At 37.2% G+C, this 102,888-nt stretch overlaps 3 protein-coding genes across 5 annotated transcripts in view; 1 reads left to right on the forward strand and 2 right to left on the reverse strand.

The window, feature by feature from the left end:
* Positions 1-416: 416 nt before the first annotated feature.
* LOC100374637 (microspherule protein 1-like) lies at positions 417-36,904 on the reverse strand. Of its 3 annotated transcripts, none has more exons than XM_085496180.1 (15): positions 36,776-36,904; positions 27,425-27,565; positions 25,024-25,211; positions 23,951-24,004; positions 23,690-23,767; positions 23,455-23,564; positions 20,583-20,691; positions 18,391-18,529; positions 18,045-18,120; positions 15,731-15,759; positions 10,727-10,819; positions 9,577-9,659; positions 3,859-4,074; positions 3,302-3,400; positions 417-697 (listed from the first exon to the last, which is right to left on the reverse strand). In XM_085496180.1, the coding sequence occupies exons 2-14, from the start codon at positions 27,513-27,515 to the stop codon at positions 3,317-3,319; spliced, it is 1,350 nt and encodes a 449-aa protein (XP_085352306.1). In that variant the 5' UTR covers positions 27,516-27,565; positions 36,776-36,904; the 3' UTR covers positions 417-697; positions 3,302-3,316. The 3 variants fall into 3 exon arrangements, with proteins under 3 accessions (XP_085352306.1, XP_085352305.1, XP_085352307.1); XM_085496179.1 differs by having other exon boundaries at positions 417-967; XM_085496181.1 differs by lacking the exon at positions 27,425-27,565 and having other exon boundaries at positions 417-967.
* A 3,487-nt stretch (positions 36,905-40,391) lies between these two features.
* Positions 40,392-48,976, forward strand: LOC102808803 (uncharacterized). Its single transcript, XM_006820501.3, has 5 exons — positions 40,392-40,666; positions 46,720-46,815; positions 47,487-47,591; positions 48,439-48,534; positions 48,757-48,976. Exons 1-5 carry the CDS (start codon positions 40,444-40,446, stop codon positions 48,867-48,869), a joined length of 633 nt encoding a protein of 210 aa, XP_006820564.1. The 5' UTR covers positions 40,392-40,443; the 3' UTR covers positions 48,870-48,976.
* A 24,300-nt stretch (positions 48,977-73,276) lies between these two features.
* Positions 73,277-102,888, reverse strand: part of LOC144345246 (cytochrome P450 1A5-like) — a gene marked incomplete at its 5' end in the record, with an annotated part of 130,441 nt that continues 100,829 nt past the window's right edge. Inside the window, 2 exons of the mRNA XM_085495878.1 lie at positions 73,277-73,591; positions 94,452-94,550. Of these exons, the coding sequence (XP_085352004.1) occupies positions 73,329-73,591; positions 94,452-94,550 (362 nt within the window). The remainder of the gene's footprint in view (positions 73,592-94,451; positions 94,551-102,888) is intronic.

Here is a 102,888-nt window from a genome sequence, read left to right on the forward strand (position 1 = left end):
GACAACACAGTCTACATCCAGAGAAAACAGACTGCATCTGGAGACAATACAATCTACAGCCAGAGATAACACAGTCTACATCCAGACAATACAGTCTACATCCAGAGCCAACACAGTCTACATCCAAAGACAACACAGTCTACATCCAAAGACAACACAGTCTACATCCAGAGCCAACACAGTCTACATCCAGAGACAACACAATCTACATCCAGAGACAACACAGTCTACATCCAGAGACAATACAGTCTACATCCAGAGAAAACAGACTGCATCTGGAGACAATACAGTCTACATCCAGACAATACAGTCTACATCCAGAAACAACACAGTCTACATTCAGAGACAATACAATCTACATCCAACGACAATACTGTCTACATCCAGAGACAACATAAACTGCATAAAGACACAGATTTATGCACTTTGTGGTCATAAGGCAGTTATATTATCAATAATGAAAATATAGGACAAAATAGGAATTTCATCTTAACTTAAAAAGCTTTTAAATACATTACATTGAATACAACCTCATACTTGCAGTGTTGAAGAGAGTCTGTGTGTTCATTCATTTCATATATGGTGATGATACACATATTTTATATTGTTTGTTGAAGGTATTATATCCACATAAGTGATGCTTTTCTTGTTTCAGTCTTTACCCATAATGGTATTCTCTACTGCCAGAACACATATTCTGTATACGAAAATTTACATCATCATTTCAATCAAGGCAAGATATTTTACAAATGTGACTTATCAAATTATAACCGTGACAAATTTGTTTCCGATTTGAACAATACATGTTGGCAGCCAATTTATAATTGTGATGAACCGAATCCGGCACTCAAGATTTTCTGTGATGCTTTCAGTGCTATTGCATCAAGGCACGCCCCAATTAAAAAATGTAATGTTAATAGCAAATCGTTTTGTAAGTCCTGGCTCTCGAAAGGTCTTCTTATTTCAACTAAAACAAAACACAAATTATTTTGTAAAATGAAAAGGTCTCCCAACAATATTCAAGTTGGTAACAAGTACAAGATATACCGAAACCTTCTGACAAAACTGCTCAAAAAAGCTAAAAAAACCTATTATTCAGCCAAATTCCAGTCTTCGACTGCATGGAAATACTAATAAAACCTGGAAAATTATAAATAGCATTTTAAACAATAATATTTCTATGTCTCCAAGACAGGTTATTAAATCCAATACGGGGGAAGTTTTGTCAAAGGATATCGATCTTGCACAGAATTTCAATGATTTTTTCACTGCTGTTAGACCAGCCCTAGCTGCTCAAATCAATTCTCCTGAACATTTTACAAACTACCTTTCTGATAATCATTACACAGCTTCTTTCTTCCTGCGTCCAGTTTGTCAAAATGACGTCATTAATGAGATCGGGCGTTTAGATCCCAGCAAAGCTATGGGCCCAGATCATATTCATCCAAAAACAATAATCCATGCTGCCCAACACATTGCTAGTCCCCTAACCCATATCATCAACCTATCCATTACTACAGGTATTTTCCCAGATCTACTAAAAATCGCTAAAATTACCCCCATATATAAAAAAGGTTCACCTTTAGAAATAAGCAACTACAGACCCATTTCCTTATTGCCAATTCTAAGCAAAATTATTGAATCTGTTGTTAAATCCCAACTTTTAGCGTACCTTGATAAATTTAATATTCTTTTGCCGACTCAATATGGTTTTCGCAAACATTACAATACCAAACTTGCACTTGTAGATCTAATTACTGACATCACAGACAAAATGGACGCAGGTTACATCACATTTGGTATATTTATAGATTTAAAGAAAGCATTCGATACAATTGACCACCACATTTTATTACAAAAATTAGAGCATTATGGGATTCGGGGCCTGCCACTTAAATGGTTTCACAGTTATCTAGAAAATCGTCTCCAGACAGTGGATGTCAATGGTACCGTATCACCCGCAAACTAAGTTAAATGTGGAATTCCCCAGGGTTAAATACTCGGCCCTCTATTATTTCTTCTCTATATTAATGATATTAACTCCAGTACCAATGCCTTTGATTTTTGTTTATTTGCAGATGACACTAACCTATTCAACTCACATAAATTTAACCAAATTAATCTTAATACTATTAATACAGAATTTAAAAAAGTCGTTGACTGGTGTAAAGCTAACAAACTAACAATTAATGCCAACAAAACAAATTATATGGTAATTAAAACTCCACAAAAACAAGTTCATATTAATGGATCCCTAGAAATTGATAATGTACCGTTAGAGGGCGTAACAGCAGTATCTTACTTGGGTGTCAATATAAATTTGTCTTTGAACTGGAAATATCATATTAACAAAGTCACTAACATACTTACTGTAGCTTAAAATTGGTATAATCTCACAAATTCGACATTATGTCCCAAAGTATATTCTTATTCTATTATATAATACCCTGATTCTTCCACATTTAACGTACTGTGTTGAAATATGGGGAAACGCTTATCCTACCCTTCTTGAACCGATTCTACAACTCCAGAAAAGACTTGTGCGGCTTATCACTTTTTCAAAATGGAACTCGCATTCTGCAACACTGTTCCGATCTCTTCGAATTCTGAACATTCATAAACTATGTAAATTCCACTCTTGTCTATATATTTTTGATTTAAATAAAAACCAAAAACAAAACTTTCTATAACCCAGCATAACATAAAGTTTGCATCAATTAAGCATTGGAATTCACTAGAACCAGAACTACAAAATGCCAATATTAGTAGATATTTTTTTAAAAATTGTCTGAAAGCTGAACTTATATCTGAATATTCAGATTAATTATACGACAATTGGCTGACAACTCACTACAACAGACTGACTGATTAACTGATTGACAAGCTGACTAATTGACTGGTAGTATAAAATATATGTATATGATAAATTTATGATAATCCGCACGTCAGTACAATATTATTTCTTATTCCGGGTCTAGGACTCGACTAGCTCAAATGAGCTATTTCCATGACCCACACCAGAATCCTTTGCAGTGGTAAAAAGGAAAAATTAATTGTGTTATGTATATTTTCTTTTTCTGGTGTAAATACATAAATACAAATACAAATATGCACACCCAACCACTCAATATGACATGAACCTCTCTGGAGTATAGTATAACACAATTGAATACACTTTTATTGCAGTCGAAATGCTAGCACAAATGAATTGCTAGAACGGAAAGCACCTCGGCAGATTTAGCATAACTACCAGACATCAATCATGGTAACATCTATATTTACAGCCATCTTTGGTACTTACAATGAGAGACATCATCTACACAGCCATCTTTGCTGCTTCAGCTCTGATGATACTGATCAAGTCTTGATTAATAAGAAAAATGAACCTCAAACCAGTTATCTGATAAATAATAATAAAGTTGATTATTGATTGATATGTATGACAAATGGTACAGTTCATGGCCACGCAGAGTCTGACCATCAATAGTCAACCAAAGTCAATAACAAAAACACAGTTCATGGCCACGCAGAGTCTGACCATCAATAGTCAACCAAAGTCAATAACAAAAACACACAGTTCATGGCCACGCAGAGTCTGACCATCAATAGTCAACCAAAGTCAATAACAAAAACACACAGTTCATGGCCACGCAGAGTCTGACCATCAATAGTCAACCAAAGTCAATAACAAAAACACACAGTTCATGGCCACGCAGAGTCTGACCATCAATAGTCAACCAAAGTCAATAACAAAAACACACAGTTAATGGCCACATATACAAGAATTAAAAACACACCTCAGTCAGTTTAATTATAAACACTTAGAACTCATTGTATTAAATACATATGATTTCTTACCTCAACTACTGAATTATTATTTAATTTTGCTTTCTCTGCTTTTAACACAGGTTTACCATCAATGTATATTGGTCGTTTGCCTTCATTTGCAATATAGAAATCACCATTATTGCGTAGTTTGATCACACCTTGTCTCCGTGATATTTTCCATGCTGGTCCTTCTAATGATAAGTCTACATCTATATTGTTTACTTTGGTAGCTCTTCCTAGGGTAATCTGAAATATACATGTATAATGTGTGATGTAAAGAACAATAGCTTAGAGCACACAAGAATCAAATACACATGTGTGATATAAAGAACAATAGCTTAGAGCACACAAGAATTAGATAATATACATGTGGGCACAGATCTAGAAGCAGTACCTACACACGAATTGGTGACGTCATAAAATACATGACCTTCAATCGGGGTCGTTTCCTCGGTATATACGAATTGGTATATACAAATTACAATAAAGATACTTAAGACGTTACACATAAGGTAAAACAAATCACGTGACAATATAATGATAATAACGGTAATAAATCCTAGCTTAACAGTTGAACAGAACGCTCATATAGTCAGTCGGGTGACGCCGAGGGTCACGAACTGTGTTGCAAAATGGCCGTGTGGTTGAAACTGGGTCATGGCGTGACTGGTAAGGAAGACATCATTAAACACTCAAATTTACAATAAAACGGGGAAGTAGTTGCATATTACGGCGTAGCCAACATGGGAAATAAAAAATCGCCCAATACAAACGACATGGGTTCGAATCACACTAGATACACACTCACCAGAACCGAAGCAATCAGAAACGAGCAATCGTTTTGGCTTTTCCGTTCAACTCATCGGAACACTGGAGTAGTTAGAAAACTGAACACCACTTAACGACCAACGTCGTGGCGTGGTACACAAGCGTGCCATCAAAATAAAACAAAATTAGCTTGAAAAGACAGTGGGTTCGAGTCCCGCTCAGAGCTACCGTAAAAACGTAAATCAAATAAACTGAAATCTCTCAAACGGTGAACAAGTAAACAAAGAACGTCGCAAAAAAATAATAAACCTCACAAAACTCTGAGTCCACCATACAAAACTGAATGAATAAATAATAAAATAACTAACGTCTTAAACTGGACGACGCGCAATTTGTTCAACAGTTTCCAGATTGTGACAAGAGATGAGCAAGACCCAAGTCAAGGTAAGTTTTGTTAAAGTGTCGATGGCGTTCCCTATATTAGGAAAACAATTCAGGCAACAGACGAATATCTTCTGTGGTGTTGTGGAATTTATACTGTGTCTGCGGAATTGTTGATTGAGGGTTCGAAGCCAGCAGTTAACATTTTGTTAGAAAGTTTCACAATTAAATCAAATATCCAATGATACCAGTATATTTATTTCATTATTTTAACAACTTGCAATGGTGGAAGTTGGTCAAATACGAGTTCTTACACCTAAATAAGTATCAAATATTTGTCGACACATTTATTCTCTCAACCTTGTAGAGGTGGAAATTAATTAAACAACAGGTATTTACTCACAAATATAATGGTCAATATTTGTCCATACATTCATTCTGTCAATTTAAAAACTTGTAATTGTTGGAATTAATCAAATGAGAGTTGTCTACACCAAAATAAGTTTCAAATACTTGTCCATACATTTATTCTCTCAATTTAACAACTTGTAATTGTGTAAAATAATTAAACGAGAGCTGTCTACACCAAAATAAGTCTAAAATATTTGTCCGCACATTTATTCTCTCAATTTAACAACTTGTAATTGTGGGAATTAATCAAACGAGAGCTGTCTACACCAAAATAAGTCTAAAATATTTGTCCGCACACTTATTCTCTCAATTTAACAACTTGTAATGGTGTAAAATAATTAAACGAGAGCTGTCTACACCAAAATACATGTAAGTCTAAAATATTTGTCCGCACATTTATTCTTTCAATTTAACAACCTGTAATTGTGGGAATTAATCAAACGTGAGTTGTTTACATCAAATTAAGTATTAAATATTTGTTGAGACATTTATTCTCTCAATTTAACAACTTGTAATGGTGTAAAATAATTAAACGCGACTTAATCAGTTTAATCAGTTGACATCAATGCAACTTACCCGCAGACAGTGCACAACAGAGTATCATTATTAAGCAATTATAAACAGGAACGTGTCTTGGCATTAGGGTTAGGGTCGGGTCAGGTATGGGCAACGCAAATGGCAAACACCCAATTGGCAAGATGTACACTAACGGGTTATGGCATGCATATAGTTTACACAAGTAAAAACACAAAATTGGCAATTTTTTTGACAATTGTAACTCAATAATAGAAATATGTTGTATTTCTATATATATACACACTATATAGTCTTATCAAATGCAAACACATCCAGTCAATCCATTGTGTCTTGTGGGTCAGTTCTCTACATAGTGATCAGGAGGACCTGGGTTCAATTCCCTTGCCTGCCCATTTTTTTCTCGCAAACACCATTTGGCAATAAAGCTAAATATGACAACAAATTATTTAATTTGCATGACTACCCACATAGCTCAGTTGATTTGTACTATGTCGGTAATGTGAGCGATCGCTGGTTTGAATCCAGTATGTTTAGTTAGATTTTTGAATGCTAGTGAAGACAGTGCTCCTATGAATAGGACTTAAATCCTAACTCCTGTGTGAAGACACTCGTGGTACAGTGGACAAGACAGTGCGCTGGGAACTAAAAGATCGCAAGTTCGAATCACGGATTGGACACTCCTACAATAGACATGAAAGACGTTAAAACATAAACAGCGGTGTGTGATGTAAAGAACAATAGCTTAGAGCAAACAAGAATCAGATAATACACATGTGTGATGTAAAGAACAATAGCTTAGAGTAAACAAGAATTAGATCATACACATGTGTGATGTAAAGAACAATAGCTTAGAGCAAACAAGAATTAGATAATACACATGTGTGATGTAAAGAATAATAGCTTAGAGCAAACAAGAATTAGATAATACACATGTGTGATGTAAAGAACAATAGCTTAGAGTAAACAAGAATTAGATAATACACATGTGTGATGTAAAGAACAATAGCTTAGAGCAAACAAGAATTAGACAATACACATGTGTGATGTAAAGAACAATAGCTTAGAGCAAACAAGAATTAGATAATACACAGTTGTGATGTAAAGAATAATAGCTTAGAGCAAACAAGAATCAGATAATACACATGTGTGATGTAAAGAACAATAGCTTAGAGTAAACAAGAATTAGATAATACACATGTGTGATGTAAAGAACAATAGCTTAGAGCAAACAAGAATTAGATAATACACATGTGTGATGTAAAGAACAATAGCTTAGAGCAAACAAGAATTAGATAATACACATGTGTGATGTAAAGAATAATAGCTTAGAGTAAACAAGAATTAGATAATACACACGTGTGATGTAAAAAACAATAGCTTAGAGCAAACAAGAATTAGATAATACAGGGATAATTATCTTGACAGTGCACCCTCTAAGATGATCACTGCACATAGGAAATAATTACTGTACGCATCCTGCTGAGCGCTCAGCCCTTCCAAAACATCCCAAATTTGCCTGTCAAACTATTCACTGTTTTGACTAATTATTATTGTCACTACCATGAATAGGGTGTCAGACGGGTAAACTATGATTCCATATGACCTGAATACTAATTGCAAATTCAATTTACCCATCAACAAATATTTAAAAAAAATCTTTTTGTTGAAATCAGTGGCAAAAGATCCTATTTAAACACTGCGGAAATTCACTTCTGTTTTGCTCTAAAAAATGTCATCGTCAATATTTAGAAATTCCTGGAGAATCACGTAAGTAGAACACAGAACTCTGGTAGGTTAACAGACTTGACCTGACAGAGAAGATATAGTTGCAGGTCAAATTGTGCAAAAAATAACATGGCAGAAATTTTTTTGTATCGACAGTCTGCATACTATTGATAATGATGAAGATCTTGTCTTAAATAATTTTACACTGTAAATTCTGATTGTTTGTAAATGCATGTAATACAATTTGTGTATTTTTGATTGAACATTTGGTTTCTTCATTGTAAAAGTGTTGCAGAAATCAATGACAACTCAACCAAATTTACTATCAGATTTTTCCTCCAAAGACACATAATATTCCCCCTAATCTGGCACATACATGTAGTGAATGAAAATTGACATTTGAATAATGTTTCAAGAGAAGGGTACTAAGCATGTTTTTTTGGAGCTGAATACCCTGGGCACAAGTTGACTTAGGCTTAGTGTAGTAAGCAAACTGTATTTTAAAACAATGTGGTATCAAAGACATGAAATGTACACCCATAAAATACAAGACATGAATGTCACAGTCCCTGTCATTTAATTATAAAATACTCGTATTAAAATAATACATGGAATATCTGCGAACAGGTGAACTAATAATATGTATTCTATGTGGGTACAACTCATCATAAAGTGATTTCCTTTAACCTAGTATTGTACTGATAACTTAAAACTTCCATTGACCCATGTCCAAAACACAAGTGCAACCAAACTATGTCTCATACATGTATGCATGCTTAAGAAACTGCATTCATAATTCTGAGTAAACCTTGATGTATCTTTAATAGCAACTTCTTTGTTAATTCAGGTCTTTGTAGATTACCAGGAACTGTGTTTGTTTCAGTATCATCACTATAATTCTCATCAAAATGTAGCCCTGACCCCCCCTCTACAGTTTCCACTGATTTATATTTGAACCACAAGTGTCAATGTGCTGGCCAATATTTATAAACAGAAACTGCAATGTATTTTCACTGATCTTCAGCTTTGTGACCTGGTATTTCAGTGATGGCTCTTTATAATGGAATGCAATTTTTACAGTTTAAAAATATAGTATACAGCTACATTTCTGGCCACTTTTTTTTCAAGATTTCAACATTAATTTATCATAAAATCAAACAAAAACCAGACTGTAGTCCATTTCTGTCACTGAAAACCCTAGCATTACATCTAACCTAATTATTTATTCTGAGCATGCTCAGTTGTTCTCTCAGTGTTGTTGAGAGAGGTAATTTTGGATGAAAATCATGAAAACGACACACTTATGATTTTCAGATCTGGAAAAAAAATTATGTGCATATTCAACAGACTTGTTTATCAACCTGCCAAGTTTCATTGATATTTGCGACAAAATTTCTGAGAAAATGTTGAAGAGGTAAAGGAAACAGGACGGACGGAAAGCAGAAATTAGTCTCCTTTTCAGGCTGTGCCTGAACAGGGACTAAAAATGCAGTTAATCCACGAAAAGTAGTTTTATTAGTTCTGGCCGTTGAGAACATGCCAACCTATCTTTATCAACAAAATTGTCACAGAAATTATGTACACCTTAAATATCAAAGCAATGGAGCTGGTAGATTACAAAGAGAAGTCAAAGATAACATTGTTTAATGATAATTAGTGGTGATTAATGATATCACATGATATTTCATTTCTTACACAGATGTCTCTTACCAGCAGTCAACATGCTTGATATACAAGATTTCACTTTGACATTTCAAATGGCTGGTGGGCAGGCACATTCAACCATTTATGTAGCATTTCATAAAGCAGTGAATTTAAAACAGGGTAAAAGTCTCTGCCACATCAAAACCATTAAAATAAATGAATGAATATTCCTGCCTCTACAGTACACAGTTTACATGTAATGCTAATATAAGTACAACATACCTCTCTGGATCTCATAAGATAGCGCACCAACCGTCCTCGTAACACTGCTAACGTTTGATTGTCAAAGTCAGGTGGACTTACACCTACAACAAATCACATTCCAGGTTTCAGGTAATTACTCTTACTTTCCTCAAAAGATAAATGTACTTTTAAAGTTAAAATGAAATCATTGCTTCCAAATTGAAGGTATCGGGAACAATAAATCAGAAAAGCACACTGGAGGCTGTGAATAATTAAAACATGTACATGACAAATGTAATTGCTTTGTTTAGGTGGGGGGGGGTTCTCCATACAAAACAAAAATCTCACTGTATTATTTCTATGTGTATCGATGAGAATGAATACATAAACAGCGTTCAAACTAATTTTCAGAAAATTCATTGATGTTCAAAACATGTCATTATTTTAAAGTTAGTGTACAAGTAGGCTATTTGCAACATGTTAATATAATTGATACAGGTTATTTTTTAAAAACAAATTTTTAGGGGTTATAATTTTGGTTAAGAAAAGGAAATTGTCTGCTTGCCTTAGTCATCAGAACTAAAAGTTATTCATTTCATTACCAGTATTCAATTTCACGATTTTAATAAAATACACAAAAAATGCAAAAAAACACACAATAAACTTCTTGTTTTACTATGAAATTCATAATGTAAAATCTAGTGACAGTAGTCATTTCAGTATCCTCAACCAACTATGAAACAAGATCAGTTAAATATAAATGGAAACCAAAAAAAACACAATGAAAGTCAGTCAACTATTTTATACATGATCAGCCAAAGCAGAGTTTTTGGATTGAAGAGAGTAAAGTGCAAAGCCACATTGTCAATTAAGACTTACCTAGCAATGTTGCAGTATCTACCAGTTACATTATTAACTAAGACTTACCATGCAATGTTGCAGTACTTACCAGTTACATTGTCAACTAAGACTTACCATGCAATGTTGCAGTACTTACCAGTTACATTGTTAACTAAAACTTACCATGCAATGTTGCAGTACTTACCAGTTACATTGTCAACTAAGACTTACCATGCAATGTTGCAGTACTTACCAGTTACATTGTCAACTAAGACTTACCATGCAATGTTGCAGTACTTACCAGTTACATTATTAACTAAGACTTACCATGCAATGTTGCAGTACTTACCAGTTACATTGTCAACTAAGACTTGCCATTTTGGAATCTCATTTTCAAGATGTCTAATTTCACGTTTCTGTCTTCGGTCAGCTATTGATAATTCTAGAAGATAAACATAGCATAACCATTGCAACTTAGCTCATTGAGAATCTATACTAGGCGATAGTAGAGTCAAGTAAGATACTAGGTAATGGTAGAGTCAAGTATGATACTAGGTAATGGATAAGTCAAGTATGATACTAGGTAATGGATAAGTCAAGTATGATACTAGGTAATGGATAAGTCAAGTATGATACTAGGTAATGGATAAGTCAAGTATGATACTAGGTAATGGACGAGTCAAGTATGATACTAGGTAATGGTAGAGTCAAGTAAGATACTAGGTAATGGTAGAGTCAAGTATGATATTAGGTAATGGATAAGTCAAGTATGATACTAGGTAATGGACGAGTCAAGTATGATACTAGGTAATTGATGAGTCAAGTAAGATACTAGGTAATGGATGAGTCAAGTATGATACTAGGTTATGGACGAGTCAAGTATGATACTAGGTAATGGATGAGTCAAGTACGATACTAGGTAATGGACGAGTCAAGTAAGATACTAGATAATGGATTAGTCAAGTATGATACTAGGTAATGGACGAGTCAAGTATGATACCAGGTAATGGTAGAGTCAAGTAAGATACCAGGTAATGGTAGAGTCAAGTAAGATACTAGGTAATGGTAGAGTCAAGTATGATACTAGGTAATGGATAAGTCAAGTATGATACTAGGTAATGGACGAGTCAAGTATGATACTAGGTAATTGATGAGTCAAGTAAGATACTAGGTAATGGATGAGTCAAGTATGATACTAGGTAATGGTAGAGTCAAGTATGATACTAGGTAATGGACGTGTCAAGTACGATACTAGGTAATGGATGAGTCAAGTACGATACTAGGTAATGGATGAGTCAAGTACGATACTAGGTTATGGACGAGTCAAGTATGATACTAAGTAATGGATGAGTCAAGTACGATACTAGGTAATGGACGAGTCAAGTATGATACTAGGTAATGGATGAGTCAAGTAAGATACTAGATAATGGATGAGTCAAGTATGATACAAGGTAATGGTAGAGTCAAGTATGATACTAGGTAATGGATGAGTCAAGTATGATACTAGGTAATGGATGAGTCAAGTAAGATACTAGATAATGGATGAGTCAAGTATGATACAAGGTAATGGTAGAGTCAAGTATGATACTAGGTAATGGATGAGTCAAGTATGATACTAGGTAATGAATGAGTCAAGTATGATACTAGGTAATGGTAGAGTCAAGTAAGATACTAGGTAATGGATGAGTCAACTATGATACTAGGTAATGGTAGAGTCAAGTAAGATACTTGGTAATTGATGAGTCAAGTATGATACTAGGTAATGGTAGAGTCAAGTATAATACAAGGTAATGGATGAGTCAAGTAAGATACTAGGTAATGGATTAGTCAAGTACAATACTAGGTAATGGATGAGTCAAGTACAATACTAAGTAATGATAGAGTCAAGTATGATACTAGGTAATGGTAGAGTCAAGTATGATACAAGGTAATGGATGAGTCAAGTATGATACTAGGTAATAGTAGAGTCAAGTATGATGCAAGGTAATGGATGAGTCAAGTATGATACAAGGTAATGGATGAGTCAAGTATGATACTAGGTAATGGTAGAGTCGAGTATGATACTAGGTAATGGATGACTCAAGTACGATACTAGGTAATGGATGAGTCAAGTACAATACTAGGTAATGAATAAGTCAAGTACAATACTAGGTAGTGGATGAGTCAAGTACAATACTAAGTAATGGTAGAGTCAAGTATGATACTAGGTAATGGTAGAGTCAAGTATGATACAAGGTAATGGATGAGTCAAGTATGATACTAGGTAATGGTAGAGTCGAGTATGATACTAGGTAATGGATGACTCAAGTAGAATACTAGGTAATAGATAAGTCAAGTATGATACTAAGGAATGGATGAGTTAAGTATGATACTAGGTAATGGACGAGTCAAGTACGATACTAGGTAATGGATGAGTCAAGTATGATACTAGGTAATGGATGAGTCAAGTATGATACTAGGTAATGGATGAGTCAAGTAGGATACTAGGTAATGGACGAGTCAAGCATGAAACTAGGTAATGGATGAGTCAAGTATGATACTAGGTAATGGTAGAGTCGAGTATGATACTAGGTAATGGATGAGTCAATTACGATACTAGGTAATGGATGAGTCAATTACGATACTAGGTAATGGATGAGTCAAGTACAATACTAGGTATTGGATAAGTAAAGTATGATACTAGGTAATGGATGAGTCAAGTATGATACTAGGTAATGGATGAGTCAAGTATGATACTAGGTAATGGATGAGTCAAGTATGATACTAGGTAATGGATGAGTCAAGTACGATACTAGGTAATGGACGAGTCAAGTATGATACTAGGTAATGGATGAGTCAAGTATGATACTAGGTAATGGAGGAGTCAAGTATGATACTAGGTAATGGAGGAGTCAAGTATGATACTAGGTAATGGATGAGTCAAGTATGATACTAGGTAATGGAGGAGTCAAGTATGATACTAGGTAATGGAGGAGTCAAGTATGATACTAGGTAATGGATGAGTCAAGTATGATACTAGTAATGGATGAGTCAAGTATGATACTAGGTAATGGTAGAGTCAAGTATGATACTAGGTAATGGTAGAGTCAAGTAATAATAATAATCTTTATTGAAACCGTATCCCAGAGTGGGATCTTAGTTGAAAATACAATAAAGTAACACACAAAAAAAAGATAATCACAGACATTTGAATGTAAAGAAAAAAGAAAAAAATTTAAATCATGTGGTGGTTTGTTGAGGCATCTGGCATTTTAGGATTGTTTCTTGTCGTAATTTGAACAAGTGTGGATGAATTTTCCTAGCTCAATGATTTTTTTATTATTTGTACTTTTTAGTATATCTGTAAGGTGTTTATCATGCGTCCTCAAGTTGCTTTTATTGTATTTAATATTCTTGATCATGATTTCTTGTTCCTCCTTGAATAGATTACAATTGAGAAGAAAATGTTTTTCATTCTCAATTTCCTGTTTGTCACAAACTGGGCAAATTCGGTCCTCAGCTAAAACGTTATTATATCTGCCCTTTTCGATTTGAAGGGTATGAGCACTTATGCCGAGTTTTGTCATAGCAGCTCTATGATTTGGATTTTTTATTGTGGTGAGATATTTTTCATATGCAAATTTTGTTTTAATTTTCCTATAGGTTCGTAACTTGTTTTTGTGGTTTTTACCTTTATTGTCATCGTGTAATGTTTCTGTGCTATGTATTTTAAAGGCTTGTTCTAGTTCGAGTGATTCTAGAGATTTATGGTTTTCCCAAATATTTCCCAGATTTAAATTTTCTAAAATTTGTTTTATGTCTGTTACCCAGTCGTCTTTTCCTTTTTCATCAAGATGTATTCATGCTTCATGCACTAGCGAATTTGGGTTATTTATTTTTATTTTCATCCAAAATTTGATCATATATTTTAAGCTCGTTGTTGGCAGTGGATATCTTCCCAACTATAGTAGGCTTGCCAAATTACTTGCTTTGCTATTTACTTTTAGAAGGTATTTGCAGAAATGTATTTGTACTTTGATACAAAATAGTTACTGGTACTACCTTACCGGTAATGGATTATTCACGATTGAAACTGGATGGCATAGTTTTGGTGCACCCACTGAGAAGAGATTGACACTAACCAAGAACACATGCACCCAGTGTGATACCAAGGTTCAGACTGATGACAACCCTTGACCATGAACCCAGGTGATCTGGTCAGTGACCTTGATTCAAAAGGAAATTACAATTCTGACCAAATAGTGAATTACAAATCTTATAAAGTTGGGAATTACAATGAAATATTAAGCCCAAGGTTTACCAAATAGATTATGACAAAGTACTGTTTCTCCAATACCAATCACCCTCTATGGCAACCTTGTAAGTGAATGCACACCATCTAACTGCATACAAATTACAAGTTACACTAAGGTATGGTAGAGTAATGTAATGATAGAGTCAAGTATGATACTATGTAATGGTAGAGTCAAGTAAAATACTATATAACGGTAAAGTCAAGTAAGATACTATAAAATAGTAGAGTCAAGTAAGATACTAAGTAATGGTAGAGACAAGTAAAATACTAAGTAATGGTAGAGTCAAGTAATATACTAAGTAATCAATGGTGGAGACAAGTAAGATACTATATAATGGTAGAGACAAGTAAGATTCTATAAAATAGTAGTCAAGTAAGATACTAAGTAATGGTAGAGACAAGTAAAATACTAAGTAATCAATGGTGGAGTCAAGTAAGATACTATATAATGGTAGAGACAAGTAAGATACTATATAATGGTAAAGTCAAATAAAATACTAAGTAATGGCAGAGTCAAGTAAAATACTAAGTAAAGGTAAAGTCAAGTAAAATACTAAGTAATGGCAGAGTCAAGTAAGATACTAAGTAATGGTAGTCAAGTAAGATACTAAGTAATGGTAAAGTCAAGTAAAATACTAAGTAATGGCAAAGTCAAGTAAAATACTAAGTAATGGTAAAGTCAAGTAAAATACTAAGTAATGGCAGAGTCAAGTAAAATACTAAGTAATGGTAGAGTCAAGTAAGATACTAAGCAATGGTGAAGTCAAGTAAGATACTAAACAATGGTGAAGTCAAGTAAGATACTAGGTAATGGACGAGTCAAGTATGATACTAGGTAATGGACGTGCCAAGTACGATACTAGGTAATGGATGAGTCAAGTAAAATACTAAACAATGTTGAAGTCAAGTAAGATACTAAGTAATGGTGAAGTCAAGTAAGATACTAAGTAATGGTAGTCAAGTAAGATACTAAGTAATGGTAGTCAAGTAAGATACTAAGTAATGGTCAAGAAATGCACATGTATCTGGTATTGACTGAATAATTGTTAGAATACTTACCATGATCTAAGATCTCATCTTTAGGGTCCCTGCGAAAAAGAATATAACACGTAACTACAAATATGTAATCTAGATGTGCCTGTGGTGATACAATTCCATTTATTGAACAAAACTGATACAGTGATTTTGTCAACAGCTTTCAGTAATAATTTGAATTATGTACAAATATCCAGGGCTTTATATTACCAAACACACTCAAACTTCCACCTCACAGACACAAAGATTCAAACTTCCACCTTTCAGACCCAAACATTCAATTATTCACCTTACAAACCAAAACATTACAACTTCCACCTTACAAACCAAAACATTCAAACATCCACCTCATAGACCAAACATTACAATTCCACCTTTCAGACCCAAACATTCAATTATTCACCTTACAAACCCAAACATTACAACTTTCATCTTACAAACCAAAACATTCAAACTTCAACCTCATAGACCAAACATTACAACTTCAACCTTTCAAACCCAAACATTCAATCTTTCACTTCACAGACCCAAACATTCAAACTACCACCTCACAGACCAAACATTACAACTTCCACCTTACAAACTCAAACATTCAAACTTCCACCTTACAAACCCAAACATTCAAATTTCCACCTCATAGACCAAACATTACAAAATTCCACCTTTCAGACCCAAACATTCAATTATTCACCTTACAAACCCAAACATTTTAACTTTCACCTTACAAACCAAAACATTCAAACTTCAACCTCATAGACCAAACATTACAAATTCAACCTTTCAAACCCAAACATTCAAACTTCAACCTCATAGACCAAACATTACAACTTCCACCTTACAAACTCAAACATTCAAACTTTCACCACACATCCCCAAACATTCAAACTTCAACCTCATAGACCAAACATTACAACTTCCACCTTACAAACCCAAACATTCAAACATCCACCTCATAGACCAAACATTACAAAATTCCACCTTTCAGACCCAAACATTCAATTATTCACCTTACAAACCCAAACATTACAACTTTCACCTTACAAACTAAAACATTCAAACTTTCACCACACAGACCCAAATATTCAAACTTCTACCTTACAAACCCAAACTTCCGCCTTACAGACCCAAACATTCAAACTTCCACCTTACAAACCCAAACATTCAAACTTCCACCTCACTTTCCCAAACATTCAAACTTCCACCTTACAGACCCAAACATTCAAACTCCACCTTACAATCCCAAACTTCCACCTCACAGACCCAAATATTCAAACTTCCACCTTACAAACCCAAACTTCCACGTTACAGACCCAAACATTCAAACTTCCACCTTCCAAACCCAAACATTCAAACTTCCACCTCACTTTCCCAAACATTCAAACTTCCACCTCACTTTCCCAAACATTCAAACTTCCACCTTACAGACCCAAACATTACAACTTCCACCTTACAAACTCAAACATTCAAACTTCCACCTTACAGACCCAAACATTCAAACTCCACCTTACAAATCCAAACATTACAACTTTCACCTTACAAACCAAAACATTCAAACTTCAACCTCATAGACCAAACATTACAACTTCCACCTTACAAACTCAAACATTCAAACTTTCACCACACAGACCCAAATATTCAAACTTCACCTTACAAACCCAAACTTCCGCCTTACAGACCCAAACATTCAAACTTCCACCTTACAAACCCAAACATTCAAACTTCCACCTCACTTTCCCAAACATTCAAACTTCCACCTCACAGACCCAAACATTCAAACTTCCACCTTACAAACCCAAAATTGAAACTTCGACCTCACAGACCCAAACATTCAAACTTCAACCTCACAGACCCAAATATTCAAACTTCCACCTTACAAACCCAAACTTCCACCTCACATACCCAAAACAGTCACATTTCCACTTTTCAGACCCACCAATTAAAACTTCCACCTCACAGACCCAAACATTAAAACTTCCACCTTACAAACCCAAGCAGTCAAATTTACACATTACAAACCCCAAAATTCAAACTTCCCCCTCTCAGGCGCAAACATTCAAATTTCCACTTTTCAGACCAAAACATTAAAACTTCCACCTCAAAGGTCCAAACATTCAAACTACCATATATAAGATATGCAATTTATATTTGCCTTAGGAAATATTTCTATCATGTATTACTCAATATACAAGCAAAAACTATACGACACAGTCAAGGGAAAAAGAAAAATGTGTGTGAAAGTACAAAACAGCATTTGACCTTTTGGTCTCAGAACATCATTAGATTTTTTTTACTGGCATTATATAACACACAATTTTGTAAATATAGTTTTAATACTTACTGTAATGAAGTATCATCTATCATTTCTTCAGCATCAGAGAAATTCAAAACATGGTCTCCTCTTGGCATTGGTTGCACTAAATGAAATTAACGTTTTAGAAGCAAATTCACTAGGTGCACATTAACAACATATAGCATATTGCATGCTGGTTAATTACAACATGACTTTTACAAGTCTGATGCAACAACTACTATGCTACCAGTGACAGTTGGACAATTCATTTTTGATTGACCAAATTCATATACAGCAATTTACTATCATAATACATGTATATTCTATGTGATGTGACATGTTTGTTTTACACCACCAAGTTATTGCATGTAAATCAATATGAAATAAGTAGTACCTGATTGGTCAGGAAGCAAATGATACTGTTTCATAAGTAACCAATGATTGAAGAGACATTTATCAGTTCGACAAGGATTGAACACAGTTGGGTTTGTCGTCAATAATTTTTGGAATGTCTGTTGGTTTGGCTGACTTGTCTGGAAAACAAAATGCTAGTATAACAAACTGGTCAAGAATACAATGAGTTTTATTGTTATTTTACATGTTCACATAGATTTAATTTAGTAAATTTTTTTTTAGCGAAAATTGAAACCCAGTGAATAATTAATTCATTTACATTTAGAGTGCATTGCCGTATGATAACTGTCATAAAAGTGATTGACAGGTTATACTTGTTTTCAACTCTGGGAGGACAGTTGGAATCGACCAGGTGTGCTTGTGATTTACATAACAAAGGGTGTTTACAACTTTGGAAGAACAATTGGAATTTACCAGGTGCACTGTTATTTGAATAACAAAAGATGTTTAGGATCTACAGAGTTGTCTACGTGACACAGCTGCTAGCAAGATCACATTCTGATTGGCTCATGTGGAAACCAGGTGGTATCACTGAATCTGGGCCATTCATGCCTATAAATTGGACAGACTGAGGACAGTTGGGGACCATCATTTCTACTGTGTATAGCTACTGCCATATTGTGAATCAGGTGATATAGGCTTCAACCATCATTCTGTGAGACTTGTATGAAATGCTCTGCGATCTCCTGCTTCAGGTGGTGCCCTCCAAAATAACAGCGTTCCTCTGCAAGCAAGACGCTGCGATCGTACGTCGTTTCATGACTACAGACTAGTTTCGTTCATAACAAATATGCCGGATAACGTAATACGCATGTGCAGTGTTGAATTGTGGGAAAAACTGCGCCACCAAGAGCTGACAAGCTGTACAGTCTGTTTTATATTACGGAAAGTTTAGTCGCCGGCCAGATTATTCTTAGTTCGCAAATTGGCGACCTATATATTTTTTGAATCGCCATTCATTTAATTTAATCACCATGGCAACCAAAATGGTCGCAATCTGGAGGGCTGGTGTCTAACTGGTATATACAAAATACAACCAAGAAAACTTAAAAATAGTAAAACAAGCAGCCTGTCGGCTGAGATAGCTCTGCTGTTAGCAATGCACATTTCAATTAAAGAACAGAAGATATCATTAGAAAATGATCGAAATAATCATCAAAATTAGATATCATTACAAAATGAACAAATGTGAGAGAGAACCACATGTAGTAACTATATATGTAATATCAAAGCAATTGGACTTGCAGTTTTTAACAAGAAGTCGAAAATATAACTTTTCACCCGAAATGACAAAAATATTCACCAAAATCAGAAAACGAACAAACCTAAGTGAGGTCTACCCAAGGTACATATACAACAAGTATCAAAGCATTCAGGCTTGTAGTTTTCAAGAAGAAGTCTAAAAATGAAAAAAAAACCATTGACACGGACGACGACGAACAATCACTCATATGATAAGCTCTGCTCGACGAAGTCGACAGCAGACTGTTTCCATCTATTCACACTATCCTTAAAATATCCAAATGACCTGCATCCTTGAAAATCTAGTCTTATCGCTCTTGCGTTTCTGAGGGAAAAAATATTGATTTCAAAAACGAATGATTTGCACCCATGCCATCCTATGATTTGTTGACAATATCATTAATTCAGTACAGCCATTCTTTTTGAACAATTGAGAGGCAAAAATTCATCATTTCTCATATGTGTAGGTGCTCTAATAAAAGCCGCATCCCCTCTGTTGCATTGTACCATTTTAATAGAAGCCGCGGCTTCTAATACAGATTTTACAGTAAATAGGTTATTTATTACAGATGCCTGGGGATCCAAATTTGCAATGTAAATAACTCTGGCAACAAGGGAATATATAACAACCAAATCATAGGAAATTGATTGCCCATTGAGATTAAAATAATTTTTTTTTAGAAATCACAAAATTCATATGTAATATTTATATGAATGTGCAATAATCATTTGAGTTTAAAACTTTTCTACTTACCTCCAAATACATGTAGATATACTAGTACACAAGGTATTGAGATTAAAAATCAATTAGTTAACACTTAATAGGCAACTACATTTTCATGTGAATAACTAGTTTTTCAGATTGGTTGTACCACTGGACAACTAGGTATTTTTTTTAATTTCGACCACTGATATTTACTAAATACTTACAGATGCTATTGTTCCTATTAACGTCTCTTCATCTTTACTATACAATGCTTTGTTTAAAACAGACTGCTTAACATCCAGGTGAAGGTTTTTCATTGATTGCTGAGCTATTCTGTAAAAATAAGTATATAATTAATTTTTTAACATGTAAACATGGTGCATCATTCACAGGAGTGATGTCTGGTGTCAAATATCATTAACTGATACTGTGATCAGCATCAGTTTGCGTGTGAAAACCAATTGTATAATGGTATTGTTTATATCGTTATGATATGCGAATTTCAGAATGGATAAAAATTATTATTATAAGTTTATTTTGAAAAAATATTGCTAAGGCAAAGTTTTTGCTGTTTTTGAAACAGACATGCATCATGTATAATTCTATTTGCATAATGACCAGTTCTCTACAACAAATATTGATACAGGTCAATATAACTGTGTTATTGTAAATGAAAATTACGAGTCCATCTATTAAACTTCAATTAATCAAAGATGAGATATATTTTACTTCATTGTATTTTTATTGTGCATACCAATGCCAATATCTATGTTTAAGGTGAAATAAACAAGCCACACATGGAACAGTCCCAGTTAGTTATCAAATTTAAGATATGTGTAAGTTTTGTATTATAGTTTGAACATAACTACATGTATGTCAGAGATATGGATCCAAAAGATGATGCTTGACATTCAGTCATCTTGTATCTGATCGTCAAACTTTAGAACTGCATTCATTAAAACAAAATGGCCGCCAGTCAGCCATTTTGAATCCGTTCTGAAAAACAAAATGACGTGCACTGGAGCCCATAATGTCTAATGTATGTACCAAGTTTGAATGAAATTCACCATCGAACGGCCGAGCTCAGATTCCAGAATGCCAGAAATGCTTGATTTTTGTTTTTTTAGCACAAAAATGGCCACTATTCGGCCATTTTGAATCGCATCATCAAACCAATAAATATGTATATCTATGACATAATGTATAATGAATATTTAAAAGTTGAACATAATCAGTCAAAGCATGTCAGAGATATGGCACTAGAATTAAAACAAAATAGCCACTAGTCGGCCATTTTGAAGACACAGATATACCAGTGAAGACACACTGACATACAAGCGAAGACACAATGACATGCCAGTACAGACACACTGAGACACCAGTGAAGACACACTGACATGCCAGTGAAGACACACTGAGATACCAGTGAAGACACACTGACATGCCAGTACAGACACACTGACATGCCAGCACAGACACACTGAGATACCAGTGAAGACAAACTGAGATACCAGTGAAGACACACTGACATGCCAGTGAAGACACACTGAGATACCAGTATAGACACACTGACATACCAGTGAAGACATACTGAGATACCAGTGAAGACACACTGACATGCCAGTGAAGACACACTGAAATACCAGTATAGACACACTGACATGCCAGTACAGACACACTGAAATACCAGTGAAGACACACTGACATGCCAGTACAGACACACTGAGATACCAGTGAAGACACACTGACATGCCAGTGAAAATACACTGAGATACCAGTGAAGACACACTGACATGCCAGTGAAGACACACTGACATGCCAGTACAGACACACTGAGATACCAGTACAGACACACTGACATACCAGTACAGACACACTGAAATACCAGTACAGACACACTGAAATACCAGTATAGACACACTGACATGCCAGTACAGACACACTGACATGCCAGTACAGACACACTGACATACCAGTACAGACACACTGAAATACCAGTACAGACACACTGAAATACCAGTATAGACACACTGACATGCCAGTACAGACACACTGACATGCCAGTACAGACACACTGACATACCAGTACAGACACACTGAAATACCAGTACAGACACACTGAAATACCAGTATAGACACACTGACATGCCAGTACAGACACACTGACATGCCAGTGCAGACACACTGAAATACCAGCGAAGACACAATGACATGCCAGTGAAAATACACTGAGATACCAGTGAAGACACACTGACATGCCAGTGAAAATCCACTGAGATACCAGTGAAGACGCACTGACATGCCAGTGAAGACACACTGAGATACCAGTGAAGACACACTGACATGCCAGTACAGACACACTGAGATACCAGTACAGACACACTGAAATACCAGTATAGACACACTGACATGCCAGTGAAAATCCACTGAGATACCAGTGAAGACGCACTGACATGCCAGTGAAGACACACTGAGATACCAGTACAGACACACTGAGATACCAGTACAGACACACTGAGATACCAGTGAAGACACACTGACATGCCAGTACAGACACACTGAGATACCAGTACAGACACACTGAGATACCAGTGAAGACACACTGAGATACCAGTGAAGACACACTGACATGCCAGTACAGACACACTGAAATACCAGTATAGACACACTGACATGCCAGTACAGACACACTGAGATACCAGTGAAGACACACTGACATGCCAGTGAAGACACACTGAGATACCAGTATAGACACACTGACATGCCAGTGAAGATACAATGACATGCCAGTGAATATACACTGAGATGCCAGTGAAGACACAATGACATGCCAGTACAGACACACTGAAATACCAGTATAGACACACTGACATGCCAGTACAGACACACTGACATGCCAGTGAAGACACAATGACATGCCAGTGAAAATACACTGAGATACCAGTATAGATACACTGACATGCCAGTGAGGACACAATGACATGCCAGTGAACAGTCCAATGTCAAATTTTGAATGTTGGAATGATGCAAATACGTCTTTACACAGAATATTCAAATCTATTATTTTCAGTGCCCATGTATGATACTGTAACTTACTTTGAGATGGCTGGATCATACAACAAAGCATACCATCTTTCCTCTATATCTTTAAGTGTAAATCTGCAGCTGAACTTAACACCAATATGAACTGATTTCAAATCATTTGTCTGTAAAATAGAATTATGACCAATGGTAAGTCTTGTCAGTAATTGTTTATACCAGATAAAAGTAAATGAAGAAATATTTTTTTTAAAGATTCATACCCATGTTTTTCCAAGCAATAAATAATTACCTGTTGAACCGCACTGATTAACGATAAGTCATCTTGTGGTTTCCATCTACCAAGGTCTTTAATAGCTGGTGGCAGTTGCTGGAAACAATACAATCATTAACATACATACATACAATGTACACATTTCAACCTAATAGAATAATGGACCCCAATAAAGCTGTAAGAATGATCTCAAAGTGCAAGAGTGCAAGAGAGGCTGTGTTGTATACAAGAAATCAACCAACCATTAATTTTGCTTACAAAGTATATGAAAAACCTTACCTTTTGTTTTTTTGCTCTTTTTGCTGAAGATGATGATGATGACTTGGATGATGGCTGGAAAATAATCATAGCAATACAATTGAAGCCATGTATTTTGACATCAGACCTGATATCAGAGAATGAGATAACACTGTCATTTCAATGGGGTGAGCCATGGTAGTATTATCCAGGTTTAAAACACCACCTACCAGTATTGCAACAGCAGTGTTCAAATGATCATGCTTTTTATTTTGGCTAAGTTGTGCACCGACGAGAGACCACTGGCGTCGACCATTGTTACACTGTATCAACAAGTCTCAACGTAACTATAAATGCTGCGTTGAATCAAATAATCTAGCAAATGCAATCGCAAAACAGTCGGAAATAAAAATAAGATTGAAAGCATTTTGCAAACTTCATATAATATGAGGACCTGGTTTTAGATATAAACCGACTTTTGCTTTACGTTCATGTCCTACCATGGCAACAGCCGAAAACATGTTGTTCGTTTTTCGAGTGGAGTGGATAACCAATACTGTATTTGTTCTACTAGTAGCACATTCATTTACATAAATGACAGTTTCTGTGTTCAAAATAAGTCATACAATGTAGTTGGATGATTACATGCACTTCTATTCAAACAAGTCTTGGAAACTGATTCCACCATAAAATGAACACATTTCATAAATAGGACTCAATTGCGAAGCTTCATGGTAACAGTTTATTTCTTAAAATAAATGTCCTCTTGTTTAGTTTTGTACTATGTTTTCATAATGTAACGAATAAACAGACTAATGAAACAAAGATTTCATTTTTATACATGTATTAGTTTGATAGACATGTCTTCGTTAAATTTGGTATTACGGTAGAGAAAGTTGACCACAGCCTTGACTTTTCAGTAAGTACCAAATTTAATATGAACTCTTTGAGCACCATCATTTTCTTTCACAAAATATTGATTCAACATTTTGACATTTTATGTATTTTTTGGTAATTTACATTTCCATTAATTTCTTATTCACTACAGACTTATTTTGCGAAAAGCAACAAAAGTTGTCTTTTGGATTCAAAGGGTTAACTATTGTAGGTCTTACCTTTTTCTTTTCCAGTGGCTGTGTTTCTGTTGGTCCTATTAGTTCTTGTGAAGGCACTGGTAACCTGCCTCGGTTAGATTTTATCAAACTACTCTCCACCAACTCATCATCAAATTTCTTTCTTTTTATAGACCGTGATGAGCTTCTTCTTGGTGTAACTGCCGATTGATGTCTAGTATCCATGGATACTGTACAAAACATTTAAGTGGGTCAAAGAAGCATAATGTAATTAGCAATATGGGGTTAACTATTTAATGGCATACTCTATCAGTATCAAACTAAAAGCAAGTATTAGTACATTCAGAACACAAGTCATTGAAAATGACACAGTCCCCGTTAAGTTCTCTTTGTGCTCGTCATATTAAAGCGGAGGGGTTGTCGCGAGCGTGTCCTTGAAACTTGAGTTCCAAGTGGCGTATACAACAGATTGTTTATTTACATCAAAACACGCGTTTCGTGTCATAGTAATATGGCCAAAATAAAAACAGGCGTTATTCAGCCATCTTTGATCTGATTATGAAACACACTGATATGTATGATGTATGTGCCAAATACGAATGAAAATGGTACATAAATTGTGGAAATATAGTAGTAAGGCCAAAAAGTCAGATGGCTGTCAATCGGCCATCCTTGACCAGATTTTGAAACAAATTGTCATGGATATGCATCCTAACATGTATAAAGTACATGTATGTGCCAAATTTGAATGAAAACTGACAGAGCACGTCCAAGATACCGCATAAAAAAACAAAAACAAATTGCCTGCCAGTCGACCATCTTTGATCCATCATGGACATGTATCCTAACATGTATAATCTATGTACCAAGTTTGAATGACAACTGACAAAGCATGTCCAAAATACAACATTTTCAAAAAACAAGATGGCTGCCAGTCGGCCATTTTGATCGAATCGCTAAACCACTGCATGTGCATATGTCCCACATAAGGTACTAGGCACATGCAAAGAATGAACGGAATCGGTCCACAGGATTCTGAAATATGACGTTGGATAGACTGACGCAGGGACAGACGGACACACGGACGGACGGTCGGACGGACAGACCCAGGAACTCATGGATGGTCGGGAACATGTATCCTAACATGTATGATCTATGTAGTAAATTTGAATGAAAACTGACAAAGCATGTCCAAAATACGACATTTTCAAAAAACAAGATGGCTGCCAGTCAGCCATCTTTGATCCAATTGTGAAATAAATCATCATGGACATGTATCCTAACATGTATAATCTATGTACCAAGTTTGAATGAAAACTGACAAAGCATGTCCAAAATACAACATTTTCAAAAAACAAGATGGCTGCCAGTCGGCCATTTTGAATCGAATCGGTAAACCACTGCATGTGCATATGTCCCACATAAGGTACTAGGCACATGCAAAGAATGAACGGAATCGGTCCACAGGATTCTGAAATATGACGTTGGATAGACTGACGCACGGACAGACGGACACACGGACGGACAGACTCAGGAACTCACGGACGGTCGGGGACATGTATCCTAACATGTATGATCTATGTACTAAATTTGAATGAAAACTGACAAAGCATGTCCAAAATACGACATTTTCAAAAACCAAGATGGCTGCCAGTCGGCCATCTTTGATCCAATTGTGAAATAAATCATCATGGACATGTATCCTAACATGTATAATCTATGTACCAAGTTTGAATGAAAACTGACAAAGCATGTCCAAAATACAACATTTTCAAAAAACAAGATGGCTGCCAGTCGGCCATTTTGAATCGAATCGCTAAACCACTGCATGTGCATATGTCCCACATAAAGTACTAGGCACATGCAAAGAATGAACGGAATCGGTCCAAGGGACTCTGAGATATGACTCCGGACGGACGCACGGACACACGGAGACCGAATTATAAGTCCCCGTTTTCGGACTTCGTTCGAACGGGGACTAATAAAAACCAAAAGAACATGGAACTCATTAGACGGCAAGCAGGATATCAAATAGCTTCCATTACTGGTATACATGTATCTTGTTTAGCAGCCCTTATTATACAGATAATTATTTATTTGTTGTCAATGAAATAACACTTTTTAAATGACAAGTACCCGGTATGTACAATGACTCTTTCGTATGTGCTGAAGGTATTGGAGGCATATGAATTTGAAATAAAAAAAATACAGATACATGTAGTTATATATTAAATTAAAATTGCACCCAGTATGATTAGCCTGGGGACTAATATAATTTTGCTATTTGAGAAAGCCATACTGACATGCCAGCAAAAGCACACAATGCAATCCATAAGTATTGAAATTTAGGTCATTAATAAGCAACTTTCAACTTTCAATGTCCGTCTCCCAGCAGTTGATTTTTAAAGAATAAATAAATGGAGGATGATGTAGTGCTATATACCTGGTCTAGTAGAATGTAAAACGGGTCTAGTAGACATACTTGAGGGTAGACTTTTCATTTCCATTTTAATAGTTCCATGTTCTGTTGACATTTTTTACTCAACTTCCTGTTCAAAGTACATGTGAGATATTCTGGGTAACACTGGACAAGAAAAAGACAATGATATGAGGTTATTACGAAGATACTGCAAAGTATGCACGAATACAGTACAGTGAAAGTATTGTTCGACACTCAGCAGTATCCTCGTAATAACCTTACTATTATACATCTTTTCTTCCAAGGAATACATCATGGGAATGCTGAAATCTAAAACGTTTAAGGTAGCAAGAAGGTAAATTTTCACTTTTTTCTTGATTTTTCAAAAATTGATAAAACGGTTACTTTAGACCATGATACATCATCCCAGTTTTACAAACGATCAAAGATGTGAACTAACGTTGCTTAAATTAGTGTTTTAAAACCTTAGCAGAAAAGACTGCAACTGCCATTTCGTGGATATTTGCATAATGTTTATCTTTGGAAGGATTTAAATGATAACATCTTATCTGTATACTCTGTTGTTGGCAATTCTGATATAACGGGTGATAGGCTTCCAGTTGCAAACAATGCGTGTTTATCTAACGTCCATTGTCAGCATTATTGTCAGTCGAGACTTCGTCGGAGAAACATGGTCATATAGTCCGGGCATACAGTACTCACTTTGCCCAACCTTCCGCTTTTACTCGATCGCTTATCGCTTAATTTCTGACCATGTGGTCTTGTCCGACCGGAAACCGACCGCATTTTAATCGCTTTTTTTTCACTCGCTCATTGAAACACCAATCGCTCGCCCAAACACTGATCACGGGCACATGAGTGGTCGAAATGGTGGTTTTGATAGTAAAGTGTGAACATACAACTAGTATTAACTGTTATTAAATTCTGAGCGACACTTCAAATCTAATAGTTGTATGACACTTGTATCGTGAAAGCAACTGAACTGGAACCTCTTGTTACGTGTTTTGAGTGCTTGTTCTAGATGTAATATATTTTATTATTTTAATGAGACAGTTACGTGAAAAATGCATAGGTAACTCATTTTGACAAAGCAGAGAACTGAGGAAATGTTAATGATTAATTCCAAAAATAACGATACCAAATCCACGTCGGCCGGTCTGGTAAAATTTGACATACAATTTTCAAAAATAAGTCACGATCATTGAACGAGTTCAGACTATGTGACCGTATACGTACCCTAAAAGTGTTCTCACAACAAATATTTTCGACTAAAAACGGCCACGTTGCCTGAAAAAGTCGAACAGAGCTTGACATGTATGAATAATTTATTGGGCTTAAAAAAACAAATTTAGTTATTGCCATAAATATTTGGTGACCAGTCGATGAACAATTCGAAACTCCGGATTCACACGGGAGTCCTTCAGGGCTGAAAATCATCGACCCTACTCTGATTTACTTTATTTCCCGACTTGCAGAGAAAACTGATTCGGCATGGACTCTAATGCATCTCAGCCTAGTATTTTTTTTTTAACTGAGGTCAAATTTCATCCGTTTGTCAAAATATCCTGATGTTTTTCAGCGAATAATTTTGAAGCCTGTCACAGCAGAAGAACACTATGTGAATCGACGCCGGAAAATGGTACGACGACCCTTCAAATAACGTCAAATATGCTTTGTTACAATGGCATTGATTGGCTGAAAGTCACATGATCGGAGCACAGAACCATATTTGTCCGTATTATCAACAGGACCTCGCAAAAGAACCACACCCACATTTTCAATCTTTTTTAGCACGAGCGAACGGGCGTTCAGTGATATTTCGGAAATTGTCCGGTCGAAAATAAAGCGGAAATTGTCCGGTCGAATTCAACAAGCGGACGCAAAAGCTAATACCATTTTTTCTAACGCAAAGAAAGCGTTGACAGACAGGGGAATCTGCCACTCAGTGTCGCACTCTGAAACAGCAATTTTTTTTTTCAAACATCGGCCATTTTGTTTCACCATAAAAACCGTTTTATTAGATCTCTTATCAGAGACACTTGAAGGATTAGCTTGTTTGTAAACTGTCAGCGTGTACAGTGGGGCAGTAATGTTTGTCAGAGAATTATCCCTCGTTGTTCGTTTGCATAACAATGGAAACCCGAACGTTCCTGGAGTACGGACTCAAATGCCAGCAGTTTTCTTCATTTTTCACGCTCGAGCTTGAAATTATTCATTATCTGACACACTTTATTAGTTCTATGATATCAGTGCTTAATATATTTGGCCATTTTTAGTGTATATTTATAATAGTGCAGCAAATCTACAGTGTTTTATTATCCAAAACTGTTTTTCGCGTTTTTCTCGAGTTGAAGTTTTGACTGAGTACGACTCATTGGGGCCACCGCCAAATCAAGTGCGTTCGGACAAGGACATTCAAACTCGCAGTTATCGTTAAAAGATAATGATGATGTGAAATATATGTCTGGGTTTTTAAAGAAAATGCTTTGTCACAGAATAATAGTCTGTTAAAGGTGCCAAGTATGCAATAATTTAGGGACAAAAAACAAACCTGCATAGAAATCGGAATAATAGGTCTTTTGATTACCGGGCACACATTTCAATGGACTTGATTACGGACAATGCATGACGTAAATTTCACCAGGAAATTCCGCAGTGTGCTCTCGCAATCGCGGACTTAGTCATTTTTACAAGGTTCGCCATTTTTGAAGTCACGTGATAATTATGTTAACAAAGTCTGTCCAGTTTGTGCGAACTTGTACCTCTATACTTTTGAAATATATAAGCTAAATTACTGTTCGGAACGAGAAAACAGACAGAGAATGTTTTATTTGAAAATGTCACAAAACCCTTCTCGCTACCTTAAAACAGATTGAGCGAACTTCTTTGTGTGGGATCCGGTCAACCCCTGGGGTAGCCATGTTTGATTTTTTATTATTAGAGGACGCTTAGATGCATAATCGTTCCATATTTGGAATTCAAGTTTCCTAATATGGTAGGATGAAAATACCCAGTGCAATACCGCAAACTTACGCCATGCTGTAACATATGGAGTTACAATGACAGATGTATAATTATAACTTATTGTGTAAACAGCTTTTATTTGTTTTTCAAAACAAAAATAGTTTTAACAAAACTATCTGCATGTTACATAAAAATATCTGATTTAGAAACAAAATAAACACTAGTACTTTTTTCTGTGGACTTACTTTTCTATTGAGTAAGTGACCTTCTTCTCTGAAGAGTTTATATTTGAAAAGGTGGGTAATTTACAGAAAGATCAAGAGAAGCAAGCAAGTCCCATTTAAAGACTCATACTATAGTTATTTGCTATTCATTGCAACAAAGATACAGAGGTTTTTATAAGCATAGAAGAGATAAATAACACACATCCTTACATCCCAATGAATGTCACTTCCCAAGATGGCAGACTAAAGCAGTCTTTCAGCTATATGTACATGTATGCGGGACTCATTTCTCTGATTGCAATCAGTAACTATGCTCAGATATTATTATTTTATTTTTTATTAGACGCATACAATCCTTAGGAAAGGATAAAAAGGGTCTTACAGAAAGAAATTAAAAAAAACTACAATGTAAAAAAGTAAACAAAAAATAAAAACTTTTCTAAGAAAAATAAAACAAATCAAAAACAATAAAGACAATTTGCAGCCAATGGTGAATACAGAATATAGAATGAACACAAAATGTAGCCTAATACAATGATAGTTGTTGCTGTTTTGTTCCATAGCTGTTTTTTAAGAAGACAGCTAAGGCTGGTGCTAGAGTATGGTTTGCCATAATCAAAATGAATTTATTCTGACTATTTTCTTTATCAAAATTTGGAACTTTATTTTGTGCAGTCAGGAATAATTTGTGCCTATGATGACTGTAAACTGGGCATTTCATTACAAAATGTTGCTCATCCTCAATTATATTTTGGCTGCACATATCACATGTTCTTTTATCCAGCGGCACATTATTATGTCTGCCTTTCTCAATTTTAAGGTCATGGTTGCTTGTCCTGAATTTTGCAATTAGCCTTCTAAGACCATAATTCTAATAAATAATGTTTGAAAAGTCTGTATGTTCTTAGTTTGTTTTTAGCCAAGGTTTGTTTTCTATTATCATTATGCATGTCTAAGATCCATTGTTTCTCAAATGATTTGTTTATTTTTTTATGAATAAAGTATAAATTTTTCTTAATTATTTTTTCACTTGAGTTTACAATGGTGACAACATCTATATCTTGCATGAGGGTTTCTACACTTGTAAACCATTTACTTTTTACATTCTTATTTACTAAGTAGGCTTCTCTTAGTAATGTGTTATCAGAGTTTGTTACCCGGTTGAAATATTTAAGTCGTTGTTTCTTGATAAAACAGTCAATGGGGTACCTTCCTAGCTCACCATAAACAGCCATTTTTGGTGTGAATTTTGAGAGACCAAGAATGAACCGACAAAATGAAAGATGGACATCCTCAATTGCAGACTTAGTTGTGCTTTCATCACCCCAAACATCACTACCATATACAATAATGGGTCTTATCAGTTTGTCAAATAAAGATAGTTGGAGGGGTATGTTTAGTGAGATGTCATAACCGAGTTTGCATTTCAAAGCAAAGAGAGCTTTCACCCCTTTATTTTTTAAATTATTGATACTCTCTTATTGATAGGTAGCTGAACATTCTGGCCCTGGTTTGGGACCTTATGCCCTAAACAAGGTGATCATTAAGACACTGGTATAAATGATATTCAAAGTAGTGTTCATATCTAGTGTTCATATTTTTTCATGTTTTAGTACTATGACACAAAGCTACAGATGTTTGTTCATTCACTCACCACCGCCTTTGTAATAAACACTAATTTCCCTGGAGGTTGATTGAAACAAGAGCGTGTAATGAATTGAGAACGTTCAGGGTTCTGCCCAGCCTGATTTGAGTGCCGGTCGCTAATTAATATTAATGAGATAATTAATATTCATTTTGCCATCCTACTGGCTATGATTTAAATACTTTAATTAATTTAACTTTTATTTTAAATATTTCGATGCAAAATTAATCTGTTTTGATAAAAGTGAAAAAATATATACACTTTATTTTCGCAATCAGGTCCAAAATACATATTTTGAGACATTGACCTCTGACCTGGCAGCCATTTTTTTTCAAAGCATGTTGTCCTGCAATCTGATTAAAATCTGATCTAGTGTACGGGCTTTAATTATTTTGGCTATAAAGTTATTTTAATTTTATTTTTTATTATTTTTGTTATTAATGCCTTTTTATTTTATTATTTTACTTTGATTTTGTGATTTTTTAAAATTCCGCCCTACATACATCTGATCCGATGCCTATGTAACGAGATTTCAACGAGACCCACTATCAACGATTTCAGTCAACGAATCACAGACCTCCTTCTATAGCGCACATGATGATGATGTCACCGGGCAAAGTCAGGTGGCAAACACACTCAAATAAAATGGCGGATTATACCGACGTTAGTGACCGAGAAAAACACGGCTTTTCGGTAAGTTTATCATTGTCAAATGCAACGGAAGTCATTTTTTTATGTTTATATTGTGGCTCGAATGGTTCGAGTTTAGATCGTTATTTTGCGTATTTATTTTGAGAGTGACGATTTTGTTTCCACCAGTTTAACCGAACACCGGTGCCTTTTTCCAGTCGCTTGCCCTGGAGACGGGTGATATTTTGTTGACGATCGGGCCAAAATCTTCTACTGTATTGAAGCCGTAGCTGTGAGTATTCATCAAAATGTATCAAAATTTTTTACATTATACAATAACTCTTTATTAAAGTAATTGAGCTGATTTGGACTGGAATAAACTATTTTTTATTTGGAACACCACGCAGTTGATCAGGAATTATTTTTTTGTTCCAATTTTCTGCGTCGATGCCGTGGGCCGGTGACCGTTATACAATTTAAAATCAGTTTATGGTTTATTCAAATGGGCAAAATATAATGTACAGAAAGATTGCCCGTAGAGTATCACTACACTGAAAATTAAGCAACCGACAGCCTGTATAAAAGGGGGGGCTGTGATTGGCTGTTACTTACGCAAGATTTGAACGGGACTTACATAGGCGTCGGATCAGATGTATGTAGGGCGTAATTAAAAAAAAATTACAAAATCAAAGTAAAATAATAAAATAAAAAGGCATTAATAACAAAAGTAATGAAAAATAAAATTAAAATAAGTTTATGGCCAAAATAATTAAAGCCCGTACACTACATCAGATATTAATCAGATTGGTTGTCCTGACTCCATTTGTTACGGCCAAAGTGGAAACAAGAACTTAATCTGTTTTCTTTTATAATGGAATGCTGGTAAATTAATAGTGGAAAATAAGCATTCCTTGTATCGCTGACTAAATATTTTGCTTATGAATTTAATTTTATGAATGAGTTATGAAGCCAAAAACATCAATGAAGTTTACTACACTCAAGTGCAAGATAAGACAACAGCTTGAGGCAACCCTGCCGGTGACGTGAGCAAGTTAGTGTTCAAATCAACAAGTCCTACACAGAACTAAACTGCAATGGTGAAACTTCCTTCTGTTTATAATGAACTGTTTATTTATTTATTTATCACTGTGTTAAAATTCCCTTCCATTATCTTGATGTATGACCTATTCCGATCTGGTTCGTTAAAACTAACAGAATGTCAATCGGAAATGGTTAAAACAAAAACACATTAGGCCGATGTCACACGTGTAGATTTATTTTGAACAGCGGTGTCTTGTTTTATTAAAGTTTTGTTGTGGGTTAATTTTTGCAATGTGTTATTGTTTGTATGCTAAAACCAACAAGGACAATAGAATGATGGTCCAGTTGTCAACATCCTGTGCAGATCATAAACAAATAGAATAGTGCCAGTCGCCAACTTTTTATCCTGGTCGAAAATTTTGAGTGTCGTCAGAATTCTGACTGTGAATAATAAAGCTAAACATCCATTGTACACGATACAATGTATGTATATATTAACACTAGATATGAGAACACTACTGTGATATCATTTATACCATGGCCATAACGACCACCCTGTTTAGGGCCATAACATCCAAAACCAGGGCCATAACATCCAAAACCAGGGCCATAAAGTCTATATTTATCAGGGCTGAAACTGAAAGCGACCAGGACTAAAATGTCTAGAAATCGATCATATGACAGGGTTCTCCACGGTTTGAAAATTAAACAGGGCGCACCAATGTGAAGTGGGCGTGGCACATTTGTAACGTGCATCATTGGCAAGGATGTTGAAAAATGGAAACCAAAAAAATCTGTTAATCTACATATTATTACATATGCATAATATATATTTATTATTACAAAATGAATAGGAATTTTGAAGAGCTATTATTAAGTAAACGTCAGCACGTACAATAAGCTGATTTTAGCTGCACGATTCCTCAAGCGGCGACATCAGTTGTTTACAAGTAATGATCGCGTCCAGAAAAAGACGTAACAAGTTTGTTATTTTATTTTCCCAAATAGATACATACATGCTTTATTTAATTTTTAGCAAAAATTTATATTTATGATTTATATTTATTTGGACGAAGCAAAATAAAATGTATGTCGCACAAACGTTCGTAATTGGTTCAATAAAAAACTTGCATGAATGGCACCAAAAACCAAGGTGATCAAACGAAATAAAATGTACACAATAGAAGATTTTCGATCTGCAGTTAACAGTTACTATCAAAAATAATAGAATTAGGTATAAAAAAACAAAATACATACTTAAAAGAATAATTTTCATTCGAATCGAAAGTTTGATGATGTCTGCTTCGTTGAAAACAGCTATGACCCGGAAACAGTTCATTTTACTTTGTGCACCCTGATACTATGTAACGATGCTTTTGACTGGCCAAAGCCACGCATTGATGCGAAAAACAACCAATCAGAATATTTGTTCCAAAAGAACACAAGTAAATTTATTTCCTTCACTTATGATGCGAGTTGAAAGCATGGCCGTTTTACCAGGGTTTTTAAATCGTGATTTAAAGAAAATTCAACTTTAAATAGTGACATTTAAATATAAACATTTACATGTTCAAGCAAGCATTCGTGTGGACTTCTTGGTGATCAGCAATGTGATGGTACGTCGGCTGCGCTGGTCGTTTACCGATCATGCAAGTGCATAGCTGCCCGGTTGCTGTCTTTGTTCCACTCGGCGGTGACGATGTTGCCGCTACCTAGTCACGGCGTGAACTTGGTTTTAACCATAGACCTTATGTTTAACGAATGGTTTTACCGATAACGATTTTATATATTTGACGTCACCCTGGCAGTAAAAATATGGGTACGGTAATACACTTTTCTAGGCCACATGTTCATTTTTAATCGTGTTGAAAAAACTTGTAACTTTTTGTTTGGTGGTGTTATCACCTCACGGTGACATGCTACGATAACAAACCGGAATTTTCACAGTTGCACCTTAAAACAATGAACCAGTTACCCTGAACACGATGAATCATCTTCGGAAGACAATGAGTGTTGGCCTGTTTTGTAAACAATACTTTGTCTGGGACCATGCAGGGCGCACAGGAAATATAACAGGGCGCTGACAATTTAAACAGGGCGCCAATTTCAGATAACAGGGCGCGGCGCCCTGTAAAAACCCCTCGTGGAGAACCCTGTATGAGGATATCTAACAGATTACCACATATGCTTTTTTTGTTTGAAATTATTATATATTTTGTGCCAGGCAACAGTTCCTTACATTGAATGTCACTGTTGTCTTATCTAACATTGTTTTTAATGTACTAGTGTTGACGTTTAGTGCAATTTCCATTGAAACCATATATAGGCTTATGGAGTATCTTTGATGATAATGGCAGTAAGATGCACTATCCCATTGTCAATTGGGACCAAACAAAGGCAAAAACCTTAACCAAGGTTCTTTTGACGTCGCATCCATTAGAGTCTGTCATCATGGAGCTCCATGGTGTCATATAATTATGAATAGCACATATGTTTACTCCTACAGATAACGGGACAATGCAAATAATAAAACGTCAAGAGAATTATTTCAAGTTTACATCAAAAGACCTCCAGTGCAAGATGTGCATGTCCTCCACAATGGCTGCTGCTGTATCTGAGTATAGCTAGACGGTTCGGCCGCGGTACATAATAGGCGTCACGGCCTGGTTTTGGAAGAGCCGTCCCCTTCCCTTGAGTATTGACTGTACAGTTGCTCATCTTTTACACAATGGGTCACTCACTGAAGACAACAATCAAGCTAATCAGTTGAAAATCACACTTTACGGACATTTAACACGTCGGATTTCATCTATAGTGATCCCACATCTTAACAAATATATATATACTTACCTTAGTGTTATAATATTTCCAAAATAACAACTCTTAAACTCCTTCTGAAGTAAACACGAAATATCGTGCAGCACTTCCGTACATTACAAACAAGCTGGCATGCTTGTTCGGTATTACTTTTCTCAATTCGCCTTTGTCGTAGAGGGCGTCCCACAATTCCTAATGACGCTGTTGTTAGAAGATTCTTCAAAACACGTGAACAATTTTAAAAGTACAAAAAAACAAAACAATTTAAAGTACATCAGCTTAGCGAAATTAAGAGCCTTCAAGGAAACAATTCCTCATTATGGAAAAAAAAATAGTGAACTCAACAATGACGCGCTTACATAAAAGTCAGAAACTGATTGCATAGCATAAATGGTTGACACACTTCAAAGATCTATTAAATTCTGATAAAATTACAGAAGAACAAGACGATATTATATCAGATCTTAGAAATGGGGAAATTAAGGAACTTGATACTAAAAATTAATTTGGATGGACCAATACAGGAAAAAGAAATTAAATAAGCATTTAGGTTATTGAAAAACAATACATCAACTGCAGATGGCCAAATCTGTAATGAGATGCTAAAATGCGGTGAGCATTACCACATCCAACCTATTGAAAACATATTTAACTCTATTTACAATGCAACTATCTTTCCACATGCATGGAGTACAAATTTAATAATACCCATACTTAAAGCAGTATTCAAATTAAATCCCTCAAACTACAGAGGAATAGCAAGCTCCAGTTTGTCCTAAATATAAAGCTAACCACTTTCATTAAAAAAAAATAAAATTTTGTCACACCAACAGTTTTGTTTCAAAAAAGGTTGTTGTTGAACTGACAACATATTTATATTGAAAACAATTATTGAAAAACACGGTGACTTCAACCACATAGAAATAAAAAATGAAACCAAGGCAAACAAACAAAGTTTATGTCTGTTTTGTAGACCTGAAAAGGGCTTTTGGTAGCGTTTGGCGATGGTCTATTATGGAAACTATTAAACAAAAGTATGTACAGTAATAATAATAATAATAATAATAATAATAATAATAATAATAATAATAATAATAATAATAATAATAATAATAATAAACTTCAAAGCTGCTATGAAACATCTGAAATACAAAAGATTGAAAGCATTATTCTCCTTGAAAGCCAAATTAGGTCATAATGAAAGTCGTCCCTCACTATTGTTATCTTTGTTTGATGAACTAATGACCAATTTTCATATATGATGTGAAGTCTGGACTGAAAAAGTCCATTCAACTCTGCTATAGAAGATGTACAATCTCAGCTTCTGTCGCTTCATTCTAGGCATTTAAAAAAAACACTCTGGAATTGGGAATTTATAGTGAGTTGGGTAGATATCCTATCGATTCATTTATTAAAAAGCAGTTAATAAATTTATATACCATCTAAACAAAACACAAAACCCTTAAGGCTTTCTTATTAACACGATTGTAAAAATTTAGTGGTACGATGAATTTGACTCAGTACTGAAATCTACAAACACAAAGCTATCAGATATTAACAATAATGAACTAAAATCATCACAAATGTCACAGATATATAATCAAATAAAAAATGTATTTATAAAGCATTGGATTAATTCACTTAATGATGATAACAGACAAAACACTACTACAAAAAGCAAACTAAGGACATACAGAAAATTTAAAACAAATCTTATTTTGGAAAACTACTTAACTGAGCTAAAAAAATAAAGAACTGAAAAGTACTAAATTCAAACTGGGCAATCACAGTTTAGAAATTGAAGAGGAAGACACAACAGAATCAAAAGTAGCGACAGAATCTGCAAATTGTGTAATAAAAATGATATTGATGATGAACACCACTTCCCTATAATATGCCCAGTATACAATAAAGAGAGGACCATTTTACACAAAGAAGCTGGAAAGATAATCGCTGACTTTACAAATCTGACACTTAAGGTAGTGACGCAGTTTACCTGACAGGTATATTAAATAGTTAATTAGGAAACCAAGATGACCTTCCTTATCAACAAAACTATATATTTTCGGAAGGCTTATTGTATGAATTTTGAAATTTTGTTAGTATTTTTTTCTTTATGGACACTGTAGTTTAAAATGTGCACAAAAATGTGCTTTTTTGGTCAAAAATGATTTTTAAAAAATAGCTCCTAAACCATGCTTTAGTTTCCTGTCAAAATTGGTTTATGGGTACATCTGTTCACTATGAAAAAAGTGCCGTCTTGAAAACTGTCTACCAGTTGTCAATTTTGCAGGGCAGCAGTCCAAATTTCACTACTTCACGTTTATGCATAAATATACACCCAGGCTAGTTGTCTGTACGATTGTTGTAACACTGTTCAACCAAAAACAATGCCCCGACGGCGTTTTGAAGACAAACACATTGTCAATCATTTGTGAACATTTCAAAACAAAAGGTCAAAGCGTCTAGGAGTTATTTTTTTTAAGTTCTGGGATGTGCACTAAAAAGAAGCTGAGATAATTGCTAATTTGCATAACAATTCACTCAGTGAAAAGTTTGCTAATGCTCATAATTAAAATAGCTGTAACAGTTCCAAATTTAAATTTATTATCGTTTTGTTAAAAGTTAAATATAGTTCATAATATGGAGATCCCGTTATTTCTTTTTTCACCATATTTCTTTTTTATTATTTATGTACAGCCTTGCTAAATCTTGCTAAGCATTCAAAAGAGAGAATGTTTGCATCTGTTATCTATATTTTAAAATTCGTTTTTTGAGTATGTTCCACTATTCACAATTTTACAAAATTTTAACAGCCTATAGCCAAGACTGTTTAGATAATAAAAAGCAAAAACAAAATTCACTCCAAAGAGCCCATAAACCTGCATCTCTACCTTAAATTCATAAAAATAATGTCAAATAATAACTTTGGCACAATATCTAAAAAACAGCTTTGTTATTAGACAGCAGCATCTACTTAGTCATTGTCCAATGTGGGATTGAAAAACAGTTGCATTTATATAATTAACCAGCGTCAAATCACTCCGACTGGTTCCTCGAAGATATTTGTAGATTTGAAAACAATGATAAACACGTACTTAAAATAGCGTTTTAAATACAATTGAAAAAATACATGTACATACTTAGCATACTTCGGTACTTTGGAGTGGTATCTTAGTTATTCTGGTTTCCATCAAAATGTTTTAATATGGCTGAACTTTGCCCAAATGCCTCATTAAATTGACTAAAACTATTCTTAATTACACAATTGGTCTTATTCAGAGTGTTTAAAAATAATTGCCATCAGCACGTTTGTTGTTTGAAAATGCTTTTTTTTAGTTTTTCTTTTGTCGTTTTGTTTTTGTTTTTATTTTAATAATACTTAATTATTGATGGGTAAGATATATGTGATATCAAATGGGCAATAATTATTTGTGATTTGGATGAGTACTATTATTTATTCAAGGTCATATTCACTCTAGTTGCAAACGTTTTCTATGTATACCCTAACATAACTGCACACACAGTAAATTGTGAAACGTTTCACTTTGCTTGGTTTGTTGCCAAGATATTTCGGTGAAAATAGCCGTCACCCCTACACGCAATACGACATTCCGACATTAAAACCTTACGCTAGCATAACATCCAAGCTACTCCGACGCACAACTGTGTAGAAAAACTGCACACATTAATGGTCAGTCATGCGTCCAAAAAGGTATGCGTTTGTATGTTATTTTCGCGTAATCAGTTTATTATACGTATGGACTGTGTGTGTGTTGGCCGATGTGCAACGAGTGCCGTCGCCATTGGTCATTGACCCTTACGCCACCTGCCAACCAAGATGTGACTACCACGGTGGAGTATGCATCGGGGAAAATGTATGTTTCTGCTTCCCAGGAAACTATGGTAACAATTGTGAGCACGGTAAGAACACTATATTGATACAGACTACTAAGGCCAGACTTTTTATATTCCTTGTTTCTGGAGTTTGTATAAGGCAATTTTTTTGAGGAGGGCGGAAAAATAATAATATTTAATTCTTTTTTTCCATTAGATTTGTGTGATTCTCAAAGAATTGTAAGTGAGATCATTGATCGGAGAGAAGAAATGAAATAAAATTTTATTCCATGTATAACTTTGTTCCTCATCTGTGCATGACTTCGGTACTTTGATCATGATACTCCCACGAAAATGCAACTTGGATTTGTTATGCGGCGGGCGGTAAAAGAATGAAGATAAAAATAATATTTTTTTATCATTTTTTAGCGCTTACAAGTCGGCGGGCGCAAGAAATTACGCTGAAATTTACGCTCCTGTTCATTCGGCGGATTCCGCAAAACAAGGAATAATAAAAGTGTGACCTAAAGGAATAGTATTCATCATTTAGTACTCAAAAGTATGTACAGTGGCCCCTCGCTAAGTCGCGGGTGTTGGGATCCAAGCAAAAACCGCGACTTATCGAGGGCACAATAGAAATTTTGGGAGCCATCCAAGTACCCGCGACTTAGCCGAATCGCGACTTACCGAGGCGCGACTTAGCGAGGGGACACTGTATTATTATCAGTGCTACTAATTAAAATGCATCGGTTGCCTCGTAAAATGTGTTTGAATTGTGTGTAAAAAATTGTATTTTGTATACATTTCCTACATTGCACGGAACCCGTATTAACGCGGAGCGGCGCGACGACTGTGATGCGCACAAGCTGCAGTAACACTTCCATGCACAACGTTACAATCACGTGTCAATTAATTTATGCTCAATGTATTCTCGAAATTACATGCTTGATTGTATTTGCGGCGATGAAAAATAAAACAACCTCAACCCAAATATTCCAGCTACTCACAAGATGTACTGGCTATGTATATGTTAAGGAAGCTGATGTATATGTTAAGCTGATACCACGGTACGAGTCTTTGTACTGAAACACATATATTGTTGGTTCACTGGTCGAGGGATACGCGGGTCCGTTCCAATTTTCACTCACTTTTTATACTTCTCGAACTTCGTGTGCCCCCCAAATGGCACTTTTAAAAATAAGTCTCATAAGTCAAGACACATGCACAGAGATTCAACGCAAAACGAACAGACAGCGTACCATCCTAGTGTTTCAAAAAGTCCACTTGTTATAAAAAGGATAATGTTTACTAAACATTCAGTGGAAACACTTATATGTCCTACCTATACCAGGCAAGCGCCGAGGTAGGACATATCCGAGGTGCGCAGCATTTTCCTGACCAAGGCTCAAAATGTGGCCGCTAATTCGAGGATACAATAACAAAGTTTTACCGCGAATTTTCGAGGATTTTTTGAACCCAGTTGCAGTTTGTGTGTAGTCACAGCATACGCGTATTAAATATTCGTGTATAAATCGAACATAGGCAAATGAACCAAACATTGGCTGTGATATCCCTGATATTGAAAGAGCGGGCAGACAGACTATCACGGGAAAAATAAGCAGCACTTGAATTGAAACAAACATTCCAAACTTTTTTGACAAATAAAACTATATATAGTCCACCAATTTAAATGACATCATAAACGGACACACGTCAAACATCGATAAGTGGTCATAAAATCTTCGGTGACCAATGTTTTGACGTCAAGTAAATTGTAGATGATTGGTATGCATTTGAAGATTATTTCATACTTCAGTGTGTGATTAATAATTATTTAAAATACATGGGATTGTACAAATCTAGTCATCACAACAATACGGGTTATTAAGCGTGTTGCATATATGACAGAGCTCTGAAATTTGCATGGAATAATTAAATATACTTATAGATTCTATAAAATACTAAACGTGTATTTTGAGTAGCATATTCCAAATAAATCTACTACAACGTTAAAAGTCAGTATTGTATGGAAATTGCAGGACGTCCAAAATGCCCGTTAAATAGTGAGAAGAATTCTGAGACTTAGTAAATGTGAGCTATTTCCAACAACGAAACAGTCACCTCCCAATGAACGGGCTTTGTTTAAAACAAATAATGAGTATTCTCTTAATAAATGCAAAATGCAATCAAAAGTAAAAGTTGTCGTTCAGTATCTTTTGTGGGTAAAGTACTCTTTCATTGTCATAATTTACTCTGAAAGTACTCTTTCATGGTCATCATTTACTCTGAAAATACTCTTTCATTGTCATCATTTACTCTGAAAGTACTCTTTCATTGTCATCATTTACTCTGAAAGTACTCTTTCATTGTATTTATTTACTCGGAAAGTACTCTTTCATTGTCATCATTTACTCTGAAAGTACTCTTTCATTGTCATCATTTACTCTGAAAGTACTCTTTCATTGTCATCATTTACTCTGAAAGTACTCTTTCATTGTCTTTATTTACTCTGAAAGCACTCTTTCATTGTCATCATTTACTCTGAAAGTACTCTTTCATTGTCATCATTTACTCTGAAAGTACTCTTTCATTGTCATCATTCACTCTGAAAGTACTCTTTCATTGTCATCATTTACTCTGAAAGTACTCTTTCATTGTCTTTATTTACTCTGAAAGTACTCTTTCATTGTCATCATTTACTCTGAAAGTACTCTTTCATTGTCATTATTTACTCTGAAAGTACTCTTTCATTTTCATCATTTACTCTGAAAGTACTCTTTCATTGTCATTATTTACTCTGAAAGTACTCTTTCATTGTCATCATTTACTCTGAAAGTACTCTTTCATTGTCTTTATTTACTCTGAAAGTACTCTTTCATTGTCATCATTTACTCTTCCATTGTCATCATTCACTCTGAAAGTACTCTTTCATTTTCATCATTTACTCTGAAAGTACTCTTTCATTGTCATTATTTACTCTGAAAGTACTCTTTCATTGTCTTTATTTACTCTGAAAGTACTCTTTCATTGTCATCATTTACTCTGAAAGTACTCTTTCATTGTCATCATTTACTCTGAAAGTACTCTTTCATTGTCTTTATTTACTCTGAAAGTACTCTTTCATTGTCATCATTTACTCTGAAAGTACTCTTTCATTGTCATCATTTACTCTGAAAGTACTCTTTCATTGTTTTTATTTACTCTGAAAGTATTCTTTCATTGTCATCATTTACTCTGAAAGTACTCTTTCATTGTCATTATTTACTCTGAAAGTATTCTTTCATTGTCACCATTTACTCTGAAAGTACTCTTTCATTGTCATCATTTACTCTGAAAGTACTCTTTCATTGTCATCATTTACTCTGAATGTACTCTTTCATTGTCATCATTTACTCTGAAAGTACTCTTTCATTGTTTTTATTTACTCTGAAAGTACTCTTTCATTGTCATCATTTACTCTGAAAGTACTCTTTCATTGTCATCATTCACTCTGAAAGTACTCTTTCATTGTTTTTATTTACTCTGAAAGTACTCTTTCATTGTCATCATTTACTCTGAAAGTACTCTTTCATTGTCATCATTTACTCTGAAAGTACTCTTTCATTGTCATCATTTACTCTGAAAGTACTCTTTCATTGTCATCATTTACTCTGAAAGTACTCTTTCATTGTTTTTATTTACTCTGAAAGTACTCTTTCATTGTCATCATTTACTCTGAAAGTACTCTTTCATTGTCATCATTCACTCTGAAAGTACTCTTTCATTGTCTTTATTCACTCTGAAAGTACTCTTTCATTGTCATCATTTACTCTGAAAGTACTCTTTCATTGTCTTTATTTACTCTGAAAGTACTCTTTCATTGTCATCATTTACTCTGAAAGTACTCTTTCATTACCATTATTTACTCTGAAAGTACTCTTTCATTGTCATCATTTACTCTGAAAGTACTCTTTCATTGTCATCATTTACTCTGAAAGTACTCTTTCATTGTCATTATTTACTCTGAAAGTATTCTTTCATTGTCACCATTTACTCTGAAAGTACTCTTTCATTGTCATCATTTACTCTGAAAGTACTCTTTCATTGTCATCATTTACTCTGAAAGTACTCTTTCATTGTCATCATTTACTCTGAAAGTACTCTTTCATTGTCATAATTTACTTTGAAAGTACTCTTTCATTGTCATAATTTACTCTGAAAGTACTCTTTCATTGTCATCATTTACTCTGAAAGTACTATTTCATTGTCATCATTTACTCTGAAAGTACTCTTTCATTGTCATAATTTACTCTGAAAGTACTCTTTCATTGTCATTATTTACTCTGAAAGTACTCTTTCATTGTCATTATTTACTCTGAAAGTACTCTTTCATTGTCATCATTTACTCTGAAAGTACTCTTTCATTGTCATTATTTACTCTGAAAGTACTCTTTCATTGTCATCATTTACCCTGAAAGTACTCTTTCATTGTTATCATTTACTTTGAAAGTACTCTTTCATTGTCATCATTTACTCTGAAAGTACTCTTTCATTGTCATCATTCACTCTGAAAGTACTCTTTCATTGTCATCATTCACTCTGAAAGTACTCTTTCATTGTCATCATTCACTCTGAAAGTACTCTTTCATTGTCATTATTTACTCTGAAAGTACTCTTTCATTGTCATCATTCACTCTGAAAGTACTCTTTCATTGTCATCATTTACTCTTCCATTGTCATCATTCACTCTGAAAGTACTCTTTCATTTTCATCATTTACTCTGAAAGTACTCTTTCATTGTCATCATTTACTCTGAAAATATTCTTCCATTGTCATCATTTACTCTGAAAGTACTCTTTCACTGTCATCATTTACTCTGAAAGTACTCTTTCATGGCCGAGTTAAATCGTTAACGGTGCATCTTCGAAGGAAAAAAAATCTTGGAAGAAAAGTTTCATCAATAAGCAAGAAACATCGAATCATATGCCATTGAAGACTGAGTGACGTCACATGGCATTGAAGACAGGGTGACGTTTGATAGACTAGTAAAGTGATCAAAATTTGATCATGAATATTCATAATGAGAGGTGACTCTAGGTAGCGCCCAATTCGTGTCAAAGTCAGTTCCATGCATGGGCATTTTTACAGGATGTTCTATTAATAAATATACGTGAAAATATCAATTATACCGGTAGTTGTCGGACGGAGTTATGTTAAAGTACATTGTATGCAGGTTCAGAAACAATTAACATTACGATAAAGACTTTCTGTTTTTGACATTCTGAAATTCTTTCGTTTTTTGCGAGAAAAAACCCTGAATAACTTATTTTGACAAGATAATTCAGTAATGTTTAATAAGAATTATTCATAACGAAATGTCTTCCCTATGTACCCATAACAATCATAATTATCGGTTACACAAGAATATTACAGAAAAAAGGTAATTTGCTATATTCTCTACATTTTTGCCTTTTTTTGTTTTGAATTATGACTGAAAGAAGCTAAATGAAATTAGAAACTATGTCGAGTGTTTTAACAACTCATGTATGAACAATAACTTTAATAAACATGATTTTACTTGATAAAAGTACAATGTACTGTATTTTTGCATAAAAACGAAAGAATTTTACAATGTCGAAAACGGAAAGTAATCATCAGTGTTATTTTTTTTAGTTCTCGCGTATCGAAATAGAACACCAGTTTATAGTATGCTTTTATGGCACAATGTCAACACACCGTTTATGTTGAAGTCGCATATATTTGGCCAATTTCTTTGATTGATTGAATGTATGATGCGATATTCAAATTTTTACTAAAGGTTTACACTAAGGTCACCCTCGAAAAGCGGCTTGAACACTTTGGGGCATATTGTTACTCTTTTTGTATTCAAAATTGCGTCTATGGTGGAAGAGGAAGCCTCGAAACTTTATCGCCATGGAAACAACTAGAATATCAGTTTATTTGTATGTTATCCAGTAATTATCTAAGCTATTGCTTATTTAAAAAAATAGGTAATTTGTGATGTAGTGTTGGATCCGTCTTCACCAGGTCACGCGATTCTCTGGATTGGTCGTCATCTGGTCACGTGCTTATATAGATCGGCTCTCACCAGAGTACGTGATTTTATGGCCATTTTATTTACTCTATTCTTTTCATTTCAGCGTCGTGTTCCCCTCCATGTCTGAATGGCGGTATTTGTAAACGACCAAATCTATGTGTCTGTCCGAAGTCTCACAGTGGAAGATTTTGTCAACAAGGTGTGTGCCACAGTCTTTGTATACTATACCGACCATACCCATGGTAATAACAAGTTGATACTGTTATAACAACCCAAACATTTACATCATTCATCATTGTTTCACATTTCCTAATATTAAAAAAAAAAAAAAAACATTTACATGTAAATGTTCCACCACCAAGCGGATCAATTCGTCATCATACGCCAGTTTGGGGACATCGGTCAAAAAGTATATCATTTTGTAGCATTATCCTTGGTGTATCCAGTCGTTATACCTTTCTACTGAAACTCATTCATAGGTCGTACTCGTACGGGGGGGGGGGGGTCATTACGGTTACATAAAGATATGAATATCGGCAATATGAGATATTGAACTGATTGTACACCAACAATTGTATTGACGGGCGTTGGATATGTGATCTGCAAAATTATGCTTACTAAATTAGACAAGAATAAAACTACTGAATAACTGGGACCTACATCATTGCTGCTACATTGGTTGGTTATAGTCCTCAGGTAAATTACAAACGAAAAAACGAAATAAATAATTATTCGTATGCAGCAAAGTATCACTCTAAGCATAGGTAGGCTCTATAGAGTCTGTAGTTTAGCCCATAGTGCGTGTGCCTTTAATGACCATAAACTACAGTATGCAGTACATGTTATACACTTATTTCTGATTTTTTTCAGCCGTCTGTTCGTTAACTTGCATGAATGGAGGAAAGTGTGTCAGTGTGAACGGCCAGTCAAAGTGCATCTGTGTTCATGGTTACCATGGCGACCACTGCCAAACAGGTTGGTATGACATTTTCACAACTTAATTCCATTTTGTACATTCTTCATTCATATACACTATGCGACATATCAGTACTACGGACATGTACCATGGCGTGTCCACACATACTCTTCATTCATATACACTATGCGACATATCAGTACTACGGACATGTACCATGGCGTGTCCACACATACTCTTCATCCATATACACTATGCGACATATCAGTACTACGGACATGTACCATGGTGTGTCCACACATACTCTTCATTCATATACACTATGCGACATATCAGTACTACGGACATGTACAATGTACCATGGCGTGTCCACACATACTCTTCATTCATATACACTATGCGACATATCAGTACTACGGACATGTACCATGGTGTGTCCACACATACTCTTCATTCATATACACTATGCGACATATCAGTACTACGGACATGTACCATGGTGTGTCCACACATACTCTTCATTCATATACACTATGCGACATATCAGTACTACGGACATGTACCATGGCGTGTCCACACATACTCTTCATTCATATACACTATGCGACATATCAGTACTACGGACATGTACCATGGTGTGTCCACACATACTCTTCATTCATATACACTATGCGACATATCAGTACTACGGACATGTACCATGGCGTGTCCACACATACTCATCATTCATATACACTATGCGACATATCAGTACTACGGACATGTACCATGGTGTGTCCACACATACTCTTCATTCATATACACTATGCGACATATCAGTACCACGGACATGTACCATGGCGTGTCCACACATATTCTTCATTCATATACACTATGTACCAACGTTTGATACTATTCAATCTGCAGCCAAGTGTATTCAAGGTTGCTATAACGACGGAGTGTGCGTGGCGCCAGGAATATGTGTGTGTAAAGTAGGCTGGAGTGGTGGCGCTTGTCATAGAGGTACTGTATTTTTTCTGAAGTCATTATGCACACAGTGCGTGTGCAATCACAGGGAGCCCAGGAACTAATCAACTGTAATACTAATCAATAATCATAATAATAATTATGTAGAATAATGAGGTTACATACACAAATACGATGTGTTATTTTACAATCTCTTCAGTTGGCGGAGTAATATATATTTGATATAATGCACTGATATTTTTGTTTTTGTTCAAATAGCTATTTGCAGACAGCATTGCTTGAATGGTGGCAAATGTAATGAACCGGATAAGTGCAGGTGCTCATCCCGTTTCTATGGCAACAGATGTGAACGAAAGCGAAAATATAATTGAAAAAAAGTGTGATTTTCCTATGTAGCGTGTAACACTCAATAAGTAATCAATCTCTGTTTAAGTCTATATATCAGGTTTTATTAATAAAAATACTATACCAGAACGTATACGATTTAGGTAACACTGTCGTTTATAAATGTACATAGAGACCCATTTCATTTGCATAAGTTGAGAGGCTGCAATATTATTATACATGTATCAAGACAAACAGAAGACGACATAAAAAGAGGATATTCTCGAAATCGATATCATATTTTGGGTCTATCTGTAAATAAAGGATCACGGCAGCGCAAAAAAAAAATGAAAATTACAACATGATTTTAATAAATCTAATATCGCAGGTTGACTAATTTTATAATCTATTATCATCTATATTATTTTCGCAGATAATAAAATGCAAACAACTGACATATACAGCTTAATGTGTGAACTCATAGGAATGACATGGTAGAACGCCGTGTGCTATTTGCATACTTCCCCGTTCTTAAATATAATTTGCCATTTACTATTTACCATTGAAGGCAATATCCAGCATGATAATACCACGAAAAAACAAACAGATCATTCATTATCGAACCTTCGACCCAAACAATTTTCATTTAGTGACTTTCCCCCGAAGAAGACAACATTTTATAGTATGCACCGGAGGGGCAAAGTTATACGTCGACTCAAAAACAGAGCAAATGTGAAATACTTTGTCCCTCTGTCTACCCCTGGGCACTGAGCTAAGGTGAATCACAAACAAAATGTCCATAACTGCATAATCGTAAAATTTAAAGTGACTGGACCATCAATCTTTTTGAAGTTTGTGATCAGTGAAATAGAAATTACCCACTCAGACAGTACGCGGTCGCATCGACCTCCGCTGCACGTCGGTCGATACTCTAGCTATTCTGTCTTCGTGCATACTTTGAGGTATCCTCGTAATAACCTCATATTATTATACATCTGTCACCGTAACGCCATAAGTTACAGCGTGCCGTAATTTTGCGGTATTTTACGGGGTATTTTCATCCTACCATATTAGGAAATGCGAATTCCAAATATGGAATAATTACGCGCGTAAGCGTCCTCTATTAATAAAAAAAACAAGCATGGCTGCCACCAGAGTTTGACCGGACTCCACACAAAAGTTCGCCGATGCTGTTCTAAACATTTTGAATTTATGGTGTGAGGCGTTTACGGCACAAATGGCATGAGTCATTGCTCACAACACAATATAGTATGAGTCATTGCTCACAACACAATATAGTATGAGTCATTGCTCACAACACAATATAGTATGAGTCATTGCTCACAACACAATAGAGTATGAATCATTTCGTACAACACAATATAGTATGAGTCATTGTTAACAACACAATATAGTATGAGTCATTGTTCACAACACAATATAGTATGAGTCATTGTTCACAACACAATATAGTATGAGTCCTTGCTCACAACACAACATAGTATGAGTCCTTGCTCACAACACAATATGGTGTGAGTCATTGCTCACAACACATTATAGTATGAATCATTGCGTATAACACAATATGGTATGAGTCCTTGCTCACAACACAATATGGTGTGAGTCATTGTTCACGGCACAATATGGTATGAATCATTGCGTATAACACAATATGGTGCGAGTCATTGCTCACAACACATTATGGTATGAATCATTGCGTACAACACAATATGGTGCGAGTCATTGTTCACAACACAATATGGTATGAATCATTGCGTACAACACTGGGAAGGAAATACTGTATCTTTATAAACTTACCGGTCATTGTTCACAACACATGGTACGAGTAATTGTTCACAACACATTATGGTACGATCCATTGTTCACAACACAATATGTTATGAGTCCTTGCTCACTACACAATATGGTGCGAGTAATTGTTCACAACACATTATGGTATGCATCATTGCGTACAAACAATATGGTACGAGTCCATGCTCACAACACAATATGGTATGAGTCCTTGGTCACAACACAATATGGAGCGAGTCGTTGTTCACGGCACAATATGGTATGAGTCCTCGCTCACAACACAATATTGTGCGAGTCATTGTTCACGGCACAAGTCATTGTTCACAACACAATGTGGTATGTCTCCTTGCTCACCGCACAATATGATGCGAGTGATTTCTCACAACACATTATGGTATGGAGCATTGCGGACAACACAATATGGTATGAGTAATTGCTCACAACATTGGGAAGGAAATACTGCATCTTTATAAACTTGCCGGTCATTGTTCACAACACATTATGGTGCGAGTCATTGTTCACAACACAATATAGTATGAGTCATTGTTCACAACACAATATAGTATGAATCATTTCGTACAACACAATATAGTATGAGTCCTTGCGTACAACGCAATATGGTTCGAGTCATTGCTCACAACACATTATGGTATGCATCATTGCGTGAGAACAATATGGTATGGGTCCTCGCTCACAACACAATATTGTGCGAGTCATTGTTCACAACACATTATGGTACGAGTCATTGTTCACGGCACAATATGGTATGAGTCATTGCTCACGGCACAATATGGTACGAGTCCTTGCTCACAAACAATATAGTGCGAAGCATTGTTCACAACACATTATGGTATGAATCATTGTTCACAACACATTACGGTACGAGTCATTGTTCACGGTACAATATGGTATGAGTCCTTGTCACAACACAAGTCATTGTTCACAACACAATGTGGTATGACTCCTTGCTCACCGCACAATATGATGCGAGTGATTTCTCACAACACATTATGGTATGGAGCATTGCGTACAACACAATATGGTATGAGTCATTGCTCACAACATTGGGAAGGAAATACTGTATCTTTATAAACTTGCCGGTCATTGTTCACAACACATTATGGTACGAGTCATTGTTCACAACACAATATGGTATGAGTCCTTGCTCACTACACAATATAGTGCGAGTCATTGTTCACAACACAATATAGTATGAGTCATTGTTCACAACACAATATAGTATGAATCATTTCGTACAACACAATATAGTATGAGTCCTTGCGTACAACGCAATATGGTTCGAGTCATTGCTCACAACACATTATGGTATGCATCATTGCGTGAAAACAATATGGTATGAGTCCTCGCTCACAACACAATATTGTGCGAGTCATTGTTCACAACACATTATGGTACGAGTCATTGTTCATGGCACAATATGGTATGAGTCATTGCTCACGGCACAATATGGTACGAGTCCTTGCTCACAAACAATATAGTGCGAAGCATTGTTCACAACACATTATAGTATGAGTCATTATTCACAACACATTATGGTATGAATCATTGCGTACAACACAATATGGTACGAGTCATTGCTCACAACATTGGGAAGGAAATGCTGTATCTTTATAAACTTGCCGGTCATTGTTCACAACACATTATGGTACGAGTCATTGTTCACAACACAACACAATATGGTATGAGTCCTTGCTCACTACACAGTATGGTGCGAGTCATTGTTCACAACACATTATGGTACGAGTCATTGTTCACGGTACAATATGGTATGAGTCCTTGCTCACAACATAATATGGTGTGAGTCATTGCTCACAACACATTATGGTATGAATCATTGCGTATAACACAATATGGTAGGAGTCATTGTTCACAACACAATATGGTATGAGTCCTTGCTCACTACACAGTATGGTGCGAGTCATTGTTCACAGCACAACACAATATAGTATGAGTCATTGTTCACAACTCAATATAGTATGAATCATTTTGTACAACACAATATAGTGTGAGTCCTTGCGTACAACGCAATATGGTTCGAGTCATTGCTCACAACACATTATGGTATGCATCATTGCGTGAGAACAATATGGTATGGGTCCTCGCTCACAACACAATATTGTGCGAGTCATTGTTCACAACACATTATGGTACGAGTCATTGTTCACGGCACAATATGGTATGAGTCATTGCTCACAGCACAATATGGTACGAGTCCTTGCTCACAAACAATATAGTGCGAAGCATTGTTCACAACACATTATGGTATGAATCATTGTTCACAACACATTATGGTACGAGTCATTGTTCACGGTACAATATGGTATGAGTCCTTGTCACAACACAAGTCATTGTTCACAACACAATGTGGTATGACTCCTTGCTCACCGCACAATATGATGTGAGTGATTTCTCACAACACATTATGGTATGGAGCATTGCGTACAACACAATATGGTATGAGTCATTGCTCACAACATTGGGAAGGAAATACTGTATCTTTATAAACTTGCCGGTCATTGTTCACAACACATTATGGTACGAGTCATTGTTCACAACACAATATGGTATGAGTCTTTGCTCACTACACAATATGGTGCGAGTCATTGTTCATAACACAATATAGTATGAGTCATTGTTCACAACACAATATAGTATGAATCATTTCGTACAACACAATATAGTATGAGTCCTTGCGTACAACGCAATATGGTTCGAGTCATTGCTCACAACACATTATGGTATGCATCATTGCGTGAAAACAATATGGTATGAGTCCTCGCTCACAAACAATATAGTGCGAAGCATTGTTCACAACACATTATAGTATGAGTCATTATTCACAACACATTATGGTATGAGTCATTGCTCACGGCACAATATGGTACGAGTCCTTGCTCACAACATTGGGAAGGAAATGCTGTATCTTTATAAACTTGCCGGTCATTGTTCACAACACATTATGGTACGAGTCATTGTTCATGGCACAATATGGTATGAGTCATTGCTCACGGCACAATATGGTACGAGTCCTTGCTCACAAACAATATAGTGCGAAGCATTGTTCACAACACATTATAGTATGAGTCATTATTCACAACACATTATGGTATGAATCATTGCGTACAACACAATATGGTACGAGTCATTGCTCACAACATTGGGAAGGAAATGCTGTATCTTTATAAACTTGCCGGTCATTGTTCACAACACATTATGGTACGAGTCATTGTTCACAACACAACACAACACAATATGGTATGAGTCCTTGCTCACTACACAGTATGGTGCGAGTCATTGTTCACAACACATTATGGTACGAGTCATTGTTCACGGTACAATATGGTATGAGTCCTTGCTCACAACATAATATGGTGTGAGTCATTGCTCACAACACATTATGGTATGAATCATTGCGTATAACACAATATGGTAGGAGTCATTGTTCACAACACAATATGGTATGAGTCCTTGCTCACTACACAGTATGGTGCGAGTCATTGTTCACAGCACAACACAATATAGTATGAGTCATTGTTCACAACTCAATATAGTATGAATCATTTTGTACAACACAATATAGTGTGAGTCCTTGCGTACAACGCAATATGGTTCGAGTCATTGCTCACAACACATTATGGTATGCATCATTGCGTGAGAACAATATGGTATGGGTCCTCGCTCACAACACAATATTGTGCGAGTCATTGTTCACAACACATTATGGTACGAGTCATTGTTCACGGCACAATATGGTATGAGTCATTGCTCACGGCACAATATGGTACGAGTCCTTGCTCACAAACAATATAGTGCGAAGCATTGTTCACAACACATTATGGTATGAATCATTGTTCACAACACATTATGGTACGAGTCATTGTTCACGGTACAATATGGTATGAGTCCTTGTCACAACACAAGTCATTGTTCACAACACAATGTGGTATGACTCCTTGCTCACCGCACAATATGATGCGAGTGATTTCTCACAACACATTATGGTATGGAGCATTGCGTACAACACAATATGGTATGAGTCATTGCTCACAACATTGGGAAGGAAATACTGTATCTTTATAAACTTGCCGGTCATTGTTCACAACACATTATGGTACGAGTCATTGTTCACAACACAATATGGTATGAGTCTTTGCTCACTACACAATATGGTGCGAGTCATTGTTCATAACACAATATAGTATGAGTCATTGTTCACAACACAATATAGTATGAATCATTTCGTACAACACAATATAGTATGAGTCCTTGCGTACAACGCAATATGGTTCGAGTCATTGCTCACAACACATTATGGTATGCATCATTGCGTGAAAACAATATGGTATGAGTCCTCGCTCACAAACAATATAGTGCGAAGCATTGTTCACAACACATTATAGTATGAGTCATTATTCACAACACATTATGGTATGAGTCATTGCTCACGGCACAATATGGTACGAGTCCTTGCTCACAACATTGGGAAGGAAATGCTGTATCTTTATAAACTTGCCGGTCATTGTTCACAACACATTATGGTACGAGTCATTGTTCACAACACAACACAACACAACACAATATGGTATGAGTCCTTGCTCACTACACAGTATGGTGCGAGTCATTGTTCACAACACATTATGGTACGAGTCATTGTTCACGGTACAATATGGTATGAGTCCTTGCTCACAACATAATATGGTGTGAGTCATTGCTCACAACACATTATGGTATGAATCATTGCGTATAACACAATATGGTAGGAGTCATTGTTCACAACACAATATGGTATGAGTCCTTGCTCACTACACAGTATGGTGCGAGTCATTGTTCACAGCACAACATAATATAGTATGAGTCATTGTTCACAACACAATATAGTATGAATCATTTCGTACAACACAATATAGTATGAGTCCTTGCGTACAACGCAATATGGTTCGAGTCATTGCTCACAACACATTATGATATGCATCATTGCGTGAAAACAATATGGTATGAGTCCTCGCTCACAACACAATATTGTGCGAGTCATTGTTCACAACACATTATGGTACGAGTCATTGTTCACGGCACAATATGGTATGAGTCATTGCTCACGGCACAATATGGTACGAGTCCTTGCTCACAAACAATATAGTGCGAAGCATTGTTTACAACACATTATAGTATGAGTCATTGTTCACAACACATTATGGTATGAATCATTGCGTACAACACAATATGGTACGAGTCATTGCTCACAACATTGGGAAGGAAATACTGTATCTTTATAAACTTGCCGGTCATTGTTCACAACACATTATGGTACGAGTCATTGTTCACAACACAACACAACACAACACAATATGGTATGAGTCCTTGCTCACTACACAGTATGGTGCGAGTCATTGTTCACAACACATTATGGTATGAATCATTGCGTACAGCACAATATGGTTCGAGTCATTGCGTACAACACAATATGGTATGAATCATTGCATACAAACAATATGGTATGAGTCCTCGCTCACAACACAATATGGTATGAGTCTTTGCTACCCCAGACCATTCGTCCCGGTGTTATCGCTATCGCCACACGAGACTCCAGCTTGTCTCCTATACAATTTTCCTTCCGCCCACTTAATTTTAATATTCATATGACCTTTGCACTGACATCGAAAGCCAATCGCATTCGACCGCGGACGTCACTCTAAATAAACAACTGAATAAATTAATATACCATATTTGGAGGATAGCGGGTAAATTCAACGTTGTTGGTGTGTTCCTTCGGGTTCCGAAGTCGCACGAAACGAGTTCATGTTCCGTTATCTTTCGCAAGTAAAACAGGTCGATATGTATTAAACATGGCATTTGTTTTCTTGTTTTAACCCCCTTATTACGCAAGCTTCCGTCGAAGTGGTGTTTTTTTCGACGATTTGTGGCATGTTGCAAAACGAACGAAACATTGCGGCATTCTTAGCGGTGGATAAGGGATCGACTATGTCGTCACATTTATGTCTCGTTTGAAAGAGAATAAACAACCGCTCAGAAAAATATGTTGCTAATATTTAAGTGCGGTGCCTTGAAATCGCCTGCCCGACGTCCAAATTTCAAAAGGATGTTCGATTTGCAATGACGACCGTTCATATGTACTAGGCGACGTTACTAATTACTACTAGGGTCGGTGTTTGCATTAAGAATTATAGAACAAAAGATCAGCAAAGCGGTGCTTTTGTCGGCGATTTTGTCAAAGGGAATATTGATAAAATGTTGCAAAACAGAATCGCGAGTTGGGTGAAAAATTGCGCCGGCGGCATTCTCAGCGATGGCGACACCCGAGAAACACCGTGTCACGGTGCATTCGTGCATCAGTACACCGAAGAAATACATACATATTGTTGCGGACGACTATTGTAGACTGTGTTCATGTAGTATTCGAGTTTGTGGACAGTTAAAGTCGTGTGTAAATTTATTCAAGCCAGGAAAAGCAGGAGGGATAACTTATGGAAATCGTCTTTCCAATTTGATCCAGTGCGACGTTGTGAAAGGAGCGACTCTGTCGTCTCATCTATGTCTAGTTTGTAAGAGAAAGATTGATAGCGCAGAAAAATCCGCCAATAATGTAAAACAGTGGCGTGAAATTGTCAGTCATTCTAATATCTCCCAACCAGTGAACGAAAGAGTTAAGCGTGCTGCCTTGAAATCGCCTGCCAAAACTAAAATGGCGCGTGTCACGTGACTTTGTTTACTAAAGATAGCGTAGGCGTTTGATTGACACTCAACTCATTAGTATTCCACCAATCACAGCTACATCTACTTTCTGGATGTGCGCAGTCAAATTGTATAGGAGACAAGCTGGAGTCTCGTGTGGCGATAGCGATAACACCGGGACGAATGGTCTGGGGTAAGTCTTTGCTCGCTACACAATATGGTGCGAGTCATTGCTCACAACACATTATGGTATGCATCATTGCGTGAAAACAATATGGTATGAGTCCTCGCTCACAACACAATATTGTGCGAGTCATTGTTCACAACACATTATGGTATGAATCATTGCGTACAACACAATATGGTATGAGTCATTGCGTACAACACAATATGGTATGAGTTATTGCGTACAACACAATATTACGGTGGCCCATATATACAATCGGCGAAGAATGACCAAATTTCGGCGATCAATGATGCATTGCGACGATCAATAACCAATTACGACGATCAATGACGCATTGCGGCGAACAATAACCAAATTGCGGCGATCAATGACGCATTGCGACGATCAATAACGCATTGCGACGATCAATAACGCATTGCGACGATCAATAACGCTTGCGGCGATCAATAACGCATTGCGACGATCAATAAAGCATTGCGACGATCAGTAACGCATTGCGACGATCAATAACCAATTCCAGCGATCAATAACGCATTGCGACGATCAATAACGCATTGCGACGACCAATAACGCATTGCAACGACCAATGACCAACTTCAGCGATTTAGTTTAAAGGATGGACCCACAATGCTTTGCACACTTCAATGGCGTCCGCCATAGAGTTAACTTCGTTCGTCCACGAACTACAGGTTGTGTAAGTATTCGTTATATGAATAAATCCAAAATACTAGAATCCATTGCTATGGCAAGTCAAGTGTTGCAATATTATTAAAAACAATTTTTTTTTTAAATCCATATTTTATTCCACAAAACGCAATTTATGTTTGTAAATTCTATTTTACATTTCATAAAATATTATTTCGTTTTCTAAAATTCGTATTTGATTGCATCAAACGTATTTTTGTTCAAAGAATTCCTATTTAATTATTCAGACGCCATTTTGTTGTGTACAATTTATATTCCATTCAGTACACAAATTTATGTTTAAATAAAGGTTATTTTGTGTCATTCATTTTACTTCTGTGTTTAGGGTAAATTTATGTTTCAGTTCTGAATCAAAATTATTTCACTCGTGAAATATATTTTACATGCAGAATTCTGTTGGTTTTTTTTCGTTCGACAATTTTCTATTTTGATTCATAAACCGTAACAAACTTAGGGGGCCTACAATTGTATGCCGTGGCGGTGGTGGCGCTGTTGTCATTTTTGGTAAAAAGTAATATTTTCAACTTCTTGTTAAAAACCGCAAGTCTGATTGCTTTGATACTATACATATATGTACCTCAGGTAGACCTTTTTCAGATTTGTTTATTTCGTGATATCTTAATTCTCTAATTTTAATGAATATTTTTGTCATTTTTGGTAAAAAGTGACATTTTTGAATTATTGTTGAAAACAGCAAGCCCGATTGCTTTGATACTATACACATTGTTCATTTTCTAATGATATCTTCAATTCTTGAAATGTGCATTGCTAACAGCGTAGATATCTCATATTATATATTGTTTAGTGGTAATTATGGAAAATGTACAATAAATATTCAAATATTACAAATTTCATTATGTGTGTTGAACTGCTCTATTTGAAAGATTACAGTTGTAGATGTTATTGGCCGAGAATTTTCTGAAAAATGCATTAAATTGGTTTGATACAGTGTATATTGATGGGGGACTACTACATTGCTGTTGCTTATATTACCGGTAGTATGAAAAATGCATGCCACATTTAATAGTCATGATCAGTTGTCATTTCATTCACTTGTGCAACCAATAGGACAAATATGGTATATTTCAGTGATTCAAACTGCACTATTTACTTGTGGGTACAAATTCTATGATACCACATAACACCCAAGTTCTGTATTGAACACATTATTTTTTTAATTATTCTGAAAAATCAACTACATTTCTGTATGTTGCAATAGTGTGATACATTCACTATGGATTCAGTTTAACAATATGCAAGCTGTTTTCATGAGTCTTGCCCATGTTAAAAAAAGAAAACACTACAGTATTTTATAGCAATTCACTATTTGCACAGATCAAAATAATATTAGCGTTGATTTGATGTCACAGACACCTATTTACCACCACAGACAAATTTAAACATAAGACTGGTTAGAAAAATAGGTAATATACTTCATTGATGAAAGCCCTTTCAATGAGTAACTCTAAAGTTACATCATTCTCAAATTATACTGATCAGAACCTGGTACAATGCACCTTTCATTGACTACAATAAACCACATCATGCATTGCTTTCAAATTCTGTGCTTACTTGACATAACTAACCTAGGAAATATGTATTAATGAAAGTTTGCTCGGGTCACTGTGCAATTAACACAATATAAATAGTCTGGCAGTATTGGGCAGCCAATTTGCAAACTTGATTGTGAATTGGCTTACTACTTTGGATTTGACAAACATAACTTATTTCTAATATTGCTTGTGTCGACTTGTGGCCATGCCTACTTTGGATGAATCTATGTTGCGATAGGGACATACATTGTGTAGCTTGACTGTCCTGTAACGTGGTATCACAGACAGTGGACATGCTACACAAAAGCAATTAATGTACCTACTGCAATATAGATTGGCTTGGAATGCGCATGGCCACCCTAAAATGCTGATAAAGAAGTCACAAATTGTGATAATATGACATAGCGAGTTTAATTTTGCCAACAATGTAACTTTAAACTATCTGTACTATTACTACAATTACTGCAGACAATCTTTCTGTACTGGTTAAAAAAAATGACACTCTACATACATAGATCTTAGCTGAGATGTATATGTTAGTAATACGTGTACATATAAGACTAGCCGCCTGTCAGCTGCCATAGCTTTGCTGTATGTACTGCATATTATAAAAATAATCTGATCCATATTTGGAAGCAGACTGAAGATGTTACAAAATGAACAAATCTAATAATGGTCATCCCAATGAATGTACATACACACATTAACACAATCAGCAAAACAGTTTTTGAGAAATTGTTAAAAGTATGTTTTTACTAAAAAGTACCAAAATATTCATCAAAATTAAAGAATTTAGAATGTCACAAAATGGAAAAAAATTATAGAGAGAACCTACAAATATAGCTATCACTGTGTTATACAGTATGCTGTTCATATGTATTTACTATCATATGGTAGTTACAGTGCCGAGCATAGAAGGTTGATTCAACATAATGTACGGTGTGGTAACGCTGACTATAATGTTAATTACTGTCAAGAGAATAATGCATCTTAGAAATCAAGTTTTATTCTGTACTTATACAGCAGTTCTAAGAATTATTCAGACTGTCGGGTAGCAAGATAGATGTCATTGTTGCACAATATTTTTCTAGACTGTGCTATTCATGTACTCGAACGTGTATCATATTACCTTCATCTGAACGAGGGTATGGAACAATCTAAACTCAACGAAAAAACGGTGTTTTGCAAAGTTTTAAGCAACCTTGCTAACTGTCAGAATAGTTCCTAGAACCGTTGTAAGAAACTATTTGGGTGTATGTAAAACTATTTCTTATGCATTCCTATCTTATCAACCATTCTTATCTTAATAAGGAAACTAGCTGCAATTCACAGTTTTATTTCCTGTGAACTACCTAAATAACGCACACCATGATGCGTACAAATTTAAATTGTAGCCTAGTACTTGCTCATAAAAATAAAAGAGAATAAACTACATATCAAAATTGGATATAAATATCAAATGAAAAAAATAGAAATGTTTAAAATTAATTAAAAATGTGAGTGAGTTAAACAATACGCCAGTAAGTTGATGAACTGAGATACACTGTGTTAATATTGTAGGTCATTTAAGAGCACAAGAGCAAAATTAATTTAGTTTGTTGAGTATTAAAGTTGGGGTATAAATTGATGATGTAACCTGATGTACCGCCGAACACCTAGACCTGTCCAAAACCAGGACTGTTAAGGATTCCAAAGTCCATGGATGATTTAAATAGTTCATAACTATTAACAACTGGAATATAAAGGAGATTTGCACACATGTTTCCCAATGGCAACTTTTGCTTCCCTATATCCCCATCATGAATGAAATCTACACTAGGTTTGGGGAAGAATCCCAAAGGAGGAACTTTATCAGCTCCAGTTGCAAATATTAATATATCTGTAAGTGATGCTTCTGATGATGTTTCTTCAGATGATTCTGAAAAAAAGAAAGAAGAATCTTAAACATAGTTGAAGGAAAAATAAGTAGCATACAAGCACATGAACTAATTTAAATTGAACATGCTGTACAGAAATGAAGCAACAAATTGATTCCATTGAAATTGAGCCAAACAATATTCATGACTGTATTGTTCAAGACGTGAAGCACCAAGGACAATACCATAGCATACAAAATGTAAAATATGGTATTTTGTGAATAACCTTATTATCATATACCTTTCATGTGGCCAAAACAAAAATAAAACACAACAGAGAGATCTTAAGTTGCGTTTGCTCATTTGAATATCAAACGCTGCTTTTGCACTGCCCGCCACAGTCAGCTGTTTCGATGAAATGAGACATGGTGGCAGGGCGTAATGGTCAGGATTACTGACACTAAGAACGTTACTGTACTGATATTAGAACTTTGCAAACACCTCACTGTTGTATATATTTGGACAGTGGTGAACAATTAGCCCGTAAGAGTGGCAATACAGACCCTTTGCAGCATCCCAACCTTTGATTTTCAAAGTTGATCGCATCTCTCCAAAGTGGATGGCTACTACAAGCAGTACTATTTTCTGAAGATTTTGTTACAGTACAACTGCATGTGGCTAGAGTGCAAACGAATGCTCAAAATTTGCCAGTGGAGTCAGTGCGTGTAGTGCGTTCAATTATGCCAATTCAGAATATACTACTGCAATTGTCTGCTGTCATGAAAGTGGACCACCCAAAACAAAAAAAAAAACTATTGCAGAAGCTAATTTAAAATTGTATACATTTTTTTCTTGCTGGATTAAAAAATAGACCGCCTAAAATTTCATTACAATGTCAATCAGAACATTTTTCTCAAAAAAAATCAAATTAACAAACTTTGTGCGCCAAATACGATTATTTATTAGTAATGAAAGTATATTTTAAAAGGAGTTTCAAATAAAAACGAACACATCTGCATTCCTTAGTAGCAAATGATCGCGGTAGTGCAATCCGGTTATGCTGCGTTTCACAATTGTTGATTATTACCTAGTAATGATTATAATAACGTGCAAAAAATTCGTTGAATTGTTATGAAATGCAAATAAATTTCAACTTATTTCATCGTAAGGCCAGACTTTTTTATTCCTTGTTTCTCGAGTTTTTATAAATCAATTTTTTTGAGGAGGGCGGAAAAAAAATAAAATTAACTCTTTTTTTTTCATTAGATTTGTGTGATTCTCAAAGAATTGTAAGTGAGATCATTGATCGGAGAGAAGAAATGAAATAAAATTTTATTCCATGTATAACGTGGTTGGCAATGTCGCCAATGGTGGCACAATTTTCAGCATTTAATGAGAGATTTCTTGGTTTTTTGGCGACAGAGTTTCAAGGCGTGTCACCACGCCACGCCATGCCATGTTCACCTAGTAGTCTCAAGCAGGCAGTACGCAGAGAGGTCACTGTCAACCAACGCGCATAAAGTATAGATCTGCGCGAGACTTCGGTACTTTGATCATGATACTCCCATGAAAATGCAACTTGGATTTGTTAGGCGGCGGGCCTAAAAAATTAAGATAAAAATAATTTTTTTTAGCAATTTTTTGCACTCACATGTCGGCGAGCGCGAGAAATTATGCAGAAATAAAATTTAATTTTTATTTCATTTTAGGCTCCTGTTCATTCGGTGGGTTCGCGAAACAAGGGATAATAAAAGTCTGGCCTAAGCAAAAGATTACGGTCGAAATTTGATGCATTTTCGGCCTTAAAATGGCCATCATTCCGCTATTGTTAAGCAGATCATGAAACAAATGCACATACATATTTGTGACATGATGTACCTTGTGTGTGTGAAGTTTGAACTCGATCAATCCAAGCATGTCTCAAATACGGATCCAGAACTGAATTTTTTAAAACAAAATGGCCGCCAGTCGGCCATTTCGAACCCGATCCAAAAAAAAAAAATGACGTGCATCAAGGTCCTATTATGTTTAATGTATGTACCAAATTTGAACAAAATCCGTCCATGCATAACTGAGATCCGGGTCCGGAATGGTGAAAATGTGCGATTTTGATGCATTTTCGGCATTAAAATGGCCGCTATTCGGCTATCGTTAATCGGATCATGAAAAAAATGCATGTGCATATGTCCCATATAATGTGTGATGTATGAGTGAAGTTTGAACTTAATCGGTCCATGCATGTTCGAGATACAGGTGATCACAGACGCACGGACGGACGGACGGACGCACACAGGGCAAAACATAAGTCCCCGTTTTCGGACTGCGTCCGAACGGGGACTAATAAAGATTTTAGCCAGATCAACTCAAAAAACTATACAGGTTATCTATGTACAACAACTACGATGGACATTTTGCCACAACTATAACTTTGCCCTCCACTTCATTACGGTCAAGCCAAATGATCAAAAAGAGGAAATTTTCTGAAAGAATCAATTATTATGGGCGTCCAGGTCATTCTTTTTTGTTTAAATAATATATTATTAGTTACACATGTAGTTTGTCATCCCCACTACCAATGCAATGGAACAACAATTTGTACAAATTATTGGTCTAAATATAAGTAGAATACACAAGTAATCAACCTCACAGAAGAATACACACCTTGATAGTCATCAATGTAACACAAATAAAAATATAGGCGGCTAAATGATGCATGTAAACTTTCACTATACAAATCAAGTCGAAAAGGTTCAGTTGTGCCAGGTATGAATTCCACAGGTGTAGTGTCCCTGAACAGTAGTAGGCATTCTGCATCTTTGTCTAACAAGTTGTTGTTTGTCAAATGTTTATCCAGAATAGTTTTTTTAAGTTCTTCAGCAGTAGCTAAAAGTAAACATACATTAAAATCAAACAACTTAACAATCCTTAGTACCATATAGTTAGCTAATACAATACAGTATTAATATATATGCACATGTATAGAAGTGGATTGCTGCAGGCATGTCCAAGATATATATACGTTTGTCAAAATCAAAATGGCTGTTAGTCGACCATCTTGGGTAAGATTTGTAATTAAAGATGATGTGCATAAACCGATCAGATCAGATCAAACTTTCAATTCTGGTTAATCCCTCCACAAAGTTTGAAGAGGTCAGAGAACATTTATTCAAGATCTTATTCCAGACATGTCAAAATGACTAAATTGAGGGCATTTTTACACTGATAATGACCCCAGTTAACCATCTTTGATCTACTCATGAAATCATTGCATGTACATAAGTCCCAAATATTAGATATGTGTAAAATTTAAGAAGAATCGGTCCAGAGATTTCAGAGATACAGGTCAGGACATATAAACACACATATGTCTATCTGTGTGTGCATTTGTCCACCTAGAGGATGGACAGACGGCTGATTCATCATAACAGGAACTAACAAACTTAGAAAGGGTTCCCATGTTTTGAAAACAAAGGTTAAAATCTTAAAAAATGATATGTCATCAATAAATATGTTCAGAGTTACATGAACGCAACTGTAGTTCATGGTACAGGTTCATGATTATTTCTTGAAAATAATCAGGTATTGCATAAAACATTAGCCAAATTAGCTAAAATAGACAAATTATTTGCAATAGTAATATGGTAAGCTGTTAACATCGAACTTCAAAGGGTCAAATCAAGACAAAGTTGAACATTCAACGTTTTAAGCAATACAAACCTGTTGCTTTGACTTCGACAGTCAACTTAAATCCAGTGTGGTTCTGCCTGGAAGGCATTAATATATTATCACTATTCAGGGTGAAGAAATTTGATTGAATCTAAAATATGAGAAAGATATGTATCTAAATTGAATAAAATAAGTAATTAGCCTGCCCCATAATAGCAATGTACATAAATAAAAAGCTACTTTTAAAGGACATAATAGTTTTAACAATTACAGTGTCACAATGACAGAAAAGTTCAATGTGAGGCATAAACTCACGCATAAACGCTGGTTGTCAGTGCAGTTTCACAATGCAATTGTTAATTGGTTAAGTTAATACAAAAAATTGCAGATGAATTTGTCATTGTCTTTCAAAACAAAAACGATGGTTATAGCACCATCAAGACCTAAATGCAGTCGAAACGCACCCGCAATTTCAACACATCCAAAATACACACACATTGGACTGGATGTAATTAGCATAAATTATTATTATGTTTAGCAACACTTTTTCTCCTGTCAAAGTACCATTTTCAGTAAATTTAACCACACATAATTCTAATTGCTCATTTTATATAGTGCCCAAATCCTACAGACACAGTCTTTTTCAAGAGTGCTGTACATCATTACCCTGGTTGATTGGCCATACGCAAGTCAAAGCTGAAATCATCTTTACTCCAGACAATTGGTTCTTGAGATATCAAAAACACAGAAATTTTTTAATTAATATGCAAATTAAGCTAATTAATTATGCACAGATTGGTACCAACTCCCAATCAGATCTAGCATTTGTCCCATACTATTTGACAGTTAGGTGTCGTCATTGTTAGTAGAGCAAATACTGTCTTAAATGTTGGAAAATACTTACCGCAACCTTTGAACTACTTTTTTTTTTCTTGTGTTTTGCTATTGATTTTGCTCTATTCTGTTTGGCAATATTCCTGAATGCATCAAAGGTAACTAATGTTTAAAAATAAGGATACACAAGATAAGCTAAAATGAATTATGATCACAGACAACTCACATAATGTTAATTGTCAGATGTCACATAATGGCAGATTGTGTGCAATTAGTTTAGTCGAAAGTGTTGTACTGTTTATTGTCAATTCTAACAACAATGACAATCAACTACCATGACCAACCAGGGTTGAGTGTCAATTCTTTCGTATTTCATATATATATAGAATGTGATCAGTAGGACATGTATACAGACATAGCGAGGGGTACAAATTGCCATCCCTGTTTTTGCTTGATATGTTAATTGCTGCAAAATTATTTTACAAAAAGAAATTCTAAAATTTAGGTGCAGCACTTCAGGTTGCAATTGACAATTTACAGAACTGACCACACAGCCAATTCCTGGACTAAAACACAATTGATGCGGTAACTAATTTGAAGCAAAAGAAAATTATGACATGCCTGCACTTATACTTTGTACTTACGTTTCTGTCCTTCCTTCACTGGTAAGGGGGGTGTTGGGGGCCTAGGGGAAGTATTTTGGCCCATAAAGTCCACAAAATTACTAGGGAATGAACCCTCTTCTTTAGAAGTTTGGTTAACCCCAGTTAACCATCCTCTTGGATTCTCTGGCATCCCCCTAAACTTCCATGGAAGCCCTTGAACCTTCACAATGTCACCAACTTCCAATGCCAGCTTATCATCTGCTCTTCGCTGATATTGGTGTCTCACTTTATATAAAAATACCATGTCTGCCAAATAACAGTAAAATGATAAGAAGATGCTAATTTTCATAATTATTGTTTAAATGCATCAAAAAATAAATTAAATATACCGATAGGCAGCCACTCGCCTCTCTGTTCTTCAGACATGCATCATGCAGCATACTCACCACGATATAATACACAGGTTTAACGTTGAATAAGTCAATACACTTATAAATCACCGGGAATGACACCAAATCTGTCACAAAGTATGAGACCCTAATATCACTGTCTTCCTTGAGTCATCACTCAAAATAATTCCAAATTACATATGAAAAATATAGATTCTCATCATCATCTGATAACAGTAGAAGCAAAGCATAATCTCTTCCACTGTCAGGGGCGATTTTTAGTTCAAATAACCTCACACATAGTCATTCGCGAATTAAGGTCACATCATAAAGACGCTGTTTCAGTGCTTACGATAACATATGAATTACTATTAGAAGATAAATCATAATAAAGAATATGGTATGACTGCACTTACCTACAACAATCTTCGATTATCCTGGCGATAAATAGACCAGAATCAAGCATGGATCAATCGTCAAAGTAAAGTCGACGAAATGGCACGGAGAGTACAATTGGCGCATAAACGCCCTCACCACGTGATCACTGTTCGTCGCGTCAATGTCACCATAGACGGCGCTCTTTACTAACATTACTTACACAAGCTGTAGTTCGTCATTGATCGTCGCAATGCGTTATTGATCGCTGAAATTGGTTATTGATCGTCGCAATGCGTTACTGATCGTCGCAATGCTTTATTGATCGTCGCAATGCGTTATTGATCGTCGCAATGCGTCATTGTTCGCCGCAATGCGTTATTGATCGTCGTAATTGGTTATTGATCGTCGCAATGCGTCATTGATCGCCGAAATTTGGTCATTCTTCGCCGATTGTATATATGGGCCACCGTACAATATGGTATGAATCATTGCGTACAAACAATATGGTACGAGTCCTTGCTCACTACACAATATTGTGCGAGTCATTGTTCACAACGCATTATGGTATGAGTCATTGTTCATGGCACAGTATGGTACGAGTCATAAAATAGGGTGAACCCATGCAGTATTGGGAAGGGAATACTGGATCTTCATTAACTTGCCGATCATTGTTTGCACATGCCTTTCTCATATCTATCACATGACTTGGGAAATAGAGCGTGCTCACATGTGAAAACATCTGCGCGTTCACTTCGAACCCCCCACGTTCGGGAAACTGCATTAACAACCATCAAGGACCATATCATACCACTGTCATGTGACTTGGGACCTTACATTTGGACTTACAAGGATAAATGTCACATTTTATTTTATCAATTAAGTCATGTTGATGCAAATGACTACACGTTTCTATTACATAACTCTTGCCTCAGAGTACTGTGAGCTGATTGTATATCAGTGAAAACGCATTGTTTAGGCAATCCCTGCTATAGTTTATTATATTCACACTGTCATATGTTCCAATTAGTGCCGGGGCATGGTTTACCAATCAGATAAGTAATTGATGCGGCTATAATAACCAATGTCCAACCAGTGTCTTCTTCGCCAGCTCTAGGGTTAATCACAAAGCTGGTAGTATTGTACTGTCCTTTGCACCTTGCACAATCCATTGATAATTTAACATCAATAACATATAATAAAGAAAATGTTCGGGACAATTATTCAATACATGTGCATGGCTGGCGTAACGCGCATTGTGCTTGTTCGTTCACGGGTTGTGCATTATTGTTTAAACATTATCACTACATATTCCACTATACAAGACTTTTACGACTTATGCTATTATTAACGCCGCCATAGCTATGATTATCAACATTTCTGTTTGTATACAACCACATAAAAATGGCCAAATCTTAATTAAAAATAACACCATGCATGGAGATTTGCACGAGGTGTGTCGTGGATGCTTATCCACTTGTGTTTTTCCTCATTGATTCATATTTGTTCTTTTTTATTCAGTTTTATTCTTTCGTATTCGTAATTTAGTTATATTATTAGATCATGTTTTGCTTTATCTATTCGTCTTTATTTTGTTCAATTGCATGCTATATTAGCTGAGATACAACAATCGAAAGTTGTTACATGCCTGAAACTATACCGTAATGCATGTATCTCTATTGTAAAGAAACACAGATTCGGTTTACATAAGCCATTTAGTAATAACTACTATCAGCACGAACGCAATAGGAATCAGTTGCAAGGTCGATTTTAAGCTGATGTGCCAATATTGAAATCCAATCACTGTGTTTCCCTCCTATTTTAATCCATAGGTGTGAATCCTGCTCAACCCTATAAAAAGGGCATTCTATCGTGTATTTATCAGTTGCATCCTTGTTACATTGTAGTTCCTTTGTTGTAACACTGTACGAATAAATAGTGTATTGTTTAAATTTACATTACGCTTCCTTTATTGTAACTCTACGATCCAATGCATGCAGTTTGAACCTGATCGAATGTGAGCGAATATCACCCACAAGGTGGTGTCAACAGCATAGATCTTGAACTGATGAACAAAGCCTTAAAATTATCATGGATAAACAGAATATTAAATAAGAACCATGGTCTCATTTTTCAAACTACTATTTCAATAAAATAGAAGGACTAGATTTCCTCATCAACTGTAATTATTCGATTGCCTCACTGCCAGTCAATATTCCTACTCTGGATTGATTTCCGAAAATCACAAATGCACAAATGCACAGATGCGCACTTTATACGGAACAATAAAGATGTGCTTATTGATGTAAAATCGGTTAAACCACGGGTTGATGTACATATGTGATCTAACCAATGATAAGAGGAAGATTTTGTCACATATTCAATTCCAAAATAAATTTAAATTTCAAATTTTGAAACTACTATACTAAATTCGAGAAAGCCACATTTGCCAACAGGGATACACAGCTAATGTTGACTGGAAAGGAGCATGACACCACATTAAACAGATAACATTCTAAGAAAAAAATACGGGGGATTCAATATAAAAAAAAACTACATCGCATTCTTGCCATAAATGCTTTCCTATACAGAAACAAGAAAATTGATCATGACAAATGTAATAACTGTGTGCAATTAGTGGGAATGTGAGGAGAGTCAGAAGTTCTGGATTTAAACAATTTGGACAAATATCGCTTCCGAAAACATTAGCAGTAATAAGTGATATTTAATTTTGTAGTCAAAGTAAATTGTCAAGCTTTGTGGAAGTTCTTAATGTTAAAATATGAATTGTATACCGTAAGATTCAGTAATTCTAAACCATACTTTAGTTTATTCATTGACAAAGTGAAACAAATATTCATAAAAATATTGCTGAACAAAACAAAAAATGCGAATTCCGTTTGGGAAAATGGGGAAAATGCTAATTAAGCCTATTTTCAATATCAATAATTACAATATAAACTTTTACAAATGAATTAGTGATTATTGTGATGAATTCATTTGCATATGTTTAGAATGCTTATAATGTGGGTAATGTTTTTTTTCTATTAGATACTTGAGTGTACACCGAAATAAGATCATAATAAGAATACGAGGTGAATGAATTAATAATTTAATTTAAATATTTTAACATAATACTACTACTACTACTACTACTAATTTATTATAATAATAATAATAATAATGATAATAATGATAATAATAATAATAATAATAATAATAATAATAATAATAATAATAATAATAATAATAACGGGTTAAATCTACCCGATGATGTTATTTGTCAAGGTGCCTCAATTTTGGTTTTTTACTGTGCAAAATGTATTTAATACAATAATGCTCATCGTACATATCAAACCTCGAATGCCTAGTCTATGGAATGGTCGTATTGTGCTGTAGACGCTAATTGAGCACGGAAGTTGCGAAACATGCGTATGCACTTAGACACTCCTGCTTTGTACGTTTGGTACTGAATTAGGAAAAAGCACTTCGTGAGATTTCTAAATTGTTTATAGAATTTTACTTTAGCAAGCATTTTTTTTCAAAAGAACAGTTACGAGATGTGCTATGAAGACGGTGGTAAAACTAACGTGATCGAGATAATATATATAAACAACTTATCAAGTAAAACCAACAATATTCAAAGGATTTTTGTTCAAAGAGTAAGACAACCATTTGTCTTCTTGTGTTAATTAATTGCTACCACTGGAATATGCAACACAGCATAGTACTCCTACCACTGCTCAACAAACCATCCATTCACATTAGCAGCATGACATACTATAAAATTATGCCATTAACTCTGATGTAATAGTTCCACTAGAATGTAAAAACAGATGCATACTACTTGAAGTGCCACACCCATTTGCAGCAAACCAACCACATTTAGGGAAATTAGCGTACAGTCTGCTATATCATTCTAAAATGACAACATTTCTAGTATGCACCCCTGAACATACAAATCATTACTGTTTGGCCAGATCTGGCATTCCAGCAAAATTGTTCATAGATCTGCATATCTTACATGGAGAAATACTAATATGAAATATACTCTCAAATTTACAAAGGTAATTGACATCTGACTACCAATCTCATTGAAGAAAATGTCAATAACCACAAATCACTATTCTGGACAATTTCATCACTGCTCAGTAAACAAGCTACTAAACCATTGATCAATTACCATAGACCAACTACAAATCTGTCAATCGTTGGACACAGTTGGTAAGATCTACTCTTGTCAACGTCTTTGAAATATACAGTTATTCTAAAAACGTGACACAAATACATAACATCATTCACTTTTCTTGAAAGTCCTGCTGTGTTTGACCCGTTGCTAATATTCGTATTTACAAAATTCATTCATAACGCCTACAATTATTCTATCACTACAAGCCGGAGAAGTATTCAAATCTGCAGTAATTACGTCACTTGATACGGACATCCTTGATAATAATATAGAATATAGTTGCAGTTCAGCTCAATAAATATTACACTACTATTGGAACCATTGCAATCAGCGTACAGAAAATATCAAAATGTGTTTTCTTGATTTTCTAATACTCTTCTATGTGGCCCTAAAGTGGTTTGATATATATGTTAATCACGGAGATCAAGCGCAACCTACAATTGCAGCAAAACGATGATAATGAGATTTTCCTTCAAGTTGGTTTCTCCCAAATCGATTCATCTTCAGCAGTTAATTCAATTGATGCCCGTGTCGATGATAACAACGACTAGATAAACACAAATGAGCCCCAACTTAAAAATCTAAAACTGAAGTCTTGCTCGTTATATCCAAGTTTAACCATTCTCTTGTTGCTATTGACCAGATCAGACCAGATCAACACTAGTTCTTCTTCACTCTCCACAGTTAAATCTGCTCGCAACATTGGGGTAACATTTGTCATTAAGCACATATTCAATGATCACATACAACTGTCAATTCAATTAACATCATCTTGCAAGAATCATAACTTGTTTCACATATAACTCCTACAGTATTTTCATTGGTTGGCTGATCGCTTCAGAATTAAATACAAAAGCATTCTATTGATTACAAAGTTTTAAAGTGTCTAACTCTAAGCTATATCCATGATCTGATATACACCAAGTAGTGATATTAAACCAGCAGGCAACAAATTCTAAGAACTACCAAGTGTAAACAAATGTCGTATGATGGACGTGTATTCTCTTCCCAACCCTTGAACTCTCTACCACTGAAAGTTAAAGAGTCGCCAAGCCTGATTATTTGTAAGAACAAACTTAAGACTCATTTATTTTCAAAACATGCTATATACATGAGTATAATGCTGTTACAGATACTGGTACTATAAAATATTTGTGATTGATTTATTGATTAATTGTAATATGTTAACATTTGATGAAAAACAGCAATATGACCCTTGTGACACACTGCTACTTATTTAATATTATTAACTACAGTGATTATCATAATGTATAATATATATGTATACCAATACAGTATGTATCCCATTACTATAGTTCAAATACACGACAAATTTATTAGTTGTAAGCTATACACCAAAAAATATACTGCTTTCAGTTATATTCATTTGAATATAAATATCACAGCACTTATAACACTAGTTGCATAAAATAGTGTAAATATGATATGTGTTGACGAAGAACGTTAACATATACTTTATGAAATATATATTTTCAACTGGAAGTGAAAATAATTTTTGTACCTTCCAACACAAAACTGTAACAGTAATCACAGTAACAGTGTCTCAAAACGTTATTTCAAATTATCATTTAATTAATATTCATGAATTACAAGAGTAATGTATTTAATTTGATAGTTGTGATCTTTGGAAAGCGATAATCTCGTATTTACAACAACGAACAAAGAGAGCTTTACAGTGTGGTTCTAAGCAAGGTTTACATTTATTCAGTGGCACTTTAAATAAATATTGTTGAAACAGACTTGTGAAAATAAGAAATAATTCATTTTTTGCCAACGATTCACCCAAGCACACTCGTCTACCTGCAGAGAAAGGTAGTAAACTTTCTGGTTTAGGCAAAATATACCCATCTTCATCTAAAAACCGCTCTAAAAAGAAAAAAAAATAAGTTAAGGTCATTACTACCTACTGACAGAACTTACTTAGGGTATCTGCTGACACTGCTTTCAGCGATTTTACTGGGTAATCTAGTGACACTGCAATCTTAAAGAGAAGTATCCACTGACACAATGCTCTTACGAAGGCATACTACTAACACTGCGTTCTTACCGGAAAGTATCTACTGACACAGCAGCCTTAGCAGAGAGTACTACTGATACAGTGTTTTTAGTGGGGAGAATCTACTAACTCAGTGTCCTTAGCAGGGAGTACCTACTAACTCAGTGTCCTTGGCAGGGAGTATCTACTAACTCAGTGTCCTTAGCAGGGAGTACCTACTAACTTAGTGTCTTTAGCAGGGAGAATCTACTAACTCAGTGTCCTTAGCAGGGAGTGTCTACTAACTCAGTGTCCTTGGCAGGGAGTATCAACTAATTCAGTGTCCTTGGCAGGGAGTGTCTACTATCTCAGTGTCCTTGGCAGGCAGTATCTACTACCTCAGTGTCCTTGGCAGGGAGTATCTACTACCTCAGTGTCCTTAGCAGGCAGTATCTACTACCTCAGTGTCCTTGGCAGGAAGTATCTACTAACTCAGTGTCCTTAGCAGGGAGTATCTACTAATTCAGTGTCCTTAGCAGGGAGTATCTACTAACTCAGTGTCCTTGGCAGGGAATATTCGCTAACTCAGTGTCCTTAGCAGGGAGTATCTACTAACTTAGTGTCCTTGGCAGGGAGTATCTACTAATTCAGTGCCCTTGGCAGGGAGTATCTACTAACTCAGTGTCCTTGGCAGGGAGCATCTACTAACTCAATGTCCTTGGCAGGGAATATCTGGTAACTCAGTGTCCTTAGCAGGGAGTATTCACTAACTCAGTGTCCTTGGCAGGGAGTATCTACTAATTTAGTGCCCTTGGCAGGGAGTATCTACTAAGTCAGTGTCCATAGCAGGGAGTATCTACTAATTCTGTGTCCTTGGCAGGGAATATCTACTAACTCAGTGTCCTTGGCAGGGAGTATCTACTAATTCAGTGTCCTTGGCAGGGAGTATCTACTAACTCAGTGTCCTTGGCAGGGAGTATCTACTAATTCAGTGTCCTTGGCAGGGAGTATCTACTAACTCAGTGTCCTTGGCAGGGAGTATCTACTAATTCAGTGTTCTTAGCAGGCAGTATCTACTACCTCAGTGTCCTTGGTAGTGAGTATCTACTAACTCAGTGTCCTTAGCAGGGAATATTTACTAATTCAGTGTCCTCAGCAGCGAGTATCTACTATCTCAGTGTCCTTAGCTGGGAGTATCTACTAACTCAGTGTTCTTGGCAGCGAGTATCTACTAACTCAGTGTCCTTAGCAGGGAATATCTGTTAACTCAGTGTCCTTAGCAGGGAATATCTGTTAACTCAGTGTCCTTGAGGATTGTCTACTAACTCAATGTCCTTAGCTGGGAATATCTAGGAATTCAGTGTCCTTACCATGGAGTATCTACTATCTCAGTGTCCTTAGCAGAGAATATCTACTAACCCAGCGTCCTAAGCAGCGAGTGTCTACTAACTCAGTGTCCTTGGCAGAGTGTATCTACTAACTCAGTGTTCTTAGCAGCGAGTATCTACTAACTCAGTGTCCATAGCAGAGAATATCTACTAATCCAGCGTCGTAAGCAGCGAGTGTCTACTAACTCAGTGTCCTTAACAGGGAGTATCCACTAAATCAGTGTCCTCAGCAGCGAGTATCTACGAACTCAGTGTCCTTAGCAGGGTATATCTGTTAACTCAGTGTCCTTAGCAGCGAGTATCTACTAACTCAGTGTCCATGGCAGAGAATATCTACTAACCCAGCGTCGTAAGCAGCGAGTGTCTACTAACTCAGTGTCCTTAACAGGGAGTGTCCACTAAATCAGTGTCCTCAGCAGCGAGTATCTACTATCTCAGTGTCCTTAGCTGGGAGTATCTACTAACTCAGTGTTCTTGGCAGCGAGTATCTACTAACTCAGTGTCCTTAGCAGGGAATATCTGTTAACTCAGTGTCCTTAGGGAGTGTCTACTAACTCAGTGTCCTCAGCAGAGAGTAACTACTGATACAGTGTTTTTAGTGGAAGAATCTACTAACTCAGTGTCCTTAACAGGGAGTATCTACTAATTCACTCTCCTTAGCAGGCAGTATCTACTAACCCAGCGTCCTTAATAGCGAGTGTATACTAAGTGTTCTTAGCAGCGAGTATCTACTAACTCAGTGTCTTTAGCAGAGAGTATCTACTAACTCATTGTTCATAGCAGCGAGTATCTCCTAACTCAGTGTCCTTAGCAACGAGTATCCACTAAAATCAGTGTCCTCAGCAGGGAATATCTGTTAACTCAGTGTCCTTGGGGAGTGTCTAGTAATTCAGTGTCCTTAGCAGGGAATATCTAATAATTCAGTGTCATTAGCAGGGAGTATCTACTAACTAAGTGTCCTTAGCAGAAAATATTTACTAATTCAGTGTCCTTAGCAGGGAGTTCCTATTAACTCAGTGTCCTTAGCAGGCAGTATCTACTAACTTAGTGTCCTTACCATGGAGTATCTACTATCTCAGTGTCTTTAGCAGGGAGTATCTACTAACTCAGTGTTCTTACCATGGAGTATCTACTATCTCAGTGTTCTTGGCAGAGAGTATCTACTAACTTAGTGTCCTTACCATGTAGTATCTAGCAACTGAGTTTCCTTAGTAGGGAGTATCTAATAACCCAGCGTCCTTAGCAGCGAGTGTCTACTCAGTGTTCTTAGCTGCGAGTATGTACTAACTCAGTGTCTTTAGCAGCGAGTATCTACTAACTCAGTGTCCTTAGCAGGGAATATCTGTTTACTCAGTGTCCTTGGGGAGTGTCTACTAATTCAGTGTTCTTAGCTGGGAATATCTAGTAATTCAGTGTCCTTACCATGGGGTATCTACTCTCTCAGTGTACTTAGCAGAGAATATCTACTAACCCAGCGTCCTAAGCAGCGAGTGTCTACTAACTCAGTGTCCTTGGCAGAGAGTATCTACTAACTCAGTGTTCTTAGCAGCGAGTATCTACTAACTCAGTGTCCTTAGCAGGGAATATTTACTAATTCAGTGTCCTCAGCAGCGAGTATCTACTATCTCAGTGTCCTTAGCTGGGAGTATCTACTAACTCAGTGTTCTTGGCAGCGAGTATCTACTAACTCAGTGTCCTTAGCAGGGAATATCTGTTAACTCAGTGTCCTTAGCAGGGAATATCTGTTAACTCAGTGTCCTTGAGGATTGTCTACTAACTCAATGTCCTTAGCTGGGAATATCTAGGAATTCAGTGTCCTTACCATGGAGTATCTACTATCTCAGTGTCCTTAGCAGAGAATATCTACTAACCCAGCGTCCTAAGCAGCGAGTGTCTACTAACTCAGTGTCCTTGGCAGAGTGTATCTACTAACTCAGTGTTCTTAGCAGCGAGTATCTACTAACTCAGTGTCCATAGCAGAGAATATCTACTAATCCAGCGTCGTAAGCAGCGAGTGTCTACTAACTCAGTGTCCTTAACAGGGAGTATCCACTAAATCAGTGTCCTCAGCAGCGAGTATCTACGAACTCAGTGTCCTTAGCAGGGTATATCTGTTAACTCAGTGTCCTTAGCAGCGAGTATCTACTAACTCAGTGTCCATGGCAGAGAATATCTACTAACCCAGCGTCGTAAGCAGCGAGTGTCTACTAACTCAGTGTCCTTAACAGGGAGTGTCCACTAAATCAGTGTCCTCAGCAGCGAGTATCTACTATCTCAGTGTCCTTAGCTGGGAGTATCTACTAACTCAGTGTTCTTGGCAGCGAGTATCTACTAACTCAGTGTCTTTAGCAGGGAATATCTGTTAACTCAGTGTCCTTAGGGAGTGTCTACTAACTCAGTGTCCTCAGCAGAGAGTAACTACTGATACAGTGTTTTTAGTGGAAGAATCTACTAACTCAGTGTCCTTAACAGGGAGTATCTACTAATTCACTCTCCTTAGCAGGCAGTATCTACTAACCCAGCGTGCTTAATAGCGAGTGTATACTAAGTGTTCTTAGCAGCGAGTATCTACTAACTCAGTGTCTTTAGCAGAGAGTATCTACTAACTCAGTGTCCTTAGCAGGGAATATCTGTTTACTCAGTGTCCTTGGGGAGTGTCTACTAATTCAGTGTTCTTAGCTGGGAATATCTAGTAATTCAGTGTCCTTACCATGGGGTATCTACTCTCTCAGTGTCCTTAGCAGAGAATATCTACTAACCCAGCGTCCTAAGCAGCGAGTGTCTACTAACTCAGTGTCCTTGGCAGAGAGTATCTACTAACTCAGTGTTCTTAGCAGCGAGTATCTACTAACTCAGTGTCCTTAGCAGGGAATATTTACTAATTCAGTGTCCTCAGCAGCGAGTATCTACTATCTCAGTGTCCTTAGCTGGGAGTATCTACTAACTCTGTGTTCTTGGCAGCGAGTATCTACTAACTCAGTGTCCTTAGCAGGGAATATCTGTTAACTCAGTGTCCTTAGCAGGGAATATCTGTTAACTCAGTGTCCTTGAGGATTGTCTACTAACTCAATGTCCTTAGCTGGGAATATCTAGGAATTCAGTGTCCTTACCATGGAGTATCTACTATCTCAGTGTCCTTAGCAGAGAATATCTACTAACCCAGCGTCCTAAGCAGCGAGTGTCTACTAACTCAGTGTCCTTGGCAGAGTGTATCTACTAACTCAGTGTTTTTAGCAGCGAGTATCTACTAACTCAGTGTCCATAGCAGAGAATATCTACTAATCCAGCGTCGTAAGCAGCGAGTGTCTACTAACTCAGTGTCCTTAACAGGGAGTATCCACTAAATCAGTGTCCTCAGCAGCGAGTATCTACTAACTCAGTGTCCTTAGCAGGGTATATCTGTTAACTCAGTGTCCTTAGCAGCGAGTATCTACTAACTCAGTGTCCATGGCAGAGAATATCTACTAACCCAGCGTCGTAAGCAGCGAGTGTCTACTAACTCAGTGTCCTTAACAGGGAGTGTCCACTAAATCAGTGTCCTCAGCAGCGAGTATCTACTATCTCAGTGTCCTTAGCTGGGAGTATCTACTAACTCAGTGTTCTTGGCAGCGAGTATCTACTAACTCAATGTCCTTAGCAGGGAATATCTGTTAACTCAGTGTCCTTAGGGAGTGTCTACTAACTCAGTGTCCTCAGCAGAGAGTAACTACTGATACAGTGTTTTTAGTGGAAGAATCTACTAACTCAGTGTCCTTAACAGGGAGTATCTACTAATTCACTCTCCTTAGCAGGCAGTATCTACTAACCCAGCGTGCTTAATAGCGAGTGTATACTAAGTGTTCTTAGCAGCGAGTATCTGCTAACTCAGTGTCTTTAGCAGAGAGTATCTACTAACTCATTGTTCATAGCAGCGAGTATCTCCTAACTCAGTGTCCTTAGCAACGAGTATCCACTAAATCAGTGTCCTCAGCAGGGAATATCTGTTAACTCAGTGTCCTTGGGGAGTGTCTAGTAATTCAGTGTCCTTAGCAGGGAATATCTAATAATTCAGTGTCATTAGCAGGGAGTATCTACTAACTAAGTGTCCTTAGCAGAAAATATTTACTAATTCAGTGTCCTTAGCAGGGAGTTCCTATTAACTCAGTGTCCTTAGCAGGCAGTATCTACTAACTTAGTGTCCTTACCATGGAGTATCTACTATCTCAGTGTCTTTAGCAGGGAGTATCTACTAACTCAGTGTCCTTACCATGGAGTATCTACTATCTCAGTGTCCTTAGCAGAGAATATCTACTAACCCAGCGTCCTAAGCAGCGAGTGTCTACTAACTCAGTGTCCTTGGCAGAGTGTATCTACTAACTCAGTGTTTTTAGCAGCGAGTATCTACTAACTCAGTGTCCATAGCAGAGAATATCTACTAATCCAGCGTCGTAAGCAGCGAGTGTCTACTAACTCAGTGTTCTTACCATGGAGTATCTACTATCTCAGTGTCTTTAGCAGGGAATATCTGTTAACTCAGTGTCCTTGGGGAGTGTCTAGTAATTCAGTGTCCTTAGCAGGGAATATCTAATAATTCAGTGTCATTAGCAGGGAGTATCTACTAACTAAGTGTCCTTAGCAGAAAATATTTACTAATTCAGTGTCCTTAGCAGGGAGTTCCTATTAACTCAGTGTCCTTAGCAGGCAGTATCTACTAACTTAGTGTCCTTACCATGGAGTATCTACTATCTCAGTGTTCTTGGCAGAGAGTATCTACTAACTTAGTGTCCTTACCATGTAGTATCTAGCAACTGAGTTTCCTTAGTAGGGAGTATCTAATAACCCAGCGTCCTTAGCAGCGAGTGTCTACTCAGTGTTCTTAGCTGCGAGTATGTACTAACTCAGTGTCTTTAGCAGCGAGTATCTACTAACTCAGTGTCCTTAGCAGGGAATATCTGTTTACTCAGTGTCCTTTGGGAGTGTCTACTAATTCAGTGTTCTTAGCTGGGAATATCTAGTAATTCAGTGTCCTTACCATGGGGTATCTACTCTCTCAGTGTACTTAGCAGAGAATATCTACTAACCCAGCGTCCTAAGCAGCGAGTGTCTACTAACTCAGTGTCCTTGGCAGAGAGTATCTACTAACTCAGTGTTCTTAGCAGCGAGTATCTACTAACTCAGTGTCCTTAGCAGGGAATATTTACTAATTCAGTGTCCTCAGCAGCGAGTATCTACTATCTCAGTGTCCTTAGCTGGGAGTATCTACTAACTCAGTGTTCTTGGCAGCGAGTATCTACTAACTCAGTGTCCTTAGCAGGGAATATCTGTTAACTCAGTGTCCTTAGCAGGGAATATCTGTTAACTCAGTGTCCTTGAGGATTGTCTACTAACTCAATGTCCTTAGCTGGGAATATCTAGGAATTCAGTGTCCTTACCATGGAGTATCTACTATCTCAGTGTCCTTAGCAGAGAATATCTACTAACCCAGCGTCCTAAGCAGCGAGTGTCTACTAACTCAGTGTCCTTGGCAGAGTGTATCTACTAACTCAGTGTTCTTAGCAGCGAGTATCTACTAACTCAGTGTCCATAGCAGAGAATATCTACTAATCCAGCGTCGTAAGCAGCGAGTGTCTACTAACTCAGTGTCCTTAACAGGGAGTATCCACTAAATCAGTGTCCTCAGCAGCGAGTATCTACGAACTCAGTGTCCTTAGCAGGGTATATCTGTTAACTCAGTGTCCTTAGCAGCGAGTATCTACTAACTCAGTGTCCATGGCAGAGAATATCTACTAACCCAGCGTCGTAAGCAGCGAGTGTCTACTAACTCAGTGTCCTTAACAGGGAGTGTCCACTAAATCAGTGTCCTCAGCAGCGAGTATCTACTATCTCAGTGTCCTTAGCTGGGAGTATCTACTAACTCAGTGTTCTTGGCAGCGAGTATCTACTAACTCAGTGTCTTTAGCAGGGAATATCTGTTAACTCAGTGTCCTTAGGGAGTGTCTACTAACTCAGTGTCCTCAGCAGAGAGTAACTACTGATACAGTGTTTTTAGTGGAAGAATCTACTAACTCAGTGTCCTTAACAGGGAGTATCTACTAATTCACTCTCCTTAGCAGGCAGTATCTACTAACCCAGCGTGCTTAATAGCGAGTGTATACTAAGTGTTCTTAGCAGCGAGTATCTACTAACTCAGTGTCTTTAGCAGAGAGTATCTACTAACTCAGTGTCCTTAGCAGGGAATATCTGTTTACTCAGTGTCCTTGGGGAGTGTCTACTAATTCAGTGTTCTTAGCTGGGAATATCTAGTAATTCAGTGTCCTTACCATGGGGTATCTACTCTCTCAGTGTCCTTAGCAGAGAATATCTACTAACCCAGCGTCCTAAGCAGCGAGTGTCTACTAACTCAGTGTCCTTGGCAGAGAGTATCTACTAACTCAGTGTTCTTAGCAGCGAGTATCTACTAACTCAGTGTCCTTAGCAGGGAATATTTACTAATTCAGTGTCCTCAGCAGCGAGTATCTACTATCTCAGTGTCCTTAGCTGGGAGTATCTACTAACTCAGTGTTCTTGGCAGCGAGTATCTACTAACTCAGTGTCCTTAGCAGGGAATATCTGTTAACTCAGTGTCCTTAGCAGGGAATATCTGTTAACTCAGTGTCCTTGAGGATTGTCTACTAACTCAATGTCCTTAGCTGGGAATATCTAGGAATTCAGTGTCCTTACCATGGAGTATCTACTATCTCAGTGTCCTTAGCAGAGAATATCTACTAACCCAGCGTCCTAAGCAGCGAGTGTCTACTAACTCAGTGTCCTTGGCAGAGTGTATCTACTAACTCAGTGTTCTTAGCAGCGAGTATCTACTAACTCAGTGTCCTTAGCAGGGAATATTTACTAATTCAGTGTCCTCAGCAGCGAGTATCTACTATCTCAGTGTCCTTAGCTGGGAGTATCTACTAACTCAGTGTTCTTGGCAGCGAGTATCTACTAACTCAGTGTCCTTAGCAGGGAATATCTGTTAACTCAGTGTCCTTAGCAGGGAATATCTGTTAACTCAGTGTCCTTGAGGATTGTCTACTAACTCAATGTCCTTAGCTGGGAATATCTAGGAATTCAGTGTCCTTACCATGGAGTATCTACTATCTCAGTGTCCTTAGCAGAGAATATCTACTAACCCAGCGTCCTAAGCAGCGAGTGTCTACTAACTCAGTGTCCTTGGCAGAGTGTATCTACTAACTCAGTGTTCTTAGCAGCGAGTATCTACTAACTCAGTGTCCATAGCAGAGAATATCTACTAATCCAGCGTCGTAAGCAGCGAGTGTCTACTAACTCAGTGTCCTTAACAGGGAGTATCCACTAAATCAGTGTCCTCAGCAGCGAGTATCTACGAACTCAGTGTCCTTAGCAGGGTATATCTGTTAACTCAGTGTCCTTAGCAGCGAGTATCTACTAACTCAGTGTCCATGGCAGAGAATATCTACTAACCCAGCGTCGTAAGCAGCGAGTGTCTACTAACTCAGTGTCCTTAACAGGGAGTGTCCACTAAATCAGTGTCCTCAGCAGCGAGTATCTACTATCTCAGTGTCCTTAGCTGGGAGTATCTACTAACTCAGTGTTCTTGGCAGCGAGTATCTACTAACTCAGTGTCTTTAGCAGGGAATATCTGTTAACTCAGTGTCCTTAGGGAGTGTCTACTAACTCAGTGTCCTCAGCAGAGAGTAACTACTGATACAGTGTTTTTAGTGGAAGAATCTACTAACTCAGTGTCCTTAACAGGGAGTATCTACTAATTCACTCTCCTTAGCAGGCAGTATCTACTAACCCAGCGTGCTTAATAGCGAGTGTATACTAAGTGTTCTTAGCAGCGAGTATCTACTAACTCAGTGTCTTTAGCAGAGAGTATCTACTAACTCAGTGTCCTTAGCAGGGAATATCTGTTTACTCAGTGTCCTTGGGGAGTGTCTACTAATTCAGTGTTCTTAGCTGGGAATATCTAGTAATTCAGTGTCCTTACCATGGGGTATCTACTCTCTCAGTGTCCTTAGCAGAGAATATCTACTAACCCAGCGTCCTAAGCAGCGAGTGTCTACTAACTCAGTGTCCTTGGCAGAGAGTATCTACTAACTCAGTGTTCTTAGCAGCGAGTATCTACTAACTCAGTGTCCTTAGCAGGGAATATTTACTAATTCAGTGTCCTCAGCAGCGAGTATCTACTATCTCAGTGTCCTTAGCTGGGAGTATCTACTAACTCAGTGTTCTTGGCAGCGAGTATCTACTAACTCAGTGTCCTTAGCAGGGAATATCTGTTAACTCAGTGTCCTTAGCAGGGAATATCTGTTAACTCAGTGTCCTTGAGGATTGTCTACTAACTCAATGTCCTTAGCTGGGAATATCTAGGAATTCAGTGTCCTTACCATGGAGTATCTACTATCTCAGTGTCCTTAGCAGAGAATATCTACTAACCCAGCGTCCTAAGCAGCGAGTGTCTACTAACTCAGTGTCCTTGGCAGAGTGTATCTACTAACTCAGTGTTTTTAGCAGCGAGTATCTACTAACTCAGTGTCCATAGCAGAGAATATCTACTAATCCAGCGTCGTAAGCAGCGAGTGTCTACTAACTCAGTGTCCTTAACAGGGAGTATCCACTAAATCAGTGTCCTCAGCAGCGAGTATCTACTAACTCAGTGTCCTTAGCAGGGTATATCTGTTAACTCAGTGTCCTTAGCAGCGAGTATCTACTAACTCAGTGTCCATGGCAGAGAATATCTACTAACCCAGCGTCGTAAGCAGCGAGTGTCTACTAACTCAGTGTCCTTAACAGGGAGTGTCCACTAAATCAGTGTCCTCAGCAGCGAGTATCTACTATCTCAGTGTCCTTAGCTGGGAGTATCTACTAACTCAGTGTTCTTGGCAGCGAGTATCTACTAACTCAATGTCCTTAGCAGGGAATATCTGTTAACTCAGTGTCCTTAGGGAGTGTCTACTAACTCAGTGTCCTCAGCAGAGAGTAACTACTGATACAGTGTTTTTAGTGGAAGAATCTACTAACTCAGTGTCCTTAACAGGGAGTATCTACTAATTCACTCTCCTTAGCAGGCAGTATCTACTAACCCAGCGTGCTTAATAGCGAGTGTATACTAAGTGTTCTTAGCAGCGAGTATCTGCTAACTCAGTGTCTTTAGCAGAGAGTATCTACTAACTCATTGTTCATAGCAGCGAGTATCTCCTAACTCAGTGTCCTTAGCAACGAGTATCCACTAAATCAGTGTCCTCAGCAGGGAATATCTGTTAACTCAGTGTCCTTGGGGAGTGTCTAGTAATTCAGTGTCCTTAGCAGGGAATATCTAATAATTCAGTGTCATTAGCAGGGAGTATCTACTAACTAAGTGTCCTTAGCAGAAAATATTTACTAATTCAGTGTCCTTAGCAGGGAGTTCCTATTAACTCAGTGTCCTTAGCAGGCAGTATCTACTAACTTAGTGTCCTTACCATGGAGTATCTACTATCTCAGTGTCTTTAGCAGGGAGTATCTACTAACTCAGTGTTCTTACCATGGAGTATCTACTATCTCAGTGTTCTTGGCAGAGAGTATCTACTAACTTAGTGTCCTTACCATGTAGTATCTAGCAACTGAGTTTCCTTAGTAGGGAGTATCTACTAACCCAGCGTCCTTAGCAGCGAGTATCTACTCAGTGTTCTTAGCAGCGAGTATGTACTAACTCAGTGTCTTTAGCAGCGAGTATCTACTAACTCAGTGTCCTTAGCAGGGAATATCTGTTTACTCAGTGTCCTTGGGGAGTGTCTACTAATTCAGTGTTCTTAGCTGGGAATATCTAGTAATTCAGTGTCCTTACCATGGGGTATCTACTCTCTCAGTGTCCTTAGCAGAGAATATCTACTAACCCAGCGTCCTAAGCAGCGAGTGTCTACTAACTCAGTGTCCTTGGCAGAGAGTATCTACTAACTCAGTGTTCTTAGCAGCGAGTATCTACTAACTCAGTGTCCTTAGCAGAGAATATCTACTAACCCAGTGTCGTACGCAGCGAGTGTCTACTAACTCAGTGTCCTTAACATGGAGTATCCACTAAATCAGTGCCCTCAGCAGCGAGTATCTACTAACTCAGTGTCCTTAGCAGGGAATATCTGTTAACTCAGTGTTCTTAGCAGGGAGTACCTACTATCTCAGTGTCCTTAGCTGGAAGTATCTACTATCTCAGTGTCCTTACCATGGAGTGTCTATTATCTCAGTGTCTTTAGCAGCGAGTATCTACTAACTCAGTGTTTGTGGCAGCGAGTATCTACTAACTCAGTGTCCTTAGCAGGCAATATCTGTTAACTCAGTGTTCTTAGGGAGTGTCTACTAACTCAGTGTCCTAAGCAGAGAGTAACTACTGATACAGTGTTTTAGTGGAAGAATCTACTAACTCAGTTTCCTTAGCAGGGAGTATCTACTAACCAGGTGTCCATAACAGCGAGTGTCTACTCAGTGTTCTTAGCAGCAAGTATCTACTAACTCAGTGTCTTTAGCAGCGAATATCTGTTAACTCAGTGTCCTTAGCAGCGAGTATCTACTAACTCAGAGTCCTTAGCAGTGAGTATCGACTAACTCAGTGTCCTTAGCAGGGAATATCTGTTAACTCAGTGTCCTTAGGGAGTGTCTACTAACTCAGTGTCCTAAGCAGAGAGTGACTACTGATACAGTGTTTTTAGTGGGAGAATCTACTAACTCAGTGTCCTTAGCAGGGAGTATCTACTATCTCAGTGTCTTTAGCAGCGAGTATCTACTAACTCAGTGTTCTTGGCATGGAGTATCTAGTAATTGAGTTTCCTTAACAGGGATTATCTACTAACCCAGCGTCCTTAGCAGGAAGTATCCACTAAATCAGTGTCCTCAGCAGGGAATATCTGTTAACTCAGTGTCCTTGGGGACTGTCTACTCATTCAGTGTCCTTAGCAGGGAATATCTAATAATTCAGTGTCCTTAGCAGGGAGTATCTACTAACTCGGTGTCCTTGGCAGGGAGTATCTACTAATTCAGTGTTCTTAGCAGGCAGTATCTACTACCTCAGTGTCCTTGGTAGTGAGTATCTACTAACTCAGTGTTCTCGGCAGGGAGTATCTACTACCTCAGTGTCCTTGGGGAGTATCTACTAACTCAGTGTCCTTGGCAGGGAGTATCTACTACCTCAGTGTCTTTGGGGAGTATCTACTAACTCAGTGTCCTTGGCAGGGAGTATCTACTAATTCAGTGTCCTTGGCAGGGAATATCTGCTAACTCAGTGTTCTTAGCAGGCAGTATCTACTACCTCAGTGTCCTTGGTAGTGAGTATCTACTAACTCAGTGTCCTTAGCAGGCAATATCTACTAATTCAGTGTCCTTGGCAGGGAGTATCTACTAACTCAGTGTCCTTAGCAGAGAATATTTACTAATTCAGTGTCCTTGGCAGGGAGTATCTACTAACTCAGTGTCCTTAGCAGGGAATATTTACTAATTCAGTGTCCTCAGCAGCGAGTATCTACTATCTCAGTGTCCTTAGCTGGGAGTATCTACTAACTCAGTGTTCTTGGCAGCGAGTATCTACTAACTCAGTGTCCTTAGCAGGGAATATCTGTTAACTCAGTGTCCTTAGCAGGGAATATCTGTTAACTCAGTGTCCTTGAGGATTGTCTACTAACTCAATGTCCTTAGCTGGGAATATCTAAGAATTCAGTGTCCTTACCATGGAGTATCTACTATCTCAGTGTCCTTAGCAGAGAATATCTACTAACCCAGCGTCCTAAGCAGCGAGTGTCTACTAACTCAGTGTCCTTGGCAGAGTGTATCTACTAACTCAGTGTTCTTAGCAGCGAGTATCTACTAACTCAGTGTCCATAGCAGAGAATATCTACTAATCCAGCGTTGTAAGCAGCGAGTGTCTACTAACTCAGTGTCCTTAACAGGGAGTATCCACTAAATCAGTGTCCTCAGCAGCGAGTAACTACTAACTCAGTGTCCTTAGCAGGGTATATCTGTTAACTCAGTGTCCTTAGCAGCGAGTATCTACTAACTCAGTGTCCATAGCAGAGAATATCTACTAATCCAGCGTTGTAAGCAGCGAGTGTCTACTAACTCGGTGTCCTTAACAGGGAGTATCCACTAAATCAGTGTCCTCAGCAGCGAGTATCTACTAACTCAGTGTCCTTAGCAGGGTATATCTGTTAACTCAGTGTCCTTAGCAGCGAGTATCTACTAACTCAGTGTCCATGGCAGAGAATATCTACTAACCCAGCGTCGTAAGCAGCGAGTGTCTACTAACTCAGTGTCCTTAACAGGGAGTGTCCACTAAATCAGTGTCCTCTGCAGCGAGTATCTACTATCTCAGTGTCCTTAGCTGGGAGTATCTACTAACTCAGTGTTCTTGGCAGAGAGTATCTACTAACTCAGTGTCCTTAGCAGGGAATATCTGTTAACTCAGTGTCCTTAGGGAGTGTCTACTAACTCAGTGTCCTCAGCAGAGAGTAACTACTGATACAGTGTTTTTAGTGGAAGAATCTACTAACTCAGTGTCCTTAACAGGGAGTATCTACTAATTCACTCTCCTTAGCAGGCAGTATCTACTAACCCAGCGTCCTTAACAGCGAGTGTATACTAAGTGTTCTTAGCAGCGAGTATCTACTAACTCAGTGTCTTTAGCAGAAAGTATCTACTAACTCATTGTTCATAGCAGCGAGTATCTACTAACTCAGTGTCCTTAGCAACGAGTATCCACTAAATCAGTGTCCTCAGCAGGGAATATCTGTTAACTCAGTGTCCTTGGGGAGTGTCTAGTAATTCAGTGTCCTTAGCAGGGAATATCTAATAATTCAGTGTCATTAGCAGGGAGTATCTACTAACTAAGTGTCCTTAGCAGAAAATATTTACTAATTCAGTGTCCTTAGCAGGGAGTACCTATTAACTCAGTGTCCTTAGCAGGCAGTATCTACTAACTTAGTGTCCTTACCATAGAGTATCTACTATCTCAGTGTCTTTAGCAGGGAGTATCTACTAACTCAGTGTTCTTACCATGGAGTATCTACTATCTCAGTGTTCTTGGCAGAGAGTATCTACTAACTTAGTGTCCTTACCATGTAGTATCTAGCAACTGAGCTTCCTTAGTAGGGAGTATCTACTAACCCAGCGTCCTTAGCAGCGAGTGTCTACTCAGTGTTCTTAGCAGCGAGTATGTACTAACTCAGTGTCTTTAGCAGCGAGTATCTACTAACTCAGTGTCCTTAGCAGGGAATATCTGTTTACTCAGTGTCCTTGGGGAGTGTCTACTAATTCAGTGTCCTTAGCTGGGAATATCTAGTAATTCAGTGTCCTTACCATGGGGTATCTACTCTCTCAGTGTCCTTAGCAGAGAATATCTACTAACCCAGCGTCCTAAGCAGCGAGTGTCTACTAACTCAGTGTCCTTGGCAGAGAGTATCTACTAACTCAGTGTTCTTAGCAGCGAGTATCTACTAACTCAGTGTCCTTAGCAGAGAATATCTACTAACCCAGTGTCGTACGCAGCGAGTGTCTACTAACTCAGTGTCCTTAACATGGAGTATCCACTAAATCAGTGCCCTCAGCAGCGAGTATCTACTAACTCAGTGTCCTTAGCAGGGAATATCTGTTAACTCAGTGTTCTTAGCAGGGAGTACCTACTATCTCAGTGTCCTTAGCTGGAAGTATCTACTATCTCAGTGTCCTTACCATGGAGTGTCTATTATCTCAGTGTCTTCAGCAGCGAGTATCTACTAACTCAGTGTTCGTAGCAGCGAGTATCTACTAACTCAGTGTCCTTAGCAGGCAATATCTGTTAACTCAATGTTCTTAGGGAGTGTCTACTAACTCAGTGTCCTAAGCAGAGAGTAACTACTGATACAGTGTTTTAGTGGAAGAATCTACTAACTCAGTTTCCTTAGCAGGGAGTATCTACTAACCAGGCGTCCATAACAGCGAGTGTCTACTCAGTGTTCTTAGCAGCACGTATCTACTAACTCAGTGTCTTTAGCAGCGAATATCTGTTAACTCAGTGTCCTTAGCAGCGAGTATCTACTAACTCAGAGTCCTTAGCAGTGAGTATCGACTAACTCAGTGTCCTTAGCAGGGAATATCTGTTAACTCAGTGTCCTTAGGGAGTGTCTACTAACTCAGTGTCCTAAGCAGAGAGTGACTACTGATACAGTGTTTTTAGTGGGAGAATCTACTAACTCAGTGTCCTTAGCAGGGAGTATCTACTATCTCAGTGTCTTTAGCAGCGAGTATCTACTAACTCAGTGTTCTTGGCATGGAGTATCTAGTAATTGAGTTTCCTTAACAGGGATTATCTACTAACCCAGCGTCCTTAGCAGGAAGTATCCACTAAATCAGTGTCCTCAGCAGGGAATATCTGTTAACTCAGTGTCCTTGGGGACTGTCTACTAATTCAGTGTCCTTAGCAGGGAATATCTAATAATTCAGTGTCATTAGCAGGGAGTATCTACTAACTAAGTGTCCTTAGCAGAAAATATTTACTAATTCAGTGTCCTTAGCAGGGAGTACCTATTAACTCAGTGTCCTTAGCAGGCAGTATCTACTAACTTAGTGTCCTTACCATGGAGTATCTACTATCTCAGTGTCTTTAGCGGGAAGTATCTACTAACTCAGTGTTCTTACCATGGAGTATCTACTATCTCAGTGTTCTTGGCAGAGAGTATCTACTAACTTAGTGTCCTTACCATGTAGTATCTAGCAACTGAGTTTCCTCAGTAGGGAGTATCTACTAACCCAGCGTCCTTAGCAGCGAGTGTCTACTCAGTGTTCTTAGCAGCGAGTATGTACTAACTCAGTGTCTTTAGCAGCGAGTATCTACTAACTCAGTGTCCTTAGCAGCGAATATCTGTTAACTCAGTGTCCTTGGGGAGTGTCTACTAATTCAGTGTCCTTAGCTGGGAATATCTAGTAATTCAGTGTCCTTACCATGGGGTATCTACTCTCTCAGTGTCCTTAGCAGAGAATATCTACTAACCCAGCGTCCTAAGCAGCGAGTGTCTACTAACTCAGTGTCCTTGGCAGAGAGTATCTACTAACTCAGTGTTCTTAGCAGCGAGTATCTACTAACTCAGTGTCCTTAGCAGAGAATATCTACTAACCCAGTGTCGTACGCAGCGAGTGTCTACTAACTCAGTGTCCTTAACATGGAGTATCCACTAAATCAGTGCCCTCAGCAGCGAGTATCTACTAACTCAGTGTCCTTAGCAGGGAATATCTGTTAACTCAGTGTTCTTAGCAGGGAGTACCTACTATCTCAGTGTCCTTAGCTGGAAGTATCTACTATCTCAGTGTCCTTACCATGGAGTATCTATTATCTCAGTGTCTTTAGCAGCGAGTATCTACTAACTCAGTGTTCGTGGCAGCGAGTATCTACTAACTCAGTGTCCTTAGCAGGCAATATCTGTTAACTCAGTGTTCTTAGGGAGTGTCTACTAACTCAGTGTCCTAAGCAGAGAGTAACTACTGATACAGTGTTTTAGTGGAAGAATCTACTAACTCAGTTTCCTTAGCAGGGAGTATCTACTAACCAGGCGTCCATAACAGCGAGTGTCTACTCAGTGTTCTTAGCAGCAAGTATCTACTAACTCAGTGTCTTTAGCAGCGAATATCTGTTAACTCAGTGTCCTTAGCAGCGAGTATCTACTAACTCAGAGTCCTTAGCAGTGAGTATCGACTAACTCAGTGTCCTTAGCAGGGAATATCTGTTAACTCAGTGTCCTTAGGGAGTGTCTACTAACTCAGTGTCCTAAGCAGAGAGTGACTACTGATACAGTGTTTTTAGTGGGAGAATCTACTAACTCAGTGTCCTTAGCAGGGAGTATCTACTATCTCAGTGTCTTTAGCAGCGAGTATCTACTAACTCAGTGTTCTTGGCATGGAGTATCTAGTAATTGAGTTTCCTTAACAGGGATTATCTACTAACCCAGCATCCTTAGCAGGAAGTATCCACTAAATCAGTGTCCTCAGCAGGGAATATCTGTTAACTCAGTGTCCTTGGGGACTGTCTACTAATTCAGTGTCCTTAGCAGGGAATATCTAATATTTCAGTGTCCTTAGCAGGGAGTATCTGCTAACTCGGTGTCCTCAGCAGGGAATATCTGTTAACTCAGTGTCCTTGGGGAGTGTCTACTAATTCAGTGTCCTTGCCACGGAGTATCTACTATCTGAGTGTCCTTAGGGGAGTGTCTACTAGCCAAGTGTCCTTAGCAGAGAGTACCTACTAACTCAGTATCCTTAGCAGGCAGTATCTACTATCTCAGTGTCCTTAGCAGGGAGTATCTACTAACTTAGTGTACTTACCATGGAGTATCTACTAACTCAGTGTTCTTACCATGGAGTATCTAGTAATTGAGTTTCCTTAACAGGGATGATCTACTAACTCAGTGTCCTTAGCAGGCAGTATCTACTAACTTAGTGTACTTACCATAGAGTATCTACTAACTCAGTGTTCTTACCATGGAGTATTTAGTAATTGAGTTTCCTTAACAGGGATTATTTACTAACTCAGTGTCCTTAGCAGGCAGTATCTACTAACTTAGTGACCTTACCATGGAGTATCTACTATCTCAGTGTCTTTAGCAGGGAGTATCTACTAACTCAGTGTCCTTACCATGGAGTATCTACTAACTTAGTGTCTTTAGCAGGGAGTATCAACTAACTCAGTGTACTTAGCAGGGAGTTTCTACTAACTCAGTGTCCTTAGCAGTGAGTATCTACTAATTCAGTGTCCTTAGCAGGGAGTATTTACTATCTTAGTGTCTTTAGCAGGGAGTATCTACTATCTCAGTGTCCTTACCATGGAGTATCTACTATCTTAGTGTCTTCAGCAGGGAGTATCTACTATCTCAGTGTCCTTGGCAGGCAGTATCTACTAACTTAGTGTCCTTACCATGGAGAATCTACTATCTCAGTGTCTTTAGCAGGGAGTATACACTAACTCAGTGTTCTTACCATGGAGTATCTACTATCTTAGTGTCTTTAGCAGGGAGTATCTACTAACTCAGTGTTCTTGGCAGAGAGTATCTACTAATTCAGTGTCTTTACCATGGAGTATCTAGTAATTGAGTTTCCTTAGCAGGGAGTATCTACTAACCCAGGTTCCTTAGCAGCGAGTGTCTACACATTGTTCTTAGCAGCGAGTATCTACTAACACAGTGTTCTTGGCAGAGAGTATCTACTAATTCAGTGTCCTTACCATGGAGTATCTAGTAATTGAGTTTCCTTCACAAGGATTATCTACTAACCCAGCGTCCTTAGCAGGCAGTATCCACTAAATCAGTATCCTCAGCAGGGAATATCTGTTAACTCAGTGTCCTTGGGGAGTGTCTACCAATTCAGTGTCCTTAGCAGGGAGTGTCAACTAACTAAGTGTCCTTAGCAGGGAATATTTACTAATTCAGTGTCCTTGGGGAGTGTCTATTAATTCAGTGTCCTTAGCAGGGAGTATCTACTAACTCAGTGTCTTTAGCAGAAAATATCTGTTAACTCAGTGTCCTTAGGGAGTGTCTACTAACTCAGTGTCCTTAGCAGGGAATATCTACTAACTCGGTGTCCTAAGCAGAGAGTGACTACTGATACAGTGTTTTAGTGGGAGAATCTACTAACTCAGTGTCTTTAGCAGGGAGTATCTACTATCTCAGTGTCTTTAGCAGGGAGTACCTACTAATTCAGTGTTCTTGGCAGAGAGTGTCTACTAATTCAGTGTCCTTACCATGGAGAATCTAGTAATTGAGTTTCCTTAACAGGGATTATCTACTAACCCAGCGTCCTTAGCAGGATGTATCTACTAACTCAGTGTCATCAGCAAGGAATATCTGTTAACTCAGTGTCCTTGGTGAGTGTCTACTAATTCAGTGTCCTTAGCAGGGAGTATCTACTAACTCAGTGTCTTTAGCAGGGAGTATCTACTAACTCAGTGTCCTTACCATGAAGTATCTACTAACTTAGTGTCTTTAGGAGGGAGTATCTACTAACTCAGTGTACTTAGCAGGGAGTATCTACTAACTCAGTGTCCTTAGCAGGGAGTATCTACTAATTCAGTGTCCTTAGCAGGGAGTATCTAGTAATTGAGTTTCCTTAACAGGGATTATCTACTAACTCAGTTTCCTTAGCAGCGAGTATCTACTAACCCAGCGTCCTTAACAGCGAGTGTCTACTCGGTGTTCATTAGCAGCGAGTATCTACTAACTCAGTGTTCTTTGCAGTGAGTATCTACTAACTCAGTGTCCTTAGCAGGGAATATCTACTAACTCAGTGTCCTAAGCAGAGAGTGACTACTGATACAGTGTTTTTAGTGGGAGAATCTACTAACTCAGTGTCCTTAGCAGCGAGTATCTACTAACTCAGTGTCTTTAGCAGGGAATATCTACTAACTCGGTGTCCTAAGCAGAGAGTGACTACTGATACAGTGTTTTTAGTGGGAGAATCTACTAACTCAGTGTCTTTAGCAGGGAGTATCTACTATCTCAGTGTCTTTAGCAGGGAGTACCTACTAATTCAGTGTTCTTGGCAGAGAGTGTCTACTAATTCAGTGTCCTTACCATGGAGTATCTAGTAATTGAGTTTCCTTAACAGGGATTATCTACTAACCCAGCGTCCTTAGCAGGATGTATCCACTACATCAGTGTCCTCAGCAGGGAATATCTGTTAACTCAGTGTCCTTGGGGAGTGTCTACTAACTTGGAGTCCTTAGCAGAGAATATCTACTAACCCAGCGTCCTAAGCAGCGAGTGTCTACTAACTCAGTGTCCTTAACAGGGAGTATCCACTAACTCCGTGTCCTCAGCAGCGATTATCTACTAATTCAGTGTCCTTAGCAGGGAGTATCTACTAACTTAGTGTCCTTACCATGGAGTATCTACTATCTCAGTGTCTTTAGCAGCGAGTATCTACTAACTTAGTGTCCTTACCATGGAGTATCTAGTAATTGAGTTTCCTTAACAGGGATTATCTACTAACCCAGCGTCCTTAGCAGGCAGTATCCACTAACTCGGTGTCCTCAGCAGGGAATATCTGTTAACTCAGTGTCCTTGGGGAGTGTCTACTAATTCAGTGTCCTTAGCAGGGAATATCTACTAACTCAGTGTCCTTAGCAGGGAGTATCTACTAACTCAGTGTCTTTAGTAGAAAATATTTACTAATTCAGTGTTTTAAGCAGAGCGTATTTACAAAATCAGTGTGCATAGCAGTGAGTATCTACTAACTCAGTGTCCTTAGCAGAGCGTATCTACTAAATCAGTGTTCTTAGCAGTGAGTATCTACTAACTCAGTGTCCTTAGCAGAGCGTATCTACTAAATCAGTGTCCTTAGCAGGGAGTATCTACTAACTGTCTTTACTGATATGCATTCTTACCGGGGCGAAATTCATTTGGATGTTCCCAGTGGTTTTCATCCATATGTACGTTCCACAAATTACACCAAATCCACGAGTCTTTGGGTATTTGGTATCCACCTATTGAGAAATACAGTGAAATGATTGCTTTTTCTATCAAATGATATGACGTTACACTTCCCGTACCCCACAATCCTACATTAAACAACGTCTGCAAGTAACACACTGATAATAATTTTAACAGGTACAGACATATTTCAATTCACTCATAATGTAATCTAGTATCCGAATAATTGGTGAGGCAACTCATATTAGTAATATTAAATGAGGTAACACAATCATATGAATGAGCATTATGTGTAAATTCCCTGGACATAGTCGGATAGTCCGTCTGTTGGTTTTATCTATATGCTCATCTATGTGATGTCGTTTCCTGGTTGTGCTGGGGTGGAATTGTTTAGACTTAGTACAAAAACAAGATTTATGCACGTCGATTTATTCTTTGTATCATTGACTGACAACCTAAGCCAATATAATTAACACTATTTATACGTATTTATACGACACATATGGTTGGTTACTAATGCGGGTCAGCTTGCTTTTTTATATGATTAAAAATGGCCAACTGTTGGGTTTATGTTCATTTGTCACCAACCATATTTCGAATGTATCCAGACTGATTTTAGTCAAAGTAAGTTTGAATGACTGCCGGCTATTTCCGACTACAAAAACAACATTTGAAATACTATAAACATTCCGCTCCCAATCTCACCTAAACTTGGTATTTATTTCACTTATGACAGATTATAAATATATATCAGTTTTGTTTTGCGATTGTATTCAAACTGACCAACTGGTCAAATTTAGTGCAAAAGGCAAGATATGATGAGTTGTATGTTCTTCTCAATATATCTGTTAAACTAATACACACGCTCTCAGGGTGAAATCTCAAAAGGCGGCTTGAAATCGTGTTTGTTCAAACCATTGCGTGGCAAAAGTTTTACAATGTAAATCTGCATTTTGGACGCAAGTCACCCCAACTCAGATGGCAGTATAATTAATAAGGTTGGCTAATACGTCTAAGAGTGATTGTCCAATTCAATTCAGCGTTGGTACAGAGACAGTAATTGATGGTGTATAAGTGCATATCAAGTTATTTGTGATTGAATAAATTTTGAGTGGTTGGCGGCCATTGTTGTCCTCAAAAGTCTAAAATCTAAAAAAAGGCCTTTTCTAGTCATTACCAGCTTTTTCGCAGACATAAGTCATGATCCAATTCTGTTAAAAGTTGGAGACAGGTAATAATTGTTTACAGGTGCACGTCCAGTTATTTCTTGATTTAATAAATCTTGACTTATTGGCATTTTTGTCGCCAATCGTACATGTGTCATCCAATTCAGTTCAGAGTTAGTACAGAGACAGGTATTGAGGGTGTACAGGCGCACATCAAGTTATTTTTTGATTGAATGAATTTGTACTGCTTGGCGGCCATTTTTGTCCTAAAAAATATCAAAAAACAAGCTTTTTCTAGCCGTTACCAGCTTTTTCTCAGATATGAGTCATCCAGTTTTTTTCAAAGTTAGTACAGTGGCAGGTAATAATTCTTTACAAGTGCACATCGCGTTATATGTTGATCAGTAATTTATTCAGATTTTCTGAGACAATTCATATTTTGCTTACACCACCACCCCTAAAATTGTTCCACATCAATTCTGAACAGTTAATAACGGAACTTTAGTACAGCTCATTATGGATTAATTCACTTTGATACAAACCAAGTTCAATATCAGTATTAAAATGTTTTCTGGGCGGGGGCTATGACATGGTATGTCATGTCTTGTTGATGTTGGCAACATACAAATAAAAGAAAGCATTTCACTCTATAAATCCTCTTATCTTTCTATTCTATCAAAAATGCTCTCAGATTTATTTGTTCACTAAAGATGTCACTCTAGTGCCACACAGGTGTTAATCACAAAAAACATTCAAAATATGAGCTTGAATTTTCCACTAAATGAAGTAAATGAAACTCATTTTTGATCACGAGCTCCTTGACTAATGTGAGTTGACAACACAAGCGATAATATCCAAATATGACTTTGTTTTCTGTATACATGTTTGTATCTGCTAGGATTACCCTTAAATCACATTTTTAGATATTTGTTTTCATTACAGAGAAATTTGACCCCAAAGTTGTGATAACTGTTCACCATAAACGGCTTTTTAACTCTTCTGTTCAAACTTGACAGACAAGTTACACCTTCACTTTATCAAGGTGGTAAAGCTGAAGAAAATTCCTGACCCACCGTTGCTATGACAAATGCCAAAAAATGATTCTTTTAATACCTTCGTCTCATATGAATCTCACCCTCTACTTCTAGGACTAAAAACGCTCGGACATAGCTCATTCCACACAGCTTACAATTTGTTTTTTTGATAATTTTTTGTCATCACCGGGAAATTTGACCTCAAAATTTGGGTAACGTTTCACCAGTAACAGCTTTTTAACTCTAGTGTGATCACCGGCGCCGATATTGTTACACTGTTTCAACGTAATCCAAATCCAACATTGAACTTTTAATGACCTGTTAATGCTGCATTCAATCAGAATATGTGCCAGTGTAAAGTAAAGTGACTTCTGAAGACTGAATGCTTTTTGCGAACTTCGTATATGGGGCCAGGTTTTAGTTATAAACCGACGTTAACAGTCGAAAATATGTTGTTCGTTTTTTGAGCGGAGCGGATCGCCAATCAGCTTGTTGTGTATATACACTACTGTATTAGGAAATATAATATATTTGTTGTTGTATTCTATATAAACACTACTGTATTAGGAAATATATTTTTTGTTGTATTCTATATATACACTACTGTATTAGGGTAGATATTCTTTGTTGTATTCTATATATACAATACTGCATTAGAAAGGATATTCTTTGTTGTATTCTATATATACACTACTGCATTAGAAAGGATATTCTTTGTTGTATTCTATATATACACTACTGCATTAGGAAAGATATTCTTTGTTGTATTCTATATATACACTACAGCATTAGTAAAGATATTCTTTGTTATATTCTATATATACACTACTGTATTAGGAAAGATATTCTCTGCTGTATTCTATATATACACTACTGCATTAAGAAAGATATTCTTTGTTGTATTCTATATATACACTACAGTATCAGGAAAGATATTCTTTGTTGTATTCTATATTGTCAATTGTCCCGTAACTTTAACCAACCTAGTAACTTCCCGAGTGCACTCACAGTTCCCGACCTTCACAGCGCTGGACCATCTGTGTTTACGCGAATCTTCTGACTTCTACCCGAAGCACGACGAAGTTGTCCTTTTTGTTGCAGATAACAGCATACAGCAAAGTTCCAACTCAATGTCCAACTTCACGGAACACTGTTTTCTGTTGACTTGACATCTCCCGGTGTGGCACTTATGTAGAGTCTTAGCATGTTCGTTTCCACATCACGCAACAGGCCCACTTTACATACCAGAACAGGAACAGTTCATAAACCAATGTTCACATAAACTCAGGAATTGAAACAAAAGCACAGGACCCTGCCTCACTTGTGCAAACCAAAACGAAATGGGGAAAAAAGGAAGCACATGGCTAAGGTGTGACTGCCTTTTATATCCATACCCAGGTGTACATAATCGCGTAGTTAAATTCAGCCAATCATGGTTTGCCACTAGCCACACTTTGGATAATGGCGCATCCATTTTAAATACGGGGGTGGCCCACCCTCCTGCACTGTGATAGCACCACCATTGTTATGCAAATATACATGACTGCACTGTGTACTACTATATAGATATATACAAAAAAAAGACAACTAAAGATTGACCTCGTGACAAAACTCCCCCCTAAAGACATAGCCCCTCAGGCCTATGTCTTGGAGGATCACAGGTCAATCTTTAGTGACGCTATGGTAACAACTGACTTACATAAATTAGAATTGGCAATCACGAACTATCCCTAACCTATCCTACTTAAATAATCTGCACCAATATTGTCACTACCCTTGATTGCTTCAATTCCATACCTGAATGATTGTAGGTACATTGCCCATCTCATAAGACGACCATTTGTTAAATTTGCTTTCTGTAAATATATTAAAGGTTGGTGGTCTGTTTGCAGAACAAATTCTGTAAAATACAAATACTGTTGAAATTTTCTAACTGCCCATATTACAGCTAAACACTCTTTTTCTATCACTGCATACGACTTTTCACGCAGTAACAATTTCCTACTTGCATAAGCTAATGGGAAATAGTACCCATCATGTTCTTGTAAAAGTACAGCTCCGATTCCCACATCGGAAGCGTCACTTCGCAGAATAAAAGGTTTACTAAAATCAGGCAGTCTTAAAACTGGTTGCTTGCTCAACATACATTTCAATTCACTGAAAGCTTTTCCTTGTGGATCACCCCATATTACTTGTCTAGGTTGACCTTTCCTTGTCAGGTCAGTCAGGGGTGCAACAATAGTGGCAAAGTTAGGCACATATCTACTATAATAGTTAGCTAATCCCAAAAACAATCTAACTTGTTTGACTGTACATGGTTGCTTAGCCTCAAGTAGAGCTTGGTCTTTCTCTTGGGTCACATGTAACAACCCAGCCCCAATTTGGTGTCCCAGAAATTCCAATGTATGGTATCCAATAAAACATTTACTGGGCTTTGCTGCAAGCCCAGCCATATTCAAACGCATAAATACTGTTTTAACTGCATGTAGATGCGTTTCCCAGGATTTCGTGTATATTAATATATCGTCGATCAGATTTACCACATTCTCCTCCAAGTTACAAAGTACTTTTCGCATAATGCGACTAAAGGTCGCCGGCGAATTAACTAATCCAAATGGCATATATTTGAACTGATATAACCCTTTCGGAATTTGAAATGCTGTTTTGTCCTTTGCTGCCTCTGTGAGTGGAATCTGCCAAAATCCCTTTGTCAAATCCAGTTTGGTAAAATATTTACCATCTGCCAAACGTACAAACAATCCATCTGGATTAGGCATATGTTCTGCATCAAAGGTTGTTAACTGGTTAAGTTTACGATAATCAACACAGAAACGAATAGTATTGTCTTTCTTCTTAATTAGGACCACAGGGGAAGTATAGGGGGAATCAGATGGTTCAATCACATCTAAATCTATCATTTTCTGAAATTCCTTATTTATGGTATCCCGCATAGCATAATTTACGGGGTATGGCCTAATACGCACAGGAGTATCAGAAATTAACTTAATATCATGAACACCCACTCTACATTTGCCAGGTATATCACTCAAAATATCTGAAAATTCTCTTAATAAAAGTATAACAGATTTCTTCTGATGAACATCTAGTTGCTCGTTAATGTGTACGTCTTCTATTGATTCCGAACTCTCAATAGAAGGGGTCTCTACTATTTCAGTCTCAGGATAGGATGTATTTATTTCCTGATTATCAATTATACCTGTTGCAACACATTGCAATAAACCCACAGAGACGGAACCTTCCCATGACCCATTTTCATCTTTGATGTCACGTGACTGGTACAGTTTTAATAAATTTGCATGATATAACTTCAACTTTCCCTTAACTTCTACTCTGTAGTCCATTATCCCCACTTTCTCTCTAATGTAATATGGACCCTGCCATTGCATTTGCAGTTTATTATGTTGGGTAGGCAGTAATAAAAGCACTTGATCCCCAACACTCAGTTTTCTAGCTTTAGCACGTCTATCATAATTTACCTTGTATTTAGCTTGTGATTTGCCCAACTCGGCTCTGGCCAATCTGCAAGTTTGTTCTAACCTTTCCTTTAAGTTTAAAACATATTCATACGTAGACTTAATATCTGACTCTGGGGTTTCGCCCATCCAAAGTTCTTTCAGTATAACCAGGGGACCCCGCACAGTGCGCCCATATAACAATTCAAATGGAGAAAACCCCAAACTAGCCTGTGGGGCTTCACGGTATGCAAATAACAATGGCGCAATGTAGCAGTCCCAATCCTTTGGCCGTTCAATACACATCTTACGCAGCATAGACTTAAGAGTACCATTAAATTTGTCAACTAAACCATTACAGCATGGATGGTAAGGAGTAGTAGTAAGATGTTTAACCGATAAAAGCCTATTCACTTCCTTCATCGTCTCTGATACTAACTGCGTACCTAAATCTGACAATACCTGTTCTGGTATCCTCAGCCTACTATACATCTAAACAAGAGCCTCTGCTACAACCTCAGTGGTGATCCGTTTTAGGGCAATCGCTTCCGGATATCGGGTAGCATAATCAACAAGAGTAAGTATATCGCGATGACCCCTATCAGTAACTGGGTCAATAGGCCCCACCAGATCTATGGCTACCCTCTTAAATGGTATGTCAATTAATGGCATTGTTCCTAGAGGGACTTTGCTCACCTTGCCTTTCGGAGCTACCTTTTGACAAACCTCACAAGACTGACAGTATCGTTTAATATCACCTGCAATACCAGGCCAATAAAACGATGTCATTATTTTATCAGTAGTCTTCTTAATACCCAGGTGGCCCCCTAGGATAGAGTCATGGGCTAACCGCATAACTTGTAACCTATATTTAGTTGGCACAACCACCTGAACAGATATCCTGCCTTGTTTAACTCTAGGGGATTGAAAGGTACGATAAAGTAATTTGTTTTTAATCTTAAATCCCACTGATATGTTTCTACCAAACAGCATTTCTTTATTAGAAGCTGCTTTCTTCCTCACCGAACACAATGTAGGATCATCTAGTTGAGCTTGCCTAAAAACATCAGCATCAACAGGATTCTCACTACTACCTGCACCATCACCATCCACTAATGGCACCACCAATGGTCGCATAGACCTAGCGTCTGCTATAATCTGAGCCCGGGTCTGTACTGCATGCACTATATCAATACTATTATTTAAGTCTCCTGTCACATCTATAACACTCTCATTACCACCAGACTCATCAACCTTGGTATCAAATTCGCTGTCTTTACTCCTAAAATTATACGCCTCAATATTACTAGTCATCCTACTACGGGTTTCATCAACACCAATGACCTCTCTAGTAACATCTACATTACCATTATTACTATTAGATTCGTTAACTACACAAGTGTTAGATTCACTCTTATCACCAGAATCATGTAGTACAATATTACTAGTCCCCACACTACTAGTTTCATCACTAATGTTAGATACTGAGCTCTCACTGTGTTCTACCTGCCAATCAGGATCAGGTTCATTCGGCCCTCTGACACCCTTAATGTTACCAATGATTAAATCAAACACCGGCTTCTGCATACATAATGCCTCTACCTCACCTGTGAAATATGGAGTATCGACCTGAATTCGAGCTACAGGACCTCTTCGACATGTCCCATCAATTAACAAACACAATTTCTCTTCACCTGTAAACTGATCAGGATTAACTAAGCTACGACGTACAACTACACCACTACAACCTGTGTCTCTCAATACAGTAACGTTATGGCTACCGACTGCACCATTCACAACTGGTAAATCTTCCATAGACACCTGGTCACTGCCGACACTACCCAAGCTCACTACTGGCAACTCGTGCCCACATTTTAATATAACACTAGATTTGCCCTCCAAACATTGATGAGCACTATCGCTCGTTATCATGCATGTAGCGCTGGTCTGTTTCACAATACCATCTTCATTATGATCACTATGATTATTACTTGCACTATGGTGTTTATCACTGCTAATGCATGCTGCTGATTTCATTAGCTTGGTAAACTTACTGCTCGGACACTGAAACGAAACATGCCCAAACCCATGGCATGTATAACATGTTTTTGGTTTTTTGTTAGTCTCACCTGATCTACGATCCAAATTCCTTTGTGGACATTCTGGAGCAATGTGACCCACTTGATGGCAAATGTAACAAGTACGAGACTCTGGAGGTTTATCCTGACTTGCATAATTCCCCCGCGAATTTTGGGGTTTCTGTTTATTCAGATAAGATGCATTCTTGCCCCAGTGAGTTTACGAGCCTCTCTATATTTATCGGCCAGTTCAGCCATCTCCTGGTAATTAGCAGGAGTGCGCTCATAAAGGTACAACGCCAAATCAGAATTGCAAATATTAATGAACTGTTCTCGCACAATCAAATCAGACAAACCTTCTAAAGACTTACTAATATTGGATAGATCAATCCATCGCTCCAGAATATTGCGTAACCTAACTACAAACTGTTTATAGGACTCCAAGTTACCAGGTCTAGCAGATCGAAACTTTTTCCTAAACCCTTCAGTGAGATCATACCGACGTAGTAATGCCTCTTTCACTACGACATAATCAGTCACATCCTGCCTATTCATACTAGTATACACCATCAATGCATCTCCAGTTAACAAAGCCCCCAAATTTACAGCCCACTGGTCTTCCGGCCAATTCAAACTTTTC

The sequence above is a fragment of the Saccoglossus kowalevskii genome, chromosome 22, assembly GCF_978046115.1.
Source record: "Saccoglossus kowalevskii chromosome 22, keSacKowa6.1, whole genome shotgun sequence".
Taxonomy (NCBI): Eukaryota; Metazoa; Hemichordata; class Enteropneusta; family Harrimaniidae; genus Saccoglossus; species Saccoglossus kowalevskii.

Coding starts and splice junctions, on each gene's coding strand:
- LOC100374637 (XM_085496180.1), bottom strand. CDS start 27,515: ATGTCAACAGAACATGGAACTATTAAAATGGAAATGAAAAGTCTACCC. Junction 23,565..23,689: donor TAATCAGTGCGGTTCAACAG/GTAATTATTTAT, acceptor TCTATTTTACAG/ACAAATGATTTGAAATCAGT. Junction 9,660..10,726: donor CTTAGTTGACAATGTAACTG/GTAAGTACTGCA, acceptor GATTTGTTGTAG/GTGTAAGTCCACCTGACTTT.
- LOC102808803 (XM_006820501.3), top strand. CDS start 40,444: ATGCGTCCAAAAAGGTATGCGTTTGTATGTTATTTTCGCGTAATCAGT. Junction 47,592..48,438: donor TGGCGACCACTGCCAAACAG/GTTGGTATGACA, acceptor TTCAATCTGCAG/CCAAGTGTATTCAAGGTTGC. Junction 48,535..48,756: donor TGGTGGCGCTTGTCATAGAG/GTACTGTATTTT, acceptor TTGTTCAAATAG/CTATTTGCAGACAGCATTGC.